The sequence below is a fragment of the Lagopus leucura genome, unplaced genomic scaffold, assembly GCF_019238085.1.
Source record: "Lagopus leucura isolate 7727_CA_CO unplaced genomic scaffold, USGS_WTPT01 Super-Scaffold_100004, whole genome shotgun sequence".
Lineage (NCBI taxonomy): Eukaryota > Metazoa > Chordata > Aves > Galliformes > Phasianidae > Lagopus > Lagopus leucura.
In genome coordinates, this window is record NW_024962264.1 from 19,375,768 (window position 1) to 19,492,740 (window position 116,973).

The window sequence follows — 116,973 nt, forward strand, 5'->3', positions numbered from 1 at the left end:
CGCGCCCCGCCGTCCCCCTCCCCCCCGGCCCCGCCGGCCGTGCGCCCCGCGCCGCACCCTCGCAGCCACCGGTCCGGTGCCGTGCGGCAGCGGGAGGGGCGCTCCCGGCTTGCTCCGCTGCTGGAACCCGGACCCGGTTCGGGGGTTTCGAAGGTTCGGGGGGCAGCGGAGGAGTCACGCCTTCGGGGACGGCTCCGGGGGCGGCTCGGGGGGAGCCCCGCGCGTCGCGCTGCCGGCGGCCCGCCCGGGTGCGTTGCGCTACATTCAGTGCTGTACAATGGGATTAAACGCACACCGTTATCATCCAAATTAACCAAACTCTGAATGCCAAATGGGGGGCTAGGGGGGGAGAAGGGGGGCTTCCCCTCTCTCCTTTTCTCCACGAGCGAGGACGGAGTTGATCCTCTTACTGTCTGTGTTAACCGCCAGCTGCGGGCACCTGCGGGGCCGCTTGTTACCCGGGGACGCTGGTTATGGCCCGGGCCGCGGGACACGGCCGCTCAGCCCCGGGACACGGCTCCAGGACACTGCCCCGGGAGACGCGGCGCGGGGGCTGCAGGCGGGATGCAGCGCTGGGCCCGCCCCGGCTTGGAACGAGGTGGCACGGGGATGGACGTGGCACGCGGGTGGACGTGACTTCCTCTTTCCCGTCCCCGTGCCGGGTGCAGACGGAGCTGCCCCTGGGGCACACGCTCTTGCTGGCCCTGCTGCTGGCAGGCGCCGTCCACCTCCTGCAGCCCGTGTCAGCCCAGGGCTTCGTCCCCTTAGGCTGAGCTGCGGTCCTGCGACCTCGAAAGCTTTCTCCAACACGTGCCTGTAATTTGTAGCATCTCCTTCGCTGCCTCTTTTGCATCAACAATAAAATTCCTAACATAGGTGTAAAGCTACCAGATAGGGAATCCTATACAAAAATGTATGGGCACGGATGAGAGCAGCCAGCACTGCCACATCCCTCAGAGCCGCGTGTCACACAACACCTGAGGCAACTGTTAGCATCGCATGGCACAACACCTGAGGCAACTGTTAGCATCAGATTTCCTTACCTATGGCACAGCTCAGGCTGTGTGTGCTGTGTGCTGTGCTGGGAGAGGCCCTCAATGCTGCTTGGAGACCCATAGGGTTTCCCTGACTTCAGCGGTGCACAGAGGAGCCTGCTCGGTGCTGCATGCGTTGTTTGTGCAGAGCACACCCAGTGCTGGTGCTGTGCTGGGAGCAGATGGGCTCGCTGTGCATGGCTTGCCTTGTGTTAGTGGCCATGTGGGTACGTGCAAGGGCTGCTCCAAAAGTAATGCCTCCTGTTGTATGATGTTGGCCCACAAGGCCAGAGGCAGATGTTGATGGTATGGCAGTAAAGGCTGAACCTTCCCATCAATATTCCATTAGTTTGTTGCTGTGTGACAGATGACAGCAGAGGGCACTCTGACAGAACGATGTCTGACGTGAAAGTACATGTGAAGCAAAGGGATGTCGCTGAATCCCTCCACGCTGAAGAAAATGGCAACCACTCACAGTCATCAACACTTGCTGGACATTTCTGGAGACTAAACTAAATAAGTTAATAAGCTAAATAAATATTCTGGAGAATAAACTAAAGTGAATGTGAGCACAGAGAGGTGGTGAGTGGTGCTTTTCAGCAGCAGTGATAGTGACAACCAGTTACCTCTGCTGGTACAAATTGTCATGAGTGCAGCATGCAGGCTCTTGTTCATTTCAGTGAAAATGCAGAGCTAATGGTGGTGTCTGGGTTGAAAAAGACTGTTTTGTACCTGAGAATTTGCTCTATTAAATAACATTATTGAGCACTTTGTTGTAGTTTCCATGGAAATAAATAAGAGCCATTACTTGTGGCGCAACCTACAGAGTTTCCATGGAAATGCAATGTAAATAGGAGGCATTAATTTTGGAGCAACCCACATATAATAACAATAAAATATTTACCTGTCCACTCCAGTTGCAGAGTGCAAGGTGAGAGTTTTCCTCTCCGCACAGTCCCATAGTGCAGGCTGTGCCAGGTACACCCGAGTGTTCTGCTTGGCAGGTGGAGGAGAACCCATGGACGCTGCCTGCTCAGTGCTGGGCTGCCCCGTTCCACATCTTCACTAATGGTCTGATGGTGGGGCAGAGCACATCCTCGGTAAAACTGGGGGAGTGGCTGATATACCAGAGGGTCTCGTTGCCATCCAGAGGGACCTGGATAACCGGGATGACAGGAACTTCATGGAGCTCCACAAAGGGAAGTGCAAAGTCCTGCAGCTGGAGGGGAACAACTCCAGGCACCCATATATGCTAAGCGAGGACTGGCAGGAAATCAGCTTCTGCAGAAAAGGATCTGGGAGTCTCAGCAGACACCAAGTTGAACACGAGTCAGCGATGTGGCCACAAAGAAGGCCAAAAGTATGCTTGGCTGAGTTAGGAGGTGGAGAGAGGTGATCCTTGTCCTCTGCTCAGAGCTGGGGGAACACACGTGGAGTGCTGGGCCCAGTACAAGAGAGGCCTGGACATACCAGAAAGAATCCAGTGAAGTGCCGTGTAGATCATGTAGGGGCTGGAGCACATTTCCTGGAGGACGGGCTGAGGGAGCTGGGCCGGCTCAGCCCAGAGAAGAGCCTGAGGGGGATCTCATCAATACCCATAAACACCTGAGGGGAGGGTGGAGCCAGACTCTCTTCAGTGGCGCCAAGTGCCAGGAGCAGAGGCAGCGGGCACAAAGCGAAGCGCGGGAAGCTCCCTCTGGACATCAGGTACCGCTTCTGTGTGGGTGACGGAGCACAGGCTGCCCAGAGCCTGCGGGTCTCCTCCAGGGAGAGCTCCCAAAGCGGCCTGAGCTCTGAGCGTCCCTGCCTGAGCAGGATTGGGGCAGATGGGCCAGAGGGCCCTGCCCACCTCCGCCGTCCCGTGCTTCTGAGTTGCTCTGATGTAATTCCCTCCCGGTTCGGTTTGGCATGAAGGAAACATATTTAAAATTTTTCAAGTTACAGATCAGCTCTTTTGCTCTACTCTGAATGGGATGTAACTCATTTAGATTCAGGGCATCTGCACCTGTGTAATGCAGAATAAATGGGAGGAAAGTATGGCCTTTTTGTTTATTGTGCTTCACCACATGTTGCATTAGAACTTGACTCATTAAAGAGTCGTTAACAACCATTATACTTCTGACTACTGTGTAAACAATGCTAATTCAATGGCAATTCAGAGCCTATCTCCCTCCAGAGTCTTTTATAACTCCTGCGGGTGACTTTCTTTCTAGCTGAAGTGGAATAGGGACCCCTGTGAGAGGTGTATGAATTCTGAGTATTCCACTAATTGAGAGATGCCATAGTTCAAGAAAGCCATTATCACAGCCCCTCAGCGCTGAGGCTTACTTGTGGGATAGAGATTGGATGGGCTTCCTTTCAGCACAGCAGTACCCCGTGGATCAGCCTTCGGCTTCTCTTGCTATCCAAAGGCTGAGCAGATCAGTGCTGCTCCCTGCTCCGCTGCCTTCCAAAACTTGTCAGGAAGCCGGGAAGAACCAACGTGTCCACGACACCATGTGTTGTGGTGTCTTTTCTTCACAAACCTGAAAACTCCAAGGACGTTGTATACATATCATATGCTGGGGCCAAACCTCCCCCTGTATGGAAGCACAGCCCTCAGTGCAGTCTGTGAGCTCTGCTTAGGGCTGCACTGCTACAAACCGTGGCTATTGCTATCACTTGAGGCACAGTTACTGTCTTGGAGGAGTGTGTTTCTGGGCTATCTCATCACTTGGATGGCTTTTGGCTGCAGTTTGATTTGTCTGTCCTTTTTGTCAGGCCATTTCTATGCACTAGAAAGCCTTGGTGAAGCTCTCTGAAGCCTCCTGTAGGTGTATCCGTGGGTAAGGTCTTACCTTTAGAGGTACTCTGATCGTGCTGCTCTGATACAGGATCCAGGCAAGCTGCGGTTCATCTCAGTCAGGGTCTGATTTGGAACTTTTTTGTGTCAGGTAGGAAGAGGGTAAGGAGCTGTTAGACCATTCAAAGGAGGGAATTGGGTCTGTTCAGCCTGGAGAAGAGAAGGCTCCAAGGAGACCTCACTGCAGCCTTCAAGTGCTTGAAAGGATACTATAAACAGGAGGGAGATGGACTTTATACATGGTCTGATAGTGATAGAACAAGGGAGAAAGGCTTCAATGGTTTAATAGTTTAATAGTTTACCAGAGGGCTGATTTAGGTTCAATATGAGGAGCAAATTCTTTACTCAGAGGGTGGTGAGGCACTGACACTGCTGTCCAGAGCTGTGGGTGCCCCATCCCTGGAGATGCCCAAGGTTGGATGGGCCCTGGGCAGCCTGAGCTGGTGGGGGGCACCCAACCCACAGCAGTGGTTGGGGTTGAGGGGGGGGGGGTTTGAGGTCCCTTTTCACACAAACCATTCTGTGATTCTATGATTCTGGCATAGTTTTGCTGAGGCAGTGATATATATGGTCTTTATATATATAAGACATGAATTTCTGCAGTGTTGTAGACACATTCAAACAAACAAAAAACCTTAATGTAGAGAGGATTAATGCTCATAGCAAATGATTGTAGGGAGATTCATATACAGCATGCCCTAGTATATGTGCTTGGAAAGGCTGCCCAGCCTTGTGCTCGTGTTTAGTCCTCCCAGCACTGTGTGTAGAAGTGTGGAAGCACTGTGCTGATTGCTTTAAGCCTCTGGCACACGCCGTTTCCCACACAGCCATCTGATGGAGTAGCCGTTGCTATGCCTTGCCTGCTCTGTGTATGTTCGTCTGTGGTCAAGTCTGGGGAGATTAGGGGTTGGCTACTGCCCTCTAGTGATCCAGCTCATTTCACCATAGTCTGAGGTTTCTATCTCTTTCTTCTATCCAGCTGCTAAAATTTACCTTTGTGTGTGATCAGAGTAATGAAATTCCACCCGGAGAGGTGGTGGATGCCCCATCCCTGGAGACAGCCAGGGTCAGGCTGGAGTGGTTCTGAGCACCTGATGGAGCTGTACTTGTTCAGTGCAGGAGGTGCAGCCATGGCCTTTAGGGGTCCTTTCCAACTCAAATGGTCCTGTGATTCTATGATACTACAAATTACTGCTGAACCAGAATTCAACAAGTCTCAGGACTTACATCAGGTAATATGTCCTTGATGCAGGCACCAAATGGTATGTATCTAAAGGTGCAGCTGCTAGAACCTAGGCATGCCATGTTGAACATTCGTATTGCCACTTAGGATAGTTCTCTCCCAGTTATTTGCGAGAGAATAAGCACAGTGATTAATTTATTGCATATACAAAAACATCTTTGGGTCGTATCTCATCACTTTGCCTTCAGAATTCGGTGGGGCAGAGGTTACAAAAGTTCTTGGCATCTGCCATGGGGCTTAGGAGGAAATCAGCAGCAGTGAAGAAGAAGTGTTGTGCAACCTACAGATATTTTTGGAGGTATGTCTGAGCAATAAAAGTAGCTTCCTATGCAGTAAAAAATGCCCCTTTTGAAAGAGTGTTTTGGGCAGACCTTTATGGGATTAAACCTTGCAAAGGTGTGAAGATGGCTTGCAGATTTACAGGTTTAGATGATTTACACAGGAACAGCCAGCCAGCAGTTGCCTTTCTGTGAACATGAGACTGTTAGATGATGGTGATTCACCATTCAGCTGAAGGAAGAGAGAAAATATAGGGGTGGAAAAAAGGGTGAGGGAAGGGAGAGCATGTTTCAGAGAGTGTTGTTTCCAACTGAGCATCACATACCACCGAATGATCTTGAATGGTCCTAAAAATAGCTTGGTACTGGAGATGGCAGTTTTGTCCTCAATCACCCTCTGAAGCAGCAGAACCTTGAGCCGGGCTGGCACTGTGATACTGTGTGATGTGGCACATGCAGGGCATGCCAGGGGTCCTCCAGCACCGTGCTGCTCTGCTCAGGGGACTGCTCTGCTCAGGGGACTGCAATGCAGAGGTTGCTTAGGAGTCTGCTATATATGTCTGCATTTAAGACTGTGTGCTTTTTGATGGAATAGATGCTCTTTCAGCTGCTTGAAATGTCTCTGTCCAGTGCTCAGCTCCACAGGCAGAGAGCTGAGCAGTTGGAGATCCGCTGCTGAGGGGTTTTTGTTTTGCTCTGGTTCTGGGAAAAGCACGTGCACATGCAAGGTGAGACAACCTGATCTCTGAACACGCACTGGAGGGTAGTAAACAGCTGAGAGTACCTCCCACAGCACGAGGTTCTAACTCACACAGACTCATAGCAGCAACATTAAGCCTAGAACAAACAGCAAATTCCATTTTTTCCACTGTTTGACCTTATTCTTAATATCTTTTTTCAAGTGCTGCACAGCTGCCATTCACCTGTTTTAGTTGTTCAGGAAACCTGCAGCTGGAATCTCCTTTAATTCTGCAGGGAGGTGGGAGCACCTCCAGGGCTCTGTGACTGCCAGCAGTATTTGGTTCGTGAGTGGCCAAACAGAAGGTATTTGATTCAAGCTGACATGTAAACACAGCTCTGGACTTTGTTCTTCATTCTGCGTGTTATATAAGTTGGTAGCCTAAATTACAAATCTAAAAAGCCAACCTTCTTCCAGGGAGCAGAGGGAGAGGGAGGCCCTTCTGGTAATGGCTTGGCACGCTGAAAGCGCAATGATGCTGATGCATGTGGTGTGGAAATAGCTGGCATTGGTCATCTTTCCAGGGTATTCTCTGCTTTCTGTGCACTTTGGCAGTGCTCGCCTTTGTACCTACCTGATGATCATCTGCTTTCCTCTGCCATGTTATCACTTCTCTGTGCTGGCAGTAGCCAAGTTACCCTGTGTCAATGTGGGGGTTGCCTGCTCTGGGCCAGACATTTTCATTCCTTTCTCACATGTTAGCTCTGCATCTCCCCGTGGCAGCTTGCCTTTTTGTCTCAGATCTCAGCTATTTCTCTTTAGAGGTTCACTGAGCTCCTTGGTCCCAGCTCTTTGTCTCCCACTGGTCACAGCTCCTCTTACAGCTTCCCCTTTCTTTTTGTACTCAATAACATGCTGCTCACAGGTCTCAATTTCATAGGGCACGTTACTCTTCATTCATTGGTATAACATTTCATAGTCTGAGGTTTCATCTGCCTCAGTTAACTGGAAGTGCCTCCAAAGCACTTTTGGGCTGCCTATTACTAGATGTTAATCTGCTTTCTTACAGCCTTCCTCTTTGCAGGGTCTCCGAATGGTGAAGTGTAGGTGACATCTCCAAGATGGTTTTCTGTCCTGCTGGCAGCCAAAGCTGTGATGTAGCTTTGCATTGTGGTGTACAGTTCTAGGACTGGTTTTGCAGTAGCACTGTTTCCCTACAAGAGTGCCTTGCTGTTGCTCTCTGCTTAGATTGTGTGGGCAGCCCCAGGAAAAAAGCAGAGGTGCAGTGTCTCTGGAGGAGCTGGCTCTGGAATAAGTGTGGCTGGACTGATATCTTTTGGTTGGTAACGTGTGAAGCTGGCAAACCATTTGGAGAAGCTTTAGTTTAAACTCTGTACTTAGTGTTCTGCTGTTCCTTAGACACAGGTGATGTATTTTGCAAGGATAATAGAGCTAAACTTGCATAAAGTGGCATGAGGTGTGCGACTTTCCCCAGTGGGAAGCTCAGACAAGGCTGTGGTTTGGGATGCGGGCTCTCAGGAGAGTGTTGGTGGCACTGAGCGGCAGTGTCTCCCAGAGGCTCTGACTGGGTTGTGTAAGCCCTGCCTGAGGGGGATGCTCTTTAGATCCAGAGGGGCCCACCTGCAAAACACGATGTGTATCGTAATGGCTGTGCAGGCCCTGGGCCAACAGTGAGAGGGAGGTGTGGACAAGTGAGCATGTTGAAACGTGCAGTTGTGAATAGCAGCGTGCAAGAAGATGCACGTCCCCACATGCAGTAAACGCTGCACTTGTTGTATTCCTGAGAGACCTGACATTGTTGTGTGTTTTTTTGTGCGCTGGTGTAGGATCCTCACATGGGCACCCTGTGTGTATCATGCCATCGCCGTGAAAATGGGAGTCAGCTTTCGTCACCTCCTCCCTCCTCTACCAGGTTATCTCTTGCCTCAGTTATCCTCTCCCAAATAACCTCTAATTATCTGTGCCAATGACTGCAGTGCAATCCTATTCTGTCCCCTCAGGGCACCTCAGCATTTGTGAATGGTTAACTCACATCTCAGATAACTCACTGCATTCTTGCAGGAAGCCCAAGCCAATGACATTATTTCAACCTTTTACCTACTTAGCTTTTCCCATAACAACTACAATTCCCTCTGCCCTAGGCAATCTAAGCAAAAAAGCTGTCTTCCCCCCACAGTGCTGGTGAGGCTGCAGATAGCACTGCTTCAGACAGCTCCATAGCTCATGGACTAGCACAGACAGCTCCAAGAGGCGGTGTCACAACAGGATTGGCAAAGAATGATGGAGAGACAGAATAGGCCTGAGTTGCTACAGCAATCTGTTGAAATGCTGTGGAATAAGCAGTGTTGCAAGTCAGACAGAGGTGAGACTTTGACACCGCGCTGGGAGAGTGGAGAGGACAAGGCCAGGCCCAGCACAACATTGGCTGCTGAAGCCCCAGTGAGTGGAAGGGTCACAAAGTCTGCCTGAAGTATAGGACTGCACTGTGCCCTCTTACCCGTATTCTAAAGACCCAGAGGAGGGAGTCCACCTTGGTCTACTTGTGCCCGTTCAGCGTGATTTATGAGGCCAGGATACACATCAGATGTCTTCTGCTGAGTGCTATGTTTAAAATATGGCTTACATTCATGCCAAGTTTCATGGACATGACCTCGTCTGCTCACAGAAAATGAGCAGGGGCTGATGAACAGCTGTGGGAAGGGCAGCTGAAATGTCTTGGCTGCTGCACACACAGGCCAGGGGGGATGTGGCTAAGTACTTGGGGGATATCACACTGCAGAAATGAACGGAGCTGAGAGCTTTCTTTAGTTAACACTCTAGTCTGTGGGCAGTAGGCAAGAGTAACAAGTTACTAATGCAGAATGGGCTGATGGAAGAGAGGCACTGTTCAGTTCTGTTAACCAGTGTCATTGCTTTGAATGCAGTAGTTGTCTCACCCAGCACCTACGCAGGTACGTGGTTCTGAACGTTTGCAGGAACATCTCCCAGCTCTGCCCCAGCACCTTTGGGACAGGCCTTCTGCACGCAGTCCACGTCTGCGATCTGGTGGAGCACCACGCCACCAAGGTGTGCTCACACAGGTGTATGGAATGGGAAGTTGATGGGCCACCAGATGGCACTCAGGAATCTGCAGCAGATTCCTGGCAGAGTGGGTGTCTTCCCTGCATGGCCAGCCCTGCCGCACGCTGGGGACTGCCAGAGCCCACGCAGTCCCTGAAGGCCCAGCTGGTTCCTGCATCGTCCCTCACCAGCAGATCTGCTCCTAGCTGTGGGCACAGCTCTACTCTGGGAGGACCGTTTCTCCTTGGATAGATTGCCCTGTATTTCTCCACCAGCAGCTTTCAGTAACATAGACTGCTGGTGGTGGGAGAACTCTAGCAATGGCACCACTGATGCTGGTGGAAGAACAACATTAAAATATATCCATAGTACCCCAAAACACTATCTGGATATACTGTTTGGGCTGGGGTAGTTGTGCTAATAATACGTAATCTTTTAGTTTGATGAGAATGGGGAAAAGATGGAGATATGGGAACAGTTTTCTGGGTTTGGGGTTTTTTTGCTGAAAGATATTCTAGATATCTACACTGGCTTGAACAAAATGTCTTTTTGCTTTTAGTTTGTTTGGAGTTGGGTTTGGTTTGAGAGCATAGTGTGAAACAAAATGGTGAACTCTTGTACCAGAAGGAAGAAGGAAACACTGTCATTAATGAATAGCGAGGTGGAAGCCCAGAACTGCTGATGCTGATGCAAGTTCATGAGTGCCTGTACTGAGCTGCAGGAGAAACCACAGTGACGAGGGGTTTGAATTCTCTGTCCAGTTTGGAATTAAAACAGTAGTTGTTTAGACAAAATTATTTACAGCATGAAGCCTGTTGCCTGCAGGGAAAAATGCCATTCTGCTTACCCATCCTAAGGTACCTGAGCAGGCTTCTCCTTTCCTTCCACTTCACCTCAGGGTCAGTAGGATAGTGAAATAAAAGATACTTAAAGACAGAATAGGAAGGAAATCTCTCCTTACATAAAGCAGTCAAACTATGAAACGTATTGCCACAGGTGTTGTTATTGTTGTATACTGTATTGTTGTTATTAGTCACTGTAGTACCTTGAAGGTCGCTCTGAGACCAGGCGCTAGTCCTAGCTAGGCTGGAAGCAGGGTCAGCCCCTGTGAAAATGGGAGATTTCCCATCTGGTGATGTGGCAGGATGAATCCTTGCTACAGGATTTCTCCCAGAGATGATCATAGAGTCAGGTGGTGGGTGGCTGGGAACTACTAGGGCTGGGTTAGCTGGAGAGAAGGCTTCAGAGCAGTGAAAGCTAGTACCATGCTAATGGGAAAGTGAAAGTGGAGCCATGAAGAAAGGGATGAAGTGTAATCATTGCTTGCAGACCAGATCTTGTAGGGTAAGGATGTGCCCCATGCATTGCCACCAGCAGCTGGCAGACAAAAAGCAGCAAATTGCTAGCTATGGAATCAGAGAGGATACAGTTTGCAAAGGATGTCTCAAACTAACACCCTTCTTTTAAACAGAAGGGTTGAAAAAAAGGCTGGGAATGGAATGAAGCTGTGATCATAACATATAGTTGAGGGATGGGTGGCTCCTCAAGCATACAGTGATATTGCTGTGGATGATTGTGACAGATTGAGAAGACAGAGAAAGAAAATTCTTGGATCAGGAGGCTAATGTGAAAGAGCTGCAGTGCAGTGAAGTGCACTGCAGTGAAGTTCAGATAACAACTCAACAGAGAAGAGATTACATCAGGCTATGTCGGGAGGATGGAGATAGTGTGGATTGCAACCAGCAGCAATACAGCAGAGACTACCCACCTCCATGAGTGTGTTCTCCTCCCTTTCTTGGGTTTGATCCAGGGTGAGAAGTGTGAGAAAAACTAGATACTGTACAGGATTTTCAGGTCAGAGTATATTTGTGTTTGTAAGTCTGGCTGCAGTGCTTGAAGGCAGAAACCTGAAGTGTGATTGAGCATCTCTTTCTTGTCTCATTTGTCAATGTAGTCTTATTCTTTGAGCCAAAATGAGTTGGGCTTTGGCATCATTTGGGATCATTTTGGATTTCATCCACAAACAGTGTTTGGATTCAGTTTTGACCCATGTCGTTTTATGTACTCTGAAGCTTCTCCTGTTCACTTGCAACTCCTAACAAGAACAAATACTTTCTTTTTGTCTCTCTGAAATCATTCTCCTATGACTTCTTGGGGAAAGAAAACCAAAGCATCACAGAATTGTTTGAGTTGGAAGAGACCCCTAAAGGCCACCTGGTCCCACTCCCTGCACTGAACAGGGACACCTACAGCTCCATCAGGAGCTCAGGGCCCCTCCAGCCAGACCTCGGCTGTCTCCAGGGATGGGGCATCCACTGCCTCTCTGGGCAACCTGTGTCAGTGCCTCACCACACTCAGTGTAAAACACTTCCTCTTTATGTCCAACCCAAATCTCCTCTCTTTTAGTGTGAAACCCTTTCCCCTTGCCCTGTAACAGCAGACCCTGCTAAAAAGTCTGTCCCCAGACCTCCTTTATATACTGAGAGGCTGCTCTCAGGTCTCCCCAGAGCCTTCTCTTCTCTGTGCTGCACAGCCCCAGCTCTGTCAGCCTGTCCTTGTAGGGAGGCGTTCCATTTCTGAGATCATTTTTGTGGCACTTCTCTGGATGTACTCCAACAGGCCCACATCTCTCCTGCACTGAGGAGTCCCCATCTGGACACAGTGCCTCAGGTGAGGTCTCACAGCTCAGAGCAAAGGGGCACAATCACCTCTCTGACCTGCTGACTATAATTCTGTTGACGCAGCCCAGGATACAGTTGGCTTTCTGGGCTGCGAGGACACACTGCTAGCTCATGTCAAGGTGTCCTTAAACTCTCCAGCTTGTACTGATAGCAGGGATTGCCATGACCCAAGTGGAGACCTTGAGGTTTTGTTGAACCTCACGAGTTTCCCCTGAGCCCACCACTCAGCCTGTCTGGGTCTCTCTAGATGGCATCTCATCCCTCAGGTGTGTCAGCGCACCACACAGCTTGGCGTCGTTCGTGCTGGCACCTGTGTAGATGCCAACTTTAAGATAAAACATGCCTGTGGTGACATGTAGGATGGCCTTACTTTTGAAAACACATACACTGAAATGTTGCACTCAGTTTTGGAACCAAAGTAAACAAATCAGATTACGAAGTGAATTAGAATTGGTTTTGCAAGAATACCCACATAAACCGTTCCACAAACCTACCCAACAGCACAGAAAAGATGCAGAGAATGATAATGACCTAGCACTCCCTTTCTCTCCTCTTTCTCAACCTCTCTTGTGATCAAATCTGACTTAATAAAATGATATCAGCTGATATGTAGTAGCTCAGCTGATCTTCTTTATGCGAATGCTTTGGTAGCAGTGCATGATGTGATGCCAGCCTAAGTATTCTTAAGTGGTTTTTTAAATGTCCACGCAGGAGAGTTGAACAGATCCACCAAGTGGAACTGATTTGAAAGCTGCTTAGTCTGATGAGTTTGATTTCTTTGTACAGACCAACCTTTGGTTTTCATGCAGCAGCGTGTCTGTTTACACCACACTATGTCAGAATACCTTGATAGTGATAAGTACAAACACATGTAAGCATAAAAATAGTGTCACACCCTATCGACCACAAAGCCAATCAGTGTATCAAGGAAAACAATCCTCTCTAAATAATGGAGTAAATAGATGTTGTTTCTGGAGCTGTAACTAGTTTAGCAGAGTCAATTGCCCAGTGGTGGACAGATGTGGATAGAAAATGACATCCTGGGGAAGAGGTGAGAAGGCCAGATGATCAGGCAGGGTGACCCTCCAGCTCACAGGTTCACAGGTTACACGAGCAGTGAGCATGCAAAGAGCTGAATTAGGCCCTGATCCGCTATTACTGGGGTCAGGGAGCTTGCTCTGGTTCAGTACCCTGAGCCTCTCCAAGGGAGCAGTGTCTGAGCTCTTCTGCCACTGCTGTAAAAATTGAATTTTGACCCCTCCAATGGGGAGAGCAAAGTGTACTATTCTGCTTCATCCTCAAAGCAAGCAAAATTCAACATTGTCTAGACTGTTGAGAAGTGCTGAGCGCTCAGGACTGGCTATGTGCAATTGATAAACAAGGCTGCTGGAGCAAAGTCAAATCCCTGGCTATAGGTAAGAAGGTAACAGGACTTGCAATGCTGGATTTCAGCACTTTGCTTAGGGGTAGTAATTAGAGTGCAGACTCAGACAATCTTGGTGGAACTCGGAGGAAATAAACAACGCTTAAGGACATTGCCTTTGGGACCATTTGTAGTGAGTGATTCCACATGTTTCTAAAGGCAGGCAAGGCATTCAGATGGAATATTTCTTTTCAGAGAATATTCAAGATCAAAAAGAAGTCACAAAGCAGTGACATAATTTCATAAACAAAACAGTCCCAGCAGGTATGCAACTTATAATAAAAGGATGTCACCCCATGTAACAGAAAAGTTGTCAACAAGTGGTCATCTCCTAAAGTTTAGTTTTGTTCTTGCAACAGAAGAATCCCTTGCAGCAATCAGGTTTCAGGAAAACAGGAGCAGGATTCCTGAGAGCAGGTCAGGAGAAGAGGTGGTTCCCACTCACTGCTTCTGAGAACGTTAGAAGAGCACACAGAAGTTCATGTTTTGGGAAGCAGTCTGTGCCTAATTTCATCTACCGTTAGCCAATCCAACCACTGAAAAACTCTGTGCTGTCCTAATTCAGAGTGGACTCCTAATTAGGGTCTCTTTAGCCTTCCCACTCGCTAATCAGGGATGAATGGCAGAAGAATTTGAAAAATGTTAGTAGCCCCATGATTGCAAATTACCACCCAGCTCATCAGTGGTCTGACGTTATTTGTCATATAAATTCAGTTAGAGACTTGTGAGGAGCAACTGCAAAGATGCTCAGACGTCAGACCCTCCCACTGCATGCTGAATGTTGTCCACGTACAAGGGCAATTTGTTGCCTTTCCAAGAACTAGAAGATAAAGAAGACTAAAGGAGAGCAATCAAGGTCTTTAATCCTTGATAATACAATAAATATTTATTCAAATCAGTCTTCTAAGGTTCTGCACAGTGTAGCCCACCAATGTGTAAGTAAGACCATGTTATTGTAACCATTATATGCATATTAAAATACTGCTTACAATTGAAAACCCATCTGAAAAAGTGATGTCAAGCTTGATAAATACAGGAGAGAAGCAAGAACAGTTGTAAGAGCTAGGTGCCGTCTCTTGAGCCAACTGATACTACTGGAAAAAGAAGTTAAGCTCTCTGACGCATATGTCCTTTACAAGTGAAACACAAGCAGCAAACCTCAGGCTAATTGCAGCCCAGAAACTATTGCTCTGAGCTAACTTAACCGGAGTTATAAATTAACCTTTTATTTAAAACAGACTGTAGAAAACACAGAAAGCTGTTGACAAAGGAAGAAATGATAATGTCATGAGTTCATCTTGAGTAGAAGGGATCAGATGGAAATCACCTGGGATAACAGATGGCAAAATGATGGGCTGTGAAAGGCACTGCCTCTCTGATTCTGGTGTATCTAGTAGCTACTGGAGTACTTAATTTTAATTAATGCATTCATTTCTGAAGGTCTATGGTAGGTCTTTTTATAAGGTCAGGATCGAGTAGTCAGATGTGGGTGAGTTATCCTGCAAAATCTTCTTTTTGCCAGTGATTATGTATTTCTGTATTGTTTTGATGGGTTATTTCTATATATTTTGGTTGAGCTCTGTGAGTTGGGTTTGTGCATATCACCTGTAGGATGATGAAGTATATTATAGGATATATGTTCATAGAATCTGGATTCTGATTAATGTGTAGTGAGAGAGAGCTTTTGGAGGCAAAACATGTAGCCAAGTGCAAAGTATGCTGAAAGACTTCCTTAAGAGTTTCTTCAAAGCTTGTATGATATTCTCCACAAGATGAAGCTTGGGCAGGAGGGCAAGGAGCCACTGCAGCAGTAACTTCTTGTAACCCCTGAAATCAATGTGAGGTGGCAAAGCCCGTACAGCAGCCCTCTGATGCAAGGTAGTTTTAACTCAATAGCAGGAGCTGTGAAACAGGATTTATTGCATTGTGAAACCAGTCTCATATCCAAGGTGGTGACAGGCTGCTCTTGTGAAAACCTCTTGAGCAGATTGTATGGGAGCAAAGATGGGAGTAGCAGGTGCTCTGGTGGGTGCTGGGCCTCCTCTGCATGGCATCCTGCCCATGGCAGGGATGGAGGGCACCCCTGGTGTTGCAGGTGAGGGCAGCTGGCCTCATTCTCTGCCCCAGATGATGCTCCCCAGCTGTGACTGGAGTACTTCACTGCCAGCAGCAGTTGTGGAAAGTGCCCTGCAGTAGTTCTTGGTGTCTGCAAGACAGGACAGCTCTATGTGACATCTGCACTTTAAATACCCATCTGTGCTGCAGGTTGTGCAAAAAGCATGGGGTGAGGTGAGAGGCTGCAGTCTCTGAGGTGTAACTGTACACCAAAGCTGCAGTGTGGGAAGAGGGAGGAAAAAGTGTGCAGAGCCTCCTCAGAGCATCTTTGGGAACCAGGAGGTTTGTGCTGGAAGGTGCATCTCCTATTGGCAGACAACTGATTGCGGAGGGCAGGCACCTCTATGGCCTGCAGTGCGTGGATGAAGCATATATGGCTCACTCAAATGGCAAGCCAGCAATGCAGTGTTGAATGAAAGGTTGCATGGCTGGTTGGAATCAATTCCACAGGCGTGCAGGAGGCACAGCGCATGCGTGGTGCTCTGGGTGCACTTGTATGCGTGGGCATGCTTGGCTGGGACAGAGCTGGAGTGAGGGGCAGGAGGGGCCGCTTGATTGGATGTGAATAATGGGCTTGATTTCCAAGCTTTTCATCATGAAACCTCATCCCGTCTGAAAACCTTCCCGTTCTTCCTGTCTAAAAGCAGATTTCATGGCAAAACAATTCCAAGACTTTGGCTGTCATCCAAACGTACTTGGAGCTGTAGTATTCCAGCTGATCAGCGGGCTGCTTTAATTTTTCTGTCACGCAGCCAAGATCTGGCTACATAAAGATAATCCCCAGTCCTGCTTCACCATCTGAGATGAATTTTCCTTAGGAGCAGCACTGTATGAAGAACAGTGCTTGGCCTTGGTAAGTCTGGGCCTTCTGTAGAGTGCCAATGGAGATTACAGAAAGTCGCTCTGAATTTAATATATATCGTTGTTTTGCTAATGAGTCAGCACAAAGGTCTTAGGCACCAAGTTAAAGAAGTGTGTTTATCTTTACTTAAATTTAAAGCAGTGAGAAAATAAGTGAAATGATACAGAAAGACTAAAATAAAACAAGGCCCACCCCTAGAGGTGTTCAAGGCCAGATTGGATGGGGCTCTGGGCAGCCTGGTCTAGTATTAAATGAGGAGGTTTGTGGCCCTGCCTGTGGCAGGGGGGTTGGAGATTCATGATCCTTGAGGTCCCTTCCAACCCTGGGCCATTGTGTGATTCTGTGAAGGCAATGCACTTAGCCATTACTGAATAAGATAAACTACAGTGGTTAAGAAAGATGCATCACCAATTGCCTGAATACTTCACCATCATCAAGATCCGTAGTCACTGAGGAGCCCCGGTTGTAGGAAGGATTTGGAGACCCTTTCCTGGCAATTGGGAGGTCCTACACAGTGTATTCACTTGTAGGTGAGGTCTCCAACTTCTCTACGAGAGGGTCCAGCTTTTATATTGTTGAATAAATAAATTTACATGACAGTTAGGTAGATACATCTGGTTCCATTCTCCCTCTTTGGATTCCACCTCAAACTTGGCCAGGGCTCAAGGAGGAACCAAGGTAGTTCATGTACTAGTAGACCTTGACACTATGCTTCTAAACAAGGAAAGGTTAAAACATTCTCATAATGCTTCATCTAAGCTACATCTCTTGCTAATTAGACGTTTTGTCCAAGATACATATTTTGCCAATGATCATACATGTTTTGCTAATGATTGGATACTGATGACATACAGTGCTTTGTTGTGAGGTTCATCTAGAGATCAACTTTGGTTCAAGAGCCTGCTGTTCAGGCCTTAGCACTTCAATGTCTCTATATATGTACATATATGTGACAATAGGTATTACGGATATCATATGTGACCATCTATATTCATATATATACTTATGTATGTGTATATATATGACTTAATAGGAGTGTTGTAAAGTGAACAGCAGCCACTTAACTTTTTGGTCTGGTCTGTATGTATCTTGGATCCATTTGCTGAGTAAGGGCATGATCCAGAAACCCTTCATAAAAAATAATCTGCCTGCAGGCAACAGATTTAACTCCTTATAAGGCATATTGTCTGCAAGAGCAAGGTTCACATACTCTGAAATTATGGAGAAACCAGAAGTTGGGGTCTATCACAGCAGATTGGTTGGATGGTAATTTCTTTATGCATTAGCCTATGCATTTTAAATTTGTTTGGGTCTTCTTAATGCGCCTTTGTCTGAATCCAAAATTCCCCTGGGCTAAATCACTACCTGTGTTAGAATCCTAGAATTATTGCATCTTGCACACATGCCTCCTGGTGAATAGTACCAACGTGACCTTCGTTGGTGGCCTTTGGAAGATACAGGTTTTTATTTTCCCCCTCTTTCTTTTTTCCCCATCTGGCTATGACTTGGTCACATTCAAAAATGGGTTTCTGGCTTTCTGATGACAGTTATGTGCCTGCAGCAGCAAGCATCGTTGCAGGAACAATAGGATTCTGGGCAAAACGTGGAAGAGTATGCCCCTAGATTTGAGATGTACCTGAAAAGTGCTGGGGGAGGGCAGGCAGGGAAGAGGAAAAGGAAGTCAAATGCAGCCCCGCAGGATGTGGAGGAAATGTAAGTAAATGTAAACTTGGTTCATGCATACAGTGTTGCTTCCTGACCTGATTTGCTCACAAGCAGAGCAGGAGCCATGTTCATTTTGAACAGAAATATTACTTTCTTTTTTCTAAAAAAAAAAGCAACACACAAACAAGGAACACAGTGAACTGAAAGTCTGTTCTTCAGAAGACATTAAATATTCCTCCATGTTACTAATAATGCAAGCATGGCCAGTCCCTTGCATTCAGCGGTGATCAGAGAAATCTGCAAAGTGGCACCACATGTTGAAAGTAAGTGCAGAAATTTCATGGATGTCACATTGGACTGCAGGCCAGGCCCAGGCTTGTGCTCTCAATGGGAAGGCAAAGCCATCCCCAGAGTTCCGTGCTGCTACCTGAGGGTTTGTAGGTGCAAGGAGCAGTCCCAGGACGTTCTTATTATCCCAAATTCCAACATTAGCATCTCGTCATTCGGGTGTTCTTAACTGCAGGGAGGTTTTCTCTATTTATGCAGTGTATCTGACACTTCTAACGACAGCTTGTATTATCACAGTGGTGAGGAGCCCTGATTGCAGATAGGGATCTCCTTCTGCAAACAGAGATCAGAACATGCAGTCCCTCCCAGATAAACTCTGCCCTAATTTGGGCTAATCCTGGGAAGGGCGAGTTCTGCTGAAAGCTGCTGGGGAGCCTCAAGAGGAAGAGGACACAGAAGAGCTTTGTGTTAGGGTTTTGACGCAAGGCAAAGCACAGCCATGCATCAGCTCAGTGCTGATGAGATGAGCTACTGGACATGCAGCCTTGGCCTCATTCCTTCACATGCCTGGTTATGTATTCGTCTGCTGCTGGAGAAACATCACGTAAAACATCAGCTTCATCACATCATTTAGTGGAAAGAAACCAAAAATCCTTGGCTCACAATCCTCCCATTCATTTTTGCCTGAACTGGGTATTGTAGACCTTTCTCTTTGACAACAATCTTTGCAATTTTGGAATTAAGAGGTCTTAATGCTGAAGTGTTAGTACATAGGGAAAGCACAGGGGTTAAGATGATGGTTTTGGTGTGTGCTTGAATGTGAGACGTGCTGGCCTTGGTGTGTCTGCAGTGCTGGCAGGGCCATGTTGTCACCACACCAACTACAAGCATGTGTACAAGAAGAGAAATACTGTGTTTGTCCAACTGGGAGCAACAACAGAGTAAAAGTTGTTGTTGCTCCATTTGCAGCAGGAAAACTAGGTTTTGTTCAGACTACTGTTGCGTTAATAATCTCAGATATCACAAGCATTTTATACAGTGATAAAGGTCAAAACTGACAACTGCAAAGTAAACTAGAGTACTGAGACACTTTGAATCACTTTTATATCACTTTTTGTGTTCTTTAATGTAATAATGGGTTAATAAAGTTTTCCAGGCACACACTACCAGTCTGGGCATGGCATGGCTCCTTCTTTCTGTGGGTGAATTCTCTGAATTGCATGTTTTGAAACAAAGATCCAAAGTATTGAATTTGAAATACAAGTAAAAGATCGCTATTTTTTCAGGCTTATTTTCTGGTGCCAGAATAATAGTAAATAGTTATATATGTTTATCCTGATGCTTCTCATTGAAGCAGCGAGTCTTAGCAGCAGACACAGAGGCATAACTGTGTCTGGGTTTTGTTCATATCTTCACCATTCACTTACTGTGCAGACAGATCCATGCACTTCTCTTTGCCCTTCTTTCTCAATCTGCAAAATGCCCGTAACGCAGCTCTGGGATTTGAGATTTGGGCAATGCTGATAGGCTCAGTCCCATGGCAGTTTCAGGAACCCGGGGGAGTCAGCATCAATGTGACTTAGTTGGGAGCAGTCCTGGCTGGGGCTGTGTGTGTCAGCAAAAAGATGTCCTCAGAGGGTAAGTCTGAAATGGTGACTTTTCTACTAGTGACAATAACGCAGTGAAATAGCAGCAAAGATCTGTGTTGTTACGGAAGCAGTACTCCTGATGTAATCAAAGATGTACGTGCCTTCGGGCTGTTCCTGCAGCAGCTGTAGGGCTGAAAGGAAATTAGGAAATGCAGTTGTGAAAGAAGAAAAACGTTGAGAAGAGTGCTAGGAACTGATTACCCTCTTCCTCCCCCCTGTCTACAAGAAAACAAGAAGTGACTGTCTTCTCCAGAAACCTGAAATAGAATATGTCTGACTTCAAAGGGAGCAGCAGCAAGGCCGACTTGCTCCCCCACCACCCCCTTGGGCAGACCCAGTCTGCAAGAAGGCCACAAGAAATCCGCACCAGGGCTTCTGCCAGATAGCCTCGTGATGGCAGGGCTGGTGTGCCCCCAGTTGCTCTCTCAGGGGAGGTGGGGCTCAGTGAGAACTGATGCATACAGCAAGGAATAAAATCATAGTTGAAAATTCTCTCCTTTCAGATTTAAGTGACCACTCACTAAACTTAGAAGGAAGTTTCCAAACACGTCAGAAGCATGTGCAGATCCGGGGTCTGTGACAACTTCCCTTTCTCTTTTACTACATCCATCCCATGCATGACAGGCTGGTGATTCCTTGCACCACACAGTGCCAGCCCCATCTTGTCTGGGCAGCCGCTGTGGGTCTGCAGGAGCACTGTGTGCAGGAGCACTGAGCCCACGTCCTTCTTTTTCAGGTGTGTCCCCACTTTTCCCCTTACTGTTGTGCACAAGGGGCTTTTGCTTTTTGCTGTCTCCATGTTTCTCTGATGGGAGTGAAAGCTTTCTCTCATGTGTAAGTTAGCTGAGCTTACTGAGGGCTTCAAGACTGGTTTGGCCTCAGTTTTACTGTGGCATGGGGTGCTGCAGCCACATCTCGCAGCCACACCTCACCCCAGGCTCTCTGAAGCAGATTGCCAGGTCTGCTGTCTGTAGACCCCATACCTGTGAGTGTGGATGTGAGTGGAGAACAATATAGACGAAGCTTTAAAAATCATAGAATCACAGAATCATTTGAGTTTAAGAGACCCTAAAAGCCATCTGGTCCACCTGTCCTGCAGTGAACACTTACAGCTACATGAGGTGCTCAGAGCCCCTCCAGCCTGACCTTGGCTGTTTCTAGGGATGGGGCTAACATTTTGTTGATTGATAACTGATGTGTAACACTGTCAGAATATCCCCTATTTGCCATAAGGTGGCCAGGGCCGTCTGTCCTCATATATTACCTGGCATGATACTACTCAATGCTGTCTCAGTGGGGTTTATAACTGCTGGCTCTAAAACACTTGGATGGTAAAAGACTCCAGCGTGTGAGATACAGATATGAGCAACAGAATTAATCAGTCACCTAGATGCTTAGCATTGGGTATTTCCTCATGAACACGGAAATGCATTTCCTGCAAAATGGAAGCATAACTGGTTAAAGGAATGAAAAATAAGGAAGCTTACCAGCAAACCTCATGCATCTGGGAATTGTCCAGTCAATGTTGTTTCATGGAAGTTGATGCCGGTTTTGGATGTGCAGGTGGAACCCTCCACAAAAGATCTGAGGAACAGAGGACAGCAGAATGTAAATTTCCATGTGAGCCAATGCTAAAGCATTTCAGAAAAATAACAGTCATTTGGACTAGCAGCACAGGATGTGTGCGAGCAGCATAGCATGCCTGTGCATGCTTGTGTAAGAAGTTTCAGAAATGAGGTCGATGTGCAAGTGAGGCTGGGAACAGTAGGGAAGAGCAGCCTGTTATTGCAAAGAGACACTGTGATCCCATATGTCTTTGGAGGCCTGGGGGCAACTGAGCTTTGCTTTGGGCTCACCTCATTAGGGAGAAGAGGGGATTGCTGGAAACAACTGCTGTTGATTGTAATCTCTCTTAGAAACAGAAGTTTAGCCTGTGTTCTCATAAAAATGCTTGCAAGCCTAAGGATAAAATTGCATGCTTTCTTGAAGGAACCAGAGAGAAGTAAATGCGCTGATATGCACCATTGGGCATTTGGCTGGGCCTGGAGGCTTTGCCAGGTATGGGACGCTGCAGGGCTGGACAGTGTGAAAAGAGTACCCTGGAGCTGGATACACCCCTGCTTTTTCCTTCACACAGAACAGTATGGACAGCAGTAATTACCTTGTTGTCTTTGAATGGCAACAAATGATAGCGAGCAGGTGAACGCAGCGCTGCTGGCCTGGAACGTGAAGTGAAGGCACACTTTCAGCTGCACTTCACTTGCAGGGAACTCAGGTTTGGATCTGCTACATTGGCTGCAGCATCACTCAGCAGTGGTGTCTGGAGAGCTGCGTCCCGCCGTGGCACGGTGACACATGGGGACTGGAGGCAGAACCATGCTGCCTCTCCAGCTCCTAGTGACTGCTGGGAGCAAGCTGCAGCTGCCGTGCTCCTCAGGTTGTGCTTGTTCTGTGCAGTGAGGCCAGATAATCGGCTATTCAGAGCCATCTGGACTGGTCTGTCTATTTAAGTGGAGTGTCGGCTCTGGACTAAGCTCATCAATTGCCTAATCACCTTGTGCCACTGATAGCACCAGCTCAGAGATGGCTCTGTAGTGCTTACTCACATGAGAGTTTTCATTCCCTTTACACTTGTGGCTCTTGTGTTTTAATACGTCATGTCAGGATGCAGACGAGCTGCCTGCAGGCTTGAACAGCCTGATGGAAGGTTTCTGGGCAGATCCCTTGGGTTGGGGTTTTGTACCTTAGGCTTGGGATGGAGGCTTTGTCATGAGGATGATGCCTTTCCTAGCCTGCAGAAAACCATTGGCTTTCTCTCCTTCTAACCTTGCTTAAAGAGAAGCTGCACTGAAGAGCTGTCCTCTCTGAATTCACCTTCCCTGGCCGGCAGCCATGAGGTTATCCAGCAGCACTGTGTTGTTATTGGTTACTCCCTACATAAGCCTCCATTAAAAACTATTTTAAACACTGCATCTTTCAGCTCGGTCCACAATTTACCAATGTACTATTGAAAATGTACAGCCCTGATAATGTCTAATGACACAGAGTAAATATTAGTTTCTAGACTGGCCTGTTGTCCTGTTATGGGAGATGTGGAATGACCATTTTGGGGCCGTGGTGTGACATCAGTGTGCAGGGTGCCAATATACAGAGCCCTACAAAAACAGGATAGCAAGTAATGATTAAGGCATTAACAAATTTTCATCAAGTAACATATTTGCCCTGCCAAGGTCTTCCGATCCACAATCCAAAGTTTTGCTGCTCCCTTCGACGTTGCTGGGAAAGCACTTTGTTATCATAATGACAAATAACCTAAAGAAGTTTAGGATAGATATACCTGTAGGTGCCTAGCGCTTCGGTTATGATGTTAGAGCACTGATAAGGTGGGTAGTCACTACGTACTGTGCTTATTTGTGGGCCTGCTCAGACAGGGCATGATATACTGCCGACTGCACGATTTTACATTGTGCAGAGACCTTTTGATTAAACATTACTCCTAAGTCTTTCTGAATTTCATGTACACTATGTACTTTGAGGTGATGTCCATATAAATGAGAATATTCCCTTCTTTTTTTATCATTTGACAGACGTGGCTATTGATTTAACATTCTTTTTTTCCACTCAACCGAAGTATTCTTGTCACCTGTGAAATTATTACCAACTCTAATGTTGTGAAATAGACACAGTTTCCTAAATAAATCTCCTTCAGATTTCCTTCAGCACACACAGAAATGAATGAGCAAAACAGATAAAGGAACATGATGGTCTGCAAACTGGAGTCATGCTGAAAATGAAACTTTCATAACAGTCCTGGGGCAGAGCACTTGAGTGATAAACATATTTCTAACACTTGCAACAGCAAAGAGAATTACTAATCCTGACTAATCTACCAAGCAAGTGCTTTTCTATGACTTGCAGGACTGAAATAAAATCCCATTTGTTTGCTTGCTTTGGAAAAGAATCAATGTTTCCGCGTGGAAGGAAGCTGGACAGAAATTTAACTGCGGGGGAAGAAAGGGGAATTTAACAGAGCTGCAAATCCCCTAGTTCTCCCCACTGACCACATCTTCTCACTCTTGGCCCTCTGTCCACTTCCCCCCCCAAAAAAACCCCTAAATTCTAATATGAGATTTTATTTAAAAAAAAACAAACAAACACCCTAATTTGGAAGCTAGAATAGTTCTGTAGTTACTGGAAGAATGAGCAGACGTACATCGAGCTAATGAGGGTGTCTAAAAGAAAGAAGAATGAACTCTTTTTTTTATTTATTAGGGATTTAAGTTTGGCTTCGGTGTTGCTGATTCAAAGAGGAAGTGTTAAACAAATTGGAGACAGTAATTTTGTTTGCCAAAGCTTGCTGTGTTGAAAGCCATGGAAATCTTGTCTTGGGTTTCAGTGGAAGTAGGGCTGGGAATGTCTGGATAACTGGGGTGCTAGGCAACAAAATTTAGTTCATTCTACAAGTTTCCTTATTATACACCATTTCTGCTGGAGTCCATTGTTGCACTCACTGCAGTTGCTGGAAATTCCTGCTTTGGCTCTGGTTGGTGATAGTCCACAGAGTTCTGACTGGAAAAGGTCCATTAAAGAAATGGTGGGTGTGTGTCATGGATGCCAGATAGAAAGGAAAGCGGATATTCCTTATACCTCATAGGCTATGGCTTCCCCATAATATGGCTGAAATCCTGGCTTCACATCATATTTGGGAAGAACACCATGTTATATGTGCTCTATTCCTGGAAAAACTCAGTAATAATTCTTTCTTGAAAAACTGTTTCCGTCATGAAGAGTGTGGATACCTGAAGTCTTTTAAGTGTCAGGGAAAATTTGGTCATACCCTTCCACATAAGTACTCTAAAATTCTGTGGGAATCTTGCATGAATGCAGAAGGGAGTTTTTCACTACGTGGAGAACTTGTGTTTTAAGACATATACGTTCTTAAGTTCTAGTCGTGTTTAAAATCTGATTGTACAAAGGACACATACAACTACAAGCATGGAAAAGAAGTACCACCTTACTGCAGATAAAAACCCCAACAGACCAGCAAACAGCAACAGAGACAATACACTGCATCTACTCTGAATGACTTATATCCTAATCTAGACTGTTGAAGCCCAAGGAGAGATTTTCATCGTCTCCAGGAGAAGCTGAATGAGGCTGCTAACTAGCACCAGTATTCATGTGTGATACCATAATTAAAATTGAGTTCTTTGTAGCTGGTATAGTGAAAATAAGGGGGCTGTTAATGTGTGTGGCCTGGGTTGGACTTGTTGAAAAATGTGGAAGATGGTCTCTGAATTTTTATTCTATTTTTGTGTTTCCTTTTCACAATTCTTATCGAATTAACCTGTCAGAAATGCCCTTGTGGTAGCAACCCTTTGCTGCAGTAGGTGATGACAAATTGCAGGAAACATCTGTTGCCGTGTTTTGGCTGAGTGGAGTTTCCTGAAGGTTAATAAAGTATAGTTTATCCTTCATGTTCTCAATAGGCTGTCGGGCACTGACAGATTTCTGTGGCATTCTCCACAAGAGTAGAGTGGGAGGAAAAACTCTTTCAGCATGGGGCAAACCCATGCCCAAAACTGCTTTCTGGGGATGTGATAAAGGCCCTTTCATCCCTGTGAGAGCCAGAGCTTTTTTGATGTCAGTGCTGGAGAGAAGCAGTAGGATGCAGAGCCGATCTCCACAGCGGAGATGTGCTGAATGAACAGTTGGGAAGTTTGGGGTTGGCTGGAAGGCATGCTGGCATCTGACCAACGCACGCTGTGGTTTTTGTATAAAGAGCAGTGCACGTATTTAACCTTGTAGGTGTGCAGTGTGGAGAGTAAGCACAAAAACGCTCAATCGAAAACTTCTCTGCCTGTGCTTACTAGATAATTTTCAGGTCATTGCAACTCAGTCAAGGCAAGCTGATTTCTGCTGCATTCCTCAACGATTTGTGCCAAATCATATATTTCGAGCCTTACCAATTTCAGCTGCAAGTCTATTTTAATCTTGCTTGCTTTTTTTTTTTTTTTTTTTCCTAATGTACTCAGCACTGCACACTAATGCCCCTGGGTCCTTGCATTCCATGCTCGCTTCAGGCAAATAAAAGCTAAACAAAATCTGTTCCGAATGTATGCTTTTGGAAATTCTGTCAGCAAATCCTCATCCAACGGGAACTGCGAGTCCAAGTAGTGCAGTGCTGGCTGCCTGCCACCTAGGTGAGATGGGAATGGGAATGGGACATTACACTCACTGGCCAGCAATGTGACCAACAGGTGTACTCCCCCATGACCTTGGGGTGAGCATTGCCACCTCTTGCCCTTTGTACAGAAAAGCAATGTGTGCCAGCAAGGGAGAGCCAGCTCCGGCCTCTCCGTAGAGCAGCAGACAGAGCCCAGTGGCAAAGCAGTCCCTTTTGGAGAGTGAGAGTGCCTGTGGCTGGCACAAGAGCCCTGTGTGTCACCTTCTGTCATTGCCCTTACCAGCCCTTGTCTGCTCGCCTTTCCAGTGCTGCCTCAAGGTGTCTGCATGGAGAAACAGTTACCCTGAGCACAAACCACAGGCAATGCTGATGACTCTCTGTAAGTGCTAATCTGAGGATGTGCATGCTCCTTTCACTCACCCCACTGATCTATTGATTTCTTAGCTCCTAAGTCCATTTTTTTCTTCAGACAGGGAGAATATATATATGTTGCCATGCCTCCTTTGCATTTTTGTGGGGAAAAATAGTTATGTAAATAGTGACTCAGCTTCTGGGGTGCTTTTATTATATATCAAAATTTAGGCTGGTCCTGTGTCTTCAATACAGTTTTATCGTGAACATCTGGGATTTGCTAGCCAGCTCTAATAACTCTGGTTCTGTTTCCTTAGTCAATGCCTACGAGCTCAAAAAAGATGAGGACTGTCATCCGTGTTGATTCTTTCAACAAAAAGCAGAACTCAAGCATCATAACAATGAAAAAACAGTGCTGAGGAAGCCTGTGTGGGATTTTGAGATGCTGCCATGCAAAACTAATTCAAGGCAATAAGAGATCACTCTACAGAAAATGTAGAGAAGTTGAGATGAAACAAATGGATGCTGGAATATAAAAGAGTAAGATAAACCAGTGAATGTGCCTTCTTTAGTAGTTTAATATGGGCCAAATGAATTACAAAACCAGTGGGAAGGACTGGTAGAGCTGGACACTTGTCTTCATGTCACTTTGACATCAGGTTACGTGGGTCAGAAGAGGCACGGGATTAAGTTTAGGAATGAGAGAAAAGGAAATAGGAAGACATGGTGGTCACTGTAAAAAGTTAGTGTGAGTGAATGCTGCGTGGGTAAGAATGATGACCAGCTGAGTGGTTTATAATAAGCCTTTGATATGGAAGCACTGCACTACTGTAGTATTGCTTGAAGACAATTCGTGTTAAATCAAAACTGCTTTTGATTTTCTTTTAAACTTTTTCAACTTGGAGATCAATATGCCCCAGTTCCCCAGATAGTAAGAAATAGCTCCCCAGAGGGTAAGACTAACTTTTTTTCTTAGAAAAAGGCTGGAAAAATGGAAAGCTGGACATAAACCTTTCTTTGTGCCTGAAGCAGAAGCAGCAACTTAAATTCAAGCTTTTCAAATGGCGTATCTTTGGACAACTGTCCCTGTTTTGCTAATGACTCTCTGGAAATGGATTGTGCTATAGGTCATGTGCCCAAGTGCCCCTTAGCTGCTGTGATGTATATGTGGCAATAACTTACAGTTCTGTTTTTCAAATAAAATATGGATGTGTATATTTACAAGCTTCCACACCCATTAGATTGCCTTAGGCTGAGCAGTCTTGTTGAAATCACTGGAAATTTCACTATCAATTGGAGCAAGGATGGGATTTTACTCAGTTTCTCAGCATGCCGAGATCTTAGCTAGCTCCAACAGAATGCCATGCTCAGGATGAAGCCTGGGTCTTTGTGAGGGATGCAGAACACACGTGTGTGTTGCAGAACTGTATTTTTGTTTTTCTTTCTATTAAAAGAGGACTGGTACTTTTTGCAAATACTGAATTTTTTGTGCCTGGTAATCCTGCTGGGCCAGATATGTGACAAATTGGCTCTTGGGACTTACAGTGTGCATTAAATTCTGTAGTAAAAGAAACTGGGTAAGGAAGAGATACCCAAATAGATGATGAACTGTAAGTCTCGCTCTTGAACAAGTAGCAGAGCAGGTTCCTTCCTATTTCCTCCAGAAAAGGCTTTTCAGCCTCACTGAGAGATACATGATCAGGTGTGTTTAATGTTAAGAGAACATGGAGTATTCTGTTTAGTCATATAAATGTGTGGTTTCATTCAGAGGTTAAATGACCTTGAAATAGGACCTGCTGTTGCTTAGCAAAAAATATAAGGAAAGAACTTGTTTTAGACACAGGCCAATTTAGGTTTCTTTGCCGCTAGCAGAGTTTGTTGCTACTAGATATTCCTAGACAGAGATTTTTTGAAAATCAGGTCTCTTAAGTACCAATATGTAGGTGTTCATACTGTCAAGTAGAAAATAAAAAAGCTGAACACTTCAAATAACAATGTTTTATAACAGTAAGCAGTTTGTTACTTAAAATGTTTCTGAAGTATTCCCCCAGGACCATTTCTACGTAAGACAAATGAACCTTCTCAATAGGGTGCACAGTAAAAGGGATCCACAAAGAGGTATCAAAAGCATACTGCACACTTAGGTTTAGGACCCTCCAGTCTAAATGATCACCTGAGTTCTGCATGTTTGTACTATCCGAAACTCTGAGGTCTCTGAGGTGAGTAGGTGGGGCTGTGAATGTTGTCAGCAAGTCATCAGGATGGGATGGGGAGGCACCAAGTCGAAGTGACAGCTTGATCCGCCTGTGCTGTTCAGGAGCAGGATAGGGAAACTTCATTTCTAAGAATGGCATGGCTTCTCATCTCTTATGCTTGGGTCCATGCACAATGCCAGGCTGCATGCTGTCCAGTGCTCATTGGCAGGGAAATTGTGTTGGTACAGTACCCGGTAGCTGGTTTCTGTAGACAGCTGGGTACATGTTCAACTTCTGGTTTGGTTAATGGTGGTTCCTGGCAAGATAGACGTGGTCAGACAATGCTCATTTTCTGCTTATTAACAATATTCTACCAGAGAGAGGTATATTTAACCTGTTTTTCATGTCCATTTCCTATAGAAGGGAGCTTGGATGGGAAGGCTTGTTATTCAAAAGCAAGACCTAATTGTCTTACCACGCAGCATACCTAGGTGAATCACACCACCGCAGAGGGAGGGTGGAATTGTTTCCACCCATCACAAGAGTCAATACAGGTAATTTATGATGAAGAGCCTTGACAAGATGCTGTTTTAATCCCCAGATTGGCATTATCCCAAGTGAAGATGTAGTTTACTTACGCGCCTTGTTGTCAAATACTTTCATGGTTTGAACGTTGGCCATCCTGATCTTATCCGTGTCTACAAACCCTTTATTAAAAATATTCCCAAGACTCACCTTCTTGACACCACATTAACCTACACACTGGCTCTCTCTCTCTCCCTTTCTCAGCACAAATTTGCAGCAAAGTGTGAAGGACAGTGCACCACAATCACTATATGCAAGCTCTTGCTCCCCATTAATTTTTCTCGTAGCCCCCTGTTGGCTCCTGTGGGTGCTAGCATGGAGTCAGAGGGGTCTGAATGAGCCCATGCAGTGCAGTGCTGCGCTGGTAGATCTGGGGAGGGAGCACACCTTCTTCAGACATCCTCTAGAAGCTGACGTTCCTTGCTCACTCCTGGGGCTGAAATTGCACTTGTGCATTAGTGTTTCTTGCAGCAGTTAGGGGAGTATGTGAAGAATGTGAAAACATGCTGTGTGTTTGGAGCTCCTTTCTAGCGGGGACTTTCAATATACCATAGTCTTATACTGTTTTGGGCATGGTTGCTCTTTTTTGTGTTAAACATATTCCAGTGAACTGTATCATGCACCAAATGAAATGCAATCTTTTTGTCAGCCAGAAAGGACGGTGCTCAGGATATATTCCCAAGACAGTCTTTTATTTGTTTTCGGATGGAGACTTCACTTCCCCACTGGAGTTTAAGGATAAATAAATATTTAACTTCTGAGCTTTCGTGCTCAGTTTATCTTTGTGTAATATTTCACTTAATATGCAGACTGTGTTATGATCAGTTCATGCATTTCTGTAATGTGGCTTCACATGTTGTAGCTTCTCTGCTGAAGTAGGTTTTAAAAGTAAAGGATGCAACCTTTTCTCTCCTTTGTGTGGTGCCTTCAACCCTCAAAGAGACATACAGGGGGAGCGGTCATTGGGAAAATATTTTATAGGAGGAAAAGTTAACAAAGGGGCACGTCTGCCTTGTTTGTATTACACTGCCATAAACGAGCAGCAGAACATCCTTATGCTTGTGGCTTCATTTGAACGGCTCAAATCTGAAAAGCTTTCTGTTGATTGTTCATATGAGGGAAGCGGTAAACTTGGGATTAGATAGCCTGGGAGTGAAAGAGGGGGGGAAATGCAGCATGTGAAGCAAATAAACCAGCTTTAGCACAGTTGAATCTGCTGCCGGTTTATATTTGGTTTTTCCAGATCCGTGTTTTTACGTCGGTACCTTATCACATGAAGAAAAAGCATTGTCATTAGCCTGACGTAAGCAAGCTGTAAGAGCTGTGGCCAGGGTGTCTGTCTTTCACTTGGCAGGGTGCCACTCTCCAAGAGCCCACTATCTCCTTCCCGTTCTGGAGATTCACACTGGGCTCTGGAGGGGTCCTGTGTTCTGAGTGGGAGCCAGGCAGGGACTCTGGTAAACAAAGACAAAAACAGAAAGTGGAAGGAATAGTAGTAGGAACAGCTGGAAAATCCTTTATATGTTTGAAAGTAAAAACACAAAAATCTTGAAAGTCAACAATGCAATTACATTTTAAGAAAACATATGTTTGCAATTTCAGGTTGGTTTTCTAGTTCTGTTTCTCCTTTTTCCTCAGAATACCCTAAGTAAATTCAAGCATGCACTTATGTATATATGTATCATGTCTCTTCTCTGCTATGCTTCAGAAGTTTTGCAATTTTTTTTCTCTCTGTGCTTTTATACTCTGGGACTGCTCTGGGGACATTGCTGCTTCTGCAGTCCCCCTGGACTCCTTGCTCATCCTACATCACCGAGGGACCTTCTTCCTGTGCCTCAGCAATTGCCAGTAGCATTTATAATCTGTTTCCCAAGTGTATTAAACAGTTACAAATGTAAAACGAAAATTATTTCATTTCCCACTATGGAGAGAATTAAAGAAACATAAGGGATTATGCCTGTTCTGCAGATCCAGTAGCTCATGTTCTTTAACAGCACTATATGCTAGACATCTTGAAGTGCTTATTTACAAGGAATTTCTTTAGTATTTTCTTCCCTTGATATTTTAAGCAAGTGTGAGCAGATGCAGTTACAACATGGTACAGGCCAGACAGTCTATTTGTTACATAAATTATGCACTTGGGATGGTTCTCAAAGAGAAGAGATTCAACACAGTGGTATGCCCAAAATGAAAATAATGCAGCTAAGTGATGTCTCTGTCAGATGCTTAATTTCCTTCATCCATGGTAGCTAATAGATGGTACTTCAACATCAGTGTTATTGTATCAGCACTGGGGAGGCTATGGCTAGCATGTTGGGTCCAGCCTGGACTTTGCAGTGCAAGAGGGGCATGGGCATCCTGGAGAGAGCCCAGTGAAGGGCCATGGATATTGGCAAAGGGATTGGAGCTTTTATCACACAGAGGGAGGCTGAGAAAGCTGGAAGGGCTTAGCTTCAAGAAGGGAAAGCTTGTGATGAGGGCACATCTTGTTGGTATGCATAAACATCTATTGTGGAGGTGGAAAGAAGATGGAGACAGACTCTTTTCAGTGCTGCTCCGTGAAAGGACGAGGGACAGTGGCACCAATAGGAATATATCAATTACAGGAGCTGTTTCCTGAGCTCCCCTCCACAAGAAAGTCCAATATTGCTATTATGGATTTTATTTCCATACAGCTGCTATTTCCATGTTTTCTTTATATGTCTTTCTAAGTAATCTGGTTCTGCCTAGGTCCCTTTCTTTTCTAATCAGCAGGAAGAAACTGATTTCAAAGAGAACTGTGGTCCCTGGATGTATAGTTGGGTGAGTGTCAAGTAGGAGCAGAGAGGTGTAGTGCATGGCATTAGTGAGATACATACTCAAATACCACTTAGCTGGTGGTTTTGCACTTTCATGTTGATGACAGGATTCACAAAAGGATACCTACACATGATGGAGAAAGATGGACACACAGATACACCTATTAGGAACCCTCTTTTCCAGTGGGAGCAAGGCAAAGTCCACTTAAGTTTCTCTGGGAGGGCTGAAAAATGTGGTTTTTGTCCTTCAGAAACCCAGATATGGGGGAGGGAAGGATGTGATAATGAAGGATTAATTTGCATAGTAGATAAAATCAGTGTGAGTTTTTGGTGGTTGGCAGATAGAAGCATTCATGAAAAAAAAAAAGCAAAATGTGAATTCACCACTGCCTGAGTTTGTTTTTTTCCTGCATCACTTGATTGATGCCTTCATCCAAAACTACGGACATGATGCAAAAATCCCTTGGCAGAGGCTGCCTCTGTCTACAGGAGCACAAAGTGCGGTGTAATAGAACAAACCACAGGAGTGCAACTGCTGTAGAGAGCTGATGGCCATGCTGTGTGTGCCCTAGGGCTTAATTCCCATGCTTTGGCCATGCTATGGCCTTCATGCCCATTGGCAGCTGGATGCGCTACTAGGTGACAAGTTTCCATTTCCTTTCAGGAGAAAGGAATCTGTTTTGCATTTGTGAGACTCTCCACAAAGTGATCCAAATGCAGTTAAGTGGGACTGTGGGCTGATTCAGAGTTCGCTTCTTCTTTACTCACTAAGAAGTGAACACAGGCCCTGTCCTTCTGTCACACTTCCACCTCGTGGGATGTCTCCATTCTTCTGTAGTTCAGTAAGAGCTGAAGCACCGGGAAATAGGGGTTGTCTGTACATGAAATAAAAGAACATTCAATACTTTACCAAATATTATGTATGTAAAGGAATGTGTGTAGTCTTAACTTCCATCCCCCTAAAATAACCCAGGTAACCCATTAAACACCAGAGGGTAAAAATCACATCAATAGAGCGTGTACAGAACAGTGGAACTTTGAGATTTGGGTTGATGATTTACCAATCAAGCGGGCTCATGAGGCACATGGCCAAACCAGGACAGGTCTCAGCGGTTGCTGAAATAACCCCTCATTCTAGTCAACAAGCATCCAACCCACGGTCCCCTCACAAGCAATATTTAGAGTTGGGTAACATGATTCTTGTGGTCGCCAGGAGCTCACTGTCCCTTCTGAATGCTTTCTTCACAAAATGTGCATCTTTTTAGCAGAGTTGCACTGGATTAAGTGTCGTTTGCAGAGGTGTAAAGAAACATTTCCCTCACAAGCTGTCACCTTTTGTAAGGTACAAGGTATTTGTAATTTTATAATATTTTATAATATTTGTAACCCTTGATACAAGTATCAAGGGGTGCACCCTGTAGCATGTACACTTTCCCTCTTCTTTGCTTATGCGTCCTCTGCAGCATGTGCACGGCAGCACTTCCACCGGCCTTCCCAGGCTTCTGCACGGCTTGGGGAAGCGCAGCGCCGCTCTCCGCGTTGGGCAGAGCTGCAGGCGCGGAGCTGGGCAGGCCGTAAGGGCAGGCAGCGCTCGCCCGCGGGCGCCGGCCGGGAGGGAGGGACGGAGGGAGGGAGGAAGGCAGTCCCGTCCCTGGCGCCCGCCGGGGGGCGGTGAGGGCGGATGGGCGGGCTCGCTACACGCACACGCCGCTCCCGCCGTGCTCCTCTTAAATAGGGCGGCACCAGGGAAGCTGCGCGCAGCTCTGCGTGTTGTTGCCGTCGCCGCCGGGAGGTGAGCGGAGCTCGGCGGTTCCGCCGGGGCGCGGGACGAGGAGGCCGGGGGTCCGGCTGAGGGGCGGGCGGCTGTCAGGGCCGCGGGCTGCTCAGGCGGGTGGCCGCGGCGGGGCCTGCCGGGGCCCCGGCTCGGCTCGGCTCTGCTCTGCTCTGTTACCCCCGCCTCGGGGCCGGGTCGGCGGGCTGTCACCCGGCCGGGGGGTGTCGGCAGGGCTGCTTGCCGCCCGGCTGGCGGCGGCGCGATCGGTGTCCCCGCGGAGGCAGCCTGGGAGCCGGCGCGGCGCGGGCCGGCGGGACGCGGCTCTCAGCCCGTGCCGGGAGCGCCGTGCCCTGTGCTCAGCCGCTGGCCCTCCTCTCGCCCGTCTCCAGGAGGCCGTGCTTGCAGGCTTGCTCTTGAAATAATGATTTTTTCTTTTTTTTTTCCTTTCTAAACACTCGAGTGCGTGTGATAATGTGGCGTGAGGCAACCTGCCTTAAAATGGAAGGCTGAGTGAGTTTGTCTTTGCAGGCCTCCTTTCCCTGTGAGGTAGGAATACAGCGCTACGGGGGTTTAACCGAGTTGAACGGTGCTTTTGTTCCGAGGTGTGTACGTTTCTTGTTCCTGTTGAACAGGACTGGCGGCACTTGCAGCCTTCTGTATTTCTAAAGGGCACGTGTGTGAGCCGTCTGGGGTGTTAGCAAAGCGTTTGTGGACCTAGTGACCCAGCTGAGTGCTGGTCTCCATTGGGCTGGTGTCAGAGATAAGGTGGTCAGAGCTGTGAGAGAAAACAGTGATGTTGAAAGTAACTGCTGCTGGAGCCTCATGGTGCAGTACTTGTGCCCAGGCAAGAGTTAAACCATGTGGTGGTAGCAGCTTATTTTTACCACATTGCTTTACAGGGAACAGGGCCGTCTCCTCAGCTGGCCTGGGAGCATTTGTGTTCACCTCCGCACTTTGGAACGTGCCCTTGGACTTGAGACCTGAAGTTTCTCAGATCAAGAGATTCAGGTCAGATTTCTTGGCTCAAAGAAGCTTCGAGTGCAAGAAGGCATTGCACTTAGAGGAAAAAAATCTCTTTTCTTTTATCAGTAATATCAGTACTAATAATGCAGAGAACTAAATACAGAGTTCCTCATGGAATTATACTGTTGCTGACTGATTCTTTGAGCCCCACCAGTATTTAGCCTTTTTTGTATTGGAATAATAAAAGCAAAATACTAGCTGAGTGGGGTGGGCAGGGTCTAAAGCTCGTAGTTGCAAGTAGCTTGTGTACCCAGTTCAAGGTCTTGAGCACGTGGCCTTAGCCTATTCTGAGGGCTGCAGTGATGATACTGAATTCAAAAGGCAGCTTCTAAACTTGGTTGGTGCATTCACAACTACAAACTGGCCAGCATGAGATTGGAAGTAGGTCATTAGTTCTTGAAGCAAGCCCTTGAGTAGCCTTTTGCTTCAAGGTCAAGTGCAAGGTTGGTATCACTGGACAAAAGTAGTTATTCAAATGGAAGGAAGGAAAGCTTTTAAAAATAGTTATCTGGGTTAGTAACTCTCCTGTTTCTTTGAGAAAAGACTCTATGGCTGACTCTCCTACTTGATCACTCTACTGCAAATTAATTATGCATTGAATTTTTGGAGGAGATGAAGGTGAGTTATATTTTCAGATTTGGGTGCATTAATTTCTAGCGAGGAGGCATTAACTCCTCCAAGAAGATGTTTTAACTGAGGTGAGCAAAGGAATGCAATAGTGCTTGTTTTGGTTTTTGTTTTGTACAGATATCTGTAATGCAGATGAGTGGGGATGGGTAGACTCAAGTAAGGTTTAAGGCATCAAATTTTTCGAATACACAACAGGAGGACAGATTCTCTCTGGGAAACACAGTGAAGGGTGTACATAGTGAGATAAATTGGAGTTCTGATAGTCTGATGTGGAGCTGGCAGCTGTGTTCTATTTCCTTACTGCGCTAAATTACAAGTGAAAACGCACAATTTCTTACCTTTTGTATAAACAGTGGTAACGCCTCAGAAATCCTCATAAATCCTCATAAATAGGAGGGGAGATGGTTTGACCACTGGAAAATGGCTTTGTGTGGGAGTTTACTATGATGCATGACTGAAGGAAGCAGTGCTGTATAGTACTGACCTTTGCAGATGGCAGTCTGAACCCTGCCTGCAGACTGGGGGCTTGCATTTCTGCAGATCCAGGCTGACTCATGAAACAAGGATACATGAGAACACAAAGGCTGCTGCAGTCCCTTGCTGCCTTCCAAGTTAGGAGTTACTTATCTGTGGAGTTAAAAATGTGATAGCAAGATATAGCAAGATAGCAAGTTTTCTGTTAGATCTGATTCTTAGTACTGATACTCTGTCCAACACTGCAAACAGTTAATATGGTTTTATAAAAATCTGAAGGGGAAAAAAGCTTTTTTTGTTGCTGGACTTTCTTAAAGCTTCCTGTGAAAATGCAGGAAGCCCTGTGTTAAGCTGCAGAAAAGGACTTCTGGCTTTTTATATGAATTAGAGTTCTTAAAGCCAGACCTCTTAAGCTTTTTTCAGCTTGAGACTGCACGTGCCTTGTTTTGACAGCTTGTCCTCTGCACTTGGGCTGCATTAATAGATGAGTGAGGTGGAATATTTTTTTTTCAAGAGCAGGACTGATTTGCAGAAAGGAGTGCCTTATCTGGTATAAAGGGGCTGCTTGGTTTTTCATAGCTTTCTTATAGTGCTAGCATTGGGAAGTCACTCTGAACAAACTGCTTCTAGTAAGTACTTACTGATATGCCTGGCCTCAGTGTAACCACTTCTGTTTATTTTTCAACTTTCTCTGAATGTAAACATTATCTGGTGTGATGCAGCATGGCTTAAGTGTGACTGGTCCACGTTGCCCTTTGCTATGGATGTCAGGTGGCAGACGGGTGGATAAAAACCTTTCCTGCAAAGTCTCACGTGAGCGCTTGAGGTGCACACAGGGCTTTTTCAATGGTAATGCTCCTGGGACAAGTAGCAGGAATAAGTTGGTGCAAGTGAGCTATTAATGCCGCCAGAAAGCTGCCAGTTCAGAGCAATTGCCTCTGCAGTGCAATTTTCATCTGAACTGTGTTTAGATTGAGAGAAGTGAACACAGAGTGCTATGATACACTTGTGAGCTTGAACTTCAGGGATGCACATCTAACAGGGAGAGTAATTCAGGCATCAAAATATATTTGTAAGCCTATTTTGCAATCACTGAAGGTGGGAAAATTGTAAGATTGCTCAGTGACCTGCTCTGAGGCTGTAAGTGCAGATCAAAGGAAACACTTAAGTTGGTCACTGTCTCAAGTTTTGGTAAAGTACTAATTTCCTTGAGACGTGGTGATATTGAGTGCTGCTGATGCAAGCTGTGCCAGACACTGAACTAGGTGATGGAAATCCACTTGGCTTCTGCACTTGAACTTTAGTGACCTTACTGCTCTGCACTCAGGTTTCCTGTTGGACAGCACTAAAGGGTGGGGAATCCAGGTGTTGTTCCATTTTATTACAAGAGGATTGTAGCCAAGTGCCTGAGGACAGGGCTGTAACTTTACCCAGTGGGGGACAGAGCCTTCCTTCACACATCAGTGTCACATGTAATGCTTCTAGGTTGCAGCAGGAGTCTTCATTCCTTCAGTTACAGCTTATTAAGTGAGTGAGCAGGTCCTGTGAGCAAGCACAGGGCTGAAACCAACTTGCAGGCTGCTTCCTTGCAGTCATCTGCCTTGTATCAGCCTGAGCCAGCAGTGCCAACCTAAAGCACTGTGAGATGCCTGGTGTTTGCCAGACCAGGGGGTGTGGGCAGGTTGTGAGTTGGGTGGGAGGAAATGTGGGGTGTGAATATTAGGGACCTGCTGCTTCCTCTGTGTGTGAGGGATGGTTACCTCACTAACTTCTTGGTTCTTTCCTCTTCGCTGTCGCAGAAAAGCTAATCTGATAACTAACTGCTTTAAATTGGGGGTTATAGCTCTGTAGTCTGGTTGGGTCATTGGTGTGATTCTGGGTAAGATGTGATCTAGGTATTTTTAATTGAGAAAGTGGGGAGGGAGAAGGAAGGTTGAATAGTTAGTGGAACCTTGCTACAGTTCAGTAATATTTGTGTTTGGGAAAGTCCTTTGTGGCTGAGGACAGAGTTGCATGTTAAGTCACATGATGAGATGCAGCACCGCAGGATACCTCTTACTGTAGTATTTTTGTTAAAGGAGACTTCAATTGAGAAATTCCCTTTAGGTGTTAATTACCTGTGCTCCTTTCCTGTGTCTTGAGGGTGCTTGTGGTTTGCCTGCTGGTTACAGCTGGGCTCTGACACAGGTAGCTGTAAGACCTTAGTCAGTGTACTGCCTTGACTGCAGGGTGGGGAGAGAATCCTGGGAACACTTGCAGGCAGTATTTAGAGTTGCATGCTTAAGATGTAATATTACAACTGTTCTTGCTTTCCCCAGCTGTGCTGCTTTCTTCTAGGAACTAATGGCTATCTGGTCTTCAAGACAAAAGCCAATCTAGCTGAGAGCTGTCATCAGTACTAACCTATGAAAGGCCTTCTTGCTAGACCATCTCCTGGTGTGACTGCACCACCAGATGAGTCTGTGGCCAGCTTGGTTTCTGACCAAGAAGGTTGTAGGAACATCTGGAGCCAATTGAACGAAATCAAATTTAGGATGATTACAAATTGTACCATGAGATTAGGATTATGCATCTATTCAGATGAGCAGATTTCTTTTGTCAGTTGCCAAAGCTATTTGTTGCACCCTCTTGTACTCTGTAAAGAAGTTAGAACGTGGTTCAACACTTGATCTCCTGAAGGATGTGTGGTGAAGAACTTCAGTGCTGCAGATATGTTGGGATCTCTGTGGTGTAACCTTTAGCAATAAGAAAAGCAAGATAATACTCAGTAGCTTTGAGGCTAACTCAAAGATATATGGGAGGCTGATCACCTATTTCAGAATTTCATTGTAAAATATCTTTAGGCCATACTGATAATGGTAAGAAACTACAAATTTCTGGAGTACTTTTCCTATGAAGAAAGGGAACTGGGCTTGTTTAGCTTGGAGGAGAGAAGGCTCTGGGGAAACCTCATTGTGGCCTTGAAGAGAGTGTATAAGCAGGAGGGGGAACGACATGGGTTGACAGTGATAGGACAAGGGGGAAAGGTTTTAAACTGAGAGATTTAGGTTAGATATGAGGAGGAAGTTTTTCACACAGAGGGCAGTGACACACTGGAACAGGTTGCCCGAGGAGGTTGTGGGTGCCCCATCCAGAGGTATTCAAGGCCAGGCTGGATGTGGCTCTGGGCAGCCTGGTCTGGTGGTTGGTGACCCTGCCCACAGCAGAGGGCTGAAACTAGGTGATCTTTGAGGTGCTCTTTAACCTGGGCCATGCCTTTCTGTCTGCAAGGGGCTCTAAAAATAGTGTGGCTGCTTCTTCTCTACTGTGTGGAAAGCTTGCCTTTGTCGCAGGCCACCCCAGTGCTGGTGTGCTCTCAGTGCTAGGGTAGAGGGGAGGAGGCCATTGGCTCTTGGGGTTGTTTTCTTGTCACTAAAGAAGCTGACGGCTGCTCTCCTGTTCTTCCGTTGCACTCGAATGATGTCTGGCTATGGATGGACAATAGGCAGGCTGCTGCCCTCTGTAAATAGCCCATTTTGTGCTGTGAGTAGGAGCAGCAAAGAACGGCCGAGAGCTGCCAACTTGGGTTGTTGCCTTGAGATACTGGCTCCACTGTAAAGAATGGGCCTGGGGTACTGTGGGCTGTGCATATGCACAGAGAGCTTGCTTTGTCTGAGCTGTGCAGAACTCCAGCTGAATCATAGGATCTGTTTGGAGGGATGCTTTCAGGGCTGTGTTTGGGGAGCTGCTATTGCTGGAGGTGACAGGTAATTACCTCTGACATGGTTAATCCTCCCTGTTATTAAAACCACTTTCATGTATCTGGTATTGTCTCCTAACTAAAACCAAACTAGCCAAGCTCTACTGGTTGCATCGAGGAAAAATTGTGTATGTTGTCCCTTCTATTCCATCTTTTCTGCTGCATGTAGCAACTTGAGGATCATGGGCTGGTACTTCTCATCCTGTCTTTACTTCTTTGTCACACTTCCAGCTGTGATGCAATCACTATGGACTGTCTTCCATCAGGGCCTGGTTTCACAGTCTATTATCTGTAGTCCAGACCCTATCTGGATAAGAGGCAAATGCAGTATTTGCATTTGTAGTAAAGAACGCTGTTTGTCAATATATCTTGTTGACCTTGTGTATACAACTCTGCCTCCGTGTTAGGTGTCCCACAGCCAAAAAGTTCAAAGTGCTTTTCTCCAAGAGGATGACCTATGCTGATTTTGCAGCTGAAGCTTACTGTTCATTCTGTTAGTCTTCAAATGGTTGAGGTGAAACATGGAAGGAAGGCATGAAGTTCAGAAATGTGGAGATCCATAGGTGACAATTAGGAGCGCCCAGCCATGGGTGTGCTTCATAATTGGAAGAGTGTCATGTAGATTAGTGCTGGAGGGTAGAAGTAACAGACTGGATTATATAGTGTTGCTAGCCTCTTTTGTTTGTCTTGAATAATCAAACATAGCTGGGCCCTTTCTTTTCAAGAAGGATTGAAAGCCAGATCATACTTCACTGAAAATAACACTTGTATGTAGATGTAATGGCTTTAAGCTGCTTCTTCTGGTCATGGGGAAGACCTCAGATGTTGGATGTGATTGGGACATGAGCCCAGTAGTTACAAAGAAGGGCATTGAAACCTGATGTCTTTTTTGAGGGGTGTTTTCAGTTGCATTTGTTTGGAGTGTATTCTCCCTTTTGCATCTGCCTTTGCATCAAATACAGAAAACAAGAGTTGGTGTAACCTAGCAGGTAGCATTAAAGCTAGGAATTGCTTAGTCTGGCTGAAAACTTCCTAATCTTGTCTTTTTGTGCTGATGAAGCAGGTGTAATAGTTTCCTTTGAGATAAACATAAGCAGTAAAATACATTACGTAACTGGGATTCTGATATAGCTGCTCCAGAATATTGTATACTGTAAATTGCTCTGCAAACAACTGATCATGGAAATTGAAAGTAGTGATGCTTTTTCTTTCTTCAGTCCTAACTCATGCCAGCTTCTTGGCTGCATTGGGACTTCTATGTGAATGAAATGAGCATGTTCACTTCTATTCCTGGTAGCTATAATGATGCAACAGCCTTTGGAAAGAATAATTCTCAGACTATGCTGCATCCCTGAGTTATGCAATATATATTCAGGACACATGACTAATGCACGGGGGAAGCAAGTATCAGTTTTTAAGACAGAGGTGCTTGTAGTGAGGCTTGAGGAGGAAAGAGTGAAGCTTGCCCTTCCATTATAGCCCTATTTTTTTTTTTATTTGATAGCATGATGTCTAATAGGATATCCAATATTAATTTGCAGGCTAAGCCCTTCCATGTTGGAATGTCTTCTCATTTTTCATCTGTGTATTTCGCACTTCAGAGAGAAGTTCTGTATCTGTGATGCAAATATTTGAGTGATCTCATGCATAAAAAGCTGTGGTGCAGTAATCGTAATTATCGAGTCAGTAATCGATTACTTTCTCTATGCTAAGGGAAGATGGAGGGATTTTTTCAATATACTGTTCTTCTTTACCTTCCATTACTACAGCTTGCTGTGTTGCAGTGGGCTGTACCCAAAGGCTGTGTGCCACAGAGCAGATGATGGAAAGGTAACTTCTCTAGTGGTGCTGTGCAGTGTGCCTCGTAGTGCAGTCAGACACAAAAGGTGAGGAGGAGAGGAGACTGCTAGCCTGGGAGTGCTGGATCTGGGACCTGCCCAGAGATGGCATTGATCCCATCTTAACATTGCTCCTATCCATGACCTGATTTCAGAGTGTCCTGCTAATGTTGTGAAACTGTGGGCCCTTTGAACTGTTTTATGGCTTCTATTTTGCTGCCTGTAGCAAATCTGAGTCCAAATACTGGTTAGCCTTTATGGACAAGATGACTCCTCCTCTGCTGCCTAGTTGACTAACTGATGACAGCAATGAAAACTTCATAGTTTTTTGATAGTTGATTATAAATTTGAGATTTTTTTTCTATAGAAATGAGAAATCTTGACCTGTTATAGTTGGTTAGAAAAAGGAATATGCTTTTAATTCTGGCCTCCTGCATTCTCGCCCTGCAGCAACGTATCGTTTCACAGCACTCCTGAACTATTCAAGCACATTTGATGTTCTGTGGGCTCTTTGCTCAGCCAAAATGAACCAAACAAAAGTATCTCTCTTCTTGAAGAAGCAAGTGGGATACAGGACAAGGCAACTCTGCGGTCTGCTCTGTCCTGGTGTAGCAGGTGATGGCAGCCACTGGTGTGGGTTGTCGTCTGCCCGCTGCTCACCTCTAACCTAGTGGGCAGGAGCTGGTGGTGGCATGTGACAGACGTCCCTGGAGACCTTGGCTGTGGAGGAGGGCACCAGCTGAGCTGGCAGCAGTGCTTTTTTCCATTGCTGGTTCTTGCTGCGGAATATCCATGTCAGGCATGGGCTGGGAGTTGCCTCTCCTCAGCTCTCTGTATGGACGTGACGAGCAAAACGTGCTTCCTGTGCTTGTTGATGCTGCTGCTTTTTGCACACAGCTTTGTTCTGCTTTGTGGCCAATGATAAACTGCTGGTGTGACGCTGAGAGAAATGGGAAGCTGGCCAGCACAGTGCAGCCATAGGGAGATGCCTTCCATGAGCTCTTTGCAGAGCTTTCTGTGTGTGACCAAAGGGAGACTGGAAAAGGAGAGGTTATTTGACAGAACTTCAGAGATAGAGGATCCTTCTCCCCCTACTGCAGGGTTAGGGTGCACTCTGTTGGCTGGTGCAGGAAAGCTAGCAGCCCTGCCTCCCTCCCTGGAGTCCTGTTTGACGCTTACTCTAAAAGCAGCCTTGTAGCACAGCATACTCAGCCAGTATGGTAAATATTTACCATTTGTGAAATGCTGCCCTTCAAAAAAAAAAAAAAGAAAAAAAAAAAAGCAAATATTTTGTTAACATGTGGTGTCTTTTAAAGGATCTTAAAACTCAAATTGCCTTCTGTCAGTCTCACCTGATATTTCTGAACCAAAAATTGCTTGTTTACGTAACTCCGTTACAGAATTCTAAAGGTATTGACTGCTTAGTGGCAGATAAAAATCATTTTGACAGGGAGAAACTAGTAGGACTAAGCATATGTTGCTCTGCTACAGCAGTATATCAAAACAACCTCAAATCTGTGCAACTTTTCTCGTGTCAACAGGTTCCAGCATTGGGACAACTGCACTGAGCTATGATGCAAGCACACGACTTGTTTAGGCATATGCGGATTCCTGAACTTGTGGATGTCAGGCAGTATGTGCGCACCCTTCCCACAAATACCCTGGTGGGTTTTGGTGCTTTTGCAGCCCTCACAACCTACTGGTACGCAACAAGACCAAAAGCACTGAAGCCACCGTGTGACTTAGCAATGCAGTCTGTGGAAGTAGAGGTAAGTGTCCTCTGATGTGGGAGAAACTCATGAATGTTAAAACTGACACGGTGTTGTTCTCACTAACGTGTGTGTTGATGTGATGACCTATTACATTAAATGTTGGGGTCAGATTATGTATGCTGGGGTATACTGACTGGACTAATACTCTTCTGTTACAATATCTAGCTTATAATAGCTGTCAGATGAGACTTTATATTAGGTTACAAGCATCAAGAGGGTACTAACTGTCCTGAAATGATCTGTGGAAAGGTATGAGTCCTGCCAAGACATCCAGCCATAGAGTAAGTTGGAATTAAAGCAATCATGTAATAATCTCTAGGTACGCTAGCTTAGCTTTGTATTCTGATTTCAGAGGCACAGTGTTGCAGTTAGGTGGTGTTTAGTGTTGAAATCTGATATTGAAGCAGCCTGATTGTTGGTCAGAAGCCCGTATAGGCAATTGATGATGTGGTTAGTTTTGTGTGCAGCTGTTGTATCAATTTCCCTGTGTGGTTTTTCCTTTTTTGAAAGGAGGGAGATAGCGTTGGATGTTGAGATCTTCAAGTGAGATGCTTACCTTATGTAGGAATACAAGGATGACAGGTTGTTTGCATTTCTTGCATTCTTCAGAAACACCAGCTGTGGAGTTTTCTTGTATATGCTTGCAACCAAGGTGTCCCATTACAGCAGATTCTGTGTCAGAGGTGGTTTACGTGACTTCTTTTTAAGCTTAAGAGTAGCTATGATTGTAAAGTGATGTAAACAAATGTGGCAGCAGTTTAAATTTTATGCTATGTAAGCTTTCATGGGTTTTAGCAAAACAGACTCCTGTCATAGCCTCAAAATAGGCTTTTCTTTCTCTCTGGTGTTTTATACTGGAATTTAACAATGAAGCATTAGCTGGTCCCTCCATCCAGAAGGTTTTTTAGTAGCTGTTTATTTCTTAACCTTTTTTCCATATGGTATAGTGGTAAGCTAATGCACAGCTCTCGTTACTATAGTGAAAACATAGTAAGTAATGATCTGCTGTTAGAATTGCACAAAGGGGAGGCAAAAACATGATCTGATGAGATAGCTACAAAAAGCTCTTTGAGGAGCACGTGTATGTAAGGATCCAGAAACTAGAACTCACTTCTGATGACTCTTCCTAATCCAGATAGCAGCCATTTAAACATTATGGGGAATAGCCTTATGGAACAGCGTGTTTTAGTGGCTGCAGTAAACTAGTAGTGAAAGCTCTCTGGCTGTGGAATGCCTTACCACTCAGTGGAGATCGCATTGGTAGCAGACTGGGAGCTTAGCATTTTAGGAAGATAGTGGAACAGCAGCTCTAAACTGACTCTAAAACCACAGACAAATATTTATGCTTGAGACTAGCCTGCAGGAGCAGCTCACTACCTCTACCTCTTCAAGCAAAATTGCTAGTCATTGCTAAAATCTATGATAAAAATTGTTGTTCTTTACTATGTGACCTCATTAAAATAATTAATTCGCAATTTTATCTATATTGTGCTAATTAACATGCTCTCTGATCAGAGCAAGGTAGGTAGAGCAGCATTACTTGCAAAAAATGCATCAATAAAAAGACTCATGAGCATTAAATGGAAAACAGCTGAAGGTGTTAGCATGTTTTGGGGATAAAGAGCCCGAACTTCAATATGTCGATGTAACCAAAATCTGTCTTGTTTAGTTTGACAGTTCAGATAAAATCCTTTACAATATAATGCTGTATGCTGTACCAAACTAATCAAATGAGAATGCATTTTGATGTGAGTTTAGCTGTTATAAATACTGAATGTAATGCAGTGCTTAGGATTCACTTTCTCACTGTTTGTTTAAAATTTCACTTAATACATTTATAAGAGAATAGAGTACATGAAGATGCATTTTTTTTTTTTCCTGTGGAAGTGACAATACAAAACACTGCTTTCAAAATATCCCTTAACATTGTGTTGCTTAATCAGAAAATGTGCTGAAAGATCTGCAGAGTCAGCTATGTGCTTCAAAAAATGGGGCAAACACTATTCTCTTCTAATTTTTAATATCAAATCTACCTGTTCATTACTGGTTAAAATTTTTTGAATTAGAATTCTTATATGTACATTATTTTCTTCATTTCTGATGAGGTTAAGTGCAGTCAGTGACTGGTACAGTGTTTCTATGTGTTCTGATGATAAAACTTCTCGCTCTCCTAAGAAGCTAAAAGCATCCTATTTATTGCTGTTCCAGGTCACTTCCAGCTTCTGAAAAGCTTTGATTTAGTAGGTCAGCATCTAGTAACCTGTTCTAATTGACCCTGAGCCAGCACAGTGGTTGTATGCTCAGTTGAATGAGTACAGAGTTACTGAAAGTATCTGCTTTCTTCTTGACTAATATCCATTAAAATACATGGAGTGCAGTCCTTGAAGTATACTTGATACAATTCCACTTCACTGACATAAAACCTGCTTTCAAAGCTCCCAACTTGATCTTTTTTTGAGAAGAACCTCTTCAGAGATAAGTAAAAGTTTCTCAGGATTCACTTGAACCTGTCATCTGTAGAAGGGAAGGCAGGATTGAGTAATTTTGCAATTTTATTTATTTATTTATTTATTTATTTTAGGACCTGTGCTCAGGCAGAGGTGCTTCTTAGAAAAGCTTGCTGTGAGCAAGCCCTTGCCTAATAGTTGCACAAATATTCTGGATAGGAATCTCTAGACCAAAACTAGACCAATGCTATAATACTGCTTAATAACTGACTTCAAGCTGGCAGCATGAGCTGTATTCTAAGTAATCTGCAAAAATGCAGTGAAATACATCTTTATCTACTGAAGAATATCTTTAAACTCTCACACTCTTGTTGTCTCATGAGAAACTGCATTCTCCGGTGGAAACTGGATTTCCAACAACCTTAGAATTAATTTCACGTTCCTTTGGGAGGAGGAATCAAGTAAGCAGGACCTTATGCTGGTTGTGCTTCCCTTTATTGGTAAAATAATGATGATGATGGTTTGTTTCAATAGTAGTCTGTTATAATTTCTCTAATGTTCCTTTTTAAAAGAACAGTGCAGTCAGTCCTGAATTCAAGCAGTGTGCTGTTTGATAAAGGCCCTGTGAAAACTGCTTTTGTAGTTCTAAGTAATAGGATGTATGAGCTAAACAGTACTGGCTCTGATTAGAAGAAAACACTTCTTGTCTGTTGCTGCAAAATGGCTTAGGGTGTGGTATTTTGCCTGATGTGTGAATTGTAGAGCCTCAAATGTGATGCTAATGCATTACACCATAGATGCAGTGACATCTACAGTGAGACTGTGATTATGAACTTTGTGTCATGATCTTCCTCTGGCTAACAGAAGAGGTGTTGAAACTGGGAAATATAGAAGCTGACCTTGGTTATCCATGGTCTGTGTAACATTTGAAATAAAACAAGCAGTCATGCATATTTTTTTTTCTGGACAGAGATGTGTTTAAGTGATTGGTTCATTTCCTACAGAGTAGGCACTGGTGTGAGGGCAAGTGTGCTCTTGAATTTCTGATGTATGAGTGTTTAGAGGTAAGCCAGTCATTAATTTGTTCTGGGCCACGTTCACTGTATGTTTCTGCTTGCAGTCAAAGGAGTGGCAAGAACTGCATTACACATAGCTTTCCTAAAACAAGTTAGACTTGTTTTTGTGTTTAAAATGTTTTTGTCTCTGGTGAACTGCTACTATGCTCGCTCCTTTCCAGGTATGTGTGTGATATGACACACAAACCTATGTCCCTGCAGATAAAGCATGTCTTTCTACTTGCTCTCTCTTGTAGAGTACTTTGAAAAGAAAAAATAAATCTTTAGCCTAGAAGTGTCAATGACTGCACATGACTAGCCTTTTGACATCATCCATGATATCACAACACAAGCATAGATTTAGGTAGTCCAAGACCTCTTAATCAACTCCTGGCTCTTTCACAGCAGCCACTTATAAAGAGGATTTTTAGTGATGTGTACTTGAAACTGTTTAACCAACTGTACTTCCTTTTAAGAATCTGCTTGTCTGTCCTCTGAGCTGGTCTGCTTAGTACTTGCATAACTGCAATTGGTATAAAATGAGCTTATTTAATCTGCCACTATCAAATGGACTATGTTGAAATTATTCAGTTTTTTTTTTTTTTACTACAATTGACAGTATGTGCAAGTGCTCATCTGTTGAAAAATAGTGGTATTATTATAAATGCCTGTAGTTAGGTCAGGAAACAACTTTTTCTGGACTCAGTTTTTATCTGGTACAAAGTATTTTACTTATGAGACCACTCATTTTGAAGTCACGCTGATTGTGCCTAAAATATTTAGATTTTGAAAGCTCAATTGGAGCATGATTGGTTTCTAGTAGTAATTGGAAAACTACTAGTTGGAGGTTAGGATCTCAGTGGTAACATAGCTAGAATGTTCCAATTGAGATTAGAGTAAAATATCTCTAAAGAAAAGTCCTGTCAAGAGAAAGCAGTGTCAAAAGGCGTTTTGTGGTACTTAAACTTGTTCTGTGCTCTTATGTAGATGAAGATCAACTTTTTTTTGCCCGACACATTTGTGGTAATGTAGGGAGAAATCTTAATGTATCTCAGTGATGTTCAGGGAAGCCTTGTAGATCTCTCTCTTGAAGAGTTTACTAGGGCTCATAACAAAGTTTTTAAAATGGATGAGAAGTTTCTATTTCCTTCAGAACGTCATGTTAATCTGTGCTGGAGAATCTAGCTTTTCTCTTTGGTTTTCATAGGGTGAAGAGAATGCTCGAAGGTCCTCTCTCCTCAACAGTGATGAGTTGATAACTTGCTACTATGATGATGTGAGAACAGTCTATGATATGTTCCAAAGGGGGCTACATGTATCCAGTAAGTTGAATTCAAAATGCATTTTATCAGCAATGTTAAGAGCTAAAGGTGCGAGCTCTTGAAATGCAGTTGAGATTGGAGAGGGGAGAGTGATGTCTACCTAGTAGCGAGATGAATACATAGAGTGTGAGCTATCTAGAAGGCAAATCCAATTATGACCTTCTGAAAAACAGGGGTGCTTGAATAAAGCCTTGTTACCAATGTATCCTTCTCTGGCTTCCTTCTCTGCTTGTTCTCAACCTCCAAAAATAATAATAATAATAATAATAATAATAATAATAATAATAAAAAAAACAACGCTGTCTTCAGAAGGTATTTGCAAAGAATTCACAGGATGTCAGCTTAACGCTGGTGAATGTGTAATTAGTGTAGTGGCAAGACAAAGGCAGGGATTGTATTTTGTGTAACTTTTTTAATTGCTGTTTTTAGATAATGGTCCATGTCTAGGGGTTAGAAAACCAAACCAGCCATATGAGTGGATCTCCTATAAACAGGTAAGTAGTCTTTTTCACTTAGTTCTAGAACTGCTTTTCTTTGCTGGGGCTATTGGTGCAACATGCAGTTGCAATATAAAGTCTTAATTATGTATGGGTGTTCTTAAATTGGTATCAAAACATTGTGGAAAGATTTTTAGTTCCTAATAGAGTATCTTAAAAGAATAGCCTCAAAAATAAATATGAGGGGAAGCACACCACCTCCTGCACTTAGTTTATTCAGTGCTTTATTCCTGAATGTTTTTGTCTTATCTTTGCAGCTTAGTGTCTTGCTGCTGAATTGCTTAGAATTTGGATGCTGCCTCTAAAGGGTTGTGGCTTTAAAATGGTATTCAGAGATGCAGACTGGTACTAGTTTTACAGTAGAAAGAGCCCTACTTACAAATGTTACCTGTGCTTCCTGGCTGCCTGTCTCTGTAGTGCTGAAGGACACATTATAGAGTGTTAATAAATGTACTTCTACCTATAAGCACACTGCTGCTTTGTCATCGCTAAAAATGTCTTTAAGAATATATCTTCATGCTAAACTTGAACAACTCTGCACTTTCAGGCTGTTTCTGACTTAGTAAGCTGATGTCTTTAAAATTTGCATAAGCTTTATGTAGTGCATACTGCTAGGGTCACTTGAAGACCCTAGGATCACTTAAAGACCTTTAGTAGATAGCAGAGGTGACTTCCTGGTGACTTTTGCTGGGCATCTCTTTGGTACAACTTCATCAGCAAAGCACTTCTTGTTGAGGCAAGTGACTAATGTGGATTCAGGTAATATGCTGTGTGGAAGGAGGAATTGGAGAACTGCCTTCCCAAAAACTTTGTTTATAGATTTAACTGGATTTTGCCTTTTTATTTTCTTGCTTCCTGAAGGGTGAAATGATGTTCTTGTAGGCAATTGAGTTCAGTGTTTTTCTGAAGAATGAAGCAGAAAGATAGCTTGTTTGGTGTTGTTGCAGACAGCAGTATAAAGCTGCATTATTGCATTTCTAGCCTTTCCTGCATATATGAGTATGGAATCAAAACTTTTTACTTAACAAATGAAAGTCCAGCTGGATTAAGCATCTCTTCTGCTTCATACTGGATGTAAGTGTAGTGTCTATGTTCAGTTTATAGTAATGTTACTTCAATGTTTGGTTTCCTCAGAATTAGAGAGCATCTAAAATACTCTAGAAAGCCACTGTCTACTTCACATCAGTTATTGTCCTTCTTGTTAAACTTAAGGCAAAAATAGTTCATGGGTATTGTTGGATCTTGTCTCAACTTTTCATTTGGCTTCTCTTCATTTTCCCCCCAGGTTTCAGACAGAGCAGAGTATGTGGGCTCTGCATTACTTCACCGAGGCTTCAAACCATCTCACAGCCATTACATAGGCGTCTTTGCACAAAACAGACCTGAGGTAATTGACAGTGTTTCTGTTAGTGATCTAGCTGTTATTTGAAATGGCCCACCATTTTAGTCTATTAATTACTGGCAGTGTACTGAGCTTCTGTACTAAGGGTGCTCTTGGAGTTGGGGCTAAAGGCTGAGCTGTTATTGTAGACCCATAGATGTAGCATCTTTGACTAAGAATTGAAATGGATAACTGACACAATTGTTAGTTATATTCTTTTATGGACTTGGAGTTGTATGCAGAAGACCAGAAATCATTAGGAAATCCAAATGAACTTAACTCTCTACTTCTCCCCTCAGTTGATAGAGAAGATGTTTAATAGGAAGTCAGTACAGCACTTATTTGATTTAATGTTTACCACAGTTTGCTTTCTCTTAAAATGGTATTGTAGTACTAAGTAACTGAAAGAGGTTGGAAGTCACAAGGTGCTTAGTCCTTTAATGATGAAATGTTTGTGCAAAGTTCTTTCATCTTCATCTTTGTTTTCTGTGGAGGAGGTCCTGAACATCAAGATTTTGGATTAGAAAACTAAGAAAGGCAAAAATAGAGAACTCTTTGAAACTCAAGGAGACGGACTAGAAGTAGTATAACTAAAGATCATTTAGCAAAGCCAAATCTCACAAGCCTGAGACAACTAAGGGGATGTTTAGATTGATTTATTAGTATCTATCATAGTAATCTGGCAGTGATTCTAGATTGCTGTTATTAAAAATAGTATGAACTGATACATGTTTGATTCTTAAAACTTACTGATTGAACTGGTAAGGCTGCATTTCTGTAACCTGTGTTTGTGATTAATAGTGAGCTGGTACTTGCTGTGGTAGGCCACTTAAACCAAACCTGTATCAAGATGGGAGGATGGTTGATAAATTTTTGTCTAAAATGTTGACTCTTTCCAATGAATACCAGCAGCTGGATTGAGTTACTTAGGGCTACCTATAATATTGCCATTCAAACAGTTATACACCACTTTAGATCCCTTCTGACTTTTTTTTTCAGTTTGTCACTAAGCCATACCTTCTAGCACTTAAAAGCAAAACCCCCCAGAACAAACAAAATCCATGATGACAAGTGATGTTGGACCTTCCTCTCAACTTCTCTTAATTCCCACTACAAAAAACCAAACCTGTAGCTTTGTACAGACAAATAAATGCTTTTTTTGGATCTTAAATCTGGTACTCTGCATGCATTTTCCTGCTGGAATACTGGTTCTAATAGCTACAGGCTTTCTTCAGTAGTAAACAACTAGGTTGTCTCCAACTAGGAATCTTATGGCTTATAGCATTAAGTGGAAGTTTTTCTTTTAGGAAAAAAGTGTGGAGGAGAGCCAGATGTTAGTGTCACACTAGACTTTAGGTGCAAGGAGAAACTACTACTTTTCCACGACTACGACTTTTGACCTGAAAGATAAGTTCTCGGGTTATTTGGTCAGTGGACTTTCTGAAGGAGAGCATGATGGTGTGGTCTGCTTAAATATCACGGAAGCCAAATGTACTTGAGTTGCATTGCTCTGGCAGACTTTGAGTTGGATCAGAAGTGAGCTGGAAAGAACTGTTGAAAGCAACAGTTTTAAATCTGGGACTTTCCCTACTGAAAACTACTGAACAAGTGTTGTGACGTTCCAAATAGAATCAGTAGTCCAGGTTATGTAAAGATTTTTGTCAGTGATTCATACTTTTCAGTTCCAGGAATGACTGCTGGGAAAATCCCCTGGAGTTGGGAGTTGAAATCCTAGCGTGTTACCTCCTGAAATATCATTAGAAAAATAAATCTGGATTATTAAAATCTACTTTCATTTTGAGTAACTGGACAACAGAATCTTTTCTGCAAGCAAGGAAATAGTGTTACAGATTGAGAAGACAGTGCAGTTAAATGTGCAGTTTCCCTTAAGAGAAGATCACATCCCTATCAGGAAAGAAATTGAAACTTCTAGCCTGTTGTCTCTGTTCTGTACTATCTGCTTAGGATTTGAGAGAGAGCTGAAGTGTTGAGGTTAACTAGTTCTACTTAAGTATGGTTTTAACTTCAGGAGCTAAAAAGGAAGCAAGATGTCATGGTGGTCCAGAAAATAGGATGTTGGTTGTTGTCTTGACAGTCACAGCATGCACAAATGGTTGGAGGCTATAATGGGAAGCTTTAAGTGTGTGTGGCTTCAGAAGTCTGTTACTGTAGTAGACATATCTACTAAAATTGAAACTGCTGTACAGCTGCCCCCTCTGGTTACATCTATTACAAAATCAACATCTATGATAGAATCATATAATGGCTTAGGTTGGAAGGAACATTAAATATCCATGCCCCAGCTGTGGAAGATGGGGTTGCAACCCGTCAGATCAAGGCTGAAAGCCTTGAACGTCCCTAGGGATGGGGCAGATAGATGCTGTCTAGGAAGAAAAATGTTCAATAGACCCCATTATGGCTGGTGTAGATGTGCCTGATTAATCTTTAATGCAGATATAAGACATACCAGTAAGTTAGCTGAAATTGTACTAATTTTATCAGATATTCTGTTATCTGTAATATATTGCATTTCTGGTCCTCAAATGAGATGCAGGTAACGTACAGGTGAGAACATACTGTGTGTGTAGGAACTTAGAAGTCCTTTATTGATTCATAAATGATAATATAAAGTTTTGAAGGCTTCAGTGGCTTCCTTGAGAACCTGAAGATAGGAAACAGTATAGTATTCCTAATCACTTTCCAGCTGTTAGTAGGTAAATTAAAGAATTAATGTGTTAACTGTTCTTTTAAGACTACTTAAAATTGCTCTTAAGGTCAGTTGAGTTTTTTTTAGTGGGAGCTTGTCCAAATGAACTTTTTCCTAACAGCATAATTATCATAATGCCACTGTGTCTTTCTTAAAAGTTTAGGTAAACACAGTGACTTACATTTTTTTTTTTTTTTTGCAGTGGGTTATCATTGAACAGAGTTGCTATACGTACTCCATGGTGGTGGTGCCACTCTATGATACACTGGGAACTGAAGCGATTACTTACATTGTGAACAAAGGTAGGGCATTTCTAATAGCTCAGCAAGTGAACGTATGCTGGAGCTGACTCAGAACAGATCTGTAGTTGCCTTCAGAGGTCTTCCATTATGGACTTCTGTCGTATGGATCTAGTCTGAACTTGTCATGTTGATAATGTTGTTCTCCTTCATCAGCTGACTTATCACTGGTTTTCTGTGACACACCTGAAAAGGCTAAACTTCTGCTAACTGCTGTAGAAAAGGGGGAAACTCCAATCCTCAGCACCATTGTGATCATGGAGCCTTTTGGCACAGATCTTGTGGAACGTGGCAAGAAGTGTGGGGTAGAAATCTTCAGCATGAGGGAAATAGAGGTAAGCGTTCTCAATCTACTGCTTCAATCTTCCATTTACTTGTGAAAGAATAAGAGTGTCTGCTGAACAGATATCAGGACTGAGCAGAGTACGTAGACTGAATTTCAAGCAAGAGACAGTTATAAGGAAAATAACCTACTAGTGTTATTTCACAGTACTCAAAGAATCAAAGCATATATGCAAGATGATGGAAGAATATGTCCACGTGTAACTCAGATCTGAACGTAAAGCCTTGCATGCATGGGTGGCGGAACTTGATGATCTCTAGAGGTCCCTTCCAACCTCTGCAATTCCGTGTGATTCTGTGATTAAGACTTAACTGTATGCTATGACTAATACTCCAGAAGTACTAATTTCAAAGAATTTGTGTAGGCTCTTGTAATGTAGTGGAGAAAAGAGGCATCGTCTCCAGTAGGGAGAATGTAAATGTTTCCTCAAGCAGGAGAATGGTAGCTCCAGTTTTAGTATAGGAGGATACTTCCCACTGAATCATCTAGCTACAGAAAAAACCTAGCAGTAAATACTTAACCTAGATGCTTAAGTAACTACTTCCAACTTAACATGCTAAGATCTTTTCCATGCTGTTATAAGAACACTTGATGGTTGGGGTTAATGTAGTAATAGGTACAAAAATGTGTAGAAATCTCAGTTGTGTATCAAAAGTAAATAATGGGGCTCACTCAGGCTGTAGGGAAGTATTGAGCTGTCGGTGGTGCTTGAAATGCAGATGCTGTTTTGAGTAGACAGCTATGTTGTAGTGGCAGTTTTTTTTTTTTTTGTATAATGGCACTGTTTCAAAAAGGCAAGCTTACAGTTCAACTGTTTCCAGATGCTCTTTTTTCCTTAAACTTTGATGCATGTGAGTAATTTAGGAATCTAAAAATTACCCATGCGCAAGGAAGGCTAGGGCTAATAAAGGAATGCATAATAATACTCTTGTGGATTTAGAATGTAAAGGCAGTTGCCAAGTTAATACATTTGCACACTGAGGGCAAAACTGTATTTAACAAGAGGTCAACTTGAAATTTACTTAAGCCCTTAAATATTAGTGTAAAAGGACTGTAACTCATCAATTCCCCTTCCTGGGGAAACCTCAGTCTTTCTCATCACAAGCAGTGATGAAACCTGCAAGGTGCTTACTGAGGTGAATGCTGCTTCACTTGTTCAGTGACACACATCTTCTGCATGAGGTGTTGGATTTTGTCATTACACTGCTCAGCCTTGAGCTTCTTTCATGAATGGCTGCTGGCTTACTAGCTAGAAGGGGGTAGGGTGAATTCTATGAATTCTAGTTATTGTTGTATTTGTAGAACACTAACTCTGCTATATCCTTTACAACCTTTGTTCTGCTTCTGTAAGTTTTTTGTTTTTTTTTTTTTTAAGCCTTAACAGGCAGTCTAATGATAGAATGTTATGGTAGTTAGTAATGTAGGTTACCAAATTTGGTCTTGTAAATTTAAAGCTCATCACTTGTGTCTCCCTTCTTTCCATACTGTAGGAACTGGGAAAAGCACACAGACAAAAACCTATGGTAAGTTAATTTAAAAATTGAATCTGAAGTTAAGGTGACTGTGCTAGTTTGGTCTGTGTAATGCTGTCTCCTGTAGCTCAAAAGTAACTCCATTTCAATGTGTATTTCAAAATTTTATGCAAGTCTCCTTTTTTCCAGCAATCTTAACCATAGTAATACTTTCTTAATTCTCATAGCCTCCAAAGCCAGAAGATCTAGCAGTCATCTGTTTCACCAGTGGAACAACAGGTATTCCTAATTACACTCTGCATGATTGATCAGCTCAGGGAGCCCTCCTACTTTGTTTTCCAAGACTTTCCTCTGCTGCTGCTGCAACCTTTTATTTTTTGAGCAAGTAGCAGCTGGGGATATTTTATTATAAGGCTTCCTTCAGTTTTTCCTGATGATCGGTACAGAGTTGCAGTGTTGTCAGACAGGAATCTAACACTTCTGGGTTTGGAAATAGGTACTGAAGCTGTATTACTGTTAGACTCTGACTCTGACTTAATTGTGTTTTTGTAGTAGCAGGAATTATGTAGCTTATGTGCAGTGTGCTCCCCCCAGTGAAGAACTGAAATGGAAAGCCAGATGTTTAGATAATTCACAAATGTGAAGCATATGACAATATCCAACACCGGTAGGGAGTGAAAAGGAAGAATACAATGGTATTAGTTACACTTCTGTAGCAGATTTAAGAGCAGAATTGTCTGAGATCTTAATAGCTGCCTCCACAGAAATTTTGAAAAGCTGATCTAAGAAACTTATCTGTTTCTAGAGGATTTGCTCTCTTTATTAAATTGAGTACTTACATGTGAACTTAATACTTCAGTTGGTAATAGTTCTCTTACTAACACATTAGTTAGCTCTGTCTTTTCTTTAATGCCCAGGATGGAACTGATTGAAATGCTATTAGCTTGATTTTACCTCTGCTTGGTAACTTAAAGGATCTGACAAATTCACTGTTACATACTGATGTGCTTTTTCTTTTAGGAAACCCCAAGGGAGCTATGATCACTCATAAAAACATAATCAGCAATTCTTCAGCTTTTCTGAAAACTACAGAGGTAAACTGCAAAGCTAACATTATGGCTTTGTTTGCATGGAGGGGAGCAACACTAAAATTTCAAAAGCTTCAATCGTAATGTAGTAAGATTGAATTGAAAATGTGACTTGTCAACACTTAGTCTATGCTGGTTCAGAAGTCAATGTTTACCTAAGGCCTCTTTCTTTTACTTCATAGGGTATGTGAGAAGCTGCATAATGTAATTCATGTTAAACCTAACGGGTGTTCTTGACTTCTCTAAATCTATAAGACTTTAATAGATTTAGTTGCATGGATCTTAGTTTTTTCTTCAGTAAGCTCCTCCTTGGTTTCTTATGCATGTAACTTCTTGTGGATCAGGAATAGCAACTGAGTATTGCTCTTGAATTAATGCAGGTCTGCTAGTTTTTTGGGGGGATGTTCATCCCTTCCCCAACCCTACTGAGCTGATACTATGTTAGTAACTATTGGTCCAGCACAGCTGGAGAACTTGCAACTTTGCTTCTAATGTGTGTAGATGTGGCAGAAGTTGGGCCATAGGGTAGCTCTTGGACTGTTCTCTTGAACGTTTATTTTATCAGTATAGAAAAAGTCTAGAATAGTGTAACTGCACTACTGCCAGAGCCCATTTTGCTTAGTTAAAAGTGGGCTGGTGTCTTCAGCTGTAGTTGCTGGCATGTTGTTACATGCTGTTGTCTTCATGGGGAAACTATGGGCAGAGGACTGTATTTAGACCCCCCCAGTGGCAAAGTCCTCTACTTAGGATGTTGTAGGCCAGGAGCGTGTGGGGGAAAAGCAGATCTCTCATGCAGAAGTTCTGGCATATCTACTTTGTGTACACTGCTTATAGAATTAATTCTAAATTAAGCAACTGGTCTCATGTTTAGATCATGTGAGGTACTCCTGATATTAGACTTATGGCTTATAAACTGGACAAATGAACTTTGTGACCTACAGTGAACGTGTTTTTTATCCCCAAGGACAAACCACTTTAATCTCCATACAATCCCCTGCAGTGTGTATAATGGAACTTTTCGGAGCTTCTCTCAGAACGTGTTTCTGTTCATAATCATATGTATATTGTGATAATCTGAGCAGTTATTGTATGGAGATGTAACACAATTGCAGCAATGACTTCTAGTACATATAGTCTCTTTAATGAATGAGAGACAGCAAAGCTCTATTTTAACCAAACTGTAGTGAGGGCTGTGCTCTAGAGTTCAAGTGCCTGGCTTCATTGTTTAGCTTAACAAAAATAATTCTATTTTGCTTAACACTTTCACTTTCAGAAAACATTCATACCTACCCCTGAAGATGTTCTGATATCATTCCTGCCCTTGGCTCATATGTTTGAGAGAATCGTTGAGGTAGGCATGTTTGTTTCACAGGACTACTTAGAAGCTTATGTTTTCTTACAGAGATCTGTGACAAACAGCACTTGTTTTGGAATTTACACATGTGAAAACTTGGGGTAAAGTTTGAAAAACATCTCAAAAGTTAATTTTAGAGCTAGTGTTAGGGAGAAACTGGTTTACTAGAACAGGAGACAAGTCCTCCATATGCTTACTGCCTAAGTTCCCTCTAATATAATCAATGCAGCACTAGAATTTAATCTGCAAAAGTTATATAAATATTAATTGGGTAATGTGGTGGTCTACTCTCTTAACCAACTTACAATTGGTTTTGTCTAGAATTACTATTGCTTCCAATAAACTTGAATGAGAAGAGAGGCATTTTGTTTCAGTTGAGTTTTCTTCCGGGAAATGAAAATAGAATTTGTCACTAAATGGCATTGGAAGCCAACATTTTCTTGAATAGTTTTTCTTGCCTGTAAGGCTAAACCTAGAGTTTCACTTCTGGGGATGAGGGGATTCAAGGCTGTCTCAATGCTGGCAACTTTAGTCATAGGTTGAAAGTTCATTACTAAGCAATATCCAACTGGAATAAGGTTCCTTAAATATGTTGTGTAATAGAGGCACTGATGTTTAATCATAAACAGTATAGTTCTACTTCAAGTTCAATTAACCTAGCTCCCTTAGATGAAATAGCAAACATGAATTTTGAAGCTGATTATTCCCTTTCATAAACTGGGAAATAAACGGCCTCCATGCAAGTGTGAGAAGATGAATAGGAATGGAAATCTTTCCACGATTTCCCTGAGCTTTCTACTCAAAGGCTTTGATCTATATAAGTACATTTTTGTGAAGACTGGGAATAGATGTAACTTAATCAAAGTTATGGAAAACTCAGCAATGGTGGCAGAGTAGCAGAGTCCCAAGCTGCAGCAAGTGAGGATAAGCCCAAGTGCAGCAGCTGTGGATGCAGAAACAAAAGAAAAAAGCTGCTTACCTTTAGAAGGCCTCAAGCAGGCATGGATTTCCAGGAAGACAGCCTAGCCTCTACTGCCAGCCCTTAAACGAGGTCTGGGAAGGGGTGGATCCTGTGGATAAGTGCAACAGGTGGAGCTTCTAGACTATCAGACAGCATAGAACACTACAGGATTAAGTCTGCCTTCATGGGTGCAAGTATAAATTGATGCAGAATGCTGAAATAAGCAGTGGCTCTGCTTACGTTTTTCAACAAATGTAATCTTGATCACCTAATGGCAAACTGTTCACATCCTTGTTGTGAAACAGGAAGGAAAACTAGAGTGCAAGAGAATACTTCACAAGCAGCACACTGCAGGAATCTGACTTTAAGAATCTGACTTTAATGCAGGATTTTGTAGTACAAATAAAGGCAATAAGTTCTAGTATATTTTTTTGAATAAGCTTGTTGAATAATGCTTTGAATCTTCTGCTGCCTCTGAGTTCCTGGCACTAACTTATTTGGCCAACTGCTTTTTCGGCTAGGGGCTCTTGTGCAGTATTTGTTTCTGTCTCCAGGTCTTTGGTCCATGTGCAACAGATGTCTTGCCATTTATCTTTCCAGTCTCATTTAATAGAGAATGCTGCAAGACTTGTCCACATCAGTGGATCCTGCACAGTCCACTCCACATTTAAAAGTAGTACATATATAGTCAGGGTGCGTCATACATATTGTACATTTTTCAGACATCTTACTTTTCTCTAACAGTGTGTAGTTTTGTGCCATGGAGGTCGGATAGGATTCTTTCAAGGGGATATCAGACTACTTATGGATGACCTAAAAACACTACAGCCAACTGTATTTCCAGTAGTACCACGATTGTTGAACAGGATGTTTGACAAGGTAAGTTTAAAGCTGAGTCTAGAGCTGTTCAGGGTTTTGAGGGGCTTTCTGAAGTCTGTGCTGACATAGCAGAAGTAATTGTTGTGTTCTGGGATGCCACTGAACTACTGTGTTTTTCTGAAAGACCAGAAAGTACAGGGAGTAGTGCTGAATGTATTAAAGCATTTTCAGGCAGCCAGCACTGGCATAGAAAAGTATGACTAGGAGACTTCGTTCTCTCCAGCTTTATTAAGGGCTCACTGTTTTGCTTTGAGCAAGCTGAAGTCCAGTCTACACTGTGAACTTAAGGCTTAGCATCTGCATGCTGCATTTCTAGTAGCTGACTCATGGAAGGGAATTTGCAAATCAAGGTCAGGTGTCTGCTATGTTTGCATGGACACGTACAAGTTTCCTACATAGCAGCCAGCAATTTCTAGCGGGGAGAACTACAAACCAGCCAGTCTGTAGTGCTGGAGAGAAGGTGTGTCAATAGACCCATTCTCTCCTATGCTTGCTACTTGCCTTCTCAGTCTTCCCATCTTCTGCAGTGGGTATTCAGAAGTAGGGTCTTTCTTGGCCCTTCGTATGGAAGATTTTTAATGATCATTTCTATATACAGATAGTTGATATCTCAGGGTATAGGCAGAGGAGCTGAAGTATACAAGTAGTCTGTGGTTGTCAAATAAATGGCAGACATGTCAGCTGTCTTTTTCATGAGACTAGAAGAACAGCAAGTAATGCAACACCTCTGTTTAGCCCCAAGAACAAATAGCACAACTCTGATCCCTTTGTAAGGGGAGGAAATCCCAAGACCATTTGCAGGTAGTGCTTAGAACTCTGTCCCTCATTCTGTTCCAGTGTTCTGTATTGGAATTCTAGAAACAGGGATAAGGCTTGGGTCTCCCTTCTCCTTTTGCTGTGTTCTCTTGCTTGTTGTGCTTGGTGCTATGATAGTTTCGTACTTCTTTGGCACATTTTCAACCTCTCACAGCCCTGTAGTAGCCTGGAAAGTTAGCAAGTGAAAAATCAACGTGGGAAGCCTCATAATTCTGAAGGGCTGCTGGGTCTGTCTATTAAGTGAATATGCTAATATTGGTCTGTTAACTCTGCTCTGTAGCTTTCTGGAAACAACCAGAAGGAGTCTTTAAAAAGATCTAAAAAGGGAACTTACATATACAAGACAAATTGGTATTAGGCATTTCTGAAAAAGGTTTGCCTGTTAGAAAATTCCAGGTTTTAGTGAGGTGTGTATGTACTTTAGAACATAATAGGGATTATGCTTAACTGGCATTTCAACCAAGCTAGAATAAAAACTGATGGTTTTGCTTGCTGATCTATTAAACTATTTTTCAATGGATTAACTTGTTCATGAGAATGTTGTGCACAGTTGGCTGGGAAGAGAATTCAGTGCCAATTTAAATGAACACAAAAGAAAAAGGCCAAGTCACAAATATCAAAATCACTATCCTTACTAGGAAGTTGTCTAATTGCTTGTTTTAGGCTGAGTCCTTATGCATGCTACTATAAGGAGAAAAGTATCAGGCTATTGCACTCTAATGCTATATAATCTTTTAAATAGATTTTTGGACAGGCAGATACATCATTGAAGAAGTGGATGCTGGATTTTGCTTCCAAGAGGAAAGAAGCAGAACTTAGAAGTGGTATAATTAGAAACAACAGTTTCTGGGATAAAGTTATCTTCCGAAAAATACAGGTATACTTGGAAGTCTAGGTCTCTATATTATGGATATTGAACCTTTTTTACTGTTGCATCTATGTCTTCATTTTTTTATCTTGAAAAGAACTCCAAATGTGCCTGCTTTCATACAGAACAGCAGTATGATGTGCTCTTAATACTGGAGTCTGAAGCATCATTGTATCTACTTTGTAGTTTATAGGTATCACTTTGCAATTGCTGAATTTTATATGGATGGTTATAGTGTGATGTGATATGGCTTTCCCTCTCTCATTGAAGACTATCTGGCTTCTCAGAGTAAAATTGAACTCTTGTTCTCATTCTTCTTGCCCTTACTGCATCAGATAACTGCATTAGGTTATGCAGAGTAACTGCATAGTTACTCTAAGAGTCTGGTGCTTCCTTCTTTAAGAGTGAACACCCTCCTTTGAAGGAGGAATGCTGAATGTTAGTACTGTATGTAGACTCTACTGTTTTCTCACTGTAGGTCACTAGTAAGTATGCCTGATATTGTATCTGGTGCTCTCTTGCAATGGCCCGAACTCTGGTTGTACAACACCCTCCTGTGGCTGCTTTTATAGCACTTAGAATGCATGAGAAACTAATAGAAGGCAGGCTAAAAGTAAAAACCCTCACTGCAGGGCCATAATTTATATCAGCTTCTGGCTGAGTCTGTGACGTTACAGCATAGCCTCTGTGTATGTTATGTACTTGAGATGCCATTAAAGAAACGGAAACGTTTCTAAATTTTAGCCTCTAACATTTGTGGGTGGCACTCTTAGGTGGATAGCAGCTGGGGGTGGAATGTAAAAAAACAAAAACAAAAACCTCTGGAAATATCTCTAAAATGCTTTTGGTGTCTGCAGTATCTTGTATCTGTTGTAGGCAAGTTTGGGAGGAAAAGTACGGCTAATGGTCACAGGAGCAGCACCTGTATCTGCAAGTGTACTGACCTTCCTGAGAACAGCTCTTGGCTGTCAGGTGAGTTTCCTAGCCTTAATCAAAAACAATAATGCTTTCAAGTGCCTGATTAAAGACCTAATGTAAGAGCACTTCTAGTGATCTGACTATATGGGTAAATAGCTTTCTGGTATTCTTGGAAGCTGTACAAGTACATACTGTCTTCTAAAGATTCTCATGCCTCTGAGACTTCTATATTCATCTCAAAGTCATTATGGTAACTGAAATATTAACATCTAAACTAAAGGGGGGGGGAAAAGATTCATAGGATGCTGTAAGCAGTAATGAATGTTCTTGGATTAAGTTTCTGGGTCTTGCTGTCCTTACAGAAGTATTCACTACAGGACCATCCCTGTACACGGCAGGGAAGTTAGAACTAGATGATCTTCACGCTCCATTCTAAACTAAGCCATTCTATGATTCTGTTGTAGAGGATCTCTTCAACATCATGTAGTATTGTTGCTTTAAGGATGAGATTGGGTAGAATTAGATTGCTTAATTTCTCTTCAAAGCCTCTTCCAAATACGTGCTCTTTTGAGGTTAAATCTGAAGAGACTAAATCTAACAATGGCACAGGATGGAATAAATGTGAAATTTCAGGGGTGGAAAACATTGACATACTAAAAATTGAGGCTTCTGTGACTTGAATTTCTTCAGTAGTGTGCTAGTATAGCAGTGTTGTGCGCAGAAAAGGACTTAGGTCTTGTATATAGTAACAACAGAGCTGTGATGAGATATAGGGATCCTGTTTCTGACTTTCGTGAGCAAACTTGTCCTGAAATAATATGAAGTCATTTCTAGTGCCTTTGTTCTTAGTCTCTTCCTGTTGCACTCTGTCACTTTCAGTTCTGATCTATGCAGGTGTCACACATGGCATGTGAAATACTGTGAAATACTGAGTAAGTATTGGAACTGAGGGTGGAATATTATTACTTAAAAGTGTGTAGTGAAAATAAAGCTGCTTAATATGGCAGTATTCTTTAGCATAATCCTCAGTATCTTCTAAACTTAATTTTAATCTGGATTAGGAAGAAAGCAAAATCTTACTGTAATGAAGAAACTATATTGAAAAGTAAGAATTCTGAGTAAGTGTTGGTTTTCCTTCCTAGTTCTATGAAGGATATGGACAGACTGAATGCACAGCTGGATGCTCGCTCTCTATGCCTGGTGACTGGACAGCAGGTACAGTGTTTAATATCTACCTGCCTGTTAAAGTTCTGATTGCTATAGAAGCCAAATTGCAGGATTTTTATCTATTATACACCTGTTGTGAAGAGTAAGATTACCTTTCAAGTAATGTAAAAACAAACAAAAAAAAACTTGGAAAGGCTCTTATGGAGTTATTATTCTTAAATAGCCAGGAACGTTCAGTAATTCTTCTAACTTTCAAAAGACTTTGCCCTTGTGAGTTGAAGTAGATGTAGGAGAGAAGAGATTGTAGTATTAACTTCTAGTCTTGTAGAATAGCAATCTGTTCATAAATACTGGAAATTCAGTGATGCTTTCTAGTGTTGGAACAGTCTCCATTTGTTATCTGTTTTACTTCTAGCTCCCTAACTGTTATAGTCCTGATACTTGAAAGTTACTGTAATAGTTCTGCTAATTTAAAATGTCCACAGCCTGATTATACTATAAAGATAGTGAGCCTGGCTACACTGTTCAGTTTACAATGTTCTGGGAGTGTCTGAGAATTTAATGTTTTAAACCCAACAAATTACACCAACACCAGTACAGTAATAGTTTAATGTGTTACCAGAAATTGTTGTTTCTTGTATTACTTTAGTATATAGACAGCTTATAGGTACTAGAATCTGACTAACAATCCATTCAGGCTTTTAAAGAATTCCTGTTAAATAGGTCATGTTGGAGCACCGATGGCATGTAATATCATAAAGCTTGTTGATGTGCAAGAGATGAATTACTTGGCTGCCAAAGGAGAGGGTGAGGTGAGTAACTTCAAAATGTCAAGATTTCTTGGAAAAGGGAAAATTGCCTGAGCAAATAACTGATTTGCATCACAAATAACCAAGACAAACAAAAGGATTGTGCATTATTTGCTTGAGTAGAAATGAATCATTGGATTTTAATTCCTGGAAATGCTTAAGGGTTATCTTTTGTTTGTTGGTAGAAGGCTATCTTTTGGCAAATGGAGAACAGCATTCAGATTCTTTCCAGTTGTGTGTATGACCTAATTGCTAGTTCTCTTCAGCAGTTTTGTGTTTTTTTTTTTTTTTTTTTGCATCTTAAATATGCTTTAAAAGTATACTCAGTTTCTCTAACAACTGTGTGTTTTCATAGTAAAAAAAAATGTATATATTTTAATGTTTTTCTTCTACTCACTATTAAATTTTGCTGAATTAGGAGTGAGTTTAGACTCAAATATGGTAGTCTCCTAGAATTAAGTATCTTATTTTTATTCAAATTTCCTCGGTGCAAACTTCTTTGGATTTAACAGAAGTGGTATAGTTTGCACAGCACGGAAATTCATAGCTGTAAATTTGCTTTGCCTAAAATAGATCTTCCTAATTTGCTCTTTAGCTACAATCATCAGCTGGATTCAGCACTTCTAGTCCTTCTTTCTGAGAATAAGCTTTCAATATTCTTAGCCCTGTCAGCCCTTCTCTTCACTTTAGTCAGTTATCCACATTCAAGAAAAACTTGTAAGTAGAATTATGTATGCTTATATACAGATGAGGTCTTAGTGCCAGTTAGAAGGATACAGATAAATGATTTGCTGTCGCTACTGGGAGAAACCATTACCTACTGCTAGCTAAGATTGTAGGAGTCATAAAGCTCGATAAAGCAGCTTTTCCATTCTCTAGGATATGTAGAGGAAAACTCTACATATTTTTCCAGGTAATCTCTGTTCTTGTAGCAAAAGTGACTTAGTTTTTAAAACTTAAGTTTGGTTGTGAGTTTGGTACAGTCCCTGCAAGGTTCTGAGGGCCCCCCCTAATGCTTTGTCCTCCCTCAAACTGATGATATCTTCTGTTCACTTGTACAGTAGTTCAGTTTGCCAGTATGCTATTTTATGCCAGGGTAAGCACTAAAAATGTTTGGGATGAGTTTATTTAGTTTCTGAACTATATTAGTAACTTCCTCTAATCTGAGAATTAATGGGCATTAGTCAGTTCCTTGCCTATTTTACAACTGTACTAATTCCCTAGAGTAATAGTTGACCTAGTATTTGTCTGTCACTATTAGGGCCAAATTAGTAATAAAAATTGATTTAGAACTGGATTCTCTAACGCTTCCAGGGTTATTCTAAAGTCCTGATAACTATTAACAATAATAACATAATATCATGTTGGCACTTCTCATAACTTCATAGGCATGTTTTAATCATCACAATTCCCTACACCCAGGTATACCCTTGGATTACTTTTAAAGCTTTCTACTTGCAAGAGCTTTTTGTTGTACTTCATATCAATGGAAAATGTCTCAATCCATGCCTGCCCCTACAATAAAAAAAACCAAACAGTTCAATTAATATTTCATTACTGTAGTGGTGGTTGCTGAGAACTGTCAGAGAGCATTCCTTACAAAAACTGATGATCATTTTCCTTCATAGTAACATATATCAACAAATGGCTGTCTTCCAGGTGTGTGTGAAAGGGCCAAATGTATTCCTTGGCTATTTGAAAGATCCTGAAAAAACAGCAGAAGCTCTGGACAAAGATGGTTGGCTTCATACAGGAGATATTGGGAAATGGCTACCAGTAAGTTAATGTATATAGCTGTAAGGTATTTCTGTGGCTATTAGCAATAACTTAACAATTTTAAAATATATATGTATTAATACAGTGAATTAAAAAACAAATGCATAACCTTATGAGGAGAATTGTTACGTATGAAACAAATCTGTATATCTGGGGCTAAATATAATAAAAATAGTGCGAACCTGAGACTGTTTCTAGTTCAGGTTAGATGGGTGCAGAGCTTGTTTTAACATTAGTTTGACAGTGCTCTCCTGTGGTGTCTGATAATAGCTTCTATCAATAAACTGTCTTGAATCATGCACAGCATTTAAGGTCATGTTAAGACAAAGCCTCAGTAGTATTGTTTCTGATCCTTTCTTGAAAGCTTAGTAAAAGGCACTTATTTCTGAAATAGAAATAAGTAGAGACAAACTCTTGTTCATATACTTGAATTCTGGCATTATGTGATCTGCTGTGATGCATTGTGTAGACTGGTTATCACTTGAAGTGCCTTTTCTGAGTGGAAATTATTTTTGTCAACAGAATGGTACATTGAAGATCATTGACCGGAAAAAACACATATTTAAACTAGCCCAAGGAGAGTACATAGCTCCAGAGAAGATAGAAAATGTGTATCTGAGAAGTGAAGCACTTGCTCAAGTGTTTGTCTATGGAGAGAGTTTGCAGGTAGGCATTCTTCTGGTAATTTAAAAAAAAGAAATTAAATGCAAGAGAGAGATGGTAGAAAAGGGTTTTCCTTTCTTTTTTCCTTTCTTCCTTCCTCCCTACCCCTGACTTTGAGATTAGTCTTTACACTTGCAGTAGGATCACAGAATGGTTTGAGTTGGAAGGAACCTTTCAAGATGATATAGGCCACCTTTCCCTTTGCTATGGTCAGGGACATCATCTACTAGACCAGACTGCCCAAAGCCCCATCCAACCTCACTTTGAACACTTCTAGTGTTTGGGCATTCACAGCTTCTCTGGGCAGCCTGTCCTAGTGTCTCTGTTTAGTGTTGCGCACTTCAGCTCTCAATCCACTTTGGATTCCACCCATTACAGAATATGCTTCTGGATCTAGTTTCAGACCAGGTAGTAGAACTGGATTAATTTAATTGGTTACTAAGCACTATATATAACCTGCCAACAGTGTATGTGGAAACTTCTAAGAAAAAAGTTTCATTGTTAAAACTGCCACCCAAAACCAGGTAGAAAAACAGTAAGAAGCATTTAGGAACCAGTGTCGCTTTGTTTGAAATGAATAAACAAAACAGGAAAAAAAAAAGGCACTTAAATTTCTTTATAGGCCTTCTTAATAGCTGTTGTGGTACCTGATCCTGAGACTTTGTGCAAGTGGGCCAAGAAAAAAGGAATTGAAGGCTCATATGAAAAGTTATGCAAAAACAAGGTGAGTAAATAAGTTAACAGCTAGCTATTCAGCATCAACTTTTTTTGAGCTGTACAATGTATTCTTGTATCCACAGGATGTCAAAAAGCACATCCTAGAAGACATGGTGAGAGTTGGCAAAGAATCTGGTTTGAAGTCATTCGAACAGGTAAGATGCTGATTAGACTTGAGCATCTAATTCTTTAAACAATCTGTAACAATATAGTCAGACTAAGAACTGGTTTTAATTTGCATTTGGAAATATTTTAAAGTAATATGCTTTTTTATGGTGACTCTATTAAAGGTCTTGTGTATTCCAAAGAATGTAGCTTGGTTACTAGCTGTTTGTTTTCCAGGTTAAAGACATTATCATGCACACAGAAATGTTTTCTATTGAAAATGGCCTGCTGACACCAACACTGAAGGCAAAGAGACCAGAACTACGGAAATATTTCCAGTCACAGATAGATGAACTCTATGCTAATACCAAAATGTAACGGTGGATTGAGTAAAGTGGCACACATCTGATGTCTACTATTGGTCGTCATATCTGTAATTTGACTACAGTGATTATAGGGAAGGAAACTGTGCAATCATAAACTTGTACAAAAATGGGATGGGTACTTGCCATAGGAACATTGAAGAAATGGAACACTGCCTTACTGTCAAGTTGTGTTGCATAGTGTTTTTATGGTGACCTACAATTTCCAAAAAGAGCCTTAACTATAAATGGTAACTATATATAAGTTATTTAAGACTTCATTGGCCAAAAATGGGACTCTCCTTAAACAAGGAGCGAAGATTTTCTTATTGCCAGCATGTTTGCTGTCTGCAGTGTACCTTGCAGTTCTCAGTTCAAAAAAGAATTTGGCAGGTTTGAAAATGCCTCTATGTATATTGCTGCCTCAGGAGGATTACTTAGTCTGTTGGGGGGAGGGGAGAGAGAACCCACCAATATACAACCTTACAGTTATATAGCGGATATTGCATCTTAATTGGTCCTAATGTTAACTGGGGTGAGGCAAGGGTTTCTTCCCTTCTATATCTACAGCCAGTTCTGAGGCTTACTTTTGTAAGGTAGAAGTCAGGACTCCGTACTAAGGAGACTGATTAATACAGGTTCAGGCTAAGCTTGCATTTGGTGACTCTGCACTAGACGTGTAGATACAGTTAATTCAGCAAGTGCAGCCTTGGCTGCATTAACACAATTTCAGAGTAGTGCCTGTCCAGTTAGTGGGCAGATTCTAACTCTGGCAAGAACACTAGAGATCTAGAAATAAAAGTGATCTAAGAGGCTGGGCTATGCTGACAGTCAGGTAAGTATTCCACCTGTACTAGTCACTTGTTTCCCCATGAATGAATGTGGATTTAAAATGTGTTTTTTAAAAAGTGCCAGGTCCTCTAAGCAGAACAGCTTCTGACATAACCTCCATTTTCTGTGCTTTGTGTATGAGCCACTGAGTATTCTTCATGGAATAGCAAAATAGGTCAGGTAGAATGTTTTTTGCCTGATGCTTTGCAGTAATTGGAAGTATTCAGATGTGCCAATGAACAATGTTGGCACTGAATGGGTATTTGTTCAGGGATAAGAAACAAATTCCCAGATAAACTACAGAACTATTTACCCTTTGTTTCAGAAATCAGCAGAAATAAGCCTTATGACAACATAAGTCTTTTGCTACCCTTAACAGAGTTGGTTTTGCATTAGAACTCATTACTGTTTTTTGAAAACATGGATATATGTAAGATACAAGCACAACAAGGTTTGCACTAAGATTTGTGTGATTGTAATGCACTACTCTGTAGCATAATTTCATACCTGTGTGCAGTTAAGGTACACGAATCCAAGTCAACTGTTAGAGCAGTAGTTTGTTACATTGGAATTCAAATGTTTGCTTAGTGTTGGCTATTTCTATGTTTTATAAAACCAAAACAATTTTCAAAACCAATGAAGGAAACCAAAATAAATACTTGTGCATTTCAACTCAGTGAAGTGTTTCTTTAATCAAGTGGATATGCTGCTGACTGACAAGCTGAGGTGCAACTCAGAAATTCTGATGAGCTGTAAAACTTTGTTACTACAACTGTACTTAACATAGTACAAGATGAATGCTGTCTGTAGATGCTTTGTTTGGAAGGTAAATCTGCTTAAATCTGCTTTGATCTGGTATTTATGTGCAAGTTCTTGACCAATGTCCGTAAGAAAGATATCATTTTGCAACTTGCCCCATCAGTATTCCTTAAATATATATTTTTTGCCATCAGTATAGTCTTTGACACATGATGCACTTAGCACTGTAATTTAAGTGAAATCTGTAGCTTTACCAATCTTATACTACTTTTGGGTGGTTGGTATCATTGTTCCCTTGTATGTATTTATCTCCACTTTCACTGTGCATATACTGCATATCTAGCTTTAATCTGGGGAACAATTGGAAAGAGTTAATGGGCAAATCATGCAAACCATGGTAGGTGAGGTGTCACCAAGATTATGTTTATAGCTGTTCCTATGCTACTGTCCATAACCATCTGTATGTTCTTTATGAATTCTTCCCCCGCTGAAGGAACTCTAAAGTGCCTTTTTGCAACAAATTCTGTACGGTGTTCAAATATGTGCCTGTTGCTTGGACAGACAGTGTAGTTTTACCATATCTTATGACGAAAATAGCTTAAGGAGCTGAGTCTATGGTTTATTTTTCTCACCCTGTAAGAGAGCTTTCTGTGGGAGCCAAGCAGCACTATCGTCTGTACTATTGCTTGTGGCCTAAGGCTTATGGTCTACCAAATGGAGCTTTGTTGCTATACCCAACGAATTCTGAGTATAGAGATTTCCTATTAATACTAATGTGATACTATGAGTTTAGGCTAAAAGTGTATGGATGCAGGAGGGCATCAGCAGGGCTGTGTGCCACTGCAGGGAGCTGATCTGTGCAGATTGAAGGCAGCCAGTAACTGGGGGTGCTGGGGGGGGGGAGGGCTAATAAAGAGGGATTCTTCCAGAAAATGTTAACAGCAAAAATAGGACGAGAGAGAACATTGCTGGAGGACTGTGACTGGGTAACAATGAGTTTCCAGCCAGCACCGAACAACACGGGATATGCCGCACCGGTTGGATGCCATTTGTGACGACGCGTTGAAAGGACAGCTCTAAATTACCGCGGAAACAGGGGCAACGGGCGGCACAGAGGGCGGGCAGGGCTCGTCTCCCGCCAATCCCCTCGCTGCAACTTCCCGCGGCGGGGCGGGACGCCTCAGCCGCTCGCGCTTCCGCTTCCGGCGGTGCTCGCGGCTGCTTTGAATCGCAGCAGCGCGGCCGTTGGGCGCTGTGAGGTGAAGCGAGGCCTCTGGCTGCTCGTTTTAAGACGAAGAAAGCGCGTCTGTATTCAGGGCTGTTCTTCGGTAGCTCTGTATTCGACTGTATGTTTAGCGGTTTAGTAAGATGTCTTCTAAGAAAAGAACGAAGAGAAATCGTACTGAAGATGAATTCAAGGTAAAATTCTCCACTCTGAACTTAATCCTGTTGCTTTACTGTGCACTTGTGTCGTTGGTTCCTGCTGAGCAGTGCTTCCTGTCAGTTCCTCTCCTTATGCACAGACGTCTGAGAAAACTTTACCCCGTGTTTGCGGGTGAACGGAACGGTTACAGACACCTAATGAACTGATGCCCTTCCCTTTCTGTTTGAGTTATTCTGTGGAATACTTAAGAACTAATTCTAACCTCTATATGAAGCTGCACTAGAACTCTTCATTTTTAGATTAAAAAGCATTCAGTTGGACAAACCAGGAATGTTGTGTGAATATAGAGACGAAAGGAGATGCTTTAATGCCTGAAAAGGAAAAGGCTACAGGTCATAGAAAGTTAGTATCAGATAGCTCTAAGATTACTAGGTGTGTGTGCTTGGCTTTACAAAATAAGATAAACTATGTACTACATACAAGTCATAGTAGCATGCCATAGAATGGCATCGTTTGGAGGGGACCTTAAAGTCCTCCTAACCCCTGACATGGGCTGGGTGCCCCCCACCAGGTCAGGCTGCCCAGGGCTCATCCAACTCTGAGCATCTCCAGGGATGGGACATCCACAGCTCTGGGTAGCAGTGCCAGTGCCTCACTGCCCTCTGAGCAAAGAATTTCTGCCTAATGTCTAACCTAACCCAGCAGTATATGCTGATGTTAGACCATTGCTTCCCCTAGGGAAAAAGCATAACAAAAGGGGAAAAAAATATGCTCCAAATGTTTTATTTTGTAGGCTAGTAGTCAACGCAGTCCATGTTAAATTAATTTCTAATAAAAAAATCTTGAAATCTTTGTCTTATTTAGTCTGTCATACATTCAGTCAGTGGGATGACAGCTGTTAATTTTGTACCCTACCAGGAGCACAAAGGCACTTCTCATCCTCGCCGGAAATTTCTTCTCCCTGAGGATCCTGATGTCTCAAGGATATCAAAGGTTGCAGGTGTAAACCAACTTGGGGAGCTTTGTGATTCATTTGGTTAGTATGAACTTGAATGTCTGATTTTCATCAGCTAAATATCTCAGTGTTTGCATAAGAAACAGTGCTTCTTTGTCTGGGGGATGGGGGGGGGGAGGGAAGAATTCAGAGAAAGTAGTCAGATAAATATATTAAAGACTGATACAAACTATAGCAAAGAAAGACTTTAAATAAAACTCTAAACCTTTGTCTACTCTGTACTGTGTGTACATATGTATTTACTGAGCTTTCATGCACCTTCACTTTCAGTTTGTAGAGAAATAAAGTTCTAGCAACATTTAGGTTGGAAAAGACCTTCAAGATCATTAAGTCTTAGTCCACTGCTAAGCCGCGTCCCTGGGTACTACATCTGCTCGTCTTGTAAATCCCTCTAGATAGCAACTAGAGGGGATAGCAACTCCACCAGCTCCCTGAGCAGCCCCTTCCAGTGCCTGACCACTCCTTCCATGAAGAAACCATTCCTGACTTCCACTATGAAGCTGCCCAGTGCAACTTGAGGCCATTGCCTCACATCCTGTGACTTGTCTCCTGAGAAAAAGATACCAACGCTGTCTTTCTGCAGAGCAATGAGGTCCTCTCAGCCTCCTTTCCTCCAGACTAAGCAGCACCGGTTCCTTCAGCCACTCCTTGTAGGCCTTGTTTTCCAGGCCCTACCAACAGCAGATATGAGTATAGACACTGAAACTTTTGATTACACATACCTTTCCTAACCTCCAAATGTGCTTTTAACAAGTATAGCTAGAGTGAGCAAATATCAGAAATTCTAAATGCTGAATGGTAGACAGTACTAATATACCTATATTTGTCTCAACAGATAGGAACAATTTTATACAGCTTGTTTTCTGTTCTTTGCAGATCAGCCTTTGCACAGTACTGCTTTAGATGCTTATGGAGAGGAGCAGTCAGAAAATGAAGCATCTAGTCATGTTCCAGCTCCACAAAGGACAAATGTGGAAAGAAGGTCTGGTGGAAAAATTAATTGCCAGCATTTAATTTTTCTTTTTTTAGATTAAATGGAGAAAACTTTGTATTTGTCTGGTTTCTCTAACTGCTTGTTAGACATGCTTAAAATCTCCCAGATGGGAAGAAAAAAAAAAGAGAGTAAGAAAAGCAAGGAAGGTAAATAAATTAGCCTGCTTTCTACTGGCAGTGCATTGACTTAAATAGTTACTGGATTATTTTTTTTAAAGAAAAGGGTGCCTTTATGAGGTAACTTGTCCATTAAATCTTGGTGTCAAAGTTTGAGAAGTGGCGAAATGGTAACAACAGGTTAACAAGTAAAAATCTGTTAAACTATATGCAACAAGAAAAATAACTTAGAGTACCTTTTAATATGAGTTTTAATACTGTTCTTGTCTGTTAATGCTGGTTTGGTGCCAGCCTTAGTTCAGTGAAGGTGTGATTTGAAGGAATTACCCAGACAGTACTTGTGAGGGTATGCATTGCTCTTTTATTTCCCCCTCAGCCCTCCAGTCCCGAAAGGGCTTCTTCATTCCTTCTAAAACATACTAAGTAATAGCTTTCTCACTGGTTCAAAGTTTCTCCTGAAAACACAATGGCTATTCCTGTGGTTGATTAGAAATGATTTCAAAACTTTTGTGAGCTTTTCTGTAGAGGGATCAGGATTCTGCCCCCTGTATATGCCATTGGAACCTTTTAGTGTAATTTATTTAAAGCAGTCAAACTGCACACAGCAGTACAAAATGTTCCCCAAAGATTTTGTTGATTGGGTCTGGAAAATAACTACTCTTCCTCGGTGTGTGGTTGGTTTACATGTGGGTATTTTTCTTTTATTCTAGTGAAAAGATGCACTTGAAGATGTCTGAGGGCATCGTTCACAAGTTCAACCAGAGTGGTTCTGTACACAAGCCCCGTAAGGAGAATCTGGTAGGGAGAAAGATGTGCAAGCATATTGGTCAGTTTGAGTTTAGCTTTGTGCCATGCCTGCACTGGGTAATGGCAGGGAAGGAAGACCTTTCCTTTGCTTTTTTTAATACTTAGTTGCGTACCAAATAAGTAAACCTACTCATTCCTGTGGGATGGCCAAGTGTTAGGTGAACTTCTTAAACCTGCACTGCTCACATCAGTGGGGGATGTAAAAGCCAGGGTCCTGTAGTCCATTTTATTGCTCATTTGGGAATATGTGACTTTCACTTTTTGAATTTTTCAAATGAGTTTAATTATATCTAAAATATATTTTTTCAAGTGCTGTGCTACATAATGTATAAATTACTTATTCTTGTTTGGTACTGAAGAGCACACATGGGAGAATTGAATTTTTTGCTGATAAAATGATTTTTGAAAACATATTAGAATTAGATTAAAGCCAATTGATTTTGAATGAATGTTTTTCCATGCTCAGACCTGAATTAGTGCAAAATACATTTGGCCAGCTTAGCTTCTGGGGGCTATGGAAGGTACCTACCTTCCCACAGACTTGAGAAAGTAGACCTATGGTAGAAGAAGCTGTGGAGTGGTTTGTGTAAAAGCTTTTCACATACTGAAGTTAATTGGGATTATTGAGATACGCGTTGTAAAATTCAGGACCTAAGTTAGACTTTCATCAGTAAGCTGCACATATGAAGAACTGCTGTAGGATGGCTGTTGTGTGACAGAAAAGCATTCAGAATCAGAAAATAATTGAGACAGATGTAGGTGAAAAGGTGAGAAGGAGCTGTTGATCAGAGAACTGGTGCCTGTTGGTCAGCACAGGTTGGTGCCTGTGTTGAACTGAGGGGCTTTAAGCTGTGTACAGCATTCTTCCTGCCAGTACCTGTTGTGTACCTGCTTTGTGAAGCCAGGTAGCTGCATAATCACTGTGCTGTGAGTCTGGTGAAACAGACCTAAGTAAATGGTACCAACATTTCTGTCATGAGATGCTGAAATACTTCCCTGCATTCTGCTTAATTACTATCTTTCAGAATTTCAAACGAGCACACCTATGTTCTTAATAGTTAATCTGCTTCTGTATATTGCAGAACGCTCCAAGTACTGCTCGATCTGAGGTGAAAAAGAAGGGACCTTCAAAGAAGAGCACACCAGGTTCTTCTGGTAAAGTAGACCTTTCAAAACTTTTGTATGGCTTTTCCTCATTCAAGATCAATACTTGTCCCTAACTCAATGGTTTTGATTTCTGGTATGTAGCAGCATGCTCGCTTTTCTGGGAGTTTTAATCCAGTTTTTTCCAGTTTTAATCTGGGTCTGAACACTCTTTAGCAATGGATAAGTTGAGGAGCTGGTGTGCCACACAGTTCTGATTTCTGTGGTTTCCATCTCTGGACTTGTCTATTCCTCGCTGGAGGGATAGAGCAGAGGTGGTTTGCTTTACTCTTTGCATGTACTTGGTTTCCTTTAGAGAGAAACTTGGGTCCCTGGGTATGGAGCTGTAATGTGCCCCAGTGGATGTCTTGGTCTTGGTGCCTGGAGCACACTGGGTTCCCCAGATTTACATCAAGGACATAATGTAAAGACCCATGAGACAGGGAGCTTCAAGACTGTGGCATTTTTTGGTAGGGAGAAACTTTCCCAGGGGCATCTTGTACTTGAATGTAGTGGATTATAGTTCCAAGGAAGCTAGACTTACATTTAGATGTGCATGAAGAAACTTAAATTTTTTTTATAGAAGTCATTAATATTGTTATTTCAAAGTTTAAAAGAAGATATTGTTATACCTTCCGTGTTTCAGAAGTAGCTATCAATAGAAAATTGATACAAATATGATATAGCAATTCATGACTCTTTGAGTAATGCAGGCTCCCCAAGCTCAGGCTGATAGTTCTTTGCAGCCGGCAGTGTTTTTGGCACTGTGTAGTTTATCAGTTGGTGCAATTAATGGACTTTCTTGAAGTGATGAAGAATAAGTAATAAGATCATATGATTGATCATTCAAATCCTTGTGTTCTCTGATAATTTTATGGTTTCCCAAAATTATCATAATTGCTCAGCCTGAAACATGGAATTAATTAATATTTTCCTTATAAAATTTTTATATTTAAATGTTCTTAATTCTTATTTTAATGCTGGGTACAATAACTTCTGTTATTTCAGAGCGTGTCCCTGAATTGTATAATGCTTGTCTTTATTGTGCTGTTTCAGTTAACAGCCCATCCTCTGTACCACTTTGGTGTCCCAATGAGCTGAAAAGATCATCCAGAGATATCACAGAACTGGATGTTGTTCTGGCTGAATTTGAAAAGATAGCAGCAAACTATAGGTAAACATTCTGCTTTCATTTGACTGAATGCTCAAAGGTGTATAACCTATAAAATAAATAATGTGCTTTTCTGCTAGTGGACTGACCCTTAAGTAATGCAGCGTTAGTTACATTCTGGTATTGTTTTAATGATTGTTAGGTTTCTCTGACGCTTTTTTGCATGTGATCCTGGGACTTTGGAGTTTTTCCAAATATAAGGACAGCACATCTCAGTTGATGTTCTCCAGTGTAGAAATTAAGTTATTGCTAGCACGTGAATGATTTGCAGCTGCTTGTGCTACTAGCTGTTTAACATTGGGTTGTACTTGTATTCACAAGAATATATCTGGATTTCTCCTTCACTAAATCAAATGAGTTGTGTTTTATCCCTCTGACTTCTCCAGACAAAGCATAGAATCAAAGGCATGCAGAAAAGCTATCAGTGCCTTCTGTTCAGCTTTTGAGGACCAAGTCACTGATCTTGTAAGTACACAGTAAGGAAGAAAGTGGTTATGGTTATAGAGCTGTGTGCTACGCTGCAATATGTATTTTCATTGTAGTGAAAATGCTGATGGCTTTACGTTGTCCCTTTAAAAGCTTACTTCTTGATACTTTACATTTTCTCTCTCTCGTCAGGTTGAATTAAATGAAAGCATGGTTACTTGTATGTTATGACTTGTTGCCTCTGTGCTGACCTTGATAAGAATTGCGTTTAGACAATATTGCTATCATGGAAACACCTTGCAAAACTGCCAGTTTTTGAGAATAGGGAAGCATCTAATAATCCTGAAGTTAGTGCCATAGTTAAAACATTGTGCAGTAAAACTGGAGAGCTGTACAATTTGACTGAGGAAATTTGACAGTTATGGAAAATGCTTTAAAAGCTCACAGGCCCTGTCGTAGTTACTCCTGTGTGTAGCAGCCTGGCTAAAGCCTTTAACAACTTAATGAAAACCATTGTTTTTGAGTGTAGTGTGAATATATCTATCAAAAAAATCCCACCAAACTACTAGCTTGGAAGACTAACAATTAATCTCACTAATTACAGCTAGTAAAATGAAGTCAAACTTTGTTGTGATGAGTAAAATGTATGAGTACTACAATCATAGTTCTAAGTGATTCACTGGAAGAAGCAGGTTTAAAATGACTAGATTAATACATTTCCTGTAAAGTAATAGAAAAAATAGCATAGGCAGTGTTACACAGTGGAGTAATGCTAATTGGTGCAAGGTGATTAATGGTGTGCAACAGTCCTCCTCTGGAGTGGGGGAAGAGTTGATAAACAACTGAGATACCTGTCATATTCTTTTGGAACAGTGTTTTAGTGAATAGTTTCTTGGTGTGATTGCAAAGTAATTCTTACAACAATGTTTTTAGGAGTGTAGAGATGAAATCCAGATTCGTCACTAATGTTCTCTTCTTCCACAGATAATGGAAGTCCAGGAATTAAAGAATATAAAGAAAAAAAATGCTAAGGTAATTACATGTCTGAAATACGTGCTATCACTGAAATTACAACATGCACATGTGATGTTGAAAATTCAGACAGTAGGATGGAAGAAATACTTGACAAAAAAAATGTACTGTACTACAGAAACGAGCACAAATGCAGCATGAAGAACCCTAGAACATTTGGAGGAAGGGACTGAAGTAGCATGGTAGAATGCAAACTGCATGCGTGTACTGTTGGACTGCAGACATACATTAGGACATGCATGGTTTTCATGCATGTGAACTACTCCGTGTTTCTTAAATGCTCACTTATTTTTAGCAAGCACTGGTGAACCCTCTGGAGAACCGATTAAATATTGGAAATTCACCTTCCAGAAACATAAATTAATGCAAAATTCAGAAGAAAGCAGCAAAACCCTATGGGAATAGCACTGGATTGTTTAAATAACAGAAGTCTAAGGGAGATACGTTCTCTCAGTGCATGCAAGATTTTTGTTCAGAGAAGGCAGTTCCTCTGTTTGCACTTGAAATGCAAAACAAGAAATACAGACAGGTGGAGAAACCAGCGTAGGAGCAGAGAACTGAGGAGTGGTTTCATCAGGATAGAGATGAATGCCCCCACAGCAGGGAGACTTAAGAGCAAGTTAGGCCCTATCTTCTAATGATATATTATAGCTACAGTTGGTCTCTCACATGAAGTGTCTGTAGAACTTTCTGCCTTTGGACCTTGTAATTCTAAGTGTGAAAGGGCTGTTGGGCCAAACAGAAGATTGAAATTTGTTCTCTTTCCTGAATATCTCTTTCTATTTAATGATTAAGCAACTTAGCCTACTTAACAGCTGCAAGCAGTGTGCACCGATTAACCTCTTCAGCAAACTTTTTGATGGCCAAATAGCTTTTAACAAAAAGAGATTATATTCTGACAGGTAGCAATTAATGTGTTAAGAATGAAAAGCAATTTGAGCTCATACAGTAAACTAGTCTGTAAAAACAAAAATTTTAGTATGCATCCAGCATTCACAGTTGTTTTCTTATTTTGAGCTTTATACATTTGTTTAAACTCAAGCTTACAGCTCAAAAATGTAAACTTTTAGAGAATTTTTAAAAGCATCTATTAAAGAAAGTGTTGTTATGCTTAATTTCATAGTTCCAGCAGCCATACTGAATCACAAGCACTGGAGTCTCAAAGAAAAAAAAGCCTTCAATGTTTGAGTTGTTTGCCTGTGAAGTCTCAAGCAAGTTCAAAGTGTTTCCTCATTTGTTACAGGTGGTGGCAGACATCAACAAGAAAAGGCAGCAACTGATGCAAGTCAGAGAAAAGCTAAGTAGGTACGTTCCTGATAACGCACAATAGCAGCCTGAAAAGCTGGAGGAGGCTAGTTTGTTGTTGTTTGTTTTTTTTTAAATCTGAAGTAAAAGCAACTCTTATGTTTTATTTTGGTGAAACTCTAATTCTGTTCTGTACTGCTTTGTGTTTTTACAGAAGCTTTGGGTAACCCTTCCATGTTTCAGACTGCTAGATAGAGTAATTCTTGCAGTGTTCTCTTCTGTTACTGTAGTTGCAGGGGTGGTACTTCAGACAGTATGTTTCTAAGAAAACCCTGTTACAATTGGAATAGTAAGTCGTGAAGTGAAGACAGTGCAGAATTTGTTTTGATAGTACAAGAATTTGATGTCTCTAGCCCCTCTCGTGGGTTGAAAGCTGTCTTCACATTTCTTATTTGTTGTGTTTTAATCATTTGATCATTTTAAGAAAGCCTTTCTGAGGCAACACTGAAATGAAAATGGCTGTTGGGTGTTCTGTTGCTGGAGTGCTGATCATGCTTCAAACATCGTTTAATAGATTGAGTCCTTCAGCTTTCTTAGGCAGAGGAGTATCTAGTTTATAGCTCCTGAGTATGCTTCAGCATAGGCCCAGAACACCTCAGCCTGCAAGCTGGTGTCTGCAGAAGCAGGTTGCATATTTAAGCAACATCAGAGGCACAGAAGTGCTTAAGAGATTCGCTGTGTTGTCAGACTTGATGGTAAAGTGTGGAAAAATGTGAGAACTTAAAAGGTGAAGGGTTTTTTTGTTCTTGTGGATTTGGACCTGTACTCCAATTGAAGTAATCCACCTATTTTTCTGTTTAGTATGTTATTCTAACCTATGCTTCATATTTCGGATCAACTTTTTCCTTAATTCTTTTGCAGAGGAAATGCATTCACAATTCCTCATGTCATAAATATTCAGATATAGTGATCAAAGCATGATCTTTTTCAGAACTGAACCACAACTGATAAAACTACGAAAAGAATATGATGAGCTGGAGGAGAGGAAATCTTCCTTGAGGCAAGTAGTTCAATTCCTTGCTGATTTAAAGGAACTACAGCACGACTATTTGAATTACAGAGAAGAAAACCCAAGAAAGAAAGTGGCAGTGAGTACATATTTCTGTGTGTTTTTGAACTGTTCTGGATCAGCCTCCCTTCTGGAGGCTTTTTCTTCTGGACAGACATGCATTTCTACTTACATCTGACTTACATTAAATAGCAGTATTCTGATAAAAACACTTCTGTGGAACCAACTTGCGAGTCATTGCTCTATCAGCATCTCGCTCTTTTTTTCTCTCGTGTTAGAAACTGACATATTTGAGAGAAAATTGATCCCCCCGTTTCTATGTTCAAAAATTAAAGAGCACGTAAACGTAACTGTTATCCTCAGGTCTAGCATTTTTTTTAATAGAAACTATAGGAATATTAAGAGTGAGAAACAGGTAACTGAATTTTTGCTCGTTCAATGTTAGGGAAGGCTCTGGTACTGACATACATGTTCTATAATGTGGTTAATGGTTGGCAAAAACAGCACTTGTCTTTTGTGACCAGATTAACTTCTCATTAGTCTTAGATCTCTGTCCCCTCTTACTGTGGCTGTCCTCGTGACCCGGTGTGCTAATCTGTGGACAGTGCTAGGTGCCTGCTGTATATAAAAGAGCAGGAAACCTGCTCTTTTAGAAGACTGTCTAACTCGGCTATTTTTTGCTTTTTGGAAGTTATATTGCACTATTTCAGATAGAGGAAAAATAAATACAGATAGGTATGTGACTTTTAATTCTTGGGGAGAAAAAAAACACCAACCATTGCCCTGTAACTTCTTCCTTCACAACAGTACGGAACCTCCAGCCTACCTGCTCTTCTGGTGGAGTCACGGACAATTTTACAAGCAGAAAGACACTTTCAGAATATTAATAGGAAACTGGAATATGCCCTGGAGGTACAGAGAGGGCAGTTATCTAAGGAACATTAAGCTCTTTTAATAGGCTTTTTGACAATAATTGATCATTAGTGTAATGGACTGTGCTTTGCTTGGCGAATTGTTGTTGGTCTTTCGTGTTTAAAAGAAGTCAGTGACTTCATCAGATAGTATCTTTCTATGGTAGAATAGCTTGCCTAAGAACGTAATTCAGAATGAAATAACAATTCCAGTTAATATATTAAAACTTCCTGTACTCTGTCAGCAACACTTGTTTTTTTTTAATCCTTGGTTATTTAAGTGATGTGATCTTAAATAATATGTACCTTAAAGAGGGAATGCACTGACTTTGGATGAACCAGTGACAGACAAATCTCTTTATTAAATCTGTATCAGAAAAAAGTAGTTTTCTTCCATGTCTGGAAGTGAAGAAATTTACTATTTGGCTTATTGGTAGAAGTTGAACAAACAGCTAAGAAAACAGAAATTGTAAGGCAGTAAGCCTTCAAAGTGCTAAATGTCTTGAAGCAGCCTTCATGAGGAGTTTCCAGCCCAGTCTTCTTCAGCCCCTGTGATCTCTTTATACCCGTTTAATGTGTTCTCAGGGTTGCTTGTTTTTAGCAGTTACTAGCTTTACTGTCTTAACAGCTCTAGAAAAGTGCTTTTGAACTACATCACAGTATCTTTCACTGAAGTCATGCGATACCCACGCTGTATTAAAGCAAGCTTTGTTGCTACTAGTCTGTTTGCTAGCTAAGTCCACGGTTAGCTGTCTTCTTTGTTACAAGTGTCTTGTTTCCATGACAATTCCAAAAGAACTTCATCAGGAATTTCTTCTGTGTTGTAACCCAGACTATCATCTGCTGCTTCTGCTAGCTCCACATCTTCAGCGCTTTCTACCAAATAGGCATCATCACTTGCACTGTCCCACGGAGTGTCTTGAGATGTGTTGTCTTCTCCAGAGGCTGGGCTGTCTGACAGATTTGCTGGGTTGGAATGTGATGTTACTTTTTCTTCTGTGTTCTCATGTTCATCTGTTACCTTATGATCTTCCTCCTTTTAGAAACAAGAACATTCTTTATTTGGTATTTCTAACTGAACTCTTGCAACTGTTACATATAATGAATGCTACAGAAAGCTGGCCAACAAGTTTCCAAGGAGTTAATTTATAGCCACACTACCCCATGGAAGCCTGTTTTAATACCAATAGGAATGTGTTAGTTTTCAGCAAACTAGAAATAGTGTATTGTATATAGGTTTTTTGCTAAAGAAGGCTTAGCTTTTAGCATGTTGATAAGACAAAACATACCTCTATGAAAAGGGAAGACAAACATATCCTAGGTGGCAATGGAAGACCTAAAATCAAAGATAAGGTGTTTAATTAAAATTAAGATTCCAAAGAGTGTTAAATACAATGGCTTGGCAAACAAAATACATACTTTGTGATTTGAAGTTTTTTTCCCTGCAGACTGGATCATGGCACTTCTGATACCAGACTTCCTTTTTTAGATCTACCAGAATCCTACAAATGAAATAATAATTTTGGTTTTTACTAACATTATGTAAAGGAAATAAATATACACAGCTTTGAAACTCTGACACTGAAGGAACAGGTTTTGTTTGTCCACAAACTACTGATAATGATTTCACACTGACATGTGGCTCTTACATCACAAAGTAAATTTAAGAGGAGAATTGTATCCTGACAGAGTAAGAGGGCAGAAATTTTAACAGGTGATGAGAATTTAAATATTTTCATAGAATTGCAGCTGAGCAGAAAAATATGTAATAAAGCTGATCTGAAGGGAAAATTGAATAGTTAAAGATCATACATGATGTTGTTACTTCTGTGGGCTCTTCCAATATTTTCACACCAACGGTAACCAGAAATATCATAAACAAGTATTTCTTCCCCTGAGAAATAATTCCATTGCCTTATCCCTGAAAAACAAAATTACTTTTTAAAAAATAGTGCTGCTGAATATTCATCTGGAAATAATGGCACAGTCGTTACCTCCTTGCACCCCGTCTTTATTAATCAAAGAACGAACAAAACAATCAATCTCTGGATATGGTGAATCCTGATAGCCTTCCATGGACTCTGTTTAAAAAAAAAAAAAAGCCACATGCATAATGCTTCTGTAATTATAACATAGTGGTAATGTACTGTTACATGCTAGATAGATCAGAGGCACAAATCCCACCCCTTCCTTACATAAAAGCAGGGGTAAATCCAGTGATCATTTCCTGTAGAGCTTTCTTCTGATTTTTAGTGAGGCGTTCTGGGGCAAAAGGGTTGGAGAAAAGAGCCCTCTCAACTCGTGCTCTCACTGTGCTATTCTGAGTATCCAGCACTGCAACCACACGTGCAGTGGCAGCAAGCTGGTGCTTGGCATGGAATGGCAAGTAGAGACCTCTCCCCAACCACCATCAGCAAGAGATGGAGAACTGGAGCAGATCATGACTGCTTGGGGACGAAGAGGGAAGGTAAGTGGCATCCGAGCACTGCAGAGTGCTGGAGGTGGTACAGATCATCCCTACTCTGCCTTCTGCAGAAATCTAGCTGAGGAAGAGCTCTCATACAATCTATCAGGTGTGTAAGTCACAGCACATCTAACTTAAATGTATATTTGTTTTTGTGCCCCTTCTCTATAGAGCAGAAAAGGCTTGCAGTACCTCTGGTGCTTCTGGTGGTTTTACTTCTTAAAAAAGCAGACATCTTTATTTCCTCTTCTAGAAAGCTAGATAGAATTCTTGTGTCATCTTTGGATCTGAACGAAAGAGAGAACGCAAAGGAAAATGTATGATTCTTGCAGCATAGCACACTATGATATAACACAGCACAGCATAAGAGAACAGCCCAGGACAACCAGCTCTGGGTACCCTGCCTGAGCGGAGGGGTTGGCCCACAAGGCCTCCAGAGGCCCCTTCCATTCTTTTACCCCCCTATAATGCCTCTTACTGTCCCTGCAGCACTTTTGGACGCTTGCCTCTTATTGCTCAGCAGAGGGCAGGGTTTACTCCTTCAAAAAAGCCAAACTTGCCTGGCAGAAATCCCAGGAGCCAGCCATTTAGAGACTAATGGTACACATTCACCGAAATATTTGCTCTAGGTGTAATATTTGAGCATTTTGAAATGTTTCAGCTTTATTTTTCTTTCCGTTCTGTCTGCACTGAACTGCCCTTCCATATTGTTAATTATGAGCCAGCTGATTACAGAAGGCTAAATTCAATGCAGCAGAACTTCTCACCCATATTTATGACATTCAGCTGATTCTGTGATATAAATACAATATATGGTTTGTGCTATTGGGCTACTGGCATCGGTTCAGGAAAATGAACACTTAAGAAAATGGAAGCAACAAAAAACTTGTTTTCATGAAATTATACACAGAGATACCATTTAACCCTCTTTCAGTAACAGTATTTTACTGGGATCATCTTAAGCTACAAGTCACTGTAGGGCAAAACACACCTGAGGGTCAGGTTAGAAACAAACAGTTTAGATTATTATGTGAGGTAGCAACCAATCTAAGGAAGTATCTGTAACAAAGGGGAAATCTGGTGTGCAAGTAAGCATGTACAAAAATCTTTTAATTTGTTAACATACTTTGGACACTTGAACGTAGGTTAAAAATGGAAACTGAGTCCCAAGATTTTTTTTCTTCAAAGGCAGGGAATTCCAGGAAAAACAGCAGTGTAACAGTGTTCATGGATTACCTGCTTGTCCATAGCACTTGCTCATAACTGCTGTAGGAGAAAAATCACTGAAATTGTATTTTAAAATATTTAAAATTCCACTGGAATTAAACCATTACCTAACGTTGCAGACCAAAGAGGAAAGAAAATATGCTTCCTCCAAAGAAATGTTCTCTTCACAGTTAGGGACAAACTTGTTATCCTCTGCTATTGTCAGAATCACGTTTTTTCCTGCTTTTGATGACTTATACATCCGGAAATTTCTGTTCCTTGTGTAAACTCCTACAGGAAAACAAGTACTTCATAAAATAACAGTGCTTGCTAGGATTTACTGTATATTTGTAAACAGAACAATTTTTCTGAGACCCAATTGAGGGTTTAAGGAATGGTTGAAAACTGAGTGGTTTCAGCTCACTTCTCACAGCAGAAATGTGGCCAATTAAGATTATGCAAACATAAATTCTTAAATTGTATGTAAGACACTCAGCATTTTCACATCAGCATCATTCTGACCTTATCATTGCTGGAGGTTTCTCTTCTACATAAAACATGATTTCACAATAGTTTTGTGAAATACCACTGAGAATACAAAGCTACAGTTATTTTAATCAGATATGACATCACGCTTAGCAGACTTCCTGTGTTCTGCAGACACGACTTGTCTGAAGTGCGTATCAAGAAAATGTAATTCCAATCTCAAAACCAAACACAATTAAAAAGGTAAACATCACCTAATCTGTCTCAAGCTTTATCAGAGAGGTGGGGGCTTTAGTTGTGCATTGCATTTAATTTGCATGAAGGAAAAGGAACTAAAAACTCTGCAATGTCACATGCCTTTCTATCGTTGCAGCCTTGTGCTGTAACTCAGTACTCCAGGTAGTCTGGTTTAGCTTTCCAGTTTTGTGGTAAGATGGTGGCATAAATATTAAAGATAGTTAATTTTGGGGACTAACATCAAATCCTTAAAAGGTGGATTGACAGACTAAACAGTCTGCTTTCCTTTAATTTCCATTCTCTAACTAATATCTCGAAGGAATTTTAGTTAGTAGATGTATAAAGTGATCCTGAATCAGTAATAAAGAAGCATAACAAAATACCAATTTTGGGATTATGTTTCAACAGATCAGATGTACTAAAGGCTAGCAATAGAAATGATCCTGTGTATTCCATTAGAAGAATTTGAAGTCAGAGGGGTTCTTCAGTGAAGTCTAAGAAAAAACACGATAATTCTTCAGACACATAAATCACTGCACAAAAGTGTACAAAGCTATTTTCATTTCACTCAGGGTAAACACTCCAGATCATAAGGGTGGAGGCAATTTCCAACTTCAGTTTGACTATGGGTGTTGTGCTCCTAAAGATTATTAACATTTTAATGCCATGTATAGGCAAAGAACAGGTGGGGCATGAAGTGTCCAACCCTAATTTCTATTATTCTGTCATCAAAATCTAATAGCTGTCATTCCAAACAGAGGAAGACACCTCAATTCATATGTGTATAGCAAAACAAAAGACCACACCCTTAATGCTTGCTCTATAATTAGGCAGTTTCTAATTCAACTGAAACGATAACAATATGTCCCCTTTCAATCAAATAGGAGCAGTAAGTCCTTTGGAACAAAATCCATTAGAGCCACATAGTGAGTATTTCTTCAAACTGTTGAACAAAGTAGTTAAATATAGTAAATATAAAAAGTTCCAAAGCCAAGAATCTGTGATTCCTTTGGAGCTTATGATTGTTGTTTGAGCATGGATAGTATTTGGTTTAAATTCTGAACGTGAAGAAAAAAACAAGAACAATCTTAACAATTCTGTTATCAAAGATTAAAGGTCTGATTGCTTAACTGTTGCTGCATCCTAAGCAGATTTAAAAGCACTTCTTTATACGTACCTAGATCCACAAAAAGTTGCTTGTCTCCTTCTTTGTTATTTACTATTAGAAAAGAAAATTCAGAGTTTTCTCCATGGTATGATGTTTCTGTTTCTTTTCTTTGGTCAGCAATGGCTGGCCAGCCTTTGGAGGCATCTTTGACTGGGGTGAAGTTTGTAAGAGAACTATCTAACTCAGCTGTTGGTGCAGAACACTGGAAAATATATCCTGTTCCTCCTTCTGCAATGGGAGCAGTGACGTTACTCTCCATTAACGTTATGGCAGGCTGCAAAATGGTTTTCACAAAGTTACCTTATAAACAAAACAAAACACAACTGTATGAGTCAAGAAAATCTTAATCACCCGTGTGCAAACATTTTCAAAACAGCCAAGATGGAAGTGGGTGCAGCTGTTTGGTTTTTTTTTTTCATCTCCTGGATTTTGCAAGTCGTGGCTAGTGAATAAGGAACCAATGCTTGGCAAAAACTTATACCAATTTTTTTTTTTTTTTTTTAAACACGAGAAAATAAGCAGTTTTGTGTGTGCATTAAATGTGTCATATGGCTGCTATCTTTCCCTTTGCAATATTGCTGCAGAGAAAGAGAAACGAATTGCATTGGCAACCACCTCATTAGAAATAAAGAAAAATAATGAAACAAATGCATAGGCTGTCAGTGCAGTTTTCCAAGCCAAGATTCTGAACCAAATTCAGTCTCGGATAAAAGAGCAAAAATGAAACAACTGTCTTTTGTAACTTTCAAATATTTTCCCCTACCCATCACAACACCTGCACTGTTGCAGTTATTTCATGCTGCCAGTCAAGGCCGCATTTTTAAGACATCCTTCTGTGCGTGACTCCTAACAAAATGCTTGAGAAATGGTATTATTGAAGATGAGGTCATTCATTTTTCAGAACAACAAACTATGATAAATTTAAAAACATCTGAACATGTCTTAAAAATATATTAGCTCTTTTAAGTTAAACATCAGACCAGAATCTTCCTGTCACATTAAAGAATACATATTTTTTAATGTAGTTTATGTGAAGTTATTTTATGAAACTGCATTCCTAGATATTTCCTACCACAGAGCATTTTGCACCACGTATGAAGTTAGTTTTCAGATGGATTTATCAAGTAGGTTACTAAAATGCATTAATGAAAAGTCTGGATTGGAGTATTACTGGTAACGTGCGTGACTTTAACTGACAGACTGCAATTATAAAATGCATTCATACTGTGACTTCAGTATTTGTTGAAAAGGCAAAGGCCTTGTTAACAAGAGCATATGTAATTCTCTATACGTTTTAATCTGAAAGTAAACGTCAAGTTCACTTAACAGTCGAGAGACAAAACTCTTAGCTAATGAGCTAGAATAAATAGTTTAAGCTACTGAAAGAACTGACTAACACAATTTAGTTATCAGGATCACAGGCTAAAATTTCTGTCATACCAAATTATTTATCATCCATGTATTACATAAGAATTTTCTAGTGGCGCAGGAATTAAAGACCATACTTTTGAAATAAACACTGCAGTGATCCTGTCCAGCTCCTTTGTGTTTGTTGCTGTTGCTATGGCGTCACATAAGAAGTAACTGTTCTGGGTCACATTTGGGAATGGCAGCCAATATCCTAAGCAAGTTGCTAGTAAATTCAACAGTCTGCTTACTTTGCCAAGTGAGCTACTCCTCAAAGTTTTAGTGACACGGATTCCAGTGCTCCTAAGAATTAAAAATGGTTCTGAGACAATCCTGACGTGGCAAATTTTTCTGTGTGTTGGAATTGCTCTATCCCAGGAAATCCCAACTTCCATCAATTAAAATTGCTTTCAGCTTTCTCTGAACCATGTTTATATGCACCAGTGGCTTGAAGCCATCTTTGTCTTGGCTTTCTGATGCTGTGCGGAGCCCAAACCAGTTATATTTACAGCCAGCAGCCTTAACTTTAATTGTATTATCCTTTCATTAATCTGAAAATTAACTAATTATTGTAAAATAATTTTCAAGTCAAATAACAGTCCTGCCAGTAGTTTTATAAGTAAACAGAAACACAAGTTATGATTTTACAAAAACAAATGATAATTATAGAAAAAGCAAGTAAAAGATGAGTTGAGGAATAATGGCACTTAAATAGCAATAGTCTTTTTTCTGAGATGATGTTTGTTTCCACATACAAATTAATAAAAATAAATATTTGAATGTGAGATGGCACTGTAAAGAGTCAAAACCTTACCATTTATTTCTAGCGCGTAGGGGAAAAGAACACACTTACCAACATGAATGTTATCCTTAAATACAGTCTTGCAGGGTAGGAATATTAAGTGCCGACTAAATTTTTCATCAGTACTGGAATCTAAATTCAAGACATCTCTGGCTGAGCAGTTAACGTCATACAGTTCTTTTAACTTCTGGCTGACAAGCTGAAAATTATATGGACACCAGTTTGGCTGTTTTCTCTAGGATCTTTAAAGCAGAGTCTGTGAAATCTAACACAAATGCAGATTCTGGTGTTTTTTTTACCTGTCTTTTTCTCTCGTTTTGTGGGTACAATTAATTAACTCAATATACAAAAATAGGACTCCATGTTTGGTACATATTGTACCTTTTTAACTGAGCAAATCACTAGCAGCGATAAGTTGAGCAGTTTCTCAGGTCAAAATCTAATGTAGTGCCTCTATCCTCATTCCCCCCCAGGCCGCCCCCAAAACAGTTCACACCCACAGCTATGCACACCCACTACAATCTAAACATTTTTAGGACTGGGATTCAGAATTGACAGGTCTGGAAGCTTAACTTTATAGCATCTCATGTCCCCCCAGCAAATCCAAAGGTCTCTTCCTAACCCTAGAAATCTCTAGATTTCAGAACTTATCTACAATGGAGTACAGCCTTCCAGATTCTATGTCAGCTAAAGGTTATTTACAAAGGAATGGCCTCAATCATCTTTCTTTCCATTCTAGCTAGAGACACATAAGCATCAGAAGTCTTATAAATAAACAGCCGCTGACAAAGAGATGTTGTGTTATGATGGAACATAAGACATTCTAAGAGCCTGCTTTATTTCTCATTTTGCAGTTGCTCTGGGTCTCATTTTCCAATCAAATTTGCAATAGAACAAAAATTTGCAATATTTAATAGAATTGGCAGTTAGCAAACATATTTAACTTTAGGCATCAAAACTGATGAGTGCAGTCACCTAATTTTCTCTACATCGTTATCTAAATCAACTACAACGAAGGTGCCTAAAAGCAGGAGGATTTCGTCTGAGCTTTGATGTGACTGCACCCGTTAGCATAGGGAATGATCTGAAGAATATTCAAACGGAACTTTTATTGATGCTATTCTGAAGAATAACTAAAACACTCATCCACTTTTACAGCTTTGAAGTGCCAGAGCACATAAAACAATCTGCAAGCAAATTCATAACAGTAAACCTACAGCGAATACAAGTGTTCTGACAACCATCATGCTCTAGCACGAAGCAGGCAACCTGAGCTGTAATTAAAATCTACTTTTCACTTCATTAAAAGTACCCACTAACTCTCTAATTCTTCACTTTACTACAGAACAATCAAGATGAAACGCTAAATACTTTGATTTTATATTAAACCAAAACCAAACTCCCATTAGTCTACAGCATGACTGTGTTCCAGTTTACCTCAATTAGCTTTGCAACCATATCCTTGCCATCGGCACCAGGATTTGCTGCTTTGTAGAACTCCAAATCAAAATAAAGCTTGCAAGCATCTTTTTCAGGAATTACTTCGTAGCAATGCATAAGACTTGTTTTATAACATTTGCTAAGGAAAAACAAAAACAAATCACAACCTCTCATGATAAACATTATAGATGTTTATACTCATCAAATGCAAGCATGAATCCCACAAGTCCTAAACATTCTTTTATTCTTTAATCAACCACTCATATTCAAACCAGTACTGGCTCTTTAACACTTTGAAAATAAATGTAACTAACTTCAGAAAGTTTACTGATATTTGCCTGGTCTAGAATGAGTTTAAGTTTGGAAAGTATTTCCTTTCCCATTCACATCCTCCCAGGTCTTACAGTATGTGCTATCAGCAGAAATGGTGCTGAGAATTTAAGGAATGATGGAAACTACAGAAAAAAAACCTTATCATTCATATGTTTTAAGCACAAAAAAGGGGAGGTTACATAGATCTTTTCTTTCAACTAAATTAAATGTTAAGAAAAAATCTCATTTTTAAATTGAGGAAAAAACCCTCAAGTCTACAGTTCATACAAACATTGACTCTTAGTTGTCTTTTGCTTTAAAACCAGGTATTTTAATGTAGAACAAGAATTACAAAAAAATATTCAGCACATGATCCAATTCCATATCTGAAACTACATCATGCAAAAGCAAGACACTTGGTAATTGGATGTTTATACTAATACTAATGCCAATTCAAGTTGAAATAGGACTAATCACTGAGAGATGTTTGTGTCACTTGTTGCAAGATCCCTAAAGAAAACTGACAGTCAAATCTACTGTTTTAACTTCAGTGAGTGGAATCCTTAATTCACAGGAAATAATGGCCGACTTCAACTCAAAGGAAAATTGAAAACCACTGTAGAATAGATAGATTTGTCACTATTAAGATTATTCCTATGACCAAGATCAAACCTTAGTTGTCCCATTACAGTTCTGTGACACTTCACCAGTAAAGTATAGAGTATTTTTTTCAAATACTTACGTGTAATAATGCCAGAGTTCTTTATATGTAGTCACGAGGTAAAACCTCTGTCCATTTTGTGTGTTCTTTTCCAAGGCAAATACATGGACATCCTTTTAAAACATTAACAGAATTATTTATTTATTAAAATAAATAATCAGAAGGCATCAGAAGTTCCTATTCAACATCCATTTTTTGGTCAAAAGGTAGTGAATACAAGGAAATTCTAAGTATAGATCACTTATCCTTTTTCAACAGAAGTAGTATCTGTTTTTAATTAACATCATCCTAATTTTATTTACGTGAGTGAAAACAAGAAGCTTTTCTTTGCTGTGCATCAATATAAATTCTGTAAGTCCTTTTTTCCTGATCAAGGAAGTGCAACTGCCTGTAATTGGAGGAAGGCCAGTGTCCTGACAGGACATCACTGACATGATGGCAGCATATGGCTTTAGACCCTATGTCATTTAGATCCAAAAATGGAAATCTGAAGCCAAAACCAAAACATCACCACAGTGATTTGTACTTTGATACAGTCAAAGTACATTCAAGAAAGCAAGACAATCAGGATTACTTGAACATGTAATGCAGCAGAGGAAAACGATACACTGCATTATGTTTCTTTAGAAGCAGCAATTTGAAAAGTATTAAATGCAGAGAACTGGAAAAGATACATTTTGCGTAATATATGTATTTGGATCATTACTTCACAGCATCTGATCTTGTTGCCCTGATGGTAGAAGAGAGTTGTAATGTTTGTCTTTTTGTCTCAGACTCTTGTCGTTCCCTTTTTTTTCCTCAGTTTTGCTTCTTTTCCTACACAACTCTCACTTCCTTCCCATTCTTCTGCCAAACCTGAAAGCTTCCTTCTCTTCAGAGAGAAGATATGATCACTACAAGATTACCAAAAGCTATTGTTCCTATTAGAGGTTAAATCCAGGTATCAATTCTTATGTTCCAAGTAGTACTTCTTAGAGCTATCTCCAAAATAATTAAAATAACAATATATCAGGTCTGCAAAAAAGGGGTTATTGCAATGTGATGAACTTGTTCACCAAGTTTTTCAGTCAAGTTCAACCTTGGAAGCACCAAAGAGCAGAGATATTCACTAACGATTTACCTCCTTGCAGGTTTTCACAAATCTGAAAGCTTCAGCCTGCCGACAAAATATTTTCCAAACACGGGATGGCTGAAAAGGTTTGGACAGTCTTGGTTTATAAACTGTAGGAATAGGGTTTCTTTCATAGTAAGATGCTAGTTCTTCAACTTTCTTCACTCTTTCTTCCCATTTTCTCTTCATTTGTCCTAAAGCAATTACAAACAGATCATTATCAATTTTTGTGACTCACTTCTAACTTCTTTGGTACTCATCATTGCTTTTGATTCTTTCTCTTGTTGAGCATACTTTATTTAACGACTAGAAATAGACAATACTCTGAATCAACACCTAACCTTGCCTACGAGTCTGCTTTCAACATTAAATACTTTCAGACAGTTTTGGAAAATGATTTATTTTCCTATTAATATCATCAAAGATCAACACAACAGATGTAGTAAGGGAAGGCCTAGCAAGCTTCACTTTTGCTTACAGTATGGTGTTAATATATTCCTCCTGAAAACATATACAGAGCAGTTTAAAGCAGCTAAAACAACACTAGTAAGGAGTGAAAAAAACTACTACTTCTGCTTCACACTCAGATAAATTATAAAACTGATTTTTGTGGGAAAAACATCACTTTGGTTCCTGATAAAGAGATTTGAGTGACTCTAGCTCTAAGCTTCTTTATTCTCAAAGTAAAAAAATTTGAAATATTTTTCAAATTAAGTGCTCCATTACTTGCTGCCAACCCTTGCTGTCAGTTACTATTTTCATCTGCTTTACAATCTCACACACTATATCCTTTCTTGCAGATTTAAAATAGCAATCCTATCTGTTGTCAAGAAACAGCATGTGATGCCATAATCACGCAACCTTTAAACTCATAGTCATATAAAGTAATCCAAATGCTACTAAGTAAAGTAGTAAAGCAAAATAAGTACATTAACATAACACACGTGTAATTATTTTTAAATTGTATTAGCTATTTTTCTTAAAAATCCAATGCCCCTCAGCACTCCTGCAAATGGGTAAGAGCACAGCTAGGAAAATGTGAAACTGCAGTATATGGGAACTGTTTGGTCATGGCCTGAACCAGTGACTGAGCAGCTGGTGAGGGGTGTAGCCAGCCCAGGGAGCACAGCTGGAAGCAATTCACTTGTGTGACTGGCAGGGGGCAGACCCTGGCTCCACCCCTCCCTAACTTCATTTAAGGGCTGGCAGCCACAAGGGAAGCATCTCTACTTGGAGGTCATCTCCTTTGGAGTGTTTGGTGAGCCCTCGTCCTCAGAAAGGGGGTAAGTGATTCTTCTTTATTCTTGAAGTCTAACTGCTACCTTTTTTGGGTTTAAAGCAACAGTATCTGCTGCTACTTTACAAGCAGGAAGTAGTAAAATAGAAAAAGAAAGCCCACAAAAAAATCCTGGAAGTATATTTTCTGTTCCTCCTGGCTCAACCACTATCCAGTCCTTAGTTCTCACAACTACGTGCCAGCTGCAATAGAAGATAAAAAATAAAACTAGGTATACTTAGAAGCATTCAAACCTTTAACAAGATGCATCCCCCGATGTGAGTTTACACATCTAAATATCCTTGTGGGCCTCAAAGCCCAAATGTTAGGTCTTCTGAATCCCCTTTCCAAGCTTTCCATAGTAAAGTTTCCTGGTTACCTGTGTTTTGATAGCTTAGTCCACTCTAAATAAGAGTACTAATTTCACGTTTGACCTCATACATGTCTACAGATGCTATCAGTCTGCTGTCATACTAATTTCCTCTACTCCTTTCCTTTTAAGGCTATTAGTTTCCTCTTTGGAAACAAAAAGAGAAATTCTAACAGCAGTCAGCATTTCTGAGAAGTAAATCTTTGGTTTCGCTTTGCTGACAGCCCTGCTGTAAATGTAAGCGAAGTGGGTGTCAAAGCACAACAGACATTCCCCCTGGATCAGAAACTTCCCATTAGGTGACCATTCAAAAGAAGAGGGGAAAAAGCTCAATCCCCTTAATTTTGTGCTCCTTTTCAGCTTCCTGTTTAGATTAGTATGCTCCCTGCCAGAAACAGCTGCTGGGGTGATATCTGAACCTGGCCAGAGGTTGATGGCTCTGACATCTATTGCTGTTACTTCAGTCCAAACAACTCTTAGTTTCTCAGCAGTCCAACATGTCATGTTTTTCCCAGCGTGTACATTTATACCTACAGACCAGCCAGACTTCTGGGTTTATCAGGAAATTCCTGGTTTCTTTTGATCACTTCTGTCCCAGAAGTAGGAGGAAGGATTATTGTTAATTCAAGAAAGAAATCATCTTAGCAATGTGTGTGATGGTTTTGATTCAGCAGAACGATAGCAAGAAGATGCTGAGAAAATGTATCTGTTGGGAGATGACTTAATGGATGTGCTATTTCATTTTCCTCCTTTGATGAAAGACTGCTTCGTTAATTGATGAGAACATTAGAGTTGTTAACTATTTATACCTTAGCCTTGTGGTGGTGTGTTTAAACAAGTGAACTTGCCATTTCAGATATGGTAATTTTCTCCTTGCGACAGAGGAAGGATATACATAATTTTGTCATGTGTAACCACTGTTTTTGTTAAGTAAAACTCATACTCAAAAGCTATTATGCTTATGGACAAAACACCCTCCACACCTGCTGGGAAATGAAGTTCAGACATGCAAATCAGCCACTGTTTAAAATAATGCCTTTTGTTTACATTGGCTTCCTGGCCTACATGACTCAAGGCATGTAGCTCTGTGTAGCTCTGTAGCTCGTATCACTCAACACCAAGAAGTTCATTCAGTCTTAGAGGAATCTACTCAGTAGCTTTCTCCCTAGTGATAAATTTCTTAATGTGTGAAGAACAGCTTGATTGTCTTGATGCTGAGCTGACCTGTGGCACGCTAATGAATGCAGCTCATCTTTCCTCAGCAGTAACAAGGAACATCACATGGAATCATAAAATGGCTTGAGTTAAAAGAGACCTCAAGGATCATCCAGTTCCAACCCCTGTGCCACAGACAGGCTTGCTAACTGCTAGACTGAGTGCTAGACCAGGCTGCGCTGGGCCCCATCCAACCCGGCCTCGAACACCTCCAGGGATGGGGCATTCCAGAGAAACGCAATTCCTTCCAGCAGACAGAAACGAAGCAGAGCGCGAGGCCGCTCCGCGCAGGTCGGCACACGGCCGGCACGTACTTACAGTGCAGAGCCCAAACTTCGCCCGCAGCACGCCCGAGCCGGCGGCTCAGGCCCACCTCAGGTCCCGGCGGGGCACGCCGCACGGCTGCCTGCTACTCGCTCGCACCGAGCATTACCGCAGCGTTACCGCTCTGAAGCAGGGGGACTCGGCCCGGCCGCCTCCCGCCTCTCCGCGTTCCGCGCGCTGCCGCCGCCGGCGTTCGAACGGCGGCCGTTGGGAGGCGGGGCAGGGATCACGGGGCGGGGCTGCCTGCTGCCGGCCCTCCGGCCTCGGCGACGGCGCGGCGGAGCGGGCAGCGCTGGAGGAGGTGAGGAGGCGCGGCGGAATAGAGCCGGCTGACCGGAGGGTGTGGCGGGAGCTGCGCGACGCGGCCCCGCGGCGGCGGTGCGGGTTGAGGCGGGCAGGGGCGCGGCAGGGCGGGCTGCTCTTTGTTTCCAACTAGCGTTCCGCCATGGCGGCCCTGCGGCCGCAGGGAGCGCGGCTGCGGTAGCGTTGCCGCGTGTATCTGCGGGCATCAAATACCAGCTTTCGGTCTTTAGCAGTCACATAACTGTGCGTTTGCAGTGACGCGCGGCGAAGTGTGCCCTTTTGTCGCCGGTAGGGCGGTTGTACGATTGCGGTTTCTGTTTCGGACACGCGCTTTGGTTGTGACACAGGGTGCTTTGTAGCAGCTGGCGGGCAGGAGCTGAGCTGGCTGCCCGGCTGTGAAGGCAGCTGGAGGCGGGTCAGATAGCGGCTTCCCTTCCTCTCTCGGAAGCTTGGCTGTTCTCATCGCTGAATGGCTTGTGCGGTTCGACGTTCAAGCAGTGCCTTGAAGAGAAGAGAATCGTAGAATCGCTTAAGGGACCCCTAAAGGCCACCCGGTCCCACTCCCTGCACTGAACAGGGACGCCTACAGTTCCATCAGGTGCTCGCAGCCCCCCAGCTTGACCTCGGCTGTCTCCAGGGATGGGGCATCCACCGCCTCTCTAGCCAAATTGGGTGCTGTTTATGTGGCAGCAGTGATATATACGAAGATCTGGGGACAGTAAGTCAATCCAGGCTTGCACAAACTAAATACATAAATTTTATCATCTCCCTCTCACAACAAAAGCATTGAAGCAACTGCATTTAGAGCTAAATATGCTTTTGGTTTTGTTGCTGTCCAGGAGATGCTGGTTGTTTCCTCATAGCTTGCTGAGCTCTGTGCTTCTTTCAAGCGCTGCTCTTGCCACATCGTACTGCTCGAGATCACTGTAGGATTACCTTTACGCCCTGTACCTCCATCTCACAGTTTGTTTGCTTAGTTTGTGTGGCTTGAAACAAAGATATTGTAAAACAGGTCATAAAAATAGGCTTCCTGAAATCTGCAGAACATACTCTGCAAGATTTTTTAAAAGGCAGTTGCTTGCTGCTTGCTTTTTTATATTTGCTTATGACTGAATGCTCTTTTTACCCAAGCTTTCAGGAGTATCAAGGGGCAGAAGAAGTTCTCTATTAATTTTTTTTGAAGTGTTGTCCTGATTTCTTTCCCTGTCCCTTTTAGCATGAGATCATTCTCCACAGGGAAATGTGAGTTCTGCTTGACAGAATATGACATCATTGCATTACCTCGACTAGGATGAGGTAATTCCTAGTCTGTTTGAATCAGCATCATCCTGCAGGGAGCATTGCTGTCACCTTGACGGGTGCTTTAGAGCAGAAAGCATGGATTTGCGTGCCTAGTAAGGAAACAGGTCTCTCTTTGTGGATGTTTCTTGCTTTTTAGAGAAGTGCAAGTGACTTGGTGCACTAAGGCATTCAGAAACTCACAAATGTTAAAGGTGAGTTACAGATTCTGCAGATGAAGTGTACATATTTTAAATGGCTAATGTAGAATACCAGGCTTTTCTGCATAATGTCTCCAGCTTCTTTAAAGATACTTTGACAAGCTTCTCTCGAGCTGCAGCTGAATGCAGTAGATTTTAATGCTTGATTAAACAATTGAAACTGTCGGTTAGAACGTAAGCTTGCATGTGTTATAGTAAGACATACTTTTGTAGTATGGTACTGCAAATTGTGTTGTGGAGCAAATAACTGTAATTCATTATAATCCAATTTGACATTGGATCAACAACAGCAGTTGTTAATCAGGGCTACAAAAAAGTCAAGGAGATGCCTTAACTTAAGGTTACTTAGTTGTTGAATATCCTTTTTTATTCTTACCATTTGTGGCAAGTGTTGATATCTGTGGTAGCGAAGCATTCAGTTGTTGCAGACTGTGCTAAGTCTTAAAGTTGTCTGTTGAAGTCTGCAGCCATTTGCCGGGGTTATTCCTGTTGCTGCTTACTGAAACCAGTCCCTAATGGGATGCAGGGGTTTGTTTGGAGCAGTCTGAAGTGAACCCAGAGCAGCCTGGTAATCCACTTGCCCTCTGTAACAATCCCAAATTCACCCTGTAAGCCAAGGAGTCAATAGCTGTCCCCATACTTTGGCTGAGTCTTTCTGAAAGTAGTCCTTGGTAGCCCAGGTCGGCTCATGCTATGGACAAGGTGTGACCACATCTCAGCTGGTCATATATTTGCTAGTTTACACTACCTGGGCCCAGCCCTTAAGTGCTGGTACTGCAGACCTTCACAGTGCTGGAGAATTGCAGAAATACCTGGGCTGGAGCAGGGGGACATTGGGCATTCTTCTCAATGGCAGCTGTTCTTGCCAGTTCCCAGCAGCCACAAACTCTACAGTTCACTGCAACTGAAAAGCAGAGAGCTCTGTACTTGTGTTACCCTTTGGAAGTGTGTGTCTTTTTTTTCACATAGGGAACTTCTAAGAAATTAAACTTTGTAGTTAGGCAGAGTGAATCCAGATCATGGTGTTTGGCTGGTAACTTCAGAATTATCAACCGAGTTCCCACCTCATGATATTTGAAGTACATTTCTAAAATATAAACTGATAATGCATTTTATAAGCTTTATTTCTGAAATAACAGCTTTTTTGCTGCTTCTGTAATCTGGTTTTCAGGAGATCTACATATTATGATATAGTTCTCAAGTCTGGAATCATCTTATGAACCATATTTCTTAATTACATCAGTGCTTCAAGATACAGAGAAACAGTATTCAGAATAACCTTGAGGATCTTTTGGAGATACTAAAATAGTAAGTAAATGTCTCATAGGAAACAAGGAAAGAGAAAAGCTCATACATACCCAGAATAGTGCTTCTCATGTATTGGTAGTTGCTGCCACGGAAAATATGTGATCCCAAGGATATTCATGGGGTATTATTTGGAATATAAGAAAGAAGATAGCAGACAATAAAATGATTGTACAAGATGGCAAATTTAGTTGTGAGCCTCACATTAAGAACCTTTGCCCTAATTTCAACATATACTTAATAGTATTTCTAATTGGCCTGGTTACTTATAGATCCCAGTTCACCAGAGGTCGCTCAGCAAGTTCTGTTAAAATTCTTGCCTTCTCATGCCTTGCCTTTCTCTTGAGGCTTAAGCATTTATCCACTTCTGAGTCATTATTACTTTGTCCCATGCAGTGATTTAACTTAGTCCTTTTCTGAATCCCAAGTTAAAGATAACTTGTGGTGATGGCATTAAACTAAGAGGGTAGATTTATATCAGGCAATGGAAAGAAGTTGTTTGGTTTGTTTGTTTGTTTGTTTGTTTTCATTTAGAGGGTGGTGAGGTGCTGGCACTGCTGCCCAGAGCTGTGGGTGCTCCATCCATGGAGGTGCCCAAGGTTGGATGGGCCCTGGGCAGCCTGAGCTGGCGGGGAGCATCCAGCCCCTAGCAGGGATTGAGCTTGGGGGGGGGCTTTAAGGGTCCTTCCAAATCAAACTATCAACTGGAAGGCAGAATCATTGCTTTTAAATTGATTTCTGCCTTGGTATCATTCAACACTGTTTTCCCTATGCACTGAATTACGTAGCAGTCCACAGTGCAGAACTCATTCCATCAACTATTTAAAGTTGTGTTGTTGCATTTTTTACATAATTTAAGTTGCAGTTGGTTTCACTTACACTGATGAGAATTAAATTTGGATTTCTCCATTGTCGTGACAAGGAATGATCCAAATATGGCACAATATCCATAGTGTTAAAATGTCAGTAAAGCATTTAGGGATATTTTTAATATTTTAGAGATTACTTTAAATTTCTTTGTCTGTCCTGCTTTTCATGAGATCTACACTTTTCCTTCCAAAGTTGTTTTGGAATGCAGTAATTCAGAAAAATATTTACTGTTCTTCTTTACAGTACAAGATATGTAGAGGTTACTGAGAAATGCTTATAGTTGCCTACTATTACTAATATCCTTAGGCTGAAGTCATTCTATGTGACTATTGCCTTTGAACTTTCTTGTTTTCTCCATAATCTTAAAAAACAAAAACAAACAAAACAACTCTCTGTGCAGAGGTTTAAGAAAAACTAACAAAATGATGAGTTAATGGTTGGACTGGATTATCTTAGTGGTCTTTTCCAACCTGTATGGTTCTGTGGAAGGTCTTCTTGAAGGTATTACGCTGCATGAGAATTGTCATATGTTTCTGTTTGCTTGTGTTTTCAAGCTGGTAATCAAGAGCCATAATGACTGACATAAAAGATGGACCACACTTAGGGGAAGATCTGTCAGATGCAAAATCTTTCCCTGGTTCCAAAGGGTAAGTGAGATACTTTGGGCTTAAGTTCTCAATGTAAGTGTTGAGGAATCTTGTGCTGTAACTGAAGACGAGAGCTGTAGAAAAGATGCTATTAAAAATTAAGTTTTCAAATATGGTAAATTACGCTAATCATAAAAAAAACCAACATATTAAAGTGTGCTGGGTTTGAAAGTATACCATCTCTGACAAAACAGGCTATATGTATGAACAAGGAAATAAAAAGCAGGATACTTAAGGTGCAGTTGGATATGGGTTAGCAGTTACCAAGTCATTAACTGTTCTTGAAAAGAAATTTCTCTGTCTTAACCCTGGCTAAATGTTCACACCTTTCCTTGATCTGCTTCTAGATCTTGCTGGAACTTGCAGCAGCCAGTTCAGTCTCTTAAACTGGCCTTCTGTAGACCTATGTGTGCAGAAGGACTGGCACAAGGGGGATTTACAGCAGTGGGAAGGAAGATGAGCAGTCTTATTTTTCTTGGTGACATTGTGGTTACATTGGTGTAGTGCTATGATCAGATTACATCTTCTCTGGGAAGATAATTTCCTTCTGAAGTCATTCATTCTAGTGCTTCGAGAGAGTCAATTTAGCACCATTACTCACTTTTTATTTGTAAAACACAATGTGTTTTCAATTCAAAACAATGTGTTCTCACTTTAGGGAGTTTGTTCTTGATGCTTTGAGTTTTCAGCTTGCTACAAATTGCACAGAAGATTACAACAAATACAAATTGCTTTTATTTACCTGTTTATTTGTGTATGCATAGATTTAATGGAACTTGAATCAATCATATTATTTGGGAGCACAACCATACAAAGCGGTTTCATGGGTTACTCCAACCTCTGGGCGAATGCGTTTTTCAATAGTCTCACGTTGGATCTGTCTACTGATTTTACAGGCATCACTTCCATGAATCAAGTACCACTTTCACTCGTTTTCTTAAATAGCCGTTTGCTTAATTAGATACTAAGAAATCAGAGAAGAGAGAACAGAAATTAATACTTGAAGCTTGTCTGATTTGTGTACAGAATGAACTTACCTGCTAGCAAGTCTGTGGACTCTGGAATTCTGCCTGATGACAGTTACAGAATGGATTATCCAGAGATGGGAGTATGTGTTATAATAAACAACAAGAACTTCCACCGAGATACTGGTACTGCTTTCAATTATTACTTTTTTTTTTCTGTATTTCAGATAAATTTGATGTGTTATTCTTCAGAATTAAATATGCAGTCCAGTTTTGATTGTATTGAAAAATTAAGTGGTTTGAGTGGATTGGATTCATTTCAGGGTATTCTTCTAAATATGCACAGGGGGAGTAGTGGTGAGGAAAAGCTGATGGGCAGTGTGCAAATCTGCCATGCCTTTTAGTCATGACTTCTGTAACATAAATAAGGTAATTTTCTCAATATAGACGGGTAGGTGTAAGTAATAGATAAATATATGAAATAGGTACGGGGGGATGGTGTGTGCATGAATAGTATGATGTTTTTTTCTCAGAGTGGATCTGGAGTAATGGAATAATATTCTAGACTGATGCAGATATAAGAAAGAAAATAATTTGGCTCAGAGTGTGCCATTTATATCATATCAAAATAATACCTGTCTTTTATGCCTAGGACTGTCATCTCGTTCAGGCACAGATGCAGATGCTGCAAGTGTCAGAGAAGTTTTCATGAAGCTGGGATATAAAGTCAAGCTTAACAATGATCTGTCAAGCAGAGATATTTTTAAGCTATTGAAAAATGGTAAGTTCAGGTATGATCAGAATGTGTGCTAAGTCTACTGTTTCTAAATCACTTCTAGTACTTAAATCTCTTCTTCTGTGGTTCTTTTACAAAGTACTTCACACCTCCTTATTGCTAAAGAGAACATATATGTCATAGTTCCTATGTTAATTCATCGTTGCTGTCTCTCCCTCTTTTGTGCCATGACCGTTGTCTCAGAATCCTTTCTTATTTTCTAAAGAGGGCTGGAAAAACAGGCTGAAATTTAAATGCAGGAAGATTTATTTTCTGACCTTTGAATCACAGAAACTGTGAGCTGGAAAGAAACCTGCTTAATTGGGTAGAAGGGTAGTGTGGGCAGTGTGGTCCAAGAGGTGTCTTTATCAGAGGATCAGAACTACTGTAGTTCTGTATGTGAACTGAATTACTCTTTTAGAGAAATAACTCACATTTTGTTTGGCTTGTGATGCAAAGCAGCTCTCTTACAAGTGAAACCCTTTATACCACTGTTTGTGCTGATCTTGTTTTGTTTGGACTTAATACATCTAGACTAGTAAATTAAATGGTGCCTTGAAGTGTTCTTTTGCCCTGAAATTGTCTACTCTGGTAAACTGTCAGAAGGTTCTCTGGCACAACTGTGGCACACTCTCAGACTATTTCAGGTCACAGTTCAGCAGTGAAAATGTTCCAGAGAGTATTCCCAACAGTAAATTAGTCTGCAGCAATCCTGTTTTTTTCAATGCATATGTTTGCTAGTGTGGATTTGGCTATTTAGTGCCAGTTAATGTTTGTACCAGAGAAGACTCTTAGACAACATTAACTTGCAGCTTGTCTGTTGACAGTAGCTAAAAGTGGAAGGTCACATTCTCTGATTCCAGGCTTCTGTCTTTCCTGTGGTATACATAAGGCCTCCACATGGATGGTGTAAACTCTGGCCTAACTAGAGATTCCCCAAAACTAGCTTTTCTTGACTATTATAGACACTGCCTGTCCATAGATTATAGAAGTGCCTGAGCATGCATTGCTTGAGAAAAATAAAAATAGTTCAGTTTTTCCAGAATAGAAATCCAGTATTCAGCAAGCTGTAAAACAGAAGTTTACAGCTTCTGTCTACGAACTCTTGCATTTTCTTGAAACTTCCATTTGAAATTCCTTTTGGATCCCTTCTTTTAAACCTTGTTTGTATCTTTTTGTACACTTAAAAGAATAATTTTGGTCATCAAGAACAATCCCCATGGTTTCAGGCAACAGAAAACATAGTAGAACATATTTTCTATATCTTTACATGCCACAGGATGAAAAGCTTTATGTCTTGCTTAAAGGTCTTTAAGTACAAAACTCAGAAGCCTGAAAAATCTTGCTAGACCTTGCTTCTAGAAGGCAAGAGCAAAGGGAAAGGTGTAACATTAGTAGCTAGGTCCATCTAGCAGCAACAGTTTTCATACTGCAGTTGCCATGTAATCCAGTGTTGAAATGTAAGGAGAAACAAGACTTCCCTGTCCTTTCCCAAAACTCAGAACTTCCCATCAGCCTGATCCTATTGACCATTACCATATAAGTGAGGTGCATCATTTGGAATCTGAGATAGTGTGCTGAATCATTACTCCCAACTCGCTTTGTCCATTCACAATGTTCATAGCCATTTTTTCCACATGGCCACATTCTACAAGGCATAGGACTGGCCCTAAGTTTAGGGTTTTCTATGTCCGACCTTATGAAGTGAAGTACACTGGCTCCTTTCATTAGGAGTGAAGTGTTTGAGGTTTCTAGGTCTGCAAACAGTTGTTCTTAATGAGTTCTGTTGCACAACGTTCAAAGCTTCTTGGGGAGTGCAATAAGTTGATTCTCTTTTTCTTTCAAGTTTCTGAAGAAGATCACAGCAAACGAAGCAGTTTTGTTTGTGTGTTGCTAAGCCATGGCGACGAGGGACTCTTCTATGGTACAGATGGCCCTCTTGAACTGAAAGTACTAACGAGCCTTTTCAGAGGTGACAAGTGCAGAAGTCTAGCAGGGAAACCCAAACTCTTTTTCATTCAGGTGAGCTATGACTGAACAGTGATCATCAACTCATAAGAATACTTCAAAAAATTGTTTCCCACAAGTTATAAGTACAAAGTAGTTATTCCTAAAATAGCCTTATAGGGATTTACTTCTAGAATAAGATTCCCTAATATTGGAATAGCCTGCCCTCTTAGTATTGGTAATAGCTGAAATCACCTTAATTTGAATGAGTTAAGGTGATGCAAAGTTTTTCTGAATGCTAGCCAATATTTCAGTGAGCTTCTGAATGTACTTTCATATGAATATCCATTCTAACCAAACAGTAATTAATATAAATAAATGCTACTTATTTTTCTTATGAGTCTTACTATCCTAATCATCTTCAAAGCTGAAGATATTACAATATTCTTACCATTATGATCATTGCCTTTTTCTCATTTATTTTTTATTGTCCATTTTTCTTTCCTGCAAGTAGGCCTGTAGAGGGACAGAATTAGATTCTGGTATTGAAGCAGACAGTGGACCAGATGAAACAGTGTGTCAAAAAATACCTGTAGAAGCAGACTTCCTGTATGCATATTCTACTGCTCCAGGTGAGAAACTTGCAAAGAAAATCTTTGTTGCTGATATTGTATCTATGTATCTGCTTGTACTGATACGGGCAGTTTGCAGTGTTCTCCACTCAGTGACTGATTAATCTGAAGCTTCTGATTTTCTTTGAAGCACTTGCTATTCTCAATTCCCAGAAAAAAGCTCATTATAGGTCTTTTTCAAATGTTAATCTGCTGCAGGTTGATTTAATCTGAGTTGTGCAAATAATTTGCAACAGGAGAAAATACATTAGTTCTGAAAGAATAGTGCAATTGAACATCTATATATATTTGTATGTGTGTATATTTATGCATACAGAAATGATGATAAACATCTAAGTATTACTTGGTTGTCAGCTCTATTTCATTGCAGCCTAAGTTAATTAGTGGTGACAGGACCCTTAATATGCCCATTACATTATCAGTTTTCAGAAGCAAGGTCTAGTCAGTCTTCAATTCATGCTTTTGGACTTGAAGATAGTGACAGTGAAATCTGTTTTGTATTTCAGCTCTCATTGTGCTATCGCTGCTCCTGCATACATGTATTCTGTTATGAAGTAATAAATAATTAATGTGTAAGAGCAGAAGACAATTGTATAATCAATGATTATGCAGATGTTATAATTAAAAAGTATACAAGAGAGTTTGGCTAATTACACATGCACACACACACAAAAAAGCTCACCCTTGTCCTGGGCTCACTGGAAAACTCCAAAGGAAGGATGTCCAGAAAGAAATCCTTCCCGACTGGTAGTCAGCTCTTAGATGGGTCTAGGAGAGGTGCAGCCAGGCTCCACCCCTTCTGGCAGGTGGAATTCACCTGTGCTCCCGTGGCTGGCTCACTGCTCACCTCAGGTGATCAATCAGAGGTTCAGGCTGTGATTCAGCACTTCCCATGCAATAATTCTCCTGTCTCTTGATTTTTATTTTTTTTTTCTACCTATTTAAAATTTCCTCACATTAGAAAAAAATGGATGGCTAGAAAAATCTTTTAGGTTGAAATTTGAAGGGACTATCAAATCTCAACTGTGTTGATTGGGGGTTTTATTTATTTTAAGGCCTTCTCTGCTGTTGGGTATGTTGTGTCATTCTGTAACTGCTATCCTATCCTGCTGCTACATCTGATCAGCTTGATCTCTTTGTCTTCCACAGGCTATTACTCTTGGAGGAACGCAGCTGAAGGCTCCTGGTTTATTCAGTCTCTGTGTAGAATGCTGAGGGAACATGCCAGGAAACTTGAACTCATGCAGATTTTAACTCGTGTAAATCGCAGAGTGGCAGAGTATGAATCCTGCTCCACTCGACAGGATTTCAATGCAAAGAAACAGATTCCTTGCATTGTGTCTATGCTTACCAAAGAATTTTACTTTCCTTGCTAGAAAAAAAAAAATTGCACTTTGCAATTTTTCACTTCAGGTTTTTAATCTGTAATTTATACACTGTCAGTACAGAATACCACTTTTTAAGTCTGAATTACTGTTGACTGCCACATATGGCACAATGAACTGTCTGAGAGTTGGTTATGTCCGTTATTAGAAGAAACCCATGGGATGGCTAAGTTAGAAATGCAAACCTGGTAGGTGAAACACAGGAAAACTTGAACACAATAAGAATTTGGAAAAATTATGAGGAGGAGACTGAAGAGAAGTCACATCACTTACAAGGCCTACTTGGTGCTACATTTCGCTTTGCAGAAGGAGCAGAGAAAAGAAACAGGTCTTGTAAATGTTTTGGTTTCATATCTTTACCAGTAGGAAGAAGATTCAGAATGGGATCTGTTTGCAATTATAGTAATGTGATGGTAGTGTCATTACACATTTCTTCTTAAAAAAAAAAAAAAAAATCAAGTTTTTAAAGCTTAGGTTATAAGGTAGCCTAATAGCCTAAACTTCTTGTATTACTTAAGATGTAAACTGTGAAAAACGGCTGTTTCATTTTTTACATGTGCTTAGGAGGCATCTTTAGAAATAAGTTCATTTTTGTCTTGATTATTTTATAATTTTTTATATGGACCATTAGATGAGGTAATTTTATCAACACAGTATCTGTTTCTAAGTAAATTTGTATGTTTAGCCTTGAAGCTGAGTAACTAAGGACCAGTCTTCCCAAATGCCTTTCTTTTGCAGCTGCTAGGGAGAGCTTTAATACTCTTGGGGCACATTTGAGGCCACAAGATTCAGTGCAAGAGAAAATCTGCATTCTGAAAAGCCAGCTCTCCTCTTTCTGACCCTTAAATTGGAGTGGTTCTGCTTTCTGCAGATATACCACATCTGATCTTTGTGGAAGCCTAAATGTGGTGGTACCAGTGAAATTTCCTTGTCTGCTATCGATTGGGTTAATTACACATGTCTTTTAAAAGAATTTAGTATGTTAATGAATAGTAAATGTAAGTCTCTTAGTTTTGAGTGGAATTGGCTTTTAGAAAATTGTAAAGCATATATGCTTTTGGTGATGGTTCAGCTTGTGACAGTCTTTTGATGAACAGAGGAAGGCATTGGGGCTTGCAAAACAAGACTTAAAATTCTTTGTATTGTGTAGCATAAATGATGTTAGCAAATTGATGTCTTCTTCCAGAGGCATTTGGAGTTTTTAAATTAAATATTGTCACCTAAACTGTGTAATGCTTTTCTATATGTATTATTTGTTTAGGATCTGATCAATTACATCCCTTTTTCTCAAAAAAAAAAAAAAAAAAGTCCCTTTTCTGCTTTAACACCAAAAGCTGCTGTACCATAACATCTGTATATTCATCAATTGTACACCACTCTTCCAAAGTAGCTGTTCTGACTGCAGGAGTTCCTGCATCTCCAGGTCCTGAGGGTGTTACAGAATTCTACTCAACTTTTGCAAGCTGGAGCTGGGATATACTGGCTTTGGGCTTGGCTCTGCTACAGTGTAGTGAAATGCTGGGTAAACCTCAAGCCTGTCTTTTCCAGCTCTGTAATATTAGAACCAAGACTTACCAGCAAATGCTTCAGAATCCCTTATGAGAAACAGAAGCATTGTGTTAATGAAGATTCTGTTGCATATCAGAACTGTTATTTAATCCTGCCTTACAAGACTTAGCATGACTTAATGAGCAGTTATTACAGACAGTGATCTCACTTTGGTTTTTGGTTCTTTAAAGAAAAATATGATTCTATCACTTTTCTGGTATTTTTAAAATGGAAAGAAACTAAGTAGGAGCTCAGCTACAACAGGTGTAGGCTATTGAGGAGGATGCAGATGTAGGGCTTGGGGAAAGAGTAATTTGGAAGACATGCTGTCCAACAAACTTCTGAAATATAAGTGAGGCAATTGTCGTTTTGTTGTGGTTTTTGTTCCTTTGTTTTCTGGAAGCTCTTCACTGGAATCTTCTTCTGGAGCAGGCATTCATACCAAATGTTGCAGTTCTTAAGCTGACATTGGAAAACAAGTGCTTGTGTTTTCAACTAAACAGAGATATTCTCACAGCTACCTAGATCATTGGTGTAAATAGTATCTGAAAAGGCTTTTAAGAAGGCTGACCTTAGTTTTTAGCTGATTTGAAAAGCCAACCAGAACCACAAACCTGCCATAAATCTGTGAGGAAACTAACAAAGATGACACAGGAGAGGTGAAATGATATTTGTTTTCTCTAGAAAAACTGGGGAGGAAAAAATTCAACCAGGAAAACTGAAATATTCAGTGTGGTTTTTTTTTTTTTTTTTTTTTTTTTTTTTTAATGCATTTGCTATGCAATGGAAGATCAAAGAGAATCAAGACCCAGGTTGAAACTGGATAGGCAATTTGTTGTGCTTGGTCTATTATAGCAGGTCAAGAACTCTGTTCTGGCAAAGCAAATCCTTATATTCAGTGCAGTTACTTTGGCCTCTCCTGCATCAACCATTGGGAGTGTATATTTTCAAATCTACCTTTATTAAAAGAAAAAAAATAAATAAAAATAGGTGAGTTAAACATTGATGCCAACAAGTCCTTCTAAAGAGTCTGCCCTTGTGCTACGCGTAGAACAGAACTCACACCCTTGATACTCAACGTGTCAGTTCCAGCTATGGCCATGTATGTGTCTCTGTCTTGTAGGTGTCTGACACCAGTGCTTTTGGAGCAGTACCAGGCGCCTTAGGGACCTGATAAGGCTGTCTTCTTGGTAGCTGCTGGCTCATTTGTAGAAGTGGTGTTTGGAGGGAGCCTCTGGAGGGCATTTCCAGCGTCCCACTCAAAGCAGCCCCATCGCCAGCGCTGCAGCACCCAGCAGCAGTTTCCTTTAGCCAAATCCTGAAAGCCTCCAAGGATGAAATGACCTTCCTGGGCAGTATCATGTTCTGTACCGTGCTGTATTACCTACCCAAGAAGAGCCCCCAGAGCGTTCCCAGCACCCATCCTGAGCCTCCAAGATGCAGCCTGTGGCCTTCTTGTGGCACTTCATCTGGATGCGCCCTGTAATCTTTTCTATGGCAGATGTATTTTTATATACAATTTGTATTTTCAAATGGAATGTCACCTGTTCTAGTTTTCTGCTTACAGAGTCACTTTTAGACATATTAACAATATAGGTAGTAAGAGATAAATTACATCACAATAGGAAACTTTTCTCCTTATTTCCTGAAAGGAATTATGCTTGTTATGATGGGAAACTTCCTCTCAGTGGTGTATCTCCTCCTGTTAGTGAGGATAAGCAGCAGGGCAGTCACAGCAGAGTCTCTGTTTTTGTGAGATAAAGGGTTCAGGGATAACTACTCTTCACCACCACGGGGTGTCACCGTAGATAGAACAATCTCCCAAACTCCCATTAACAAACAAACTCAAAAACAAAATAACAAAATTGAAACAGCCCTGAATGGAGCAACTCTTTTGCAGTTGTTAATGGCTTTGTAAGCCACAAATCTTAAAGATCTAATTTTGTAGTGGGGCCTAGCATTTCTGATCAAATCATGTTTGATTTCTTGCTACCCCTGTGTTCTGTCATGAAGTTGTTGGTCACATAGTTAAAGTGCCTCAAAAGAAAGATGCACAGTATTCATCTTCTAAAGTATTTTGTTTAACGTTTGGAGGCAAGGCTTGGAATTGAGCTCAGTAGGTCACCGCTGCTGCACCAAAGCTGGGAAGACTCCCTGGGACCAGTGATGGTGATATGTCTGCTGAACATGGTGAGCTTCATATGGACTCAGTCAGTGAAATTCAGTAGCACGTGGTGTGAGAAGACCAACCTAGATGATATAATCATGTCCTTCTGGACTCAAATTGTATATGGAAATGGGTCATCTTGTTCTGAGTTGTCTCCTTCCCTCTAAAGGAGGATGAAGTTGCTAGTTCTCCCTCACGTGCATAAAATGGTGATATTAGCTGGGTGGACTGAGAGGATCTGATGCAATGGTGGACCTGTGAATGAAGGGTACCAGTGTGGTAATTCATGCTCATTAAGAATGTACGGGTTCTATTTAGTTAACCATAACACCTTTAAGAAGAGCAGTGGAAACAACCAGCACTCTTCTGTACAAGAACGTAAGTAAAACTAAATGTTGACAGCTACCTTACAGAGAAATTTCTTTCTATAAGATCCTTTGTAACAGACACAGGCGTTTCCTCTTTCTCTCCCTTTCAATTTCCGGTGCTAAAGTGAGAATGTTTTGCCTTCCCTTTTATCCCATTCAGCTGAAAGCAGCTTCCTGCAGTCCGCACCTCTTCTGCATGGCACCATGCAAGAAAGCTGGCTAAAAGGAGATACCACTTTGCTTTATCAACAATTGGCTTGGTGGAGGTCTTGCTGGGGTTTAAGGTGTGCAGACCAGAACATGGGCTTCATCTGCTCAGCATGCCAGCGCAGGGGGCTGAACTGCCTTTGTCAGCACCTCACAGAGCCACACTGGTGTGAGCCAGGGGAGTGGAGAGTGGGCCACCAGGAGGGAGGTGACACATAGGAATGAGCATGTTCTGCGAGCCCCTGGGGATGAGAGGACCTGCAGCAGTGCTTGGGCCACTCCAAGTCCTTTGAGCTGGATGTTGACCTTAGGAATGTAATCAGAGAGCTGATTATAAATAGTTGGTGTAGTTGTTGATGAGATTAAAATGCAGGCGGTTGGAGGCAGGGGTTACTCCCGTGTGTGACCAGGATGCTGTGTGCTCGTTTGTCTATGGCTGCATGTTGAGCCTGAAAAAGGGAAGTGGCTGAAAAACGCTCAGAAAATGTTCCCAGGGAAAGAGAAGGAGGAAGTAGTGTGGCTTACAAAAGAGGGGTGTGGGACATGGGGGAAGGGGGTAGGGAGCAGAGAATTAATAAGGAGGGAGGACGGTCACTGCAAGTGATCAGGAAGCAAAACCCTCAAACCAGGAGAATGCCCTGGATAACAGCGGTAAAACCTCCAGGTAAACCACCAGTGCTGATCTGTGTTCAGCTGGTGGTGCGTGATGGAGCGGAGGGGAAAGGGTGGGAAAAAGAGCAGGGAAGGAAGTGCAAGAGGTCGGTAATGGAGGCAGAAATAGTATTTTATCAACGTGAAGATTTTGCTAATAAAGGGAGATTGCCTGGCTTTTAGTTTGATGGGATAATTGTGTCTGGAGCAGACAGTGGCCCACCTGTCAGTGGGGCAGGGGATGGAGCTGAGTTTGTGTCTGTGGATGAGGAAATCCTGGAGGTGAGGTGTGCCAAGACAAGAGAAGGAGAAACTAGAAAGCAGATAGCTGGAGAACTTAGGGGAAACTGATCATCCCAGCACCCACAGTGTAAGGGTGTAAGCAGTCACAGCTCAGTGCCACCATGCTGTAATGTGGAGAGAATCAGCTGGGGAACAATCCATAACCTGGAGGGAGCATTTCACCACCTCAAGTTCTGAGCAGGGGGAGAAATCAAACGCTCTTTCCTGACACGAGGCACAGCGATAGAAGTATTAAAAATAATGCTTCTATGAACAGCGAAACTTCTGTAGTCGAACTTCCTGTGGCTTTGTGCTTCCTGTTTATGTTCCTTTCGTGCCACACATGATGAAGGGTGAGCCCCAAGTGCAGCCTGCCCCAGGTTCTGCATGCTCCTGCCCACAGAGCTGGAGACGAGCATGGAGCTGCTGAAGGCAGTGATGGGGCATTCCCTGTGCCTCCTTGCTTTGGGAACGCAGGCTGGTAACAGTCCCAGTGAGCCATCCATTTTGGGCATCCAGCACTGAGGTTACATGTACAAAGTGTGGAGAGCCACATGTTTAGTTCACTCCTTGGCTTTCCTCTGGACTTCAACTGCATCCTCATCACTGTCACTTGAAAGATAACGTGGCTGCAGAGGAGTTTACCATTTCCCTCCTTTCTAAGATGGAGGACTGCTTGTTTGGCCACCATACAAAGCACTGACTGCAGGCCCATGCTAACACAGCTGCACCCATTTCCAGGCCACTTTTGGAGCATTAAGGACATGCTTTTGGAGCAGCTTGGAGAGGTGGTGATGTGATGCTGAAAACGATGGAGCTAAACATGGCATGGCTTTGAGCAGTCCTGGATTCCTGAGGGTGAGGGGTGCTGGCACAGCTGATAGAACACCAGGCTAAGCCCACAGAGCGCTACAGGCAGGGAGAGGTCAGGCAGAGCGTCACAAACATCTCAAATACCTGACTGGAGAGAGGGGAAGCCTGCAGGAACCTCACCCACAGAGCTAATAGCTTTGTGTAAATGTTATTTGCCAGAATTCCACTAAGTATTTACAGCTATTTCACGTGCACTAAATGTTCGCTCACCAAGGAATGATGGATTACCCCTGCTTTGAAGCTGATTGAGAACTATTACCATTACCACCTTATCAGGCTGTTACTTATTAGCCCAAGGTACAAGGCTATAATATTTTCAAGCAAGAAAATTCCTGACTCAACAGCCAAATTCACTCCAAAAGTGAAATGATGGAGTGAGAGCAAAAGAAACGCGAGGAAATTATATGTAATTACCGTTTCTCCAGCTCCTTTATACAGGGAGCAGGTGACTCAGCGTTCCCATAAAACTACCTCCATGGCAAAGGAGGAGCTCTTCTTTCACCTGGCAGCTGCCTGCCTTAGCTGCAGCTATCTGTCTGCTGAACCTTCCCTTGGGGCGGCTGCTGCTACTTAGCAGCTCAATAGCATGCATACCTGCGGAGTGCTCCTTTCGTTAAAAGGAGGATTTGCCACCCCGCATGGAGTGCTTTAAAGCAAGGTGCAAGTATGCAAATAATTACCACGAGCATCTGAGCTTTATTTATTTATTTCTGATTCCTCCCCCTGACTTAAAGCATTAGTGATGTCTAGCTGGGCTCCTGGGGCCAGCTGTGACCTACAGAGCCAAGAAAGCGAGCCTGCCCTGCTGCCTCCTAGCTCTGGATGACCTTCTTGTTGTTGCTTTTTACTTCTTGGAGGTACTGCAAACACAAAGGCAAACATAACACTCTACTGGAGGACCACTGCATAGAGCAGTGTTACCTCTCACAGTGCTGCACAAGAGTGCAGGTCCCTCCAACGGCAGGACACATTCATATCAGGCACTGCGACACTGAATGTGACGATTGCTATCTCAGGGGACTTGCCATCCACACAGATATAAAGACAAAGAGCGAAACAAGAACATTGAGGAAATCCAATGGTGGCAGTTGGGGCTGGGGAGAGGCTGAATTCCCTGCACGCAGGCTGGTGCTGAGGCTGTCTGAGCAATATCCCCAGGTTGTTTTTCAGTTCGGATGTTCAGCTCTGCCTGCTTAAAACTCCCCTGCTTTGCAAAGTTTGTTTAATCTGTCGGCCTCTCTCTGATCTGTATGTGGCAAGTCAGCAGGTAAAGGGCATTGTGAGCCTTCTGTACATCACTGATTAAGTACAGCATTCAAAATAAAGCTGCTACTCATATTTGCTATTAATAGCCAATAGATTTTCTCTTCCCTCCTTCCCCTCCCTTGACCTGTTTCTGTTACAGATACAGAGCAAGCCTGCTGGGGGTTGATACATGAGGATTCAGTACCTCCAGCTGCTTTGCTGCAATGCTTCCCCACGAGCCCAACCCAGCTGGACCCCAGCAGGCGGCCAATTCTGGGAACAGAGGACTGCAAGTCGATGCTGCCACTGCTGGTTATCAGCCCAGCACTGGCACCCTGCCTCGAGAGCCTCTCCTGGGCTGTGTTGGCTGAGCAAACTCGAGAGAGGGGCAACGGTCAGAGCGACAGAAATGACTTGTTGAGGGAGAAGTGCAGTGAGATGGGCTCCAGGAGAGATGAGTCACTGCCGAGCTGCGCTCCAGAAACAGCTCACAGAGCCAGCTGCTGCTGTTCAGAAGATGAACTTACTGGACTCTGCAGGCTGGCAACAGAGGTGCAGTAGATGAGCTTGACTTCAGCTATTTCAGCACACGCAGAAGGTGGATCCGTTTGTGCCAAGGAAGAATGGGAAGCTGGGCGTGCTGAAGATGTCCTGAAGCTCTGGAGGTCAGCCTGGGCAGCTCCAAAGCAGGCAGCACTCCTTATACAGCACTTACTTGTCTGTTAATCATTAAACACTGATTAGAAAAGCCAAAACAGCCACAGCCTCAAAGTTGGTTCTGACTTTGTGGCCTTCCAGTACTTGAAGGGAGCTTACAAGCAGGAGGGGGAGTGACTTTGTACACATTCTGATAGTGATAGGGCAAGGGCAAGGCTTTAAATTACAAGAGGGAAGACTGAGGCTAGACATTAGGAGGAAATTCTTTATTCAGAGGGCAGTGAGGCTTGTGCAGTGCAGCCAGACCTTTGGATGCCCCATCCCTGGAGATGCCCAAGGTTGGATGGGCCCTGGGCAGCCTGAGCTGTTGGGGGGCACCCAGCCCATGGCAGGGGTTGAGAGGGGCTTTAAGGTCCCTTCTAGCCCAAGCCATTCTGTGATTCTATGTTTCTATGTCTTGGAAATGGCTCTGTATCTTGCAGTGACCGCTTTTACTTGAGGTAGAAGAGCCTAAAATTAAACATTTATATTTTGCTTCTTTACAGTTGGCTTCTTTTTTTCCAGGATTGTATTCAGCCATCACCCAGTCTGTGCTGCAGGGTAAGACAGGGATCGTGCCAAATAGGAAAGTCTCAGGCTGTCTGTGCCTAGCCCCACAGATGTGTGGGCACAGAGCACAGCCTGGTTTGCCATCAGGAGGAAGCCTGAGCCAGAAATGCTCTGAGACAACTTCAAAATCTTCTCTCTGTACTGCTGGGGTAGGGGCTGGTGGGGTGACAGCCTGTGCTGATGCTCTGCTGCCCAGTAGAGGCGAGCAGGAATATGGAGGCAATTATGAGAGGTGGGGCGTTGGTTAGTCCATGTTGGCTCATCTACCCAGATGATGCCCTGGGAAGGTGCCACAGCTGGTTTATTCCCCATGCCCCTCTGCTCACCACCCCTGGCATGGAGCTTCCTACTGGGAGAGCCCCCTGAGAGGCCTGGGCCCCTGCACCGGGTGTCCCTGCCTGAGCAGGATTGGGGCAGAGGGGCCAGAGGGCCCTGCCCACCTCAGCCACGCTGTGCTTCTGTCATTCCTGCTGTGGGTTATTATTCTGCCCCTGGGTTCTCTCTGAGCAAATCCCCTAGCAGCTGGGTAAAGCAGCAGCTTAATTAATGAGGGCACCTACCTTTACAGAAAGTGTTAGAGGCTTTGTGCTGCAAAAGAAAAGCTTTATTCTCACATTGGTGTTTTTTTTTTTTGTTGTTTTTTTTTTGTTTTTTTTTGGCTCATTTTTTTTGGCACATTTTGCAAACTGCACTCACTGCTGGCTGGAGAAGACTTTGTTTACAGTGTTGATTAAAAATATCTTGCTCAGAGCACTTTCTTTAGATAATTCAGACATTCCTGCTCTGAAGTCACCCTGAAACATCCTTTCACAATACTAAAATAGCAACAAGATTTTTTTCCATCCTGGAATGGTTTTATGTCATTATTACCAACAACAACAAAGCAGCGCTCCTACCATCTACATTCTTAGCAATCAGATCAGCACAGCTGAAATAACACCAGAGCTGAGGAGCACTCTGTAACAGAGACACCCTTTTCAGGCTCTCAGGGGCAGAGCTGCTGGCCAATGACACCCAGCTGAGAGCAGAGGTCTCACACGGGTGAGTTTGCACTGAAATGCCTTAATAAACCACTCTGAATGCTGTGAATACCATCGGGGTGGTGTTGCTGGCATGTGGTACTGAGCAGTTCCCTAAATATTATTAAACTTCAAAAATAAGCTGGATGGCTTATTTACCCTCCAGAACTTCATGGATTCCCATTTTCAAGGATTTTTTTTCCTTCTCATAGAAATCAAGGCCAGGCCAGAACAGTTAATCTGCGAATGGCGGGCAGGGTGCTAATGGAATCAACTGATTCCCTGTGGGAGATGATGAATAGCACAAGCTGCAAACTTTGGCAATTCTAGAGAGAAAACGCTCTGAATATTTGACGCTCTGTGGTTAAATCTTCTGATTTGAATGTTGCCAGGTCTGAAACAGCAAAGTCAGGAAAGCAAGAGCTCTGCTTTTGGGTAGAATGAAGTCATCGTTGGAAGCTCCGTGTCAAAAAGCACTCCCATTACCTTTCAACATTGTGAAAGTATCACAGCAGAAGATTTAACTTCTAGTACATCCTGTGAACTTCTCATTGCAGAAGACATGGAGAGGAATGTCTTTGTTAATGCCTTTGAGTGAGCCCCATGGAGATCAGAGGAAGGCAGCGGGAACAAATGGAAAGAGAGAGCTGAAAATTTTACTGGTTATTGTTCCTCCAGGAAGGCAACTGTGTTTTCTGTGACCAAAAGCCATGAGTGTTGTTCACAGCCTGCCCACTGTGTGAATACGTTGTCCTCTAAATGTGAGATTAAATTAGTGTGATTGTAAGCATTCTTCCCGTGGCATCTGCTGATACATCAACTATGGACTTTCATAGCTCACTCATTCAGCAAACAAATTAAGAGTGTGCACTGAAAATGCTAGCAGCCATAGAGCACTGCAAAACCAGCCTGGCCGGCCTTTCCATCTGCAGAGTGAGCTGTCCGAGCAGCGCTGGGCAGACTGAGGGCATTCTTGGTTGGGCCCTTTGCAACACCTATAACTAAGTGCTTGAAGCAAAACACGTTAAGAAAACACATTCAGCTGAGATGGAGATGCAAAGATCTATGGATAGTGTTGCAGCCACAAAAGAGCTTCCAGCCTTTAGAAATCTCTTGCTTAGGGGGCAGCTTGATGCAGTCTTTACATTTAATAGCACCTTGTGTTTTTTCCTTCTGTGAGCATGCTGGGGTGCTTTTTGATGCCCTGTGACCTCTCAGAGCCTTAAAGCAGGAAATACCACTGTTCAAATAACTGCTGAGAGCCTCCTCCTCCTATCCGCTTTTAACCCGCCACCTGCTAGTTTCATTTGATGCTCTCTAGTTCTTACATTAGAAAAGAAAGGGAGCAATCTGTCCCTGCTCCTCTCCACTACCGTCTCTACAGCCTAAAAGACCCCAAACTGTGCAGTCACTTAGGTACCAAAGGCGCTCTATGTTTTCAGTTGTCTTTGCTGCTCTCCCCTGAGTCTTTGCTGCTGCTTTGAGAGGCGGAGGGGCTCCCGCTTGTGCCCTGTTCTGTAGCTCCCCACCAGCTTTGTGACACTTGCAGGGCACCCAGGTGACTCTCCCCAGTGTGATGATGACTGAGCAGCAGCCGGGTGGATTCTCACATTGGTCACACCTGGTGTAGGACTGCCTCCATCCTGCCTGTGGTCAGCACTGCTGGCTGTGTGCCACCAGTTTCCTATGTGGACCTCAAGTCCATAAAAATTCAGCCTGAGTTTCCAGTTAGCTGGTTTGGCTTTGTGGATACAGCTTGCTCACGTGAACATGTGTGCAAGAATGTATAGGGAATGTATAGACACGCATGTATGCACAATAGGTGTGGATGCCACTCTCTGTATTTATGTACGACCTTTTGCAATTAGTAATTCCTTATCTCCCACCATGCTCAAGGCCTTTCCCTCGTCAATCTCTGGACAAAGCCGGGATGATGCACACAGCCTCCCCTCGGACCTTTGCAGCACGCAGCGGGGCGAGCTCAATTCCGCGAGCCGCCTTCAGTCTCCACAGAGCAAAGGCGGTTCGCAGAACCTGCCTCAAACCAAGAGCTGAAGCGACGCCGGCTTCTGAGCACCCGGCCCGGGACTGCCCCCGCTGCGGCAAAGGGAAGCGCGGGGGCCAACACTCCTCCCTGGGCGGAGGGCCGTGGAGCGGCGCTCTACGCGGGAGCGGAGCCATTCGGAGGCACGCACGGCTCTCCCCGCACGGCGGCCGGCCCGCGGCTCCGAACGCCCCGAGGCGAGCGGCGGCCGCCCGTAGGCGCGCGGTGCCCGGCCTCCGCAGGACGGCGGCGCTCCGCACAGGCCCCGCGGCCGCCCCCGGGGCCGGCGCTGCCGGGCGGGCTGCGGGCGGGCCGGGGCCG

At 42.1% G+C, this 116,973-nt stretch overlaps 4 protein-coding genes across 10 annotated transcripts; 3 read left to right on the top strand and 1 right to left on the bottom strand.

Moving 5' to 3' along the window:
• Nucleotides 1-33,645: 33,645 nt before the first annotated feature.
• Nucleotides 33,646-68,715, top strand: ACSL1 (acyl-CoA synthetase long chain family member 1). 2 transcript variants are annotated; one of them, XM_042870502.1, is made up of 21 exons: nt 33,646-33,748; nt 42,976-43,203; nt 47,916-48,030; nt 48,460-48,524; nt 49,813-49,914; nt 52,818-52,917; nt 53,071-53,249; nt 54,748-54,780; nt 54,957-55,008; nt 55,750-55,823; nt 57,091-57,168; nt 58,877-59,011; nt 60,570-60,704; nt 61,572-61,667; nt 62,756-62,828; nt 63,504-63,592; nt 65,249-65,365; nt 65,888-66,031; nt 66,651-66,752; nt 66,829-66,900; nt 67,088-68,715. In XM_042870502.1, exons 2-21 carry the CDS (start codon nt 43,006-43,008, stop codon nt 67,226-67,228), a joined length of 2,100 nt encoding a protein of 699 aa, XP_042726436.1. In that variant the 5' UTR covers nt 33,646-33,748; nt 42,976-43,005; the 3' UTR covers nt 67,229-68,715. The 2 variants fall into 2 exon arrangements, with proteins under 2 accessions (XP_042726436.1, XP_042726437.1); XM_042870503.1 differs by lacking the exon at nt 33,646-33,748 and adding an exon at nt 34,662-34,738.
• A 1,291-nt stretch (nt 68,716-70,006) lies between these two features.
• On the top strand, nt 70,007-81,896 carry CENPU (centromere protein U). Its single transcript, XM_042870623.1, has 11 exons — nt 70,007-70,221; nt 71,105-71,222; nt 72,078-72,183; nt 73,022-73,109; nt 74,201-74,273; nt 75,318-75,435; nt 75,819-75,897; nt 76,843-76,890; nt 78,134-78,195; nt 79,127-79,283; nt 80,012-81,896. Exons 1-11 carry the CDS (start codon nt 70,171-70,173, stop codon nt 80,147-80,149), a joined length of 1,038 nt encoding a protein of 345 aa, XP_042726557.1. The 5' UTR covers nt 70,007-70,170; the 3' UTR covers nt 80,150-81,896.
• Nucleotides 80,464-94,767, bottom strand: PRIMPOL (primase and DNA directed polymerase). Its single transcript, XM_042870622.1, has 13 exons — nt 94,649-94,767; nt 91,479-91,663; nt 90,380-90,471; nt 89,323-89,464; nt 87,937-88,084; nt 85,686-85,976; nt 83,914-84,076; nt 82,772-82,866; nt 82,110-82,196; nt 81,928-82,036; nt 81,535-81,617; nt 81,405-81,451; nt 80,464-81,151 (listed from the first exon to the last, which is right to left on the bottom strand). Exons 2-13 carry the CDS (start codon nt 91,656-91,658, stop codon nt 80,861-80,863), a joined length of 1,728 nt encoding a protein of 575 aa, XP_042726556.1. The 5' UTR covers nt 91,659-91,663; nt 94,649-94,767; the 3' UTR covers nt 80,464-80,860.
• On the top strand, nt 92,676-106,896 carry CASP3 (caspase 3). Of its 6 annotated transcripts, none has more exons than XM_042870627.1 (8): nt 92,679-92,752; nt 97,628-97,764; nt 99,186-99,278; nt 100,305-100,429; nt 100,896-101,024; nt 102,865-103,040; nt 103,480-103,597; nt 104,747-106,896. In XM_042870627.1, exons 3-8 carry the CDS (start codon nt 99,205-99,207, stop codon nt 104,971-104,973), a joined length of 849 nt encoding a protein of 282 aa, XP_042726561.1. In that variant the 5' UTR covers nt 92,679-92,752; nt 97,628-97,764; nt 99,186-99,204; the 3' UTR covers nt 104,974-106,896. The 6 variants fall into 6 exon arrangements, with proteins under 6 accessions (XP_042726562.1, XP_042726561.1, XP_042726560.1 ...); XM_042870626.1 differs by lacking the exon at nt 92,679-92,752 and adding an exon at nt 94,891-94,955 and having other exon boundaries at nt 97,628-97,768; XM_042870624.1 differs by lacking the exon at nt 92,679-92,752 and adding an exon at nt 94,891-94,955.
• Nucleotides 106,897-116,973: the final 10,077 nt, after the last annotated feature.

What these genes read in the sequence shown, in the direction of transcription:
- PRIMPOL (XM_042870622.1), bottom strand. Translation starts at nt 91,658, where the DNA reads ATGAAGAGAAAATGGGAAGAAAGAGTGAAGAAAGTTGAAGAACTAGCA. An exon ending in GAACTCTGGCATTATTACAC is followed by an intron (nt 89,465 to 90,379) that starts GTAAGTATTTGA and finishes GTTTTTCCTTAG; the next exon opens with CAAATGTTATAAAACAAGTC. An exon ending in TGGTTGCAAAGCTAATTGAG is followed by an intron (nt 88,085 to 89,322) that starts GTAAACTGGAAC and finishes TATAATTTTCAG; the next exon opens with CTTGTCAGCCAGAAGTTAAA.
- CENPU (XM_042870623.1), top strand. Translation starts at nt 70,171, where the DNA reads ATGTCTTCTAAGAAAAGAACGAAGAGAAATCGTACTGAAGATGAATTC. An exon ending in GTACTGAAGATGAATTCAAG is followed by an intron (nt 70,222 to 71,104) that starts GTAAAATTCTCC and finishes GTACCCTACCAG; the next exon opens with GAGCACAAAGGCACTTCTCA. An exon ending in GGAGCTTTGTGATTCATTTG is followed by an intron (nt 71,223 to 72,077) that starts GTTAGTATGAAC and finishes TGTTCTTTGCAG; the next exon opens with ATCAGCCTTTGCACAGTACT.
- CASP3 (XM_042870628.1), top strand. Translation starts at nt 99,205, where the DNA reads ATGACTGACATAAAAGATGGACCACACTTAGGGGAAGATCTGTCAGAT. An exon ending in TCTTTCCCTGGTTCCAAAGG is followed by an intron (nt 99,279 to 100,304) that starts GTAAGTGAGATA and finishes ATTTGTGTACAG; the next exon opens with AATGAACTTACCTGCTAGCA. An exon ending in CCAAACTCTTTTTCATTCAG is followed by an intron (nt 103,041 to 103,479) that starts GTGAGCTATGAC and finishes TCCTGCAAGTAG; the next exon opens with GCCTGTAGAGGGACAGAATT.
- ACSL1 (XM_042870502.1), top strand. Translation starts at nt 43,006, where the DNA reads ATGATGCAAGCACACGACTTGTTTAGGCATATGCGGATTCCTGAACTT. An exon ending in TTGCACAAAACAGACCTGAG is followed by an intron (nt 49,915 to 52,817) that starts GTAATTGACAGT and finishes TTTTTTTTGCAG; the next exon opens with TGGGTTATCATTGAACAGAG. An exon ending in AAAAGTTATGCAAAAACAAG is followed by an intron (nt 66,753 to 66,828) that starts GTGAGTAAATAA and finishes TTGTATCCACAG; the next exon opens with GATGTCAAAAAGCACATCCT.